Genomic DNA, 137,438 nt, shown 5'->3' on the forward strand with positions numbered 1-137,438 from the left:
TACAAAGAAAGTATAGTACTTTTGCTTCTCCAGCAAAATGTCAAATGATGATTTAAGTTTGGGTTTATCCCTAGTTTATTTGGTGGCTAGGGGATGTAAAATAACACCTTCAAATAATTCTATAATTTTGAATTTTTTTTTCTCGTCTATTTCTGTCTGATAATTTATTTTCAATTTGCTCCATTACCAAAACACCCCTCATCTTTCTATAACTACATCCACCCCTGTAATTTGTAGATTTCTTACATTAACACCCTTTTATAGGGGTGGATGTAAGAAATTTATAAACTTCAGGAGGTAGGATGCAATTTCCCAAACAAAAGGGGTATTTTTCATAATTATACTTTACCTTAGGGAGATGGTTGTAATTTATCCTTAACATTATCTCGTCGTCATTGTTTTCCTTCTCTCGATAATTTTCATTGTTAATGAGATACTTAGATTAGCAGTTAGTTTTTAATCGAAATTAGTGAAAAACCCCCAACACAGACAACGGATACCGAGCTCGTAGTAGATACTTCGATATTTCAACAAACAAAATCGAGCTATAAATCCAGATTATATAAATAAACTCGAGCTCTAATTCGAGCTCATTCGAGCAAACCAATTCGAGCTCTTTCAATCAACGGGAAAATACCCGAGCCAATAAACACATTCCGAAAGAACGGTCAATACATATACGGTACGATCATTAGTAAAAAAATTATATATAAATGTACATTAGTTAGACATAGATATACTGAGTTAAGAGTGTATACAAAGTGAGAAATTTTGTACCATGTCTGAAACTTCCCTATCTCGCCTCCAAATCGGTAATAGTCATCGTGTTATTATCCGATTTCATACTTGGCGATGAAACACTTGTAATAGGGCTCAAACTCCTCTCGTAAAAAAACGCAGGCTCTTTCGGTTCAGGCAGAACAGCTCCATCGGTTCCCAACATGAAAAGCACAGACGACACAACCGGCCTATCTTCTGCAAATTTCTGAACGCATAATAGCCCGACTTGTACGCATCTTTTCAGTTCAGATTCGACGAATGTTTCGTTTAAACTTTCATCCATCAACTCCATAAACTTGTCTTCTTTCCACAACAACCACGCCTGTTAAGATTAATACACATTAAGTTATTTAATTTGTCTCTAAAATAGAATATTTTTTTTAGTATTTGTAGCTTGGAAAAAGTATTACGTGTCCCAAAAGGGTATGACAGTTGTCATGGTTGTTGAAACCTCTGTTCTTTTTCCCACTTACTATCTCTAACAATACAACTCCCAAGCTGAATACATCAGACTTCACCGAGAATTTCCCATCAATTGCGTATTCTGGAGCCATATAGCCACTGCATAAATAGTTCCGTCACAAGGGTTTTTTTTGTTTAATATAAATAATAATGAAATGTTTTGTTGATATTAAAAAACTCTTACTATGTACCGACAACTCGTTTTGTTCTAGCAATAGATTGGTCTTCTCCAAAAGCTCTTGCTAAGCCGAAGTCTGCAATTTTTGGATTTAGATTTGCATCTAGTAGGATATTGCTCGTTTTCAGATCTCGATGGATGATCTTTAATCTGGAGTCGTGATGCAGATACATGAGTCCCCTTGCGATCCCCATGATAATGTCGAAGCGCTTAGGCCATGACAAAAGCATCCTTTGATTCTCATCTGCGCGTGATTGAATATGCTAAATACTTCATCCTCCTTCGCATTTTGTTGAATGGGAGATTAATTAAGGATATATAGAGATGTACCGAAAACAAAATAGTCGAGACTTTTATTCTGCAGGTATTCGTAGATTAGTATTCTCTCCTCTCCTTCAATGCAACATCCCAAAAGCCTGACGAGATTTCTATGTTGAAGCTTGGCAATAAAAAATACTTCGTTTTTTAACTCTTCAATACCCTGACTTGAAGATCTTGACAATCTTTTAACGGCTACTTCTTCTGATGCCGACAAATTGCCCTGTTCATGCATATTACAATAAGAATCGGGACATCAAAACAATGGCTACTCTTACGTAATACATTACCTTATAGACAGGACCAAACCCTCCTTCTCCGATTACGTTTTCTTTGGCGAAGTTGTTTGTTGCAGTCAAAATAGTTGCCAACTTGAATATAGGCAATTCCAAATCATTACCATCGTTCTTTTTGGCAGCTGTGAGGGTAAAAAGAAAAACAAAATTAAAAAATTAATGCCTCGTGCTCTACGCCAAAAGCGTGTTTCAAAAGTCAATTTTACTACCTCGTCTCTTTCGTCTTGTCATCAAAAGTATAGCTCCATTGATAAAGCCCGAAACAAGAGCTCCAGCAGCAATTGATATCAGTATTAGCTTTGCGGTGCCTTTTTTCTCCTTTTCCTTCAAATTGGTGCTAGCATCTACAGAAACCAACATCAGATTACGCAATCAAGAATAGTACAGCCTCGTAAGTTATATTTCAGTTCATAATCTTTAATCCGACAATCTAGTTCTGAATACGTACCTATTTCTGAAGCTGGTAAACGAATGTGGATTATTTGCCTAATATCCGCAGCAGGATTTTCTCTGATATCAACGAGCTCCCCAAACCACATCAAGCATCCATGGGTTTCGTTAGTTATGATCGGATTAGCATACGCAGTGCAATTACAGTTTCTTAAGCACCGAGCTCGACATTCACCGAGGCTCATGCTGCTATTCAACCAATAATCCAACATATCCGCATATTTCGCCCTTTTAACCTCAAGAAAGCCATCTCCATTACCCGTGCAATTCAACGGCGTACTCCTAATGCACCCACCGGACCAATCTTCGTGATCCCAATCTTTTTCCGATTTCGGGGAAAACCCTTTAAAACACTCGCATACCTTCGGTTTCTCAATCTTGCAGATAGCATTAGGACCGCACGTGCCATATTCATCGCACAGATCTCGTGGAATCATATGCATTGAATTCCACTTATCCTTTCCAGCATTCAACTTATAGCGCTTGAGCAAACCAGATGCCTCCAGTGTTACTCTTAAGTTAATTGAGCGTTCGTAGGGCACTCGTATCGATATCAACCTCTCGTCTTTGAAACCCAACTCAGGCTTGAACACCTGGTTCGGAAAGGGTATAACCCCGTCCAAGTAAAGCCCGTTCCACTTCCCCGTTCGAAACGCTTTCCTCGTACCTCTGTAAAGTACTATCTCAGACGATCCCTCGTTTTCAATCCTGAAAACAAAATCTCCAGGCGAAGGATCATCCCAATTTCTCCATGATGTCAAGTACTTGTCCAAACCAGCTTCCACGTCACTCACCATCTTCATACCTGGCAACCACGTGTCAGTTGGGTAATCGAAGCTCTGCCATATCCAAATTCCACTTGCCTTGTCGATAATAACCAAATTTCCAGTGTCTAAGAGCTGTAACACCGGAATTGATGCCACCGATGAAGAATTCCCCGACGACCAAATTACGATTTCGCCCCTGCGTATAACTAGGGTTTGATTACCAACTATGGTTAAGACTACTCCTTGTGGTTCTGTTATAGGGGTGTTCCGATTCGCAACCCAGACTACGATCTCCGGTGTGTTTTTATACCAAATCCCTAAGAAATAATTTCTGGATTTTCCAGGGGAGAAAAATCCGAGCTCGAAATTTAGGGTTTGGGAAATCAAAGTTTGCCCAACTACAATCGTTTGATCTGGAAAAAGCGTATCAATTCCAACACAGAATTTCCGAAAGATGGCGGGAAGAAGAAGAAGAGAACATAGGAATGTAGTGAAGAAGAAGAAGAAGAAAGGCGCCATTTTCGAACCAGATTTTATCTCTGTGGAAATATAATATTTTGCCCCCCACCGCCATTTTCCTGAATGCTACCATATATTATGAAGAAAAATCAAACATGAAGAAATGGACTACTCAAATGAGTTGTCATCTAACTGTGTGAACAAGATATGTAAAGACATAGACTTTGACTTTGACTTTGATTGGTAATTTTGATTGGGTGAGAGGAATGACTGTTTTTCTTCCCATTTTTCAATCCAATATTTTATATTAAATCGTTGTTTCAAATCAAATGAATTTGGAGTGTTGGTTTTAAATCCCATATTAAATTTCAAATAATTCTAAACTTTTGATTTTGATTTTTATTTTCCTCTATTTAATTTCTGGTAAATTAGACCTACACTCCTAAGATACGCTAAAATAACTTTAAGGCCCCTGTGGTATTAGCAATTACAATTACCCCTAAACATTGTTAAAAACTAATATGATAATGCATTGGATAAGTTATTTCGTTACAAGTCTAACGTTATTTTAGCATATCTCAGGGGTGTAGCCGTAATTTACCCTTTAATTTATTTTAAATCTGCTTTATTAATATTTGGGTAAATTACAATAACCCCTGAGGTAAGATTTAATTACCAAAAAAACACTCATTGTTCCATAACTACATCCACCCCTACAATTTGTAGATTTTTTGTATTAACACCCTTTTGTAAGGGGTGGATGTAAGAAATTTATAGCATGCAAGGGCCGGATGTAATTTCTCAAACAAAAGGGATTTTTTTTCGTAATTTCACTTTACGGCAAGGTTGTAATTTACCCTTAACATTATATCGTTGTCAGTGCATTTTCCTTCGCTCGATAATTTTCATTGTTAATGAGAAACTTACATTAACAATTAGTTTTTAGCAGCAATTAGTGAAAAACCCCCAACACAAACAACGGATACCGAGCTCGTACTAGATACGTCGACATTTCAACAAACCAAATCAAGCTATAAATCCAGTTTATATAAATAAACTCGAGCTCTAAAATTCACTCAAGCTCTAATTCAAGCTCATTTGAGAAAACCAATTCGATCTCTTTCAATCAACGGAAAATACATATACCGTACGATCATTAGTAAATATATATATATATATATATATATATATATATATATATATATATATATATATATATATATATATATATATACACATTAGTTAGATATAATGAGTTAAGAGAGAAATTTTGTACCTTGTCTGAAACTTCCTTATCTCGCCTCCAAATCGGTAATAGTCATTGTGTTATTATCCAATTTCATACTTGGCGATGAAACACTTGTAATAGGGTTTAAACTCCTCTCGTAAAAAAACGCAGGCTCTTTCGGTTCAGGCAGAACAGCTCCATCGGTTCCCAACATGAAAAGCACAGACGACATAACCGGCCTATCTTCTGCAAGTTTCTGAACGCACAATAGCCCGACTTGTACGCATCTTTTCAGTTCAGATTCGACGAATGTTTCGTTTAAACTTTCATCCATCAACTCCATAAACTTGTCTTCTTTCCACAACAACCACGCCTGTCAAGATTAATACACATTAAGTTACTTAAGTTGTCTCTAAAATAGAATTACTTTGTTTTTAGTATTTGTAGCTCGGAAAAAGTATTACGTGTCCCAAAAGGGTATAATAGTTATCGCAGTTGTTGAATCCTCTGTTTTTTTTCCCACTCACTATCTCTAACAATACAACTCCTAAGCTGAACACATCAGACTTCACCGAGAATTTCCCATCGATTGCGTATTCTGGAGCCATATAGCCACTGCATAAATAGTTCCGTCACAAGGAGTTTTTATTTTATTTTATAAATAATAATGAAATGTTTTGTTGATATAAAAGAACTCTTACTATGTACCGACAACTCGTTTTGTTCTAGCAATAGATTGATCTTCTCCAAAAGCTCTTGCTAAGCCAAAGTCTGCAATTTTTGGATTTAGATTTGCATCTAGTAGAATATTGCTCGTTTTTAGATCTCGATGGATGATCTTTAATCTGGAGTCGTGATGCAGATATAGCAGTCCCCTTGCGATTCCCATGATAATGTCAAAGCGCTTAGGCCATGACAAAAGCATCCTTTGATTCTGATCTGCGCGTGATTTAATAAAATACTTCATTCTCCTTTGCATTTTGTTGAATGAGAGATAATTAAGGATATATAGAGATGTACCGAAAACAAAATAGTCGAGACTTTTATTCTGCAGGTATTCATAGATTAGTATTCTCTCCTCTCCTTCAATGCAACATCCCAAAAGTCTGACGAGATTTCTATGTTGAAGCTTGGCAATCAAAACTACTTCATTTTTTAACTCTTCAAGACCTTGTCCGGAAGATCTTGACAATCTTTTAACGGCTACTTCTTCTCGCGACAAATTGCCCTGTTTATGGATATTAAAATAAGAGTCAGAACGTCAAAAACAATGGTTCTTTCTTCTTATGTAATACATTACCCTGTAAACAGAACCAAATCCTCCTTCTCCAATTATGTTTTCTTTGGCAAAGTTGTTAGTTGCAGCCACAATAGTAGCCAACTTGAATATAGGCAATTCTAGATCATCGTCATCGTTCTTTTTTGCTGCTGTGAGGACAAAATTAACAACCTTAATGCCTCATGCTCTATGTCAAAGGCTGTTTTCAAAATTCAATTCTATTACCTCGTCTCATTCGTCTTGTCATCAAATGTATAACTCCATTGATAAAGCCCGAGACAAGAGCTCCAGAAGCAATCGATACCACTATTAGCTTCACCGGGCTTTTCTTCTCCTCCTCCTCTAAATTGGTGATAGAATCTACAAAAGCAAACACACCAACTAACCATTAGAGCTTTAAGGATGCTGATAGATAGTTAGATACTAGACAAGAAACGAATATAATATCAAGAACGTAACACCCTATTTGGATAAATGTATATCTACAAACAGTATGTTGTTGTATTATAAACTCGAGATATATCAAGATTTACCTAGTTCCGAAGCTGGTAAACGAACATACATGATTTGCCTAATATCACCAGAAGGGTTTTCTCTGATATCAACGAGCTCCCCAAACCACATCAAGCAACCACTGCCTCCGTAAGTTATGACCGGATTAGCATAAGCCGTACAATTACAGTCTCTTAAGCACTGATCTCGGCATTCACCGAGGCTCATGCTAAAATTTAACCAATACTTCAACATATCAGGATACTTCACCCTTCTAAACTCAAGGAAACCATCTCCATTATTACAATTCAACGGCGTAATTCTATTGCATCCATCGGACCAATCTTGATGGTCCCAATCATTCTGGGATTTCGGTGCAAACCCCTTGAAACACTCACACCTTATCGGTTTATCAACTCTGCAGATTCCGTAGGGACCACACTGACCGTATTCGTCGCACGGGTCCCGCGGAAGTTCGTGCACGGAATTCCACTTGTCCTTTCTTGCATTCATAATGTAGCGCTTGATCAGACCAGATGTCTCGAGTACTAATCTTGTGGAGACTGAGCTGTCATACGGTTCTTCGATGGATATCAACTTCTCTTCCTCGAAAACTAATCCAGGCCTGAAAAGGCGAAAGGGTATAACACCGTCGAAGTAAACCCCGGTCCACTTTCCACTTCGGAACGTTTTCCGTGCACCTCTGTAAACCGCAACCTCAGGCAAACCCTGGTTTTCGATCCTGAGGAAAAAATCTCCAGGCGAAGGATCATCCCAATTTTTCCATGATATCAAGTACTTCTCCAAATCAGCTACCATTTTCATACCTGGTAACCACGTGTCAGTTGGATAATCGAAGCTCTGCCATATGCAATTGCTCTGCAATGAAGCTTCACCACTAGCCTTGTCTAAAAGAACCAAATTCCCTGTGTCTAAGAGCTGTAATATCGGAATTGATGCCGCCTTTGAAGAATTATTCGCCGACGACCAGATTACCAATTCGCCCCTGCGTATAACTAGGGTTTCATTTCCGGCTATGGCGAAGAACACTCCACGTGAATCAGTGATGGGGATGTTTCGATTCGCAACCCAAATTACGATATCTGGTGTGTTTTTGTACCAAATCCCCAAGTAATTGTTCGCGGATGATTTTTTTCCAGGGGAGAAGAATCCGAGCTCGAAAACTTGGCTCTGAGAAATCAAAGTCTGCCCAAAATCAATGGTTTGGTTTGGGAGAAGTGTGTTCAATAATCCTGTGGAGAAATTTGAAGAGGTGGCGGAGTTAAGCAGTGCGCAGAAGATTGCGGCGAAGAAGAAGAAGAAATCCGCCATTTTCAGAGCAGATGAAGCTTTCTTCTACATCATAGTTCTGCTGAGTATGAAGATGAAAACGGAGGGATAATTAAAGTTGAATTAATTAACTAATTCGTACTGAATATTTGTCAACGTCAACAAGTCAACAAGTCAACAAAATTTTATAGGGATAAATTACAACCACCTCCCTATAATAAAATCTAATTACAAAAAGAACTCCGCTTTGAGAAATTACATCAAGCCCCCCTGTAAAAGAATTGTAGTGTGAGAAATCTACAAATTGCAAGTGTGGATGTATTTATGGAAAAATAAGGAGTTTTCGTAAATAGACCTTACTTAGGGGGCATTGTAATTTACCCATTTTTATAGCGTAAAAGAAGAAGAAAAATGGCCGCAAAAGAAAAAAAGTTGAATTTGAGACGTGTTTAGTTGAACAAAGAATTGTCTTAGAAAATAGAAAACATTTTCAAATTCCAATTTTCTTTATTGAAAAATTTGTTTTCATCCATTAATTTAGTTTTATTCAATCCAATTACTTTTGGGTGATGCAAGTAGATATGTGTGAATAAATCGAATCGAGCTGAATGCATGATTATTAAATTTTGTTCGATTTTTGCTAATCGAATTGAACATGAATCGAGCTCAACTATCATATTTTATCATTTTTTTTTAACTATTAGCTCGAGTTCGGTCTGAGCTTTATAGATTATTGTATGAATATCTTTTCATCCAAGTTTGCTTCGTCATGCTAACGAATTGACGTTAAATAAACTTTTGATGATCGTTCTCGCTTCAAGTATTGTTCAACTTGATTGCGATAGTTGTAAATAGGGACTACATATCCTCTACAAATATATCTATGCACTATACTAATTCTAATACAAACACTAATACATCTATGGTTATATACAGGCCCGTTTCTAGGATTTCGGGGGCCCAAGGCGAACTTTGTAGACATTGTTGAAATGGGGCCCCCTAGTTGGGGCAACGATTTTTTTTTTCCCGGAAATAATATGACGGGGTAGGTTAAATTTTTGGGGGTTCGGGGGCATCGCCCCCAATTTTTTCTAGAGGTAATCGTAAAAAAAATGCCAAATTTTAGTAAAAATATGATAATATTTTTTTATTAAACATAAAATAAACCTAATAAATTTATAAAAGAGTGTGAACTAATTAAACAAAACAATAATGGGGGCAAAAAAATATATTTATAAAATATTATTGAAAAATACTTTTTTTTAATTTTGGTATACCCCTCCCTCACCCATAGTGATCCAGCCCGGGATTGCTTGATAGATCCAATAAAGACAAGGCCCAAACAAAAGATCAAAAGGCACCATTCAAGCCCATTAATAGAAGCCCATCAGACTGGCCCCGGTGGGGCGAGAAGGACCAGGCCGCAGATCGCGGGTAGCCCGCGTGCGAGAGGCTTCCCGCTTCCCCACTCTCTCGCATAGCGGATTTGCTCCCCCCACCTACTCTGCTTTGTATCTCCCGCCAGATTGCATGCTCCCGCCCGGAGATAATCATGACTGCACATGGGGTATTTAATACACGTCCAATCCCCTGACAAGCGCAGACGAATGTCTCTTCGACCCCTACTTTTTGCCTCTGCAGCCGCCAATGAAGTGACATATTAAACCGCATTGGAGGTAATTTGAGGTCCGGATGCTTAATTACCGCGATGGGACAGGTAAATTAAATTGAATAGTATTTGGCGTCCGTCCCCTTCTTTCTAGTATAAATAGGGGCAATAAATGCAGTAAAAAAAAACACAAGCATACATACTTGAATTGCTCATATAAACTAGTATTTCTTCAGAAATTTACTGACTTGGCCGTCGGAGTGCTAACTCCGGCCTAAGTCCGGTTCTTTTCTTCCTTTGTAGGTTTGCTGCGGTCCCCCGGTCTCAATCCAGGCCCATTCTACTCTTTAAATCAACCCACCACGAATCCGGTCGGATCAAATGGCGCCGTCTGTGGGAACTCGTTGAGCAAAACTGTGGCAACGTTTTCCTGTAAAAAGCACCTTTATCTGTTTTTCGTTAACCAGTATACGTTTATCAATGGCCTCGTTTCCCAGCATAGTGAGGGATCTAACCAGTCAGATGGAGGCAGAGGCAACCCCAGCCCCGCAAGAGCACCAACCAGCCGTCGGAGAGGCCTCTACCGCGGCAGAGGAGACGCCGCAGGCAGCCAACAATACGGGAGGTAGCCCCCTGGTCGCCATGACTATGGAAAACCTGCAGGCACTTTTGGCGAGCGCTGTCCAGGAGGGCTCTGTGCGCACGTTAAGGGAGCCTGAGGCCGCGTCGCCCAAAAGAAGGATGGGGGAGAATGGGGGGCGAGGGAGCGAGGGACCCGTCCGCGCAAGCTCCTCGCTTAGTGCATTAAGCCCTTTCTCAGCCGACATTCTGGATGACGATCTGCCTCACTCGTTTCGACCTGTCACTTACGAATACTTGGGAACCACCGACCCTTGTGAACATCTCTGTCGCTTCAATAATACTTCGGATTTGCACCGATTTACTGAGGGAGTGAAGTGTCGGGTCTTCGCGACTACGTTAGCGGGAGCCGCACAAGCTTGGTTCAGCCAGCTGCCTGCGGGCACGATTGGCAGTTTCGACCAGCTAAGTGCATGTTTTATGGATCATTTCGCGAGCTCAAAGAAGCAAAAGAGGAGCACCTTGACTCTGTTCGCGGTCAGACAGAGGGAAGGAGAATACCTGCGAAGTTTTATCAAGCGTTTCATCTCGGCGACCTTAGAGGTACCAATTACCTCAGAGGAAGTTTTGATTAGCGCTCTAGCCCAAGGGCTGCGGGCTGGCGATTTCTTCACTTCGCTCTCAAAAAAGCCTCCAGCATCTTTTAATGCTTTGTTGAAAAAAGCCGAGCGATATATGAACGCAGAGGAGGCAGTGCATAATAAATTTGGCGAGAACAAGGGCGGTCTCGATGCGAAAAGGGAAAAGAAAGAGGAGAGAATGCAGAAATCGACTCAACTGGCGAGAAGGGAGGTGCAGAACGAGAGAAAAATTGGACCTCGTTTTGACAGCTATGCGCCGCTGGTCGCACAGCCGGGAGAGATATTGTTGGCCATAGAAAATAACCCAAAGTTAAAGTGGCCTCGCACGTATGCAGAAGCCCCGATGAAAAGCCCCACGCTGGGGAGTTTCTGCCGTTTTCATAATGATTATGGCCACACCACCAACGAGTGCCAGCACCTTCGTGACGAAATCGAGAGGCTCATACGCGCGAAGAATCTGCCAGAATTCGTGAAAGAAGGAAACCAGCGCCCGCAACAATTCCCAGCTCGGCGTGCGAACGAGCCCCGCAAGCCGGAGCCGGGAAGGGAAAAGCTAAATGAAAGGAAGGACCAGGTGGCGCCTGCCAACTTCATCAGCATGATTTTGGGAGGACCTTCAGGGGGAGACTCCAACAGGGCCCGGCGAGCGCACCTGAGACAGCTGCGAGAGACTGATGAGTTATTTGGAGAGATAGAGGAAGCAGATCGGGCAAGCCGCGCGCACCTCCGACGCTTGTGCGAGATGGAAGCTCAGCTCGAGGAAGTTTAGAGAATATCTTACGTGCCGCCCATTATTTTCGGTCCCCAGGACGAAGAAGGAATCAGACAGCCACATTCCGACGCCCTTGTGATTACTGCCATGGTAGCAAATTTTGATATCGCGAGGATATTAGTGGACACCGGCAGCTCCGCGGATGTTATCTACTATGACAGTTTCAGAAAGATGAATATGGATTTCGAGATAAAATACGTAGAGACAAGCTTGGTCGGGTTCTCGGGAGAGTCAGTGCGGTCAGTCGGAGAGGTATGCCTACCCATTTCTCTAGGAATGGAGCCGGTGCGAGCAACCCGATCCGTGAATTTTTTGGTACTGGATGCGCCTTCTACCTACAACATCATATTGGGGCGACCGTCCATGAACTCATTTCAGGCAGTAGTCTCAACCTACCATATGAAGCTGAAATTTCCCGTCTTAGATCAAATCGGGGAGGTCCGGGGGGATCAGGAGACCTCGAGGAGATGTTATTACGACGCCTTGAGAAGAATAGGGAACATAGATGCTATTCGCACTGTCTCCCCAGGTAACCAGGGGAAGGAGGACCGGATGCCGGAAGTGGACCCCGCAAAAGAAGAAGCCCACGTGAAGCCGATGGAGGAATTAATGGTAGTCCAACTATGCGAGAAGGATGCCTCTCGCACCACCCGCATAGGTGGCGGTTTAGATACAGACATGTCTCGACAGCTGGTTGAGTTTCTAAGGCAGAATCAAGATGTGTTCGCATTCACTCCAGCAGATCTCGGGAGTATCGACGAGCAGCTCGTGGTGCACAGACTAAATGTCAAGCAGAATGCGAAGCCAGTCAAACAGAAGCGTCGGCATTTTGGAGCAGAAAAAGACAAAATTATACAGGAAGAAGTGCGGAAGTTGTTAGCAGCCGGACAGATCCGGGAGATCCGTTTTCCTACTTGGCTGTCCAATGCAGTTTTAGTCAAGAAGGGCGAGGGCAAGTGGCGAATGTGCATTGACTTCAGGGATCTCAACAAAGCATGTCCCAAGGACTACTACCCTCTGCCACGAATCGACCAGCTCGTAGACTCAACCGCCGGTTGCGAGATGCTAAGTATGATGGACGCCTCGCAAGGATACCATCAGATTCCATTGTGCCTCAGCGACCAGCCTAAGGTGAGCTTCATCACCTCCATTGGAACTTATTGCTACACGGTAATGCCTTTTGGGCTGAAAAATGCGGGAGCCACGTACCAGAGACTAGTAGACAAAATGTTCAAGGACCAACTCGGAAGGAACATGGAGATATACGTGGATGATATGTTGGTGAAAAGTCAGAAGGCGAGCAATCATTTAGAAGATTTAAAAGAAACCTTCTGCACGCTCCGGCGCTACGGCATGAAGCTTAACCCCAATAAGTGTGCTTTTGGGGTGAAAACGGGAAAATTCCTGGGTTACATGGTAACGGAAAGGGGAGTAGAAGTGAACCCGGAGAAGGTGCAGGCGGTTTTGGATATGGAGGCACCACGAAATATCAAGGAGGTTCAAATGCTGGCGGGAAGAATAACAGCTCTAAGTAGATTCATATCTAAGGCGGGAGAGGCTAGTCACCCTTTCTTTAAAATACTAAGAAAGGGGACTCAATTCGAGTGGACGGAAGAATCAGGAAAAGCTTTCGAACAGCTCAAGAGCCTTCTCGCTCGTCTCCCGCTGTTGGCGAAGCCCGTGCCAGGAGAAAAGCTGTATGTATATCTTGCGGTAGGCGAGTTCGCAGTCAGCTCGGTCTTAGCCCGAGAGGAGGAAGGAGTGCAAAGCCCGGTATATTATGCGAGTAAACTCTTGCGAGGGGCTGAGATGAGGTACTCCGAGATAGAAAAGATGGGCCTGGCGCTAGTAACGACAGCACGAAAGCTAAGACCCTATTTTCTTTCGCACGCAATAGTGGTTCGAACTAACCACCCTATGAAGACAGTGATGGGAAGGATGGAAGTTTCGGGAAGAATGGTCAAGTGGGCAGTAGAGATGGGACAGTTCGATATCAGCTACGAACCGCGGATCGCCATAAAAGGGCAAGCCCTAGCAGATTTTCTGCAGGAAACGACGAGAGCAGAAGAGCAGGGAGTATGGAAGGTGTTCGTCGATGGATCGGCGAATGCATCATGAAGTGGGGTAGGAGTGTTGCTGGCGGAAGCAGGCGAGGAATTGGAATACGCGATAAGGTTGCCTTTCAAAGCCTCAAATAATGAAGCAGAGTATGAAGCAGTTATACATGGGATGAAACTGGTATCTTCGGCCGGAGGCAGGAGGTTGAACATATTTTCGGATTCACAGCTAGTAGTACAGCAAGTCAAAGGCGAATTCGAGATAAAAAACGAGCGAATGATGGCCTATTGCGAGATAGTACGGTCGATGATGAGCGAGTTCGATTTCTGCGAGCTAGCTCAAATACCCCGAGAGGAGAACCAGCATGCTGATTTTCTGGCAAAGGTAGGAAGCATGGCGGTAGGATACGAGTCAAGGAAAATACAGTTGCTAGTGGGAGAGCCATGTAGCGGGGGCGAGGAGCGGGTTGCAACAGTGACAAGAGGGGGAGATTGGCGGACGGAAATAAGGGCGTGTCTGCAAGGAAAGGTGCTCGCAAGTGGCCGCGCCCAGAAGGTCCTGGAACAGCGAGCAAGTAACTTCTGCCTCATCGGAGATATACTTCACAAAAGAGGATACACTAGGCCGCACCTAAGATGTCTATCTCTGGACGAGGGCCGTTACGTGCTGAGCGAGATTCACCAAGGATGCTGCGGAGATCATGCAGGGGGTAGAGCGTTGGTCTCGCGGGTGCTAAGGGCAGGATATTTTTGGCCCACTCTGAGAAAGGACGCGGGAGAGTTTGTCAAGAGATGTGATAAGTGCCAGAGGCATGGACCGCTGATTCATACGCCGGGAGAGGATATGACGATAATAACTTCCCCTTGTCCCTTTGCACAATGAGGGATAGATATCGTGGGCCCCATGCCACTGGCCAAGGGGCAAAGAAAGTTCTTAATAGTTGCTGTAGATTACTTCTCTAAGTGGGTGGAGGCGGTGGCAGTGGCCAGAATAACGGATACAGAGGTCATGAAATTCATATGGCAAAATATCTGCTGCCGATATGGGTTGCCTAGGGACCTCATTTCAGATAATGGAACACAGTTTAACTCAGCCAAGATACAAGGATGGTGTGCAGGTCTGGGTATCAAGCAAAGATTTGCGGCCGTGGCTCACCCGCAGGCGAACGGTCAAGTCGAGGTGACCAATCGGGTACTGTTAGAAGGAATAAAGAAACGTCTGGAGGCCGCAAAAGGAAATTGGGTTGAGGAATTGCACGCGGTACTATGGGGATATCGAACATCACCAAAAGAAGCGACCGGAGAAAGTCCGTTCTCATTGGTGTACGGGACGGAAGCTGTCATACCAGTGGAGGTAGGAATGCCGTCTAGCAGAATTATGAATTTTCAAGAAACAGCTAACAGCGTGCGCTTGCGCGAGGAGTTGGACTTGGTAATGGAAAAGCAACAGAGTGCGAGAGAAAGGTTGGAGATCAGCAAAACTAGAATTAAGGCAGCATATGACAAGAGAGTAAGGCAGAGAGTCTTTCAGGTGGGGGACTTGGTCTTAAAACAAGCGGATGCACTGAAGATGGTGGGAAAGCTAATGGAGAAATGGGAAGGACCATACAAGGTGGTAGCGGTTCTCGCAGGAGGAGCTTACATGTTGGAGGATATGAATGGCTTAAGGATATCCCGCGCATGGAACGTGTGTCATCTAAAGCGCTACTATATATAGTGCTGGTGTGTTATAATATTTTGTATTATTAGAATAGGCCATATTTTTGGTTGCTCGGCCGTCTGTCTACGGAATGAGCCATGTTTTTGTTAAGAAAAAAAAAAAAACATGTGAAGTGGCCTCTTTTGAAAAACCTGGTGTCTTGAAGAAGCTATAAATTCTTACTCGCACATAAGCGAGCAAGGATTCCTTGCAAGCGAGCGATAAAAAAAAAAAAAAAAAAAAAAAAAAAAAAAAAAAATATTTGGAATATTTCCAAAATGAATGCGAGCGAGCATTTGCATCAAAGCAAATCTCGCAAGAAAGCGAGTAAGAGAGTTAGAAAATATTTGGAATATTTCCAAAATGAATGCGAGCGAGCATTTGCATCAAGCAAATCTCGCAAGAAAGCAACAAAGAGTATTTGGAATATTCCAATGTGAAGTTTGCGAGCGAGCAGTTGCAACAGGCAAATCTCGCAAGAATGCGAGAAATAAAGAATATTTGGAATATTTCCAAAATGAATGCGAGCGAGCATTTGCATCAAGCAAATCTCGCAAGAAAGCGAGTAAGAGAGCGAAAATATTTGGAATATTTCCAAAATGAATGCGAGCGAGCATTTGCATCAAGCAAATCTCGCAAGAAAGCAAGAAAGAATATTTGGAATATTCCAATGTGAAGTTTGCGAGCGAGCAGTTGCATCAGGCAAATCTCGCAAGAATGCGAGAAAGAAAGAAGTTTGCGAGCGAGCATTTACATCAAGCAAATCTCGCAAGAAAGCGAGTAAGAGAAAATATTTGGAATATTTCCAAAATGAAGTTTGCGAGCGAGAATTTGCATCAAGCAAATCTCGCAAGAGAGCAAGAGTTGGAAAATATTTGGAATATTTCCAATGTGAAGTTTGCGAGCGAGTATTTGCATCAAGCAAATCTCGCAAGAAGATATGGGGAGTATTTCCAATACGAAGTTTGCGAGAAAGAATTTGCATCTGAGTAAACCTCGCTAGAAAGCGAGAAAGAAAGAAAAATACTTGGAATATTTCCGACACAAAGTGTGCGAGCGAGGAAATACGCCAGAAAACGAGAAAAGATTTGAAATATTTACCCTCTCGAAGTTCATAACGAAGTGCGCGAATGAAAGAAGTCATAATAAAACTCAAAAGCATAAAATATAAAAATAAAAAATGTAGCATAATAAACTAAAACGATAGATAATAAAAATATCCAAATGCAAAACATTGTTCAGAAAGGGAAAAAACGAATTGTTCAAGGTTCCTACGAATAAAAAAAACATAAGCCTCAAGAGGGAGGAACATCGGGAAGTGAAGAGGCGGAACAGGTAGGGTCCAAACGAGCCATGTTGGAGGGGGCTTGTGCGGCATAATGGTTCAACTCTGCGAGCATTCCCTCGAGCACGCCAGCCCACCAAGCGTAATCTACGGGTTCCGTAGGATTCCCCGCCCAGCCAGGGATCTCATCGCCCAGCAGATCAACAATGGTGCTGATCTCCTCAGTAGGATCATCTAGATTATGGCGAGCTGCGTACATGTGAATGCCTCGATCCATGAACCCCACACCTATCGGAGCCGCAGCATTGGCAAAGTGAGCGGACGAAGGGTACTTGCTACATAACCTCTCGCGATATCCCCTTAAGAAATCCTGCCCATCTATCGAGCACAAATGGTCATACAAACTCATAGCCCGCTCCAAGGCTACGGTTCTCATACATTCCGCTTCCACCACTTCCTGCTTTTGGCGAGAGATGGAGATCAGCTCCTCCTTCTCCGCATTCAGGCGAGCCACCTTACTCTCAAGAGAGGACTTCATGGCATTGTATTTTTCATGGCCCAGGCGAGCGACCTCCTCTTTTTCGTTCGTCAGCTCGCGGATTATGTCCTGAAGGCGAGTCACTTCGTTAGCCTTCTCGCTGGCTAGCCTTTTCATGAAGGCGAGCTCCTCAGCCTGACGCGTAGGATCAGTTGAGCCAAGACCATGGGCAAGGAGTACGTTGATCTGAGGATAAGTAGATACATGAAGCTAGTAAGAAAAAAAAAAAAAAAAAAAAAAGAGCAAACACTTTTGATGATTAGGACGCGAGAAACCTGAGAGCAATGGAACAGTAGGCGAGAGTATTGTTGTTCAAATGACATGCTCTCGAGGGCCTGGGCATCCTCCACAAGCTTGATTTGGCTAAAATGGGTAGATAACTCAGCCAAACTGCGGTCAGGCGAGAGCGACGACAGATAGCCCCTGTCGTCCGCACGGCGCCTCTTGGACATAGGAGAGGCCTGACCGCCACTAGCATGCCGCTTAGACATGCGACCTGCCTCCTGCTGCGCGAGCTCCAGGGAGCGAAGGGAGTCGTGCGCCTCTTGATTGTCCGCATCCTCACTACCAAGATCGATGGTGGGCTCCCAACGGACACTGGACGGCGGGATGAGGCTCTCGCGCCTATCCTCGAAACGATGGGTGGAGCCTCCCGCGGTGCTCGCAGCGCCAGCAGTAGGGGATTGCTGACGAGTTGAGGGAGCCTGACTGTTGGATTCAGAGGGAGTGCGAGAAGATTGCGCGCGTTGCTTGGCGAGAGCAGCCTTCATGGCATCTCGAATCATCTCGCATGAGACATGGCAAAAATAACTCTGGTCATTTAAAAAAAAAAAAAAAAAAGAGAGAAGCATGGGGTAAAATATAGAAATTAGTCCTAGAAAATACCCAGTGGGCGGGGGTCAGTCACAGACATATCCCACAAACCGGAGCGGGCAAAGAGAGAAGGAGAAGCTACTATCTTCTCCACGTCCCACAATTGAGGAGGAGTGCGAGCTGTTAAGCGGGCAAGTGTCTCTAAACAAGCGGGAGACACCCCGACGGGGCGAGGAGCGGTCCCCACGTATGATGGGTCAAAGCCCCAGGAGGTGGGCGAACGAATGAAGAGGAAACGCTGGGGCCAGTTGTGCACTTTATTGGTCAAACCTTTAAAAAGGCCTACGCCGGGGCGAGCTGTGAGATGGAAGAAGCCAGAGGGGGAGCGATTTACTTTGAAGGCGGAATGGAACAGGTCGTCCGTGGGCTCTATGGAAGCCTCGGTGCAAATAACGAAAAAGGCCGACATAAATTTAATGGAATTAAGAAGAAATTGATTAATGGGCACGCGAAATTTGCGTGCCACATCCAAGAAAAAGGGGTGAACGGGCAGCGACAAGCCCGAGAGCAGTTGGTCGATATGCCAGGTCATGTAACCTGGGGGAGGGTGAAGGGAATCTTGCGAGGGTAAAGGAAGGGCTAGATCGAAGGAAACATCTAACCCTTGCCGGACGAGGAGATCGCCAATATCGTCGGGGGTCAAGATCGAGTGTTGAGGGTGGGTCAAGATGCATACGGAGGGTTCCCTCAATTTCGGAACCCTAACAACCCCCTTACCCCCGCCAGGAGGAGAGGTCGCGTCATCGCCCCCTTTAGGCTGCGAGAGAGGGGGGGCTTTGCCCTTACCCTTTTGCGAGCGGGAGGGGGTGACTGACGGACCCCGGGTTTTGGATACCACGGCCCTCTTCTGGGACCTGTTCCTCTGTTCCGACGGAGGACCAAGACGGATTATGGGGGTGCGAATCTCACCGGAGGAAGAAGAGGAAGATTCGGAGGACATGGGGTAGAGGCAAAGGGAGAAAACACGAAAAAGAAAAAATAAGGGGACTGAAGAAACACAAAAAGCGGGGTGGAGAAGTGTTTACCTGGATAAAAGGGGAGGAAAGAGCAATTGCCGGCGCCGTAGAAGAACAGAGGAAAAGGAGGAGGGGATGGTGGAAGAAGAAAGTAGAGGGGAGGGGTGAGGAAGACCCCTTTTTATAGTCAAGGGATGGGATTTGAGGAGGCGCATGCGCTGCAGTAATTGTGAGAGGACAGCGCAGGCGGCGGTTCGATTTCCAAAAAAAAAAAAAAAAAAAAAAAAAAAATTTAATAAATTAAATCATTTAATTACTCGGAATGTGTACAGTTTTTCTGCTTCGGAATATGAAACGATGCACGTTATTTGAAGCGGTGCAAGTGAGTACATTAGGAAGCGGGTCGCCGGAAGGGGAGCACGCGCACTCTCTCGCTGAGAGCGAACTCGCAGCTACGTGCGCCAGGTCGCAAGTAACCGCGAGTGGGGGACTAGTTGATCCAGCCCGGGATTGCTTGATAGATCCAATAAAGACAAGGCCCAAACAAAAGATCAAAAGGCACCATTCAAGCCCATTAATAGAAGCCCATCAGACTGGCCCCGGTGGGGCGAGAAGGACCAGGCCGCAGATCGCGGGTAGCCCGCGTGCGAGAGGCTTCCCGCTTCCCCACTCTCTCGCATAGCGGATTTGCTCCCCCCCACCTACTCTGCTTTGTATCTCCCGCCAGATTGCATGCTCCCGCCCGGAGATAATCATGACTGCACATGGGGTATTTAATACACGTCCAATCCCCTGACAAGCGCATACGAATGTCTCTTCGACCCCTACTTTTTGCCTCTGCAGCCGCCAATGAAGTGACATATTAAACCGCATTGGAGGTAATTTGAGGTCCGGATGCTTAATTACCGCGATGGGACAGGTAAATTAAATTGAATAGTATTTGGCGTCCGTCCCCTTCTTTCTAGTATAAATAGGGGCAATAAATGCAGTAAAAAAAAACACAAGCATACATACTTGAATTGCTCATATAAACTAGTATTTCTTCAGAAATTTACTGACTTGGCCGTCGGAGTGCTAACTCCGGCCTAAGTCCGGTTCTTTTCTTCCTTTGTAGGTTTGCTGCGGTCCCCCGGTCTCAATCCAAGCCCATTCTACTCTTTAAATCAACCCACCATGAATCCGGTCGGATCACATAGTATATTTGATTCGCAGTAAAATTTGGAATTTAATTAAAACTATTAACTAACATTTACATAAAATAAGTCTATACTATATTTTATGGGACAATATATTAAGATGAAGCAAAACTATAAAAAATTAAAACATCTAAGAAACAAATAAATTAGGCAAAATTAATATATGTTAGTTAGCATTTCAAATAATATAGTTATGACTACACGTACTACTCTAAAAAAAAAAAAGTAACATAAACAAAAAGAAAGATTAATCTTTTACTATGAAAATTTTGATTTGAATTCTTAATTTATATTACATAATATTTTAAAAAATAAGTGTAAATTATTTATATGGTTATAATTTCTTTTAATAAGGGCCCTTAAATATATATTATCAACAAATACTAATATATAAACACTATTTTTTTTAGAATTGGGGGCCCCTAAAATTCGTAAAAAATCGGGGGCCCTAGGCGACCGCCTTGGTCTGTCTTCCCTCAGAACCGGGCCTGGTTATATACTATTACACTCATGTAATTCATCGATTGTAACATAAACGATACTAGTGTAATGTACTAAGCCCATTTAATTAGTTGAGTTGAATAAATGGAAGAATATAATTGACGTTACACTTCATGTTACATACAGTTAAAATATTTATTGTCTAAACAATTTTTTTAAGTAGCTTAACTACAAGTTTTAAAATATATCATGAAATGACAAAATGTAATAATTAAAGGGGTAGCAGAATAAATACGAATAAGATGAGTAGTGATTATGACAATTAATAACACCTAATTAAACGTTGCATCAAGTGGACGTGCCGGAGTGGTTATCGGGCATGACTAGAAATCATGTGGGCTTTGCCCGCGCAGGTTCGAATCCTGCCGTCCACGTTTTAATAAATATTTTTTTAAAAATAAACTAGAGCATATGTTAAAATAGTAGAGACAAAATGTTATTAAATCATTAGTTGGATTCTCTCTCTCTTTTTTTTTTTAATATAAATTCGCATAATTTCACCGGGTTATATTCTACCATTCATATGTATATATAGTCATACATACTTTAAAGTTTAAACGCATCCATATGTATATATATATAAAAATATATACATGTTACATATTTATTTCACCAAGTGTAGTATATATGTAACGGATCAGCTCGAACCAATACTAAACATAATATTTAAAAATCAAGCCAATCAATTTTGTCGATATTTATTTCACCAAGTGTAGTATATATGTAACGGACGACCAGCTCGAACCAATACTAAACATAATATTTAAAAATCAAGCCAATCAATTTTGTCAAAATATAAATACAAGGACATGTTTTTACAATTATATATATATATATATATATATATATATATATATATATATATATATATATATATATATATATATATATATAAAACAAGGGAACTATAGGCCAAAAAAGAGAATGTATTTTTATTTTGTAACAATTCAATTTAAAATCATAAAAATTTGGATTTGTTTTTCTTTCTTTAGTCCCTATATTGACCGGTTCCTCTCCAGCAACCCTTCCATGACCACCCTTTTCTTGTACTCTTCCGAGTCAACGATATTGCTGACGTCATTTACCGGCGAGTCAACCCTTTGGAACCGATGACCAGGATAAAAGAAAAGCCACGTCGAAGTACAAGTCACTATAGCGAAAACCTTGCCCCAAAAAACCAATGCACCCAAACAAACCAAAAAAATACACATTTGATCAAGACTAGGGTTACAATAATTACTAATACATTTTCGTCCGCAGTCTCTTCTCGCAGGTTTCTGCGGTTTAGTAGTAGCAGTAGCAGTAGTAGTACTGTTAATTGGGGGGCTCATTTGTTCGAAATCAAGAGAAACGGAGCGTTTAATGATGATGCCATTGCCGTCGGAATATTCCGATCCCGAGTTGGAGGAGAGGGAGGAGATGGAGGAAGAGGACATCGATGAGGCGGAGGAGCGGTGGCGGCTTGAGTTCGAGGAGAATATCGAAGAAGAATGGTTCGAATTTGTACGGAATATTTCTTGGTGAGGCTCCCAAAAGGGCTTGCATGTGAAACTCTTCTTTACCGATTTTACGAGCCTTTTGCTTTTCGATAATAAGTTGCTGCTTGGTCGGTCCAAGTGGTCCTGCTTCGAAGATTCGCTTTTCGATTTCCTTAGCTGATCATCATTAAAATAATTACAGTTAAACCTTCATAAATTAATGTAGTCAGGACCAACCAAATTTCATTAATTTAGTGAAATATTTTTAAACGCGTTATCTTTGAGTAGGAACCCGAAAAACAATATTATTTAAACGAGGTTATTAATTTATCGAGTTTCTATTGTAAAATAATTATTGCAAAAAAATAAATTTTGTCGGGAAATTTTTTGATACATACATAAAATAAATAAAATCATAAACAAATCGTAATTTACCGCCGATGGCTTGCAGAAAACGGCCTTCATGGAGGCGAAGGAGAAACTCCGGCGGACCTTCTTCTTCCTTCTCCCGCCGCTCTCAGACGGCGGCGGCGGCGAACTGTTGTCCATTATTTCATAATCTCCGTCGTCGTCGTCGTCGACCAAAGGATTAAAGCACGTGAAAATTTTGCTCGTCCCACGATTATTCTTCGTGGGATCCATAGACAAACAAAAATTCTAAAAAAAATCCATGTAAAGTTTAATCAGACGAACAAAAGAAGGCGATGAAAAATAGACGGTGAGAATTCCTAAGAAAACCAAAAAAAAAAAGAAAAGAAAATATATATAATATATGTATATATATATGCTCTATATTTCACCGTCAAACCTCTTCGCCGTTTATAATGGTTTTACCTGAATAATTTACATTTATTTTTTTATTCTGCAAAAAAAAAAAAAGAAAAAAAACGGTGGGATTAAGAAACAAATGAAGATTTTATGTGAGATAATGGAGGGGGTGGTCGGAGAAAACTAAGGGGGCGTGTGTTTAACCGGCTTTGCCGCTCTTGGAATATTTAATTCGTATCCGATGCTGAGTCAGAATAGGATTTGAATTTCTTTTTTTACCTTTTTTGGATAATGAACGGTCTGATTTTCTCTAAATTTGAATTTTCATTAGTGTTTGGATAAACTTATAAGCTAATAATAAAAAGAGCTTTTAATCTTTTTTCAAGTTTATAAGATGTTTAGGAACTTTTTTTTTGATAGGAAGATGTTTAGGACCTTATAAGCTCTGTTAAAATGTTTAACAATTTTTTTTACAAATAAGTTGTTCGAGAGATTTTAAGATTTTTAAAAAAAATACTTATATAGCTCTATACCGCGAATTTATATATCGATTAGATGGATTTGAATTAAAAACTTTTGGAAAGAATTCTAAGTTTTTTCGTTAAGAATAACTAATTCCAATTTTGTTCCCAACAATATCGGAAATCTGAATTTCAAAAACTAAAATAAAAAAACTTATTAAAAAAAGAAAAGAAAAATCGGATCGAAATCGTCTGAATTCGAAATTTTCAATCATATATTCAAGGCCCAAAAAATATGATTTATTTTGCACCTGGACTTCTTTGTATTTGGGCTTCTCTTTTGGGTCCCAAATACAAAGAAGTCCAGGTGCAAAATAAATCATATTTTTTCTCATCACAATAATATTTTTTTTTGGATAAATTACGAAAATCCCTATGAACTTAGTTAAATTATGAAATCACCTCCACCTATTGGTAATTATAAAAAAAACACCTAATATTTGTTTCCGTCTTACACCAACTCCGTACAATATGACTCTTTACATAATCTTTTTGATTTCATGGATTTGATTTTACCCAATTTTAAGATATTTTATTTTATTGCTTACCGATTTAACAGAAGTTATATTAGACTGTACACATTTCTATTGAAAAACTCGGTTAACGGTTAGTCCGAGAATTTTTTTGGTAATTATGGACAGGTAGGTGCAATCTTCATTACTTAACCTAAGTTAAGGGGTTTTTCTGTAATTTACTCTTTTTTGGGGTTGCTTTTTCCTGTTATTATTTATCCATAAAAGAAAAATAAAAAAATTTAAATACCCTAATTAGTAAACTGAAATGTTAATTAATCGTAACAGAGTTGCCAAAGAAGGTGAGAAGACTTGACACACAGCGCAAACACGCCAACACCGCTTCCATTGCTTTTCTCCTCTTCTCTTCTCCCTCACTCTGCCGATACTTAGGGCAAAGAATATACGCACACCTATACATACAGATACGTACACTCCAGCCTCCACCAATTCGTCGCCACTCTCTCTCTCGCTCTAGGAATTTTCAGCTGCTTTCCGGCGGAGAAAATTGTAGCCGAGTATAACTTTTTTTTCGTAGGATTTAAACCCGATGGAGCTGCTCCGATCGAACCTCTCCCGTGTTCGAATTCCCGAGCCGACTAATCGCATATACAAGGATGAATGCTGCATATCTTACGATACTCCGGTATTTGGCTTTGCTGTAATTGTTACTCGCTTTAGTTTTGCTGTGATACATATGTGGATTATTATTTGGAGTGACGAATTTCATCGCTTAGGTGTTTTGGAATTGTTTCTCGTGTTGCCTGTTATTGATTTAGCGTTGTCATTTTTCAGAATTAGGGTTTATCATAGGGTGTGATTGATTGTTTGGGGCCATGGTGTTGAATTGGTAGTTATACCACGTTTTATGCTGTAGTATTAAGAAATTTGTGTATGTATGTATGTGAAGTATGTGGATTATTATTTGGAGTGACGAATTTCATCGCTTAGGTTTTTTGGAATTGTTTCTCGTGTTGCCTGTTATTGATTTTGCACTGTCATTGTTTTTTTTTTCCCGAATTAGCGTTTATCATAGGGTGTGTGTGTTTGTTTGGGGGTCATGATGTTGAATTGGTAGTTATAACACGTTTTATGCTGTATGGTTAATAAATTTGTTTAATACGTGGATGCAAGGAAGCTGGAATTCTTAATTGTTTGCCACTCTTAGTTTTTCTTAGTACTACTGTATAAGGTGCACACACTTCTGTTTTTTTTGTGCGAATTAGTTAAATTTTTTTTTTTTAATGCAGAAATCAGAAGGTGGATTGTATGTGGATATGAATTCGTTTCTTGCATTTGGCAAGGAATTTGTGGATTGGAACTATGAGAAAACTGGAAACCCTGTGTATCTGCACATCAAAGCGACCAGGAAGCTGGTTCCTGAAGATAGGCCATCAAAGAAACCAACACTTCTAGCCATAGGTACGGAGTGAATTAGATTTTGAGTTGAGTGCTTTCGGTTTAAGCGCAGCAACATTTGTTTCATTATGGCTTTATTATTTTGATATAAAGTAACAAGAAAATGGTACATGATTCGTTAGAAAATTCTTGCTCCGTGGCTGCCATTTGTTTGGTAATATTGAATATTGGAGTTTTTTTTAGATGAGTTGACGATTTGTCTAATAGTGATAATTGATAGAAGAGTGTAATTCCATTTGATGTGTGCTTCGATAAAATAGAAGTTGATTCAGGTGCTGACTAACTTCATGTCTTAACCACAAGGCATTGATTTTATTTAAATAATTGGCGATATATCTTTTTAGCTTGCTAGGTGAATGATTTGGGACACCTCTTATTGCTGCCGTTGCCTCTCCTGATATTTGTTAAATGTCAAATGCTTACTTATACTGCAACCTTATTTTTGACAGTGCTGTACCCAACCTTAATTTATTCTAAATTATTCTGCGAATTGCATATTTTTTGTAGGTATTGAAGGAGGGTTTGATAACAATGATCCAGATTACGAACAGAGCTATGAGATCGTAATTTTACCAGATTATGCCACCCTTCCTTTTCCATCAGTGGAGCTGCCAGAAAAGGTTACCTCCCTAATTTTTTGTATTACATCCGTAAATTGTATGCATATCTAGATAGGTGAATGGCAGTTATATACACATGATCATTTTTTTGTTTCTTGAATGTATAACTTAACTTTTGTTGCACTTGCAGGTCAGATTAGCAGCTGATGCTGTCATTATGAGCGTGGGTGCAGGGAAGAAAGAGCAAATTGCTGCCTGGACCGCTGATACCAAAATCGTTAGTAAACATGCTATGGAATTAAAGCAACTTGACAACGGGGTCATTGTTCCTCCATCTGGTTGGAAGTGTGAGAAGTGTGATAAGAATGAAAATCTTTGGCTAAATTTAACAGATGGATCAATCCTATGTGGTAGAAAAAATTGGGATGGAACTGGTGGGAATGACCATGCAGTTAACCATTACAATGTGTCAAGATATCCTCTGGCCGTAAAGCTAGGAACAATAACTGCTGATTTAGAAGCAGCAGGTAATGCCTGCATTCTCCCCATTATCTACCTGCTTGCAATTTGTAATTCTTTTACCTGCTCTCATACTTATAAAATCTGGTTTATCTTTTTTGAGAATTTAATACAGTCACTGGCATGCAGACTCTAGTATGATAGATTTCTAGCGTGTTATGATTTCTGTGTATTGGTGGGTTAGTTGGAATGGAATAGTCAATCTTGGGATTCAGTATCAATTCAAAAGGATATTCAGAGATCCATGCTTTCTTTATGCTTTTGACAATTGTTAGCCTGGTTGTTATTCATACAAATTAGTTCGGTTGATTTAGGTATTATTAGACTGTATCTGTTGTTAGTTGCCAAAGTCATGTTTGTAAAATCTACAAGTTAGCATGGTTGGAAATATGGTAATTTAACATACCGCCAAAACGTTGAACTAGCAGTTTCGAGTTAAAACTAGCACTTAATTTCTTGATTACTTTTTTTCGTATGTAATAATGATGCTCAAACTTTGGCAGCTCAGACGTTTACTCTTATGACGAGGATGAAAGTGTTGTGGATCCACTTCTAGCACAGCATCTACAACATTTCGGTATTGACTTTTCATCCTTGCAAAAGGTAAGAACCTGGAAACGTTATACATTAACTTGTGGTTTATATTCATGATTTTTTTTTCATTTCATAGGAAGTCCCTATATAAACTTATTTGTTTTGTTGATTTTACTTCTTCAAAATAGTTGTAAATCATAGTTTCTGTATTGTTAAAATTTGTCATCATCATAATTAATTGTGTCCTAAGAAGCTAACATCTTGGTGCAAGCAACATGTGAGTCTGTTTTGTGAACTTTTTTGTTTCACGGGATCTCCTCAGATGAAATTATTTTTTTATGTTGGTATCCTTAAAAGAGCTGTGATGCTACTTCAGTACATAGGTTTCTCTATGGTTAAAATTTTCATCACTGTAATACTTTGTTGCCCTGTCTTGGTAATATTTTAGACCGAAATGACAACCGCTGAGAGAGAACTTGATCAAAATACCAATTTTGACTGGAACCGTATTCAAGAGAGCGGACAGGAAGTTGAGCCACTTTTCGGACCAGGCTACACAGGACTTGTAAATCTTGGCAACAGGTTTCTTACTCTCTGTTTTATATCGATGTGCTTTAAGTGGTATTTCTGCTATCTCATTTCTTAATTTGTTCACTCTGCAGTTGTTACTTGGCTGCAACTATGCAAGTCATGTTCTCCACACGGAGCTTCTGTTCACGGTCAGTTACTGCATTATGGCTGTTGAGGAGTAATTAGGTTTTGACATTATTTTAGCTACTATTATCTGTAACATGGTCGGTAGGATTTATCTTTTGATGTGTTTTCTTTTTAGATACTATTCGGATCAAAGTTTGAAGGTGGCTTTTGATACAGCTCCAGCTGATCCAACTGTGGACCTAAACATGCAACTGTAAGTGAAGAGCTCATTTATAAATATTAAACATAGTAAAACGAGCAGTATTCTTCTTTGATACAGCACTGACTTTGCTGCCACCTCCTCCAGTTATTGTTAACTTATCCCTTTTTCTTTGCAGAACCAAGCTAGCTCATGGTTTGCTTTCTGGTAAATATTCCATTCCCTCTACGAAGGTATGCTTAGTTCATTGTTTGATGCTCTTCTTTTTTTTTCGTCCTCTCTCTCAGTTGCTGCAGATTATAATTACTCTTTTTTTTTTTTCTTTTTTTCTTTTTTCAATCTCCCAGAAAGATGATGCAGAAGATGCAGTACAGACTACGTTAACTGCTGTAAGCACTTCATTTTAATGTCCACTTTTATTTGTTCGTTTTGTTACTTTTGGTTCTTATCAATTATCAAAACATTATTGGTTTAGTAGTACTAGTAAGAAAATAAGTATCTGGACACCTTCAACAACTTTATTCCTGTTAGTAAGATTATTTGTAAAGTTTATTATTATTTATAGTGTTAAGCTCTTATATGAGATGTATTTTGGCTCTCTAATCCTGAGTTTTTGATCAACTTACAGAAACAAGAAGGTGTTCCTCCTCAAATGTTCAAGTCCGTAATTGCTGCAAAGCATCCTGAATTTTCGACTATGAGACAACAGGTATGTTTAGATTTGTCACTTTCTGCAATTGTACCATCTATTACTATTGCAATTTATCACGTACAATAAGTGTTTGACCAGAAAGTATAATATAGGATGCTCTAGAGTTCTTCCTGCATCTTATTGACCAAGTCGAGCGAGTCAATACGGGGAACCCAATATTTGATCCTTCAAGGAGCTTCAAGTTTGGCATTGAAGAGAGATTGCAATGTCCCTCGGGAAAAGTTGCTTACAACAAAAGATACGACTATATTCTTTCTCTAAGCATTCCACTGCACAGAGCTACAAACAAAAGTAAGTCGAAGATCACCATCGCAAGCCCAATATCAATCTTGATAGCCAGCCTGTAAACTAACATCATATTTCTTGTATTGTTACAGAGGAATTAGAAGATTTCCAGAAATTGAAAGCTGAGAAGGATGCAAAGGGAGAAGAACTGTGAGTTGAAATCGTGAAATCTTCTCATATGCATTTAATTTTGTTCTATACTTTGCTGAATATATTCTTTGTGGTAGGTCTTCTAATGAAATTGTACGCCCAAGAGTACCATTGATGGATTGTTTGGAATGCTTTTCTGCTCCAGAGGAGTTGCATGATTTTTACAGTACTGCATTAGACGCCAAAACTACTGCAACTAAGTGAGTTTTCTCCTCCGCCCCTTGTCACCATCCTGGAAAAAGAAGTGGACTTTTTCTTGCGCTCTGCTTCTATTTCTATCTCTATTTTGTTATTTATTTCGAAATCTAACATATTTCTTTCTGAATGTACCCGCAGAACGGCAGGTTTGACTTCATTTCCTGATTACCTGGTATTGCACATGAGGAAATTTGTCCTGGAGGAGGGTTGGGTCCCTAAAAAACTTGGTATGATGTACTTATCTCTTTGTGCTAATTCTTGTCAAATTATTTACATGAATAAAGTTTATTGATGATTACTTATTTTTTCCGTTTTCTGGTTTAATATTTGTAGATGTCTATATTGATGTTCCTGATACCATAGACATCAGTAACATGCGAAGCAAAGGTCTTCAACGAGGGGAGGAATTGTTACCTGATTCTGGTATGTATTCTCTAAAAGATGTTTAGTTTTCAACTCATTATTTCTGTTTTATGAACGTCTATTGCTCTGGATTCGTGATATTTCAATTACAATGAATAAAATAAAAAGGATTTTGTGATGTGTACTGCGTAGTATCGGTCATACTTATCATCAATCTTGCTTTTGTTTTTTCAATCAATTAATTTGTTGGTTTAAGGCATCATTTTCAGTTTTGCTTCTCGTCTTAATGTTTTCCTTGCTAGCCACTGACCATTTTGGGAATATTTTCAAAAGCCATGATTGTGTCCGTGTTCTCTGATTAAAGTGATGTATTGATCAATTTGGAAATGAAAAAAATAACATTGACCTCGTTCAGAATGAAAAGATTATGTTCATCACTGTTGCAATTTTTTTTGGAAAGACCTTAACCCCCATGGTGAAATTTCATATTTGATTATGCAAAGGTTTCTTGAGTAGTACCTTTTGAGGTGTCCTGCATGCCAATGCTTTTATGTCGCTAAGCGACTAGAAAAGAGTTCCTGAACTTTTATATTGTTCCTGTTGTCTGATTTTCTCATTCAAATTTAACTCTGCAAGCATTGATAATTGTGAATTACTTATTACCATTTACTGTCTCTTATGTACAGCTGTTGAGGACGTCGGAATAAATGCCAACGAAGACATTGTTAACCAACTTGTGTCAATGGGATTTCAGTATCTTCATTGTCAAAAGGCTGCCATCAGTACATCAAATGTTGGACTCGAAGAAGCGATGAATTGGCTACTTAACCATATGAATGATCCAGGTATTCCACATCTATTGTTGTTGAAGAGACTATTTCAAGTTTATGGATTGAACTATTATTGATACAAAAACTTTTCCCAGACATTGATGAACCTATTGCAAAAGCACAGAAGAGTGCTTCATTCATTGATCCATCAAAACTCGAAACTTTAATATCATTTGGCTTTGACGAAGATACTGCTCGGAAGGCTCTTCAGGCATCGGTATAATACTTGTAACCAGACTATTGAATATTTTTTTCATTTTCAAGAGAATTCTTACATGTTAACTGACGTGTTGGATTTTTTGACTATTTACAGGATGGTGATATTGAAAAAGCTACGGAATGGATATTTAATCCTCCTTCTGGTGTGTCAAATATGGATACTACACCTAGTAGCAGTGGAAATGCTGTCGATGCAGCTCTACCTGATGGACAAGGAAGTTAGTTTCTTATACCCTTCGTAATTTCTTTTGCACTTTTACTACTGTTTTTCTCTACCAGAATTTATAATTGCTTGCTCTGCATAACTTGGTTTCTAATACTTCTTAGTCCCGTGCTGTGTAATTACTTGCCTGGACACTGCTAATTCCTCGCGTTTAGAATTATTTTGACCATCTCTACAGTATAAAGTTACTTCAAAAAATCTTGGGCTTTTGAATTATAAGACCCTTAAATGTTTCAGAAATTAAGGTACAAAAAATGAAACTCAGTCGCACATTCACCCAAAGATCTGAAGAGTTCTTTAGCTAATGTGTGAAAAGACTAAAATTTACCTTGCTTTTCTTCTTTCCTTTTCCTTGGAAAAGGAGAGATGAGGATATATTTGGTGTTCGTTGTATTAATAGTGTGAATGCTTGTAAACTCGGGTTGGTAATAATGTAATAATGTAGTACTTCTTCTGCTTGATAATAGAGAAGTTGTGCTAATGATTTTTTTCTCTTACCTCTTCAGAATACCGACTAATTGGACTAGTGAGCCACATAGGCACATCTACCCACTGTGGGCATTATGTTGCACATATCTACAAAAACGGTAGGTGGGTGATTTTCAATGACGATAAAGTTGGTGTTTCCAAGAATCCACCACTCGACATGGGGTACTTGTACTTCTTCGAGAGAATTGACGCGTAAATTGTTCAAGTACACACTAGGTTGAAAAACATGCTTCAAGCGAATTTTCTTGAACTTTTGTTGGCTGTTCGCCCTTTTTTTCTTGAATGGCCCTTCGAAGTCTATCTGGGCTTGAGGTGTGTATAGAACTTCTTATCGTATTTCGATCCTTCTGTAGTTGCATACACACATTCGGTTTTTTTGTTCGTGTTCTTCTCACTTCAAAGTGATCTGTCTTTTTTTTGGAAAGAGTTGATATATGGGGCTCTACATAAACAGGAGGATTTGTAGGAACTATCAAATATGTTTACCCTTTTTCTCTTTCTTTTGAATTGAATATGAAAGGCTGTTAAAAGAGTGTTTTTATTTTTATTATTATTTAAAAAAAAAACTTATTTATAAATCATTGTACATGAATAATCTACTTAAAACATATTCAATTGCACAAAATGTTTAGTGCTAATAAAATATCATTGTTTAGTAAAACAGAAACAATGAAAATAAATTATTTTGATCTGTGGTGCATCATTTATATTTGAGCATAAATTTGAATACAATCATACATAAGTTATTTGACTCTAAAAATTCTCAAAAAAATAAATAAATTACAAATCAGAATTTTTGGAATGAAAAACATTGTTCAAAAAAACAAAGAAAACGGATCGGAAATCTAGGAATTCGAAAATAAATGCCTTTCCATCTCCACCCCATTTTTACAACTCCAATACTTTGTTGCTTCCACGTGACAAGAGTTGAATTTACAATATACAGAAAAAATGTCAAGTGGTGCGTACTACACACACAATTTCAGTACAACCAGTGAAGCTGTGTTTTAACTTTTAACTATAAGAAGCAAAAATAGTACAATGTTATTACAACCTGATGTGTACTTTGTGATAGCCCTATATTAACAAATCATAAACCAACATTTTCGGGAACTGAAACCGGTAGGGAAAAAAGGTGGGAGGAGAAGATTTGAGGTTAGAGCTTAAAAAACCTCATTGAGTGCAGCGTTGATGATATCTTCGTTCGTTCTTTTCCGATGGTTTCATCATCTACAAATGTCGTTTCACCAACGCTGCATTCAATAATGCTTTTAATTCTTCGAAGCATTAGAAAGATCGAAAAAGCAAATTCTAGGTACGTTTCTTCAATTCTCACTCATCGGGTTTTTCGCCTGTGCATTTTCACATGAATGTATTTTCGAATACATTGTAACTATCTGAGCAGTAAATGTTTCAGATTTATTGTTTTATATAATAACTGAAGAATATGAGGGGGGCACCTTATGGGGCCATGACTCCTTCGATTGTATAGAAGAGAGAATCCACCCAATCGGCTTTGAAAAGCAATTTTTGCAACGTTTGCATCGCGTCGTACTCTGGGTCAAGCTTCCGCTGCCATCCCTATTCAATAACCAGTATGGAAAATTCAAACATACTGCATTGATAATCGAACATACTGTAGCTAAAAAGTACAAAAGATGATTGAAGGTCGATACACAAATGGGTAACAAATCTTGATTTTATGGAGTCAAAATCTTGCTTCATAAATAGTTATCACAATTAAGTCCATAAAATCGAACATAATAGCAGAAATTTTTGCTCTTAAGAGTCCTGAGAACTAGTGAAATCGGAAGAACAAGAATATCGGGTATCAGTAGACAGATTTTCAATTTTTGATGAATTTACATGGAATTCTAGAATATACCTCCAACACCATGGTAGTTACGATGACAGTGCAAATATTGCCATCAATATTGACTCTGTGGCGCCTGACTTGTTCGAGCATTTGTTGCATGCAATCAGCCGGGTGAAATAAACCGCCTTCGTCCGAGCCCCAAAACTTGAAAGTATTGTCCACTTCCTGTCCAGATATCAGAACTCATCCATAAAGAAAAGAACAGCACGACTCTCTTCACCCATAACAAAACGAAGCAGTATGCCAGAAAACACACCTTGATGAATGCCTCTGGATACGGGCAGTTTTGCTTGTTAGATAGTCTCAGTGTGCACTCAGCAGCAGCACGGCCGTCACGAAGGGCAACAGCCTTGAAGAACTCCACTAGATTGTCTCTGTCCTTACGAGGGAGTTCCGCAGTCATCCCTACGTCAAGGAAAATGACGTGAGGTCTTGATTTAAACAGAGATTTCCCTGAACTATTGCTCTCTAATTCTCTTACAATAATGTTCCCCGGATGCATGTCTGCATGGACGAAGTTATCTACCTGAAATTAGAAGAGTTAACTGCAATCAAATTCAGGAACGAGTTCCAGTTTGTACACACTATTTCATGAACAGTGTCGAATTCCAGTTCGACTAAGGGTAGAAAGATGACTCGTGAATTAACATCATAATAACTTCAGTAGAAAAAACTATACACTAGATTCTTATAGACTAATTCGATAACGACCATTGTCTTTTGGTACTATACTACACATCAATTGCATATTCTAAGGATTCTCGATAATATGAGCATTTTTTTTAATGTCAAAGCAACAACACATAAACTAAAAATTCATACCAAGAGCATCTTTAGGAGTGCATGTGTCCCAATATGAGCAAGTGCAGTATTAATGTGTTCCTGTCCTTTGATCTTGTCGACATAATGTAGGATACTTTCTCCATGCTCAAAAGTTTCCACAAGAACAGCTGGATGTACCAGAGGATAAAGAGGTTTCGGGAACGATACATCCTTCCAGTGACGGAAATTATAAGTAAACCGACTCAAATTAGCTGCCTCCCTCGCAAGATCAACTTGCGACAACATGAAAACAGAAAATTGCTGTATGCTCTCATCCAGTCTCAACCATTTCAGCGCAGGGAAAAAATTCGAGACCTTCGCAAATAAATTAATCAACATGAAATCTCTACGGATTGCTTCACTAACACCAGGATGTCTAACTTTCACAGCAACAAGCATCGGCTTAACCTGCACTCGAGGATATCTGAATCTCAGCGTAGCTTGATGAACTTGAGCTACGCTGCCAGATGCCACAGGCTCCTCTTCAAAGTTATCGAAAATTTCAGCCAGTTTGCGGCCGAATGCCTTTTCGACAGTGCTTTTCGTATACGCAAAGCTATGTGCCGGTGCTTTGCTGTGAAGCTCAGCGAGCTCATTACACAGATCATTCGGGAAAAGATCAGGCCTTGCTCCAGCCCATTGGCCCCATTTGATAAATGCTGGGCCAGCTCTTTCTAATGTTACACGAACCACTTTGAGCCATGACCTCCTAAACTCAACGCCAAGGGAATCAGCAAAAGGAGCCATTATTACGCAAGGAGAGAACAAAGCGGCCAAATATATGGCTCGTATAACCAGTACAACTCCCTCTAACAGAGAAAAGATTAGCGAAGTCACGTAAACACGCCCACCTTGTGCATGCATGTACACAGTATCCTTTGTCGGAAGGTACTCTGCATGTGCCATATCTCTTTCATTCGATGCTATCTCTCTGATAATTAAGGCCAGAATTCCGGGTGCCACTAGGTGTGAACGAGACAAGGCAAGGCTTACTGCACGTGCTATCCTACTTATGGGCGGGATAATTGGTCCGTTATACGAATATAATTCCAAAAGCCCTCTCCATGCAATTTGGGCGCTATAAGAAAGCATATAACTTGTAGTAGATGATACATGGATGCTTTTACATCCTCTACTCTTCCATAACATCTCCTTAACTTCATGTAACATACGAGAGGAAATCCATCCATGAGGAGCAGTGCTGCTGGAAGAGTAGTACCTGAGTTTAATTGGAGACGATTTTCGACAGCGATTTATCGCACAACACCAAGTCCTCGCACTCGGGAAAATGGATCGTGCAACTCGCTTAATACTGCAAAATCAGCAATTATTTTTAAATTTGATATTTTTAGAATTAAAGCAAGCAGAATCTGATACTATTGGGGTATGAAACTAATTAATCATGAAATAGTTTCTGCACAACTTTTTTCCAATAAAAATTGAAAAAATCAGTTTCACTTTTATATCCATATTGCTCTCAAAAATCAAAACAGATCTTTCTATCGGCTCAATTGATTCAGGAAAAGCTACCGTTCATCCAGAAAAGTAATGAAAAAAAAAATGGTCAAGTAAACAACAGAATAAGTAAATTCAGTCGCTAATTAAGTTATTAACCAACTCCATTCAGTTCATTTGGTGTAAAATTTTGATGAAGATAAACACTACAGCGTATAATCGCAACAAACTGTAAAAAAAAAAAAAAATCGGAGGAAACCTTGAAATGGCCATCGGAATGAGGTGCGGTGAGTGATGCGGCGACGGCGAGAGAAATTTGGAGGCATTTTCTCCTCAGCTCGAAGATATAGTCGTCGATTGACGAGGCTCCGGGAATTTGAGCATCTTCGCCGGAGAATTTCCGGTCAGTTAATCGGAGATTCAGGCGGCGTAAAAGCGTGGACCTTAGCGTTTGGTTGGGGGTAGTTGGTTATATGGAAGGATCCGGTTGTTGATATACATTGGACCGGGTATGGATTCTAGACTCGGGTCGGATCCTAACCGGGGCAAAACTGGGAAAATGAGAACAAGTAATTTGGATGTGGAACAAATATCTTAACAAATAGGAGTAATTAAATTTAGCTAAAGGAGGTCATTTATTAGTCAAATATATTTACGTATTAAACTCATACTCGCAGCTAAATTTCTTTGGGTAAATTCCACTTTACCCCCTTGTACTCTGTCCAAGAACCACTTTACCTTCTTACCTCCTTGTACTCTTAATTTCGTCGATTTACCCCTTTGTACTTGTACAATTTCCCAATACAACTCTCTTCGTCAACTTTTTTCGATTTTGACTCTGACGCCATTTGGTCAAGAGTCAAATTATTGACTTAAATATTGAATATTTTCGATTTTGACTCTCGAGATTAGAAAAGAGAAAGTTTCACACATTCATATATTTTTTTCTTTGCACTGGGTGGAATCGATCAATTTTTGGGTCTTGATTTTTACTAAGTTAGGGGTTCAATTTGGGAATATCTTGGAAGGGGAAGTGGTGGGAGAAGAAGAAATGACAATATTGACGGAGGAGAAATGACGCGTTATAGGCTGTGGCAATTTTGTAATTTATAGAGTTGACCAAATGGCGTGAGAGTCAAAATTGACAAAAAATGAAGGAAAGCGTTGTATTGGAAAATTGTACAAGTACAAGGGGGTAAATCGATAAAATTGAGAGTACGAGGGGGTAAAGTGACTCTCAGGCAGAGTACGAGGGGGTAAAGTGGAATTTACCCAATCTCTTTTTGTTATCCATAAATTCATTGCAATCGATCAATCATAAGGGCCGCTAAGGTTATTTTAAACTGATAAACTCTTATGTCTGATACGTTATTTTAAGAACTGGTTTTTAGAATTATTTTGAATAATGAGTTTATAAGCTATTATTACTCATTATAAGATTTTCCAACAACTTCTTTTTAGTGTTTAAGATTTTCTGTAAAAAAAATTATCAAACAAACAATTTGAAAGAGCTTATAAACTTTTACAAATCTTTTAAGCTCTTTTTAACAGCTTATAAGCTTACCAAAACATCCTCTAAAGTCTTAGATGTTAAAAAAAATTATAATATGTTTAAGAGGTTATAATTTTTTCAAAATGTTTGGATTTAAAAAAAAAAAATCTTAATTTAAAAAAAATAAGTTGTTGGAGAGCGATTTTCTAATAAGGTAGTGTTTGCAAATGATTATTTAAAAGCAGAAGTTAGTGATTGTGATTTAAGTTAGTTTTAAGTGCTTATTTCTAAAAGTTGGGGGTGTTTGCAAATATTTCGGAAAATGAACTAAAATTGAAAAAGCAGGATTATGAGTGCTTTTAAAAAAATAGTTTAAAGTAGATTATTTTAAGAGAAGCAAAAGCAAAAGTTGATTTTGCAAACACCTAAAAACAGATTATGAGCAAAAAAAACCGCATAATCACTTTCAAAAAGCATTTGCAAACACCACCTTAGTACATCTATCCTACCTTTTTATTTAAGATTTTATAATGAATAAAAATAATAAATAAGGTCATTATCCAAACAATTTAAAAATTAATTCTAAAAATAAAATCTAACAGCTTATCAATATCTTATCAATTCTAAAAATAAATTTAAGCTATTTTTATTCATTATAAAATCTTAAATAAAAATAAAAAAAAAATCTTATTTATTTTTTGACAACTTATTTTGAAATGTTTAAAAACTTATTTTATTTAAATTACCAAACACTTGAAAAGAAATTATAAACTCTCGAACATTTTATGGTGTGGGACAGCTTATAAGCTTATCCAGACAGCCCTTCCGAAATATATATCTAGAAAAATAATTAATAAAAAATAATAAGTTTAAATGGAGATGGGTCCCGCAGAAGAAGAAAAGAATATTAAATGGTGGGCCCCACTTATCCGCGCTGGAGATTCATCATTTACTCGTCCCACGTTATTTCTTCTTCTTCCGTCTACGAATGAATAGAGAGCATTCAATTCAATTTCAAACCTGGGAATCATCGAACCGAAATTTCATCCCCCCACCCACTCCATCTTCTTCTGTTTTCCCACTCACGCGTTTCCTTCTTCAATTCCTTTCTGATTACGCCTCCTCGCATTTATCTAAATCAATTACATACATACATACATACATGTGTACGTATGCACGTGTAAGTAAATCAGTCACCTTTCACGGGCGGAAGAATTTGAATATCCGCGCTTTTTAGGTTTTCATAATTTGATTCTTTGCCTTTTTCACTATCCAATCGAAATTGTTCCGTTAGGTAAAGTATCGCTTCTGCTTTTTATTTGTAATTTTATTTTCAATTTTATTTTATTCAAAAGTTTTCTTCGTCTTCTACGTTTTTTGCTTTCTTCTGACTATTTTTTTTAATCTGAAATTCAATGGGGTTTTCGGTGAGCAGGTTAATGGTAGGATCGCAGATGATGGCTAGAGAGATGAAGCAATCAATTCATAATTTGTTCAGTAAAGAGTGAGTTATTCTGAAAATTCAGTTCCAATAAGAAAATTTTCTTCCTTTTTTTTTTAATTTTTTTTTTAATTTTATTTTATGGGGTTTCAGAATTTTGTTATGTTGTATGATTCAATGTTCTGTTTGGGATTTAAATTTATGCTTGTTTGTTCAGTTACCCTGTTTTATAGCATGTACGGAATCTATTTGCAATTGATCATTAAATCGTGTGAATAATTAGGCAAGCAACAAAAATATTTGAAAATTTGCTATTCAATCATGTTTCTAACTTTCTAGAAATTGCAAAATGACCCATAAGGTGTCCGGCAAGTATACTCGAGTGTCCGACACGAAAACTGTCCGAAACGCCGAAACCTTAAGAAGTTGAAATTTCCGTGCTACATAGTTTGTTTGTTCGATTTGCAATTTTGCTCTCCACTTTTAAAACGGCCATGGATGTATCGAAAGCTATCAAACATGTAATTCCTGATAATTTTACTAGCAATTGGAATGATTCCAGGGATTTTAATTTTACGCAACGGTTTTGTCTTTCTTATGACTTTTCAGTCAAGTACCTGCTGCGAACGGTAATTCAGAAACGGTAGAAATTTTGAAGGACTATTACATTCCGGATTACGTACTTCTACCCGAATCAGAAACGGAACAAGGATGCAGTGTTCCAGAATGTCCTGTGATTGTGTTCATCAATTCAAAGAGCGGCGGGCAATTAGGTGGCGAGCTTTTAGTAACATGCCGTAGTCTTTTGAATAGAAATCAGGTGTTTGATCTTGGGGAAAAGACACCCGACAAGGTGCTCCACCAGCTTTATTTCAATTTGGAGAAGCACAAGAAAAACGGAGATAATTTGTCCGCTGAAATTCAGAGAAAATTGCGTATCGTAGTAAGTTGAATTATAAAGTGAAGTACTATATATGTTGTGGTGGTGCAATGGTTTTAGGTGAATTTATGCGGTTTGTCGAATTAGGTGACTTTGCGCGCTTTTCGTAAATGTCGTTTGTGCAAAATTTATTTGCAGGTGGCTGGTGGGGATGGAACAGCTGGGTGGCTACTTGGAGTAGTTTCCGATCTTAAATTAGCACAACCACCGCCAATTGCTACTATGCCGCTAGGAACAGGGAACAATCTTCCATTTTCGTTTGGTTGGGTAAGAATTTTTTGCTATTATTGAAACTTCATCCGAATCTTCCCTTATATTGTCAATTTGTGGCAACAACTCGATATTATATTTTCTGCTTATGTTTCAATCTAAACCATTCTCTTGCATAGTATATTTTTAAAACCACTAAATTATTGCATTACTTTTGAAGGGTAAAAAAAATCCAGGCACAAACCATCAATCTGTCAAGGCATTCCTGGAACAAGTAAAGGACGCAAAAGAGATGAAAATCGATAGGTTTGTACAATTTCGATCTCCAAGTTTTCAATCTAAGTCCAAGATGAAAATTAATATATAAAATATTCGTTTGTTTCGGTAATCTCAAATCCTTGGTTCTGTTTATAAACCTTTTGGACTGACATTAAAGTTTTACGTACATTATTCAGCTGGCATATTCTCATGCGGATGAGGGCTCCAAAGGAAGGTGCATGCGACCCAATTGCACCTCTTGACCTACCGCACTCATTGCATGCGTTTCATCGTGTGTCCGCATCAGATGAAATGAACGAGGTATTGAACTAATTATCAGTTATGCGCGCTTTGTGATGGTACTTCTTACTTCTAAGTTGACGGAGTAATCTGAACTCTTAAGTGTACTGATTATAACTTCTTCATATTTCAGGAGGGGTACCACACATTTCGTGGGGGATTTTGGAATTATTTTAGCATGGGTAAGTTCTCGTTCGCAATTACTTTACCCTGAATCTGTAAGATATGTCTTTTCTTTACGCTTGGATTACGACAAGCCTTTTTTTGCTAGTGTGTTTTGGTGCTTTTGTTACTCGTCTCCAGCTGGATTTACGCAATCGGAAGTTTTTTTCCGGGAACTATGACGTGGTTTTACGTTTGCTTTAATTCTTTGCAGGTATGGATGCACAAGTTTCTTATGCATTTCACTCGGAGAGAAAGCTGCATCCTGAAAAATTTAAAAATCAATTAGTTAATCAGGTGCGCCCGTTGTTCATTTCTTCTTACGCAGAAGTTTTATTTCATTTTTTGTTGTGCTGTTCTCATTGTTGGTCACTTTTTTCATTTGTCTAGACTACTTACGCAAAGCTTAGCTGCACGCAAGGATGGTTTTGTGCATCCCTCATGCATCCGTCGTCAAGGTTAAATCACCATTCATTACCTTTTCTCGGTCCGAGTTTTTCTAATCATTTTAGTACTATATAAATATATTTACGAGCTTTTCTTGTTCTTGTTTGAACATTTGACGTATTTACAGGAATATAGCTCAGTTGGCAAAGGTGAAAATAATGAAAAAACCAGGTGAATGGATCGATCTTCACATACCACGAAGGTAAACTTGAATGAATTTTATCTCACTTCTAAGTTCTACCTCATGTTTCTCATGCAAGTATTTCTCAACTATGCGTGCCGTTTGTATATGCAGCATCAGGTCCATTGTTTGCCTGAACTTGCCTAGTTTCTCGGGCGGTCTTAACCCCTGGGGAAAACCTAGTAAACAGAAGCTTCATTCGGTCAGTATTTTCTTGACTAGACAATCAATTGTACTTTTCGATACAACTCATTATCAATAATGTGCTCTTTTATGGTCCATGTTTACGACAGAGGGACTTAACTCCACCATATGTTGATGATGGATTTATCGAGGTTGTCGGTTTTCGAGATGCATGGCATGGGCTTATCTTATTCGCTCCAAAAGGGCATGGGACTCGTTTAGCACAGGTAATCGGATAATTTTTAAATCATATCGCTTTTTTGAAAAAAAATTCCCATATTATATGTCACTTTAACGTACCTAAAAAAATTAGGTTATTTTTAATAATATTTTGTAAAAATGGAGAGAGAACTAGTTAAAAGGGTATTTTAGTCCTATGATATTTTTTAGCTAAAGTTCTTGCATATTTATTCGCCTTCTTATTTATATGCGGTGAAGCCTTAAACGACAGTTAATTGGAAACACATGGAGTATTACGTTTGAAGTTGGATTCATTTTAATTTTTTTTGGGTAGGCAAATAGAATTCGTTTTGAGTTCAACAAAGGGGGTGCCGACCACACATTCATGAGAATCGATGGAGAACCATGGAAACAGCCGCTTCCAATGGACGACGAAACTGTTGTGGTCGAAATATCTCACTTTGGCCAGGTCAGCATGCTTGCTAACACGCACTGCCAGTCGAGAAGTATCAACGCTCCTTATTCACCGAGCAGCACTGAGGATGACGACGATGGATATAATAGCAATGAAGATGCTCTTGAAGAAGAAGAAGGTTCCGAAGAAAGGAAGAAGTTAGGCGCAGCCGATACGTTTCGATTACCAGAGGATTTCGACGTTGCACACCTTAGCTGAGCTGGCTTATAAGTTTGTTGTGCTAAAAAAAATATCTTCACTAGGAATTTTTTTTTTAATTAATTGTTTTCTTGTGCAATTGAAACTAGACATGGTTAGAACTTAGAAGTAGGTAAGTGGATATAGTCTGGTACAGTTAATCACTAATGACTAATTCTTGATGTACAAAACTGTTTTACTACTGCAAATTTTGTGTGTGGAATGGAAGTTCACTATTATTTTTATTACTATTATTATTATTATTATCAATTATCATTATTATTATTATTATTATTAATAATTTTTTATACATATTTTATATAGATTTGTTTTATTTATACGTATTCTATTTGTATTTATTTGTACATATCTCATTGTATGTAGATTGACATTGATATAAAACAAACTCTTGGATGTGTTAATCTAGATGATTATGTTGAATTTGTCACCTTAGGGTGGAGATGTAAGAAAATTCATAGTTGATGGACGTATATATAATTATTCAAACAATATGATTTTTTTTCGTAATTTAATCATACCTCATGGGTAGTTATTACTTATTACCTTATAAATAACTACTCACTAATCACACATACATACACACAGGTATGTAGACTGTAGTATTACATATGTGTAAATCAATAGTGTAGTACAATTCAATTCAGCATGTGTAGGTTCTACAAAACGACGAAATACCATGTATTTCAATTAATTTGCACGTACGCGAGGTGTTTCTTTTTTTCTTTTTCAATTTATCTTTAATTTATAATAATTTGTATATCCCAATTCCCATGTCCAAATTTAGTGGCACGTACCAATTTAATAATACAACCAACCACTAAAAAAAAAAAGAAAAGAAAAAAGAAAAAAGAAACTATGGGCTCTCCCATTATGGTGGTGAAACTTAAACCAAACCGAAACCGAAACCACTTTCTTCCACTATATATACTACAACTCTCAGTAGAACATATCATCACAAACTCATCAAATCTTTCAAAAAAAAAAATACAAAAACACAGAATAATATTCAATAATTTGAACTTGGAAAGAAAAAAAAAAAAAGAAGAAGAATATGGGTAGTTATTTGAGAGGGAGAAGTGCATGGTTAGTAGCAGCAAGTATTGGTGCAGTAGAAGCACTAAAAGATCAAGGGTTTTGCAGATTTGATTACGCCATGAAAATTGTTCAACAACGTACGAGGAATAATCTCATGTTCGGGTCTTGCAATAAAACTCATCAGGCCAAGAAAATGTCGTCGTCGTCGTCTTCTTCTTCTTCTGCAATGGCGACGAACGGACAAGAATTAAGGTTGAAGGAATCGGAGGAATCTCTTAGGAAAGTTATGTATTTGAGCTGTTGGGCTCCCAATTAATAATCTCCATCAAATGTGTCGTTTAATTTTTATATATAGTACTATTTAAAGGAATTTATATCTATATCTATATCTATCTATATATAGTCCAATTAAGCGTGTACTCACCAATTGAGCTACATCCCTGCTTGTAAAAGGTTTAAAAGGAAAATATTATCATAATTTGTGTTTAGCTGAAAGTCATGTTAGTAGAAGGTGAATTATTGATCGGGAGTGAACAATATTGCTCCAAAATGAAAAAAATATTCGAATCAAAATCAATGGAATTAATTAAAAATATATATGACAATACAATTTTTACCCTAGTCCCTACGAAGGGCTTATAAACACTCACCCGACATAAGTCGTCGCCCATCATCCTCATGATCACGTCATCAATCCTTTGGTTCATATAAGCAATCAAGAAAATGTAGTGATACTGTGTTACCCTCTTAGTCGGTGACATCGGCTATGACTCGAGTGTGGCCGAGTCATACAGCCACATAATCGGCCAATGAGTGGTCGAGTGTTGGGCAAGCATTTGGGGTGTTTGTCCGAGAAAGCAAGGAACGGCTTGATTCAAGTGGGAACGGTGATCGAAAGTACTTGTGGCTGGCACGGGCGTTGCTCGACAGCGAATGCGGACAAGCGTGGACAGTAATCGGCATGTGGCCGAGAACTTGGACAAACGAACGTTCGAAGGAAATCGACCACGACTTGACAAGTGTGGGCAAGTTGGCACGGCCGATTGGCAAGTCAAGAAAGGCAACTCGATGAGCGAGTGCGCCAATGACCGTGTGGTCAAAGAACTAGCAAGTGATTGGCAAGGCAAGCGATACGTGCGGGAAAGGCAAGACAGATGGGCTGCCTAGCAACCGCCCGGGCTGTTTTGGGCCGTTTGGTGCGCGCGCGCACCCGATCAAGATGGGCCTCGAAAACCAGCCATGTGGGCGGTTTTGAGGGAAGTTGCGGAGCGGTTGAGGCCTGAAAAACATGAAAAATTGCCCCTTATTACTTGTAATAGTACTTAGCGAAGTGTCAAGCAAGTATGCTGCCAAGTGTCATTAGGTAGTTTTATGTGAAAACTACCTTCTTCCTTGTATTTATATGACTATGAGTGCACAAATCCGACCCATCTAGCATTAGAGAGTTCAGATTGCAATTGTGGGCATTCCGAGTGAGGATTTTGTGTGTGCACCTTAGTCTCCTTTGTATTCTTTGTGAGAAATTAATATAAAGGTTGGGCATTGCCCGTAAACATGCTTGTGTGTTGTTTTCCGTTGCATACTCTTGTGTTCATTTATGTTGGCTTAAAAGACTTGTGTTTGTGCGTTTTGTTCGAAGAGAATTGAGAGGAAGGCTGACTGATTTGGTGCGCAAATCAGGCCGCACGGGCGAAAATTTCTTGATCAAAGAAACCCCTGTGACACACTGCAACGTGATGTTGAATAAAATCAGGTTTAGTAAGGTTTACAGGCCAAAACCACCTATATTTAAGACATTGATTTTTAGGGGTATACATTTTTAGGGGAATATTCCGTGAAAAATCACACCGTAAAGGGGTTGGTGTAAACAGAAACAAACGTAGGGGGGGTTTTGGTAATTACAGATAGATGAGGGTGTTTTTGTAGTTTAACCTAAACTAAGGGGAATTTTTTGTAATTTACCCAATTTTTTATCTATATAATATATAAAAGTTGAATTGCATAGCTAATTGATTGACATTTGGCAATTTCAATTGATGACATGTCTTCAATTTCATCCCAAGTGGCGAATTGGTTGGTCGAAATAAATCATCAAAAAACATGTCATCATTTTCCAAAATTAAAGATAGTTAAATATGTTTAATTATTTTATTAATATATTTATATCCTACCATATATAAAATGCTCTAAATATATCAACTTTTTTGAAAACCCTAAATAAATTTATTTTTGAATTTAATTTTATATATAATTTAATTTTAATTTAGTTAAATTCGATTTAAAATCTTCTCTTATTATAATTGGATGATTGGTGGTGTTACGAATTTTTTTAATTTTAATTCATAAACTTGGATTTATATTAAAACAAATATTGTAGAATAAATTATTTGATATTATACATTTTACATGAACATGACTAGAGAATATGTATTTTTTTTTACTAATTTACTATTATATATTAATATTATCTATAAAAAAAGATAGATATGTGTTTGAATTTACTATCTTGCGAAAATTGACACCATTTGTTATGCCATGTGTAGAGTAATATACTCCCACTTATTTATCATATTGAAAATTATACTACATGAATTTCATGTTATTATTTAAATAATTATTTTTTTCTTCACTGAAGAATCCAGTGACAATAAATTTTACGATTGATTTAACTTTTTAAATTATATACTAATTAAAATACGAATTTTATCATGATTATACTAATAAATTGAATGACCTAAGCTAAGTTTAATCAATTGATAAAAAAATGAATTGATTTTATATATTTCAAAATATAATAATTCTAAATATTTGGTATTAAATTCATTTTTATTTAATGGCTAACATTAATAATATCAATTGTTTTGTTTAAAATGTATAATGATCGTATATACTATATATTGTATTCCACTAATAAGGATTTCATTATGACTCTAATAAATATAATTATGGAAATATCTAGATCAACACTAACCCAAAAGTATCAAAATGAGTTTGCAAATATTTATGTGCTATTTAATATTTTATTTTGATATTTATATAAATGTATTTGCTCCAACCATAGGTATTAAATCGTTGTTAATTAAATATATCTAATTGCCACATGTTATTTTCTAAATGGACATTGAGGTGGTTGAATTCATAACTCATGTTTGATATTTTATTCACCATGATTGCATAATGTATTTTTACATTTGAAAGATGAAATATCAAAATACCTCATTTCATAAATCTAATGGAATTAAAAATTACTATTTTGGAGAATAAAAATGGTGGTTAAATGTTTTGATAGCTCATTTAATAATCTCACTCGAAGTGCTCTTGCCGTATATAGTTTATATTAATAATTTACCTAATGTTTGTTTCCCTCTTACATCAACCGCTTATGGTATGATTTTTGAAGGAATTTTTTTATTACGTGAAATATTCCAATAATGCTTATTATACCCTGCACACACGACATTTCTTTATGGTACTTTTTAAATACAAAAATTACCCTCAGGTGAACTTTACACGAAATATTTATTCTTCTTAAATAACACTTTCACAATTTTTTATTATTACCATGACCACCCCTGAGGGTAATTTTTAAGTTTAAAAAATATGATAAAAGAAATGTCCCGTCTGCAAGGGTAGACTCCATATTTTTTGGGATATTATATAGAATAAAAAAGATTCCGTACAAAAATCACACCATAAGGGGGTTGTGTAAGACATAGACAAACATAAGGGGAATTTTAGTAATCACCGATAAGTGGGGGTGTTTTCTGTAATTTAGTCTAAGTTCAGGAGGATTTTCATAATTTATCTTATTAACAATGATTATTGTTCTTTTACGTCTTAATGTTTGCTTATACCCTTATAATATTTTATATAATTTTAATGTCAATTTGATAATATAATTAAATATTAATTTCTAATATATTTAATATGTGTTTTTTTATGGTTCAACTACCACACATAAGAAATTTGATATAAATGTTCGAGATTGAATAGAATTATTTTTTTTATACTAAATAATAGATCATTGCAAAAACAATTGTTGCAAAATTAGAATTTTTTATTATAATTATAATTATAATTATAATTATAATTCTTTGAATTAGTATTAGTATTAATACTAGAAATAGGATTCAAATTGTAATTATGATTAATATAATATTAGGATTAGAATTATAATTAAGATTATGATTATGCTTAGTACGATAATTAGTGACATGCATTAGTATTAGGATTATGATTAGCATTAAGTTTGGGATTAGAATTATAATTAAGATTAGAATTAGAATTAACACTAGCATTAGCATTAACATTAGTATTATTAGTATTAAAATTATTAGGCTTATGATTAGTGTTAGGAATAGGATTATGATTAGGATTAGGATTAGAACTATGATCAGTGTTATGAATAGAATTAGGAATACGATAAGGATTTGGATAATATTAGAATTACAATCATAATTAGCATTAGCATAATAATTAGCATATCTAGATTACATTAGCATCAAAATTACTATTAGCATTAACATTAACAATATTAACATATTAGTATTAGTAATAGTATTAATAATAGTATTAGTTGTAATATTAGTATTAGTAATAGTATTAGTATTGGTATTAGTATTAGTATTAGTATTAGTATTAGTATTAGTATTAGTACAAATATTAGTAGTAACATAAGTATCTGTATCAATATTATTATTGGTATCAGTATAAGTATCAGTATCAGTATCAGTACCACAATATCTATCAGTACCAGTATCAGTATCATTATTAGTATCGGTATCAGTATCAGTATCAATATCAATATCAATATCAGTATCAGTATCAGTATCAATATATGTATCAGTATCGGTATCGGTATCGGTATCGGTATCGATATCAGTATCAATATATGTATATGTATCATTAGCATTAGATCATTAGCAATAAAATTAGTTTTAGCATTTATATTAGTATTAGTAATAGTAAGTATTATTACTAATATTAGTATTAATATCAGGATAAGTATCCGTATCAGTATTAGTATCAATATCAGTACCAGTATCAGTACCAGTATATGTATCAATATCGATATCAGTTTCAGTATCAATATCAGTATGAGAATCAATATTAGTATCAATTTTAGTATCAGTATCAATATCAGTATCAGTATCAATATTAGTATTAGTATCAGTATTATTAGTATAATATTAGTATTAGTATTACTATTTTTATCGGCATCAATATCAGTATGAGTAACAATATTAGTATCAGTATTAGTATGAGTATCATAATTAGTAATAATATTCGTATTAATATTAATATTACTATGAGTATCAATATGACTATCAACATCAGTATCAGTATCAGTATCAATATCAGTATCAATGTCAGTATCAGTATCACTATCAATATCAGTATTTGAATCAATATCAGTAAGTATTAGTATTAGTATTAGTATAAGTATTAGTATTAGTATTAGTATTAGTATTAGTATTAGTATTAGTATTAGTATTAGTATTAGTATTAGTATTAGTATTAGTATTAGTATTAGTATTAGTATTAGTATTAGTATTAGTATTAGTATTAGTATTAGTATTAGTATTAGTATTAGTATTAGTATAAGTATTAGTATTAGTATTAGTATTAGTATTAGTATTAGTATTAGTATTAGTATTAGTATTAGTATTAGTATTAGTATTAGTATTAGTATTAGTATTAGTATTAGTATTAGTATTAGTATTAGTATTAGTATTTGTATCAGTATTAGTATTAGTATGAGTATCAGTATCAGTATTAGTATTAGTATTAGTATTAGTATTAATATTAGTATTAGTATCAGTATTAGTATTAGTATTAGTATTAGTATTAGTATTAGTATTAATATTAGTATTAGTAACAGTATTAGTATTAGTATCAATATAACTATTATTAGTATCAGTATTAGTATTAATATTTGTATTAGTATGAGTATTAGTATCGATATTACTATCGATATTAGTATTAGTATTAGTATTAGTATTAGTATTAGTATTAGTATTAGTATTAGTATTAGTATTAGTATTAGTATTAGTATTAGTATTAGTATTAGTATTAGTATTAGTATTCGTATTGGTATTGGTATTGGTATTGGTATTGGTATTAGTATTTGTATTTGTATTAGTATTAGTATTAGTATTAATATTAGTATCAGTATTAATATTAGTATTAGTATTAGTATTAGTATTCGCATTAGTATTGATATTCGTATTAGTATTAGTATTAGTGTTAATATTAGTATTAGTATTAGTATTAGTATTAGTATTAGTATTAGTATTAGTATAAGTATTAGTATTAGTGTTAGTATTAGTATTAGTGTTATAGCAATAGTATTAGGATTAATATTAGTATTAGTATTAGTATTAATATTAGTATTAGTATTAGTATTGGTATTGGTATCAGTATTGGTATTGGTATTAGTATTATTATTAGTATTAGTATTAGTATTAGTATGTGTATCGATATTGATTAGTATCAGTATTAGTATTGATATTAATTAGTATAAGTATTAGTATCAATATTAATATCAATATTGGTATCAGTATTGGTATCCATATTGGTATCGGTATTGATATCAGCATTGGTATCAATAAGGACGTATACATCTTATCTCTTTTGCAATATTTATAAGTTGTATTGTTGTTTGAGCAATTTGCATCACTAATTAAACGTCATTAGTTATAAACTTACAGGTTATTTGAATATCTATTTTGTTACTTCTCTCCTACCATGTTTGTTGTTAATTTAGTTATTTTGCAAAATATTGACATTGTGTAGTAGGTTGCATTCCTCGAACTAGAGTTATACCATATATTTTAAATGATTTCACTTAATCTTCATATCGTGTTTGCGCGCTTCACGTTTTCTTCTTTAGAATATTTAATTTAATCTCATATGTTAAAATTCTGAAATAAGAGATAAAGTTTATGGTTTTTTTTTTATTTTCTTCCATTTTGTTTACTTGAATTGCTATTATTATAAAGAGATAGTCGTTTACATATTATTATTTTTCTCATTTTAAAACTGACATCCGTGCAACGCACGGGTGAAGAACTAGTTGTGAATTAAAGTAATATTTTTCCTTGCATCACCTTTCCCACGTGGTTTACACTTTACATCACCATTTGTCCCGGTATCAAAGAATGAAAATGAAAACCACTAAACCAAAGCATCCGGTTTTATTCAGAAAACCGGCGGTTTCCTGAAAACTAGAGACTAGTAAAGAAATGCTTCTTATTACATCCAAAAACTATGGGTTTTCTTTTCTTTTTTAATCACAGAAAACGACTAATTAAATCAACCAGCTGGTTTTAATTTCTATAATATATAAACCCACGGCGGTTTCCAAGACTAGCTGAAAACCGCTCGTGGTTTTCCATACCAAAATCCCACGTGCATGGGTGGTTTTTTTATATTTAATTCCGCAGCAATCTCTCTCTCTCTCTCTCTCTCTCTCCATCTCTACATATATATATATGTAAACACCAAAATCAAGATTTTCTTACACATCAACAAATCGAGAAAACCCATCAAAATTCACACACACTAAAACACGCAATAAATTTGCTGAAAAAAATAGAAGTTTCTTGAAAAAACGACGATGAGTGGTGGCGGAGCAAGGTGGATAGTGGCGGCGAGCATTGGAGCGGTGGAGGCGCTGAAAGATCAGTTGGGTGTTTGCAGATGGAACTATGCTTTCAGAATATTACAACAAAATGCCAAAACTACCCTCCAATCAGCCGCCACCTCTTTTCACACTCGCACACAAAATAATAATAACGTTAAATCTTCTTCTTCTTATTCGGCGGCTGCCGGTAATAATAATAGGATGGAGGAAAGGGAAATGGGTTTGAAGAAAGTTATGGATTTGAGCTGTTGGGGCCCCACTACTGTTAGATTCTGATCATCATAATTATAAACCATAGTATTTCGTTTTCTTGTATGGTTTAATTAGTTGTTTTCTTGTATTTTCATATTTTTCTTTATATTTACATACATATGAAAAAATTAAACATGCATATATATATATATATATATATATATATATATATATATATATATATATATATATATATATGATGAATCTTTTTCTATGGCTAGAAATTGATTCTTTGAAGTAAATTAAATAAACAAAAATAAGGAGAGAGAGAGAGTCAAATAATTAGAGAATGAAGAGAGAGACAGTGAAAAGTGAGGTGAATTGACGATTTTGCCCCTCCTCAAACGCGTAGGAATGTCACGTGCATCAATTCGGTTGGCCAAAAAAGGACTCGGTGCAACAATTTAGTAAGTTCAGTTATGCCGTGCAGCTTCTTTTTCGTTTGGGAGTCAAAAAAATGACTTATTATTACAGTGCAACACTTTAGTATGCAACAATTTAGTATGTTCAGATATGTTGGGCAAAATGCACTTAATTAACCCTAAATTTAATTGATAATTTTGCAATTCAAAATAGCATAAACAAGTGCCTCGTTTTTTGCTTCTGCCTCGGGCTTCAAGAACCGCCCTCGGCCTCTCGGACTATGGTTCTTAAAAAATTAGGGCAAATTTCGGCCACCTCATGTATTATGGTCAATAAAAAATTAGGGCATATTACGGCCACCTTATGATTAAGGTCAAATTACGAAAACTCCCTTTTTGTTTGGGTAATTACATTCACCGCTCTATTATGTACTATCTTACGAAAATACCCATCCAAAGATAAATTAAGGAATGTTAAATTAGTAAAACTAAATTGAAATTTCGGTACGCCAATATTTCATACCGTTTACCGAACTGAATATACGATTTGATTTGATAAATAATCGAATTACATAAATTTTATGTAAAAATATTTAAAAGGAGGGTAGTGGCTATAATTATATTACCCAAATAAGTGGGGTTTTTCGTAATTTGACTATACCTCAGAAGTGGCTGTAATTTGCCCTATAAAAATATGTAAGATATGGTGAAAAAGTTCAAGAAACATGTATGTAGAAAAGGTAAGAACACACAAAATTACAACGTCATGGTCCTATGAAAGAAAGATCACTATACAAAACTACACAACTTCAAATTAAACCAAATAACAGAGGAAAAAAAGAAATAAAAGAATTTTGAAATTAAAAGAATACAAGAAAATAGTAAAAAATAAAAAATAAAGAATTAATTTTCAATAAACCTAAGTTCCGATCGATCAAATCATCGTCATCCGGTGCGCCATGCAATTTAAACTTAAAGTTTATCGGGCAACTGTAAGCTCTGCGAACCGAATATCTGATGAGAAGAACTTTCGAGAAAGACGGCAACTCCACATTTGGCGGAATTGAAACCCTCCCACAGTGAAAAGTTGACGGTGCCGGAGATGGTTTTCTTGGCGGAGATATCTTTGACGGAGCTCATCTTCTCGAGGCGGCGGACAACATATTCATTGGCCAAAACACGGTCTTTGTTTGCTCCGGCGGCGCAGCTCGTCACTAAGCCGCTCTCGTATAGAGCCACCATTATGTTTAAGCCTTCGTGGTCCACTTTTGTCCTTAAAGCTCCGGTTAGTGTTACTTGCAACGAATCCGGTGAGGGCTTCTCAAAAGTCGCCTTTTCGAATAAAAATCAGAATATAAAAAATTAAAAGGGTTTTAATATAAATATTAAAAGTTCTTTTCTTTTTCGTTTTAACTTTTTAATATATTTGATATTTAAATTATGGTCCATATATATATCAAAGTATATATATAAAGACATAACTAACATAAATAATTTTATTTTTAACCGAACAATAACATAGATAATTAATAAACCACGAGGTAACAAAAACTCATCCATATCTAAAAATTTAGTAGGGGAAGAAAATAATACATTTAATAAATTTTAGTTTAAATTATTAATATATTGGCATTTTACGGTTACCTTGAAGCTATGCTGCACGGACAATCGGACACTAGGGGTGTAAACGAGCCGAGCTCGCCTCTTTTGGCTGGCTCGAGCTTGAGCTCGAGTTTATTTTGACGAGCTCGAGCTCGTCGAGCTCCTCTTTTTTTGGCTCGAGCTTGAGCTCGTGTCAATTTTGTCGAGCTCGAGCTCGAGCCCATTGTCTTTTTTTTTTTATTTTTTATTTTTAAATATTTTTTTAATTATTATTAAAAATTATTTAAAAAAATAAAAAATAAAAACTAAATTGTAATTATATATATTTTTAATATTTGTATTTATTTCTATAATATTTTACATTATTATACATTATTTAAATAAAATAACATATACAAAATAAAAAATAAAATAAAAAATAATAATAAATCCGGCTCGCGAGCTCATGAACAACTGAAAACCGGCTCGAGCTCGGCTCGTCAGAAAGCTCGAGCTCGAAAATCTCGAGTCCGAGTTCGAGCTTTTTACGAGCCGGCTCTTCGAGCTCACGAGACGGCTCGGCTCGTTTACACCCCTATCGGACACACCCGGACACTTCTCGGACACCCGTGTCGGGTCGTGTTGTAATTTCGCTAAAAGTAGGATACCCGTGTCGGGCAGTGTCCACAATTTTAAAAAAACTGGGCCACTTCTCTTACGTTTTAAGAGAGAGCTCTAATAAAAAAAATGGGCATTTTCTTTTCTCTATAATATACATTTCCTCTGTTTTCTTTGTGACTCCACCCAAAACTCCAAAAGTCTAGCATGCGACGGCGACCAAGAACACGAGCAACAAGGGCGAGCGGTTCTCTTATACGATGACAACTTATACATATTTTTTACAACTTATAAATGTACCCCTATATTGTTATTATTTATAAATATACCCCTATATTTTTTATATTTACGCGTATCCCCGCGTGTCCGTATCCTAGTTTTTTGGAAATGCCGTGTCACCGTGTCCGTATCTGCGTATCGCCGTGTCCACGTATTCGTGTCCGTGCAACATAGCCCTGAAGTAATGTCAAATAACAAAAACTACCCTCATATTTCAGTAAATACAACCACCCTTCAACCATGTATTCTTTTTCATATCCGCCCTTACGATGTCAAATTTACTTAGGGGTGTTCATCCGGTCGGTAAACCAACCGAATCGAACCGAATGAAAATTCAGTATATGCCGATTACCGAACCAGTAATTCGGTGTGGTATTCTGTTTTTTATTATTTATATATGTAATATTAGTATTTAACTAAAAATTTTAAATATTTATAATAAAAATCTGGTAATTCGATTATTTACCAAACCAAACGACTAAACGGAATGAAATTTTGGCGTAGCTAAATTTCAGTACAATTTTACCGAATAAACGCCCCTAAAGTTACCAATTCGAGGGATTTCGTCGTAAGATCATGCATAGCTGAGGGGTGACTATAATTACACAAATAAGAGGGGTTTTTTTTTTTTTTTTTTTAAATTTGCCCTTAATATATCTATACATACATGGTCATATATATTCATCTGACAATCTACATAATTAAATAAATAAAACATTCAATGTGATTAATATTCATGACGTCCGTGCAATTGCTGCAGAACTGCAGATTATAATAACTAAACCAAATAATTACTCCCTGTTAATTATCAAATTAGGGAAAAAAGCTGACCTGGAACGAGGGTGCAGGGAATCTGGGTGCGGACGCGATACAGGAGATCAGAGCCTCATCGTCATTCCCCACGCAGTGGGCCCTACCCTGGACGACGATTTGGGGGGTGAACATGGTATCCAGATTGAGTGCCTCCACGTAGGCCTTTTGGCGGACGGTCCATTGACTCGACCCGAACGGGTCCTTCCAACCCGTATAATCCCAATAGTCCACGTGGAACGCCAGCAGCACCACCGGCGCGTCGAGATTGAAGTCCCCCCTCCCCAGCCGCGAGAACAGCAGCTCCGCCTCCGGCGAGGTGGCGCATCCCTGCGACGAGAATAGCTCCACCACCACTGGACCGCCTCTCCGCTGCTCCTCCGCCGATAGATCCGCCGTCGCGGCCTTGTCGTCGTGCTTCGGATCGGAGGAGGAGGTGGTGGATCCGCCTCCTCTGCCGAAACAGCTGAAGAGACGGGGCGCCATTTCCGACGGAACTGAAGAAACGGTTGTTCTTCTCTCCTGTTTTTTTCTTTTTTTTTCGTTTTTTTCTGTTTTTTTTTTTAATTAATTGAGAAAAATGAGAGAAATTAGAGAATGGAGAGAAACATATGAATTTGATCAGAAGAGAGAGAAAGAGATTGAAAAAAAATGAGAGGTAGAGAGAGAAAACTGGAGATGGAAACGCTGCGAATCATTTGTTATTTATATTTGCCGTATATTGGTAAATAGCACTTTAACCCTTGTATTTTGAGCTTTGTACACTTTGACCCCTCTGTATTTTAATATAAGCACATAATTCTCTTGTACTTTTAAAAACATTATCTTCCTTTTTATAGGGGGTTATGTGTTTATATTAAGAGGATAAGGGAGTCATGAGCACAGACCTCAAACTAAAGGGGGTTAAGTGTTATTTACACAAAATATTGACTGTAAATTTGATTGTGTATTTTGTTGGGAGACAATTATAAGATTAGAACATCTAATTACAATGATGTTAGACCTCTTAATTAATATAATCTATTCTTTTTAGAATAAGGGAATTATAATTATATATATATTTATTTATTTATACATTACAAAGAAAGTAGTAACCACATTTACATTAGTAGATCGAGTGAACTCGCTCTGGTGCAATAGCCTTCAAACGATATGGAAAATGCAAATCGCACCAACCAAACGCTATGAACAAGCTCTACTGAAAAAGTGTTCACACGAAATATATATCGAACTCTGGAATAATATAATAATTGAAACGCTTTTTGTTCTTCTTTATATATTATTTTTGGTATAGGAATAAAGTAAGTTAAACTTGACAAGAAACTCATGTTGTCACATTTTGAGTCTCGAATTCAATAGTAATTTCTTTTGTATCGATTATTCACACTTGAAAAAAACAATAAATTGATGTAATAGTTAGAATTGATGAGTATATAAATCATCTAGATCAAGTGGAAATATAATTTTAAGTTATTATACGAGAGTATAGATTTATCCAGTGCATATATATAATTAGCTGCGATTCTTCGTTAAAAAAAATTGTAGAATTTATAAAGAGAAAAAATATAGAAATAAGGTATAACTAAAGTGGGGCATGTGGAAAGAGTAGGAGTGAGTGGTTGGCACCAATAAGAGAAGTGGGTGCCACGTTGCTTGTCCAAAAAGGTGAGTTGGAATTGTCAATAATGATATAAATATTTAGGTAGATGCCTTAATAGGGAATCTTAATTCTTAACCATACATTTATTTATGCTTGCCTTTATCAAATGGGAAAATTGGCACTAAAAAAATATTTTGTATAGCAAATACTAAATAGTATGTTTGGATATTTTGAATTTGTTAAAAGTTAGTCGGGATAATTTAGACTGAAAGTAGATAGTTCAGACAATTTAGTTGTATACTTTAGATTGAAAATATACATCTTAGATTTAAATAACATTTCCCCAATAATGTTGTCGCGGAATTTCGACGGTTGACAGCGGGGGACTGGAAATGTAAGGTGGAAGAGCGTAAGAAATGTCATTTTTTTAGTGAACGTCGCTTTGGAAATGAATGAATTGGATGATGATAATATATTTTCAGGTTAATATAACTATTTTTTGTTTAAACTCTCTAAATATGACTGTCTTGATTTAAAAATGTATTAATGTGGAGGGGTAGTTAGCAAATTATTGCTTATTAAATATTCATCTTGGATAAAATAGGACAATATATAGAAAGAAGTCAATGTTATGAGTAAATTTATCACACAAGAGTGCATATTTATGAAGTTGTAATATCTAAAGATCATAAGATGTTAAGTTAATTTGATGTTTAAAAAAAGTATCAATCCCCAAATTCACTTCAATTAAACTTAAGCTAGACTCAAAGGTGATATTGATTGATATGGTTGATCAAACCATGCAACGAGATGCACTTGATTGTAGCTCTAAAGCAAACTTTGGGCTTAAAAGTGGATTTTGGCCCAACTAAAGCCCTTTTTGTTCGGGCTATATATTTATATTTATAATTATTAAATATTAATATGTTATATATATTTATATTAATAATAAATGTACTTTGTTTTAGGTGAAAGTATGAATAATTTGATGTATAAAATGGAATGATAAATTGAGAAGTTTATATCTTTTAAGTTTTATAAAAAATTTCTCTTCAAAAAAAAAAAGTTTTATAAAATTTAAGTAGATAATGATATTTTTTTAGAAACCAATTTTTCATATGTTCTAGAAGCGAGATGGTTGCCGTAAATTTCAAATTATAAGGGGCAATTTGTTAAACACCTCTAGACACTAATACTTTTTCAAATCATGATATTAAGATTTTGACATTATGCTAAAAGTTCTTTAACCATCTTCTTCTCCGCCATTCCATTTATCTGAAAACCATTCAGATCAGCTTCACTCCTGCTTCCCACCATTGCCATAAGTGAAACCCTCTATACATAGTCACACGCACGCGCACACACCCACATAGTGACCCACACGTGCACGCAATACACACACACACACACACACACACCACTCAGAGTGACGCACGAGCACACACACGCATGCATATATAATCACATTCATGCACAACTCAATTGAAAAATCAGATCTGTGTATTTTACTGGTTCACTTTGTTTAAATAAGTATCCTATAACTGATGAATGAACATAACTAAATTTCGTAACTAAGTTGTTTCTGTAATACTTAGAGCCTGTTTGGCTAAGCTTATAAGCTCTTAAAAACATTTTATAAGATGTTTAAAAGCTTATAAGCTGTTAAAAAGTGTTTGGTAAAAAAATTACAAAAGATCTTATTTTTTCCAAATATAGGCTGTTAGGGAGCTTATAAGATGTTTTTTAAAAAGTACCCCCACCCCACCTTTTTTCTTTAAGATCTTATTTGCTTATTTACTAAAACACTCAAAATACAAAATTACCCTCAAATACTTTATAATATTACATGAATAATAATAACATTTATAATATTTTATCAAAATAACGTATTCTTGTAATCAAGATTAATAAGTTAAAATATAATTATCATAATTATCGTAATAATTGTAAAAAAGATATTCTCTATTTATATTTTATATGTATATAAAAATACCTGAATATTCTTATTACCTCGATACTAAATTATATTTCCTTTATCTATAAAAAAGAATTATATTTCTTTTACAACCTTTATTTTATATTAATATATTAATACGACAAAAATTAAAACTTTCACAAACATGTTTCATTAAATTATTTTATTACACTTCATTATATTTTCAAAATAAGTTAAATATCATATCAACATACATAAAATAAAAAAATCATTTAGTTTTTTTATTACATAATTCTATATTATTATTTTTATTTGAAAAATTAATTTGTAAATATTATAATATTATTTTAGGAACAAAACTATTTGAGTTATATAAGATTAACAGTTATAATGGCTTCATGTACTTTTTTGTCATTATAGCAATAAACAGACCTTTTATTTCAAACACATGAACAACTTATAAAAACTAAAAGTAACTTATAAGATACATATCCAAACACCTTAAAAAATAATTTTTAAAATAAGATCTAACAGCTTATCAGCTCCTAAAACATCTTATCAGATGTAGGAGCTTATAAGATGTTTTAAATAAGTTTAGCCAAACGGGCTCTTAATCTAAGCTCTCTAAATAAACTCTAGTAAAAAAAATCTTTACAAAATAACCACTCATAATTTTTTTTTTACATTTTAGAAGTGGAAGGGCACTCTAGTCCAAGTGTGCATTTTTTATGGTGGAACTCCATTCCACATTAATCACGGTTCCTTCGATGCTACACCCGGTGAAAAACACCGGGTGGGTCTTCTGCTGCCACGTGTTCTTTTTTTTATTTTTCTAAAACCCCTAAAGGTAAACCCTAGCGGGGAATCTATTATAAAATATAAAAAAGAGACACGTGGCAGCAGAAGACCCACCCGGTGTTTTTCACCGGGTGTAGCATCGAACAAATCATTAATCACCACCACATATTTATGTCACAAGAAATTTATATTTCTTGAAATTAAATAATAAATAAATAATAAAATTTTATGATTTTCCACCTAGCTCAGAAGATAAATAGTGGATAAAAGGATATCAGTTAGATATATTTCAAATCCTTAAACGCCTTCTGATTGGCTGACGAAACACTTGCTATAATCACCAGCCACAAATTCCCTCGCATGCAATTTTCGCCACCCATTTCATCTCTCTCTCTCTCTCTCTCTCTCTCTCTCTCTCTCTTATTTCTCTGTAAATAAAAACCCAGTCTTCACTGATTTTCAAAACCCACAGCCCAAAGAGCAATTACTGCAGGAGATAAAAAAAAAAAAAAAAACTCACCTGCAAATCTCTCCGAGCAAAAGAGTAACCGGAATCAATGGCCGCCGCCGCCGCGAGCTCCTCCGCCGTCGTCAGGGCGACGCCGTTCCTGGGGCAAACCAAGACCGCCAATCCTCTCAGAGATGTTGTCTCCATGGGAAATGGAAAATACACCATGGTAATTTATTTCAACTCATCTGTTTGATCTCAATTATTCGTAAACCCTAATTCCCAAAATTGATTTACGATGTGATTAACTTTTGAGATTTTTTTTTTAATTTTAATTTATAGGGTAATGATTTGTGGTACGGACCTGACCGGGTCAAGTACTTGGGGCCATTTTCAGCTCAGACTCCGTCGTACCTGACCGGAGAATTCCCCGGCGACTACGGCTGGGACACCGCCGGTTTGTCGGCTGATCCCGAGGCCTTTGCTAAGAACAGGGCTCTTGAGGTATTTATATATATCCTCAATAAATAGAGCATCCAGTAGAATCTCGTTAAATTAATTTAAATAATATGTTTTCCCGGTCCCGACTCGAAGGCAACATGCTAAAAAAATATTTCGGTAAATTAATATTTCGCTAAATTAATAGAATTTGGTTGATGCGCAATGTATTAATTTATAGAGGTTTATCTGTATTTGTATTTGTTAGTACTTGTTAGTATGTAACTAATAATTACACAAAGTGATTAAAACATACAAAGTGAAGGAAATAATAAATAAGAAATTTTTAAATTTCGTTTAAAAATCCGAATTAATTGCTATAGGTCATCCACGGGAGGTGGGCTATGCTTGGAGCATTCGGTTGCATCACACCCGAAATCCTCCAAAAATGGGTGGGCGTCACTTTGAAGGAGCCCGTTTGGTTCAAAGCCGGGTCACAAATCTTTTCTGAGGGCGGTTTGGACTATTTAGGAAACCCCAACCTCGTCCACGCGCAGAGCATCCTAGCCGTTCTTGGATTCCAAGTCTTGCTAATGGGAGCCGTTGAAGGGTTCAGAATCAACGGTCTAGATGGAGTCGGAGATGGCAATGACCTCTACCCAGGGGGTCAGTATTTTGACCCCCTCGGTTTGGCTGATGACCCCGTCACTTTTGCGGAGCTCAAAGTGAAGGAGATCAAGAACGGGAGATTGGCTATGTTCTCCATGTTTGGATTCTTTGTGCAGGCGATTGTGACAGGAAAGGGGCCGTTGGAGAATTTGTTGGACCACCTTGATAACCCCGTTGCGAATAATGCGTGGGTTTTCGCGACCAAGTTCGCGCCTGGATCGTAGATTTTGATGAAAGAGATCGAACCTCGATCTTGAATGTTTTGATTGAATGCAAGACGTGTAATTTTTATTGCATCATTTGTTCATATTATCATCCATCACCTGATTTATTCAATTTTCAATGACGAAGTTGTTCATTATGTCTAATTAATCATTGCTAAATCATATTTTAATATAGTCGTAGGGATATAATGGGTATCATAAAAACAAATATTAAGAAGAAGAAAAAAAATCATCTTAGGTAAATTGCACTTACACCCCTGATGTATGCTAAAATAACTTTAAGGTCCCTATGGTATCCGTAATTTCAAACACCCCTGAAACATTGTCATAAACCCTAATAGAATAATGCATGAGATAAGTTATTCTGCTAGAGTTCTAATGGACTATTAGTTTCAGACAATGATGGAGACAACATAGACATAGATGTTGAAATTGGTCCCCCCAACATCTCTTAATTCATTATTATGTTATATATGATTTATAAATTTTCGTTCATGGTAGCATTGACGGCCCAGCCGAAAACAAATATAGTGCATATCTATCCCATGACATGAAATCTTAGCTTCGGTAATTGTTTCAGGGATGTGGCTGTAATTACCAATATTACATGGTCTTTAAAGTTATTTTAGCTTACCTCAGGAGTGTAGGTGTAATTTACCCTTCATTTTAATGCAAGGATAAAAATAAGGACAATTTAGTCATTTCACTATCTTTGTTAGGAATTATGACGCATTATTAGTTTGAGAGAAGTAAATGTAATTTTTTGAAATAAAAGTAGGATTTTCATAATTTATGCATACTTCATAATTTTTTGAAATAAAACACACACTATACAACGACTCTCCATTGGACGAACAACAAAATTGATATGACATATATATAATATATATATATAGATATAGATATATATAATCATCTTACAACATCTAATATAGATTACTATAGTTAACGCTGCGGTAATCTTCTTTTTTTACTTTCTCATTCCCCACCATCTTCGTCGATGTTTCTCACCTTCGATCCTGTGTGCTTTAGCCTTCTCTTCCTTTAACCGAGCCTTGTAGTCTTTTTTCCAAGCATCGAACATTCGTCTCAGTCTTCGAAACTCCTCCACTGGATTCACGGGTGGCGAATTCCCTGTTTTGACCTCTACTATTGCTAGTACTTGATCATCAAAGTTTCTTTTCCTTTGCTCAAACTCGTTTGCGAGGGTATTTAGGGAATTTACACCATTGTTGAAAAATCTGACGGGGGTGTTACCACCGGGTGTATGAGTTCCCATAGACGTATCTTCGGAGTCGTAAGAAAGGGGAGATTGGAACCCGTTTCTTTTTCCGGATCGACCCGTTGCATTGTCTGTAATAAGACTGTTTTTGGCTGCAGCCAAATTCAGCTGCAAAAATCAAAACAATTGTAAGGAATGTACTTTTTTCGGACATAATATGAGCAATCCTACATACGTATATTGTAACTAGGGGTGGAAATTGGAACGGAATATCCGAAATCCGCCAATTTTGATCCGAATATTTTCGATTCCTAAGGTTCTAATTTCCGATTTTTTCGATCTTTGTTTGGAACGGGATTGGAATATATATTATAAATCCGATTTCCAATCACATTTTTATCTCCAAAAATTCCAATTTGTTTTTTAAAACTACACTTATAATATCAATATTATAATGTATTTTATAATATAAGTGATTAACATTTCGGAAATTCCGAATTCCACCGATTCCAATTCAAAAATTTTCAATTTTGGAACAAGTATTTTTATTCCAATTACCAAATTTTTCAATATTTTTTTGGAACATAATTAGAACTAGTTTTTGACTTTCGAAAAAATTGGAATATTTCCGAAAGTGCTAATTCCGATCGGATCCGTCCTATTTCCACCCCTAATTGTAACAAATAAACTCACTTGTAAAGATGTCTGCTTTTGCCACATCTCCTCCATTGATTTCATCTTGCTTTCGTATTCTAACATCCGCGCCTCGTATTTTCGCACCTGCTCTCTCAGAGCTATATTTTCTTTTTCCTTGTGTCCAAGTGTCGCTTCTGCCATCGAAACTGCCTTTTGAAGTTCTTCAACAACCGAAGGTAATGTTTCTGACAGATCCTGCTCAGCCAATTAAAATCATCACTAGCAGAAAATTGTTAAAAGAAATTGACAGAAGAAAACTCCATCAAATTCTTCTCTTTTTTTTTTCTATTTTTTTCCCGGTTCGATGTCAGTTTCGGTTTCAATTTCGGTTTGGGTTTCAGTTTCGGTTTTCAGTTTCAGGTCAAGGTTTTCGGGTTTCTGGTTTCGGGGTTTTGGGTTTCGGGTTTCGGTTTCGGTTTTTCATAACAGACAAGATAACAAGATTTATATTATATCCAATTCATGCATTTTGCAACAAAGTACCTTGCTTTCAGACATCCTCCTGCCTGGTTTCGGTTTACTAACAGTTGACTTTTTCGAATTCCAAAGGTGACCAAAATTCTTTCGGGTCAACCATCCACGAATTGCTGCACAAGAGAATGTAGTTAGATATAAATTACCTCAGTCTCACAGTAGGTATATCTAATCTGAATGGAGAAAACTTTTACCAGACTGTATTTGCACCACTGACTTGTGCTGCTTTTTCAAGACATTATACTCCTTTCTTGCACTTTTACCACGAACATCTGCAGATATCGCAATACTCATGAAATCATTTGATTCTTATAAAGCATCGTAGGTATTAACAATAGATGCTGGCCTCACATGATTGCAATTTTACTACTATGCCCTTGAGTTCATGGAAGTCAAGACGAGCACGGCGAGCACGGCTAAGTTTTTGCACCTCAAGAGTACCTTGAAGAAATTGTTTTCTAACATCTTCTAGGGCAACAATCTATCATTCGAGAACACAGAAAATCAAACGAACTAATATACAGGAAGTATTTCACCCATTATAATTATTTATAATTGTAGATCATTAAAACATAGAGACGGTGCACTCCCACCAACCTGTCCTGCCCGGAAGTATAATTTTGTGTAACCAACTTGGTACATCTCCGGAAATATATCAAACTGCTGCAGAATGGCAATTGACATACTTAAATGATCTTGACAAGCCATACTTTCCGGAAGTATGAACCTGTACCTGAAATTCATGCCAGCATATAATGACAAGCCCCATAATAAGCACAAGAAATAAATGGAAATCAAGACAGAGGCAAAAACCTTGTAGCGAATTCTTGATGGGTCATTCGGATGGGGTACCCTAATCTAGAAATCCTAACAACTTCCAGAACCCCATTGCATCGAAGCTGCTCTAAAGCAAGATCATTTTGGAACACAGCAGGGATCTGCTTACTATTTGGTTTTATACAACGAATGAAATGTGGGTTTGTGCTTTCGAGATGCTGCATTAATTCAAACAGCTGAACCTGCAATAATGGAAGGACGTTGAACAAAATTTGATAAGAGAAATCGTGTATAGCGAGAAGTTTTGTCCAATAACGGTACAGCCAATGGCAGGGGCATTATGAACAATTCTTGAACATGTGTGTGTGTGAGGAGAGAAATAAGGGGCTTAAAAGTAGGGGAAAGAACAAGACTCATCACCTTGAATTTTGTAGCAACAGTTTGCTTTTGACAAGCAAACATGCTCGATTGCATAAATTTACTTTCTGGATGCTGAGATTGCTTGAGCATCGTAGAGGTAAAGTATTGAGGAAATCGACTGGTGCACAAAGATAGTAGTTGAATGGATTCAGAATGCAATGATTCTCTGTTCTTTTTCAAGAAGTCCTCTGTGTCATAAAGAACCTAATTCGAACAACCGATATCAATAATTCAATATCAGACAGTCTTAAAATCATATAAGCTGAAGTGATATCTATGAGCAATTTTGTACATGAAGTTAATTCCCCCTTTTTCTTTCGGGTACAAGCAATACTAACCTCTCCAGCATTATGGTGAATAATGAACGATCCACCTCTTTCTCCTTTAAAGCAATGGTTAGCATTCAAGTGCTGCTTAAGTTTAGCGACCAAAGTTAAATTGGTAGCCTTGGGGAAATTTGATATTTCATCCAACAGAGATATCAGCCCAATAGGTTTCTGTTCAAACACAACAGTGTGACCATGAAATACACAAAATGGTAAAAAATGAAATTCAAACATAAAAAGTACACAAAAAGATATCAGCCCAATAGGTTTCTGTTGGATATGGGATACTGATACAGTGGAGGAAGAGAAGTACCTTCTCAAAGAGATTCAAACAGTCTACGTTGTCTACAAAACCTACTTTTGTCCAGTCAATTCCATCTAACTCATACTCCTGCAAATAAAAAAGTTCCACAATCAGTATGCATAATGTTGCAATTTCAAATAAAATTGTTTGTTTATTTAGAATGTAAGGCACGGAGCTTTAGTAGTTATGAGAATCCCGTAGAAAAATAATGCCAGGGCTCAACTTTAGTGAATTTCATGTGAAGAAGGAAATAAAAGTATGAATTGACCCAGTCATGCCCTGTTTTTTCAACTCGTCGGAAAGAGACGTATATAAAATGCTGACCTCTTGCTCAAGTTTGAAGAGATGTCGATTAAAATGTTGCTGGAGCCTCTCATTGGCATAATTTACACAAAACTGTTGAAAGCTATTCTTCTGGATCCAAAAAGGTGAAGTAAAAAGTTAAGAGTGAGAAACGGTTTATCATATTATGAAGAACTATAAAAAATAAGCCAGTTTATACCTTCAATGGTTCATATCCATAAAAATCTAGAATGCTTATGGACCGCCCAGTATTATGTTTGCCCGTGGTAAGCGATGAATTGATCTCTTCTATAAGCCAGTCAAACAAGCTCACATAGATGAACTTTGCCAATGCATCTCTTGCATCAATTGCCTAAATCAGTAGGAAAACACCATCAATTCAACAAAGATGTATATGAAGTAAATGGTTTATGTATATGGCTCTATGCAAGAGAACTATGCCTTCTGTAATTATGCAAGAATCTGCCAAAGCACTAGCCTGAAATATTTGTATAGTTTTGAAATTGCAAATGTCCAATAATAATAATAAATAAATAATTGGACCTGTTGTAGTGTCAGCCTTCTGGTGACCTCATCCTTTCCAGCCTGTATTTTTCGGGTTGACAGAGCAAGTACTAACTCTGGCTCACTGCAGCCTATCAAGCTAGCAGCATTGGTAACAGCTGTAAATAAGGCGAAACCATTTCAAAATAGTTAAGTGAATTCATCCACGAAGAACTTAATTGGTATCATCGGACTAATCACAAAATGCTCAAAAAGAAATTATCTGCATTTAAAGATTATAATGATCTCAAAAATTATTTGGTTAATGGAGAACAGTCAATCCCACACCATAAACTCTTATACGCCACATTGAAATCACCATGGAACAATATAATCACCCAATATCTAAACAGTATGGGAAAACTAATGAGTCCTACACTCCTACATCAAAGAAGCATTGAGGGGGGAGATCATTCATTCTAACAGTTTCCTCATTCTTCTCTGCAAATATACTTGCCTCAACATGCAAAAAGAAGAACGACTTTACACACTGATAACCACCTTGAAAGATGTTTAACTATTTATCTTATTAAGATAAATAATAAATAGTAGCACCAAATTCATTGAATACATCTATCTAATTCCTGAAAATAAGCGAAAGAAAATTCTCAAACACGCATATAAATAACAAGTAACGAAGGAAAACGCGAGTACCTTCATCAGCGACAACCTCTATGTGGTTTTGATTGTCAGTTACAAGAAACGATATGTTTCCCAACCACAAAACTGCAGCAAGCATCTCAAAGACATGCTCCTGGTCTTCTTTGCAAATTCTGACAGTATCTAAGGCTCCCTAGTGAGAGAAAACATAAAAGACTTAGTAAAAATCTGTAAAGGAAAAAGAAATATACCCGACATAGTAGAAGTTCCACAAGCAACTTAATTCTTAGAATCCACTCTTCAATTTAAGTTCTTAGTTATCAAGCAGCATGACAATTTTGAAACTCAATATTCAGACCTCTTCCGATGCAGTGGAAGAAAGTGTTCGTTAAGTGTAAGGATAAGGGCTAAACTACAGTGGAATAATTCATGTATCACGTGTGAATGCTGTTACATTACCATAAGAGTATGGAACTTCTGAGCATCATCAATGGTGTGGATCTCCAAGCAATCACTCTGGTTGAGATATTTGTAGTCGGAAGCCTTTTTTAACCTTAACCTACCTAAGAAAATATTTATCATTGTCATACTAAGTCATAATCTTGCTAGATAGGCTCTGTTCACATATATTTAAGATGATAAAAAGCATATAACGAGAGAATGAACTGCATATCAAACATCAGCATGTAAGCAAATTGTTTGAGTAAAAAAGGTTCCAACAGCATAGAGAAATTGGCATTCACATTTTCTGTACATCAGAATTTCATCGTAACTACAGGGAAATAAATTAGTTCTACTTAAATTCTAGCGAGTGGTTGGACATACATAACAGAAACTTACAACCTTTCTTATTCATTAAGTTCAAAACATTTTGTGGAATAACATGAAGAAAAAATAATAGATGAAACTTAATCAAAGTTTAAGCACCACCAAGACAACAATAATTTTAAGCACCACCAAATTTTAATTTGAAGTCACCAAAAAAATATTTTGTCGGGGAGGGGGTGGGGGGAAGGAGAAGAATATTGAAAAAGGCACTTCCGAAAACTGGGAAAAAGCTCACCTCGGAGAGCAGAAGAAGCCCCAGAACAGAGCTGGTAGAAAATGTGATAGGACCGCTCACCAAGGGCCAACTGAACAACTCTTGACTGATACAATGTGATATTTTGTTTCAAAATGTTAGTTAAAAGGGAGATTCAAACTAAAGAAAATAATCAAAACCATTTTAGATAGACATACTGACCTTTTCAAGGAGGACTACACCGTTTTGGAATCATACGTTTAACATGCACAATATTGTGGAAACAAGTCAGAAAACTATGACAACTCAGAACTCAACAAATAGTATTCCCAATATTCAATTTGGCCAATAACGCTTGCTTACAGGTCTGTATTTTTGCATCGCATATTTGTCCAGAGGCACTGAAGTGGATTTCAATTAGCTTTCCCTGCATCAAATTTGGAATATCAACAAGCCAGGCTTTCATATGTTTAAAGCCAAATATTAACTTTGAAGGCATTTTAAATTGAGGCATAAGTTCAGACTGAACTCACAAATCGGCTCGAATTGTCATTCCTAGCGGTTTTGGCATTACCAAAGGCCTCCAGTATATAGCTTGTTTGCAAAACTTCAGACTCTATTACACCACTACCTCCACCAATTACTGCTAAATATTGCATTACAATTTTAGCTGTTTCAGTTTTCCCAGCACCACTCTCTCCACTACAAATCATATTAATAAATCCAAGTCATAACCAAGCATTAAACCCTATAAATCATTACAATGTCAACCAAAAAATCGAAGCATCATAGCAGGAGCGGGTCCCAGAAACTGAAAAACAGAGGTTGAGAAACTTCATCAAACCTTATAATGATAGACTGGTTCGTTTCATCTGCGAAGTTCACAAATATAGTAACAGAAAAATGAGAATTAGCACCTCAGCGTAAGAGATATGTCAACTATATACTTGTAAGTTGTAAGATATTGTTTAGTACCTGCCATCATTTTATCGTATGCTTCATCTGCGATAGCATAAGCATGAGGGCTGTCCAGAAGCTTCTGCCTATATGCTGTGACATAGTCATGCTCATAAATCTCGACATCTTTGAAAGGATTGACTGCTACTAAAACAGGTCCTGCCTTAGTCTAGGTAAAATGAAGAGAAAGTATTGTTCAAGATCTCAAACACAGAGTGGTTAACTGTACACGCTAATAGGAATTTCCAAAATTACTACTTACATATATTATGTCTTGTAGATATCTGCATCTAATATTGTGAAGAACTGAAGGCTCATTTAAATAACTAAGCTGCACAAGATCGTCCACTCCCTCAAGAATGTGGGGATTGGCGGGTAGGAGCTCTTGTATGGGAACTGTGACAACCTACATTGTAATGAGTACGTTAATATGCTTTTACACTTCAAAATAAATTATGAAAATATAAAAAATCAGTCGAACTAACACTATTATCTGACAGAAGAACTGAAGCTTTCTCCCCTGAAGTTGATTGTATTTGTCCTGATTCCCAAAGTCCATCACCTGATCGACACCAAACATGAAGTTTCTGGAAACCATACACACACATTTAGAATCAATAGCAGGTGAGCACTTTTGTACAGCACGCCAAGTGGAAACATTTTAGCGAGATAAGAATACACAGTTCTTGTTAAAGCTAAAATCATAACCCTGACTATTGATTTGAGTGCACCAACTATTCCAGATAAAGACTGTATTTACATCAATATTATGGAGATCATCTAGAACATGAACTTGATTAAATGCTTTAGTTTCCAGAATGATAAATGGCATGTCAACCAAACACAGTACAACATATACAATGTAACAAGAGGATTGGGACAGAGAAAGTAGTATATGAAGTCAAATTCACATGCAATAAAAAGAAGCCGTAGCTCTGACTTTTTATCTAGCAGAAACGAGCTTGTGTCATCTACAGCAATGAGAGCTATAACAATGATAACAACTACTATAGTACTTGCACAGACGTAGCACCAAGAACGATGATTCATGCGATCCTTCCATTACATTTCCAAGCATGTTTAAATGTTAAAGCTTAAATAAATCATATGATCATCCCCAACTACACTGCATCTAGTTAAACCCTTTAGTACATATAAACAAAAATCAACAGAAACATAATTTATCACAAAAATCACAATTCTCTCCCAAAACCCATCATAATTCTTGAATAATGCTTTCTTTCTCTTACCGATATGATAAATCTCACAGTATTAAAAATCTAAATTCCGTAAAAGAAAGATCAACAAATATCAGAAAATCAAAAGGTATAACCAAACAACACCATCTACCTTTTCAATAAAATATCCCAATTTATCATCCCACCGAGACTCATTCGATCCTGCCACGACATAAGGTGATTCCCCTGCTTCCATTTCTTTAACTCTTTTAGGACCAAAAGTTCTCACTCTCTCTCCTTCTAAAGAGCAATCAGATGAACTCCGAGCTGCCCTGGATTCATCATCTTCAAGGCTCGGCAGCCGCCGCTTGGTCGACGGAAGGCGAGCACGAGAGGTCGGCTTCGGCCGCGGCGGCAGAGCCGGAGGCATATCCTTCGGCATCTCGTTCTCGTCTCTTTGCCGGAGAGATTCCAGCATCTCCTCTAATGAACTCCGAGCTATTGAACTTGGCGATACGGACAACATCTTCTGATTCCCACAAAAAACCCCCAATTCGAAATCGCGCGAAAACCTCTACTTCAATCCGATTATACCGGACAATGTCGAGACGAATTTCTGTTCAAATCATGAATCTCAAACCCTGACCTGCAACTTCCTCGAATTTAGAGAGAGAATCGACCGCCATTTTCAGGTAAACACCAACTAAAAAAACAAATTAACTCTGAACTCGGTCACAATCGAAAAGCTTCGTACAGAAAAAAAGTGAAGAAGTTGGGTGAAAACGATAGTTTGATGGAACAAACGAGGGTACTGTGCTTCTCTGAGAGGTTGCATTAATGGCGGAAAAGCAGAAGCTGATTAAATGATTATCTGAAATAAGCTGTTTCTGTGTTGGCAGTGTTTTTTTGGGGAAGAGGATTATTAAGGAGTAATAATGGCAACTAAACATAGGATTGGGGATGATTATTGAAAATGGGATAATTTAATCCCGGTGGAGAAGTCAAATCAACAACCGTTGAGATCTATTGATTTGAAATTTAAATTTGGAAAATTGAAAAATAAAATTAAATAATAAATAATAAATAAATAAATTTGTTCAATAATTTTGAGACACGACGAACTGTTTTCTTTGTTGGGGGGCCCACCTGGAAGAATGTTCTTGTGCTGGGGTCTAGGTTGTAAATTTATATTTTAAACTTCCTAAATACTATTTCAATATTCAAATTTTTTTTGTCAATTTTACCCTTATTCGTGTCTTGAATGAAGGGTAATGTGGTCATTTTGAATGTAATTAGTGAAGAGATGAGAATTATTTTTACTGTTTTACCAACACATTTGTTATTGATTTTGCTAGTATATTCATCCGTGCGACGATCGATAAATGTACATTGCTAGTTGATGAACAAAAATAAAATAAAAACGAACGTCGATACTTTCTCGACATATTTAAGTAAAATATATTTATCATTTTTAAGCTATCACCTTATGGGTCATTTTGAATTTTTTTAAACATGTTTGAATAGCAATTTTTTAAATATTTTCGTTGTTTCCTTAATTATTTACATGATTTAACGATCATTTGCAAATTGATAGTTGACAGTATAATATATTTTAAATATGTTTTTATGAAAATACAAAAAATAAAAAAAATTATATATAAATGAAAACTTATATATGTTTATATAGATGGCATTTTATAAATATAGCCCTATATTTTTAATATTTACGCGTTCCTCCAAACTCCCGCATACCTATTTTTTGGACATGCCGTTCCCTGCTTTCTTTTTTCCATTTCTCTGTATCCTCGTTTCCACATCCATACTGTATAGTGTAAAAGGAGAAATAATTTGTATAGTCTCAAACAGATGAGGGAGGAATAGTCAAACCAAAATCTAGATAAAGTCAACTTCATTAGTGAAAAGGTTATTAAGCATTAGATTATCCAAGACAATAAATTAGCCCACAAAATGATCTATATTGTAATTGGTTGCCACTTTGATGTTTAATTATTAATTTTCTCTTTATTAAAGTACATTTATTAATAATTTTAATAATTGTAGTGAGGGGTTTTATTTAAATAATTTCATATCACCCTAAAATGATGGGATCGTTTGTGGTCTTCATTGATAAATTTTATGTATTTTCTTTTTCTTATTAACTAGCATTTTTCTTCGTGCGATGCACGAGATATTATTTCAAAAGTTTCAAAAGTGAAAAAAAATATCAATATAATTATCTGTTAAGATTTGAGATATGTTGATGAAAAATAGGAGATTAATAATTGGTGAAAATTATAGTTAGAAATTAGTAGTATTAAAAACATTAAAAATAAATAATTACAATATAAAGATTAATAATTGAACATTAATAAAACTATTTTAATAATAGGAGATTATTAATTATTAAAATAGTTTTATTAATTTATTCGAGATCCGTCACGATAATTCAAAAATTAGCTTATAAAGATTTGAAAATTCACTAACAAACGAGCTCGGTGTTTTTGTTATTAGGGTAAATTACACTTTCGTTCTGCGTTCCAATATTATTAATTTCACCACTAAAAATCACGATTAGTATTTAAATCTACCTAGCTCGTATTGTTTTTTTTTTTTAATTTATGTTATTCATCATTTATTATATTTATTTTCAAGAATTAGATTCGAATGTTTCCAATTGCAGGCCTGCATTATAGAAACATGTGGAGCATGTCTTCAAGTCCCGACGTTGCCAAAAGACAAATATATTTGTTATATATATATATATATATATATATATATATATATAAGGGCTCAATATTCTTAAAAAATAATAATATGAGATCCTTAATTTTGTATATAAAAAAAGAAAATATATTATGAACTATTAATTTTCGGGTAAATTACAACCACCCCTGAGGTATTGTAAATTTACGAAAAAATTCCTGTGTTTGAATAATTACATCTACCCCTAACTATGATTTTTTTTCTTACATCTCTTACCCTTATTATGTTAAATTCAACATAATCATCTAGATTTCGTGGAATGAGCTTTAATTTGTGTAAAAATACAGTTTCTGATGCACCACAATCTGATATATGCAAGCCAAAAAACACATATTACGATCATCTTGCTTCAAAATGTGGAGTTTGAATGAGATACAACGGGTACAAAAGTGATAATATTCTATATAATCTCGAAGATTTCACTAAATTTGAATCCGTAAAGATGAACGTGTAAGAAAATTTATACTTAGTGGGGTTTTCTTAATTACACAAACAAGAAAGAGATTTTTTGTAATTTAACAATACCACACCCTTAATTTTAATTGTATGTTAGGAATATAATTGACCCAACAAGCGGATCCAATGGACGGAAAAATGGACCAGGCCCAATTACTATATCTCCATTATATTTAAATTTTAATTTTTTTATTTTTCAATATTATATTATTATTACCAAGAGATGCATATTTTCCTTTCATTCTGATTTTTGTAAGATAAATTACGGCCACCATCGAGACAAATGTAAATTATAGAAAAATTGAATAATTACAACTACTTTCCTCAACTATGAATTTTTTCACACGTCCATATTTGCGGTGTCAAATTTAGTGGAATTTTCTGAATTATGTGAAATATTCTCCAGTTTGTACCCGTTGTACGCCATAAAAACTCAACAAACTGAAACAAGATGATCATGAGATGTGTCTCTTGACTTGTATATATCATATCTTGGTGCATCAGAAATTGTTTTGTTGTACAAAACGAGTACAAACAAGAGAACATTTGACGGAATGTAGAATATTATGTTGAATTTGACACCATAAGGATGGACGTGTAAGAAGATTCATAGTTGATAAGTGATTGTATTACCCAATCATGAGGTCTTTTTTACTTTCCGTAAATTGACCTATACTTCAGAGCTGACCGTAATTTTCCCAATAAAAATATTAATAATTACTACTAATTTTTCTTTTTAATTAATTTTCTTATTTCTTTATTTAAAGTAAAATTGGGTGACAGCGACACTAATTATTTTGATGATTTAAGGCGCAAGAAACAAAAAATAAATAAAAGAAATCTGTGTCTCAATTCTCCCAACTGTTGCTTTCTTTCAATTTCAACACTGTAAATTTAATACACCATCAACTCGCACGCTTTCCTCTCTCTCTCTCTCTCCTCTTTCTCTCTCTAGGGTTATCTATTTCGATGGCTTCCTCTTCAAGAATGCCGTCGTGCTTCCAGTGCCACTTCTCCTCCCCCACCCCCGACCATTTCAGAAACGGCTGGCGCCTCCGCAGCGGCCGCCACGCTCAGCTCTGCCCTCCCTGCGCGTGAGTCACTTCACCCCACGCGCGCACACACAAACACACGAAAGCAGTACACATTTGTTGATCAAATCTGTTTAGCTTCTTCTTGTTTTATTAATTATTATACATTCTATTAGCATTTGATCTAATTGTTGCTTTTTTATTTTTCATTTTGATTCTGTTCTGTTCAATTTGGGGAAGGGGGTGTTTGGTTGCTTGCTTCTCAAGCAAATGGCAATTGGTGTGTGTTTTTTCTAGAAATTTTGCTCTTTGGTTAGGAAATTAGGAATTATGTAAACTATTATTAGTACACTTCTTTAAAGAATGTCGATCCTCGGTTTGTGAACATTTATTCCGAAATTGCCCGTTAGGCCGTTAGTCTTCGTATTGGATAGTGTTAAAGCTCCTTTCTTTACTATTACGTTCACCGTAAATATATATATAATTATTTACAACACTACATAAACTAGGCCTAAAAGGAAATTATTTAACGATTAGAATCACTAATGCTATCCTGAATTTTCCGGTATTTTATCCATCGTATGAACAGAGTCGCCTTTGTGGACGAATCACTAACTCGTGTTTCTTGGAATATTTGATGGAGATAAATGATAATGCATTTTCGTAATATATCCTACTTAAAACGTTAATTTAATGTGTGCAGTTCTTTATACGAGGAAGGAAGATTCTGCGAAGCCTTCCATAAGAACGATCCTGGTTGGAGGGATTGTGATTCGTGCGGGAAGGTCAGTGCATATAAATCGTTAGAATTTTCCGTGTTTATGTTTGTTTAAGGATTATATTATCAGACGTGTTTTTTCGTTTTCTATTTAAAGTCGAATACTTTTTACAGTCTATTGCATCGATATTAATGATTTAATTTTTCCCGATGCAGATGGTCCATTGTGGATGTATAGTATCTTTCAATAATCATTTGATCTTGGATTGTGGCGGGATTAACTGCATGGAGTGCTCACGGTTAAACTTTCTACTGGTACGAGAAATCGACAAACTGTTATTTTATTCTTGATGTGTTTCAATGTTTCTTAAATCGAACTTTTTGTTGTGAAGAATCCCATTTACCTCGTCTGTTATCGAGCCAAACTGAACTAGCTCGACCAAGTTCAAAAAAAGAAAACCAAAAATTTCCCAATTGTTAAATTTTATTAGTAAAACCGTATGTGCAAATTTAATCGGTACTGTAGACATTCACATGGAAAAACTCTCTCCCCTTATTTGTCGATATTAATTAACGTATTCAGCAGCAGAAAGTACGACGCAAAGTAACTATGATAGAAATAGGCGGGCCTATTTATATTGCTTTTATTGAGAAAATCAAATACAGTGCTTAATCCGGAAATTAAGGAAATTCTGTCGAATGATGCAGTTGAATGAATCCTGTCCTTATTTTGTCTTGTTCTATTATTTCCATGCAATCATGTCCTAACGTTTTACTGCAGGAACGAAATCGATGTATTTCACTCGAACCTGAGATAAGAGCTAAAGAATCTTATCAAGAATCTTTTGGTCAAACTCCAGTAGATTCCCAATACTGTCCTCGAGTGACTGATGCAGAACTGCAACAAGTTTCTAGAAAGTATCCTTGGGTCTTTTTTTTTTTTTTTTTTTGACTCGATATTCCGCGAAAGAAAATCCAAAAGATTCAATATTTTTTGTCAATTCCTAAAATGCTATGAATCCTTGAAGCCAGATCATTTTGCTGTACCGAAAATAATCCTTGACTATATATTATAGCCCCAAAGCTACTCTCACTCCTCTGTTCGAAAAGGTACTGTCAGAGAGCGACGCTGACCTCAAATTCGCACGGCTCGTAGTCCCAAAAAGATGCGCGGAGGTAGTAATTTCTACATCATTTGCATATATTTGTATTTCTTGGGGAATTATTTCAATTTTCAATTATCTCGATTTTTTTTAAAACAGGCATTTTTCCCTGATATTTCCGATCTGCGTGGCTTGCGAATAAAAATACAAGATATTGAAGGCAACGAGTGGCAATTCCATTATCGATATTGGCTCGATTGTGGGAGTAGGGTTTATGTTCTTGAAGGGCTTAGAGATCATATTGTCTCGAAGAAATGGCAGCCCGGTGATACAGGTAATTTATAAAAATCCATTTTCAAGAAAATACGATTTTTATTTTATTGTATTAGCAATCCTGTTTGGCTAGAGATTTTAATATCGGAAACTAGTAAATAAAGCTTGTTCTTGATTATTATAGTGTCCCTAGTCATAGTAAAAAAACACGTATTTCCAGTGATTAGAAATTGATAATTGCATATCATTTTCAGTCGAGTTTTTAGAATTTTTAAGGTAATATGATCAACGCAAATATGCAATTTTATTTATTATTTTTTTTTGCAGTGACATTTTATCGAGTGGAACCTGGGGGAAAGGTGGTAATGGGATTAAGAAAGACTTCTGCTGGCCCTCAGATTCCAAGGTATCTTTCGTAGTGTAGATATATCTTATTTGTGGTCTAGTTCGATAAAACATTTTTTCTTTCGAAATTTACTAATTATTTGATGCTTTTTTTTCGTGTCATCAGAATCTAGCAAGGGTGAGAGTGGAATAAATAAAGTAAAATAAAATAAGAAATAGCAAAGCTGCAGCTTGACAATGTGAATATCCGGTTCTGTTTGTTTCCGTATCTTTTATCGGCTCCTAGGCGTCGTCGGTCCAATTTTGCTTTTATTTTTCGACATTTTAGAAAGTGAATTATATTTTCAGTTCTAATTTTCGAGCGCGTCTAAGAATTTCGTGCCAGACTAATTTTAGTTTCTCTGAATTTTAGTATTTTTTTATAGCAGAACTAAGTTGTAAATGGATTTTTCTTGTTAATGTTGTAAATTAATGATGTAACTTTAGAATACTAGTATTAATAATGTTTTATTTATTTTACTCATTGTTTTCCTTGATCCAATTGTAACCAAATATATAGTTATAGTTAGTTACTAATGGATTTTTCCATGACAAACAACATTAATCAATACGAATGAGTTACTATCGAAGCTCAAGATTATCGAACGATTACATTGAAGAAACAATCTGTAGCAAATAATAATAGGTTACAACCCCCCAAATACAGGGAGAGTAAAAAAGACAAAAAAAAAAAAAAAGACTAGTGTAGTATTGTGTTGCTATGACAGATTAAAAGAAAAGGCCGCTGCCGTTCAATGTTTTGTGAAGAGCCCTTGTGTCAACGAGGAAAAATCGAATTCTTTATCTGATGATTGCGAAGAACCTGAGGGAATTGAGGGTAGAGATTGTTTACCAGCTACAGAGGGCATTATATTGCCATCACTAGAAGCGTTCGATCCCACTGTATATGAGCTGCTGCAACACAATCAATAAAGATTAACACTCTTAACAAAATTAGGTCCAATTTTTTCCGGTTTTTCCGTTATTTACAAGAACTATGAAAACAGATTAATTGGCGGATAATCCCAAATTTATCCCTTAAACGAACATAAAATCGTCGATGGGAAAGCAGCAATTGAACTTTCATAGTATTATCTTGAGAGCATATATGGGTTGTGGAGGGGAGAAATCAGAAATGAACTGTATGTTTATCTTCACAGAAGAGAGATAAAATATATCTTCGAAATAAGTATTAACTATTATGCAACACCAATGAAGTTTAGTCCATCGACAATTGGTTTTCTCAGCAAATACATGGATCTAGAATAATTTCAATATTTACATCGACCGCATAAAATAGCTGAATGCACATACCTAGAAATAGGGAAAGCAAAAGAGTTGCCGACTGAATGAGTTGCTCCCATGTTTCCCATCTGTCACCCGATAAAAAAGAAACGTAAGTACGTCTATATTCTCAAATTTCCAATGAAAAATGTAAGGTAAAGTGTTCAAATCGAGATTGCCCCTCCCCTACTTGCCTATTTGTATCAAGATTTGTATTTTAAAAGGCAATTTTTTTATTTATTTTTAAATATCCCGACGACATGTTAAAAACCATTTCTTTTACCTGTGAATATTTATCTAATTCAATCTTCCCAGCAGCTGGTGGATTCGACATTCCAGGAAACTGGTAGCCAGCATTAGGCCAATTTTGGTTGGACAAATTAGCACCGTTAATAAGCCCTAATTGCGTGTTACCGGGTACCTTCGATGCTCCCCCAGAAGCATTGGCAGCCATTAGAAGAGATTGTTGTTGAGCAAGCATAGCGAGTTGTTGTTGGTGAGCAGAAAATGGTGAAACCATATTTGACTGCATTATGACAAGATAAGATGAGTTGGATTATTTCTTGAAAAATACCCGAAGCAGCAATAGTACCAAAACACAATAAAAATCCACCCGTGTGCTCAGATTTGTATTTAAATTCTCAATATCGATATCAGAAAACGCGGACCCTTTTCCTTATCTTATTGTATTGGAAACTACGTACCTTCTCAAAGAGAGACATGATATCATTTTTGACGTCCTTTTGAGGTGTGCCTGACACAGAACTAGGTGCGATAATTGACGGTGAATCCTTAAATAGGTCTTCAATTCCAGAAGGGGTCTGTGATTTATTTTGACCATTTTCTGGTGGGACTGTCTTTTCTGTTGACGATGGTGCGCCAGCAACTGCAAGTTAATCAAATGTTACTTCCAGAAGAAACATGCATATCCACCCATAGAGAGAGAAAATGCAAGAACACTATGTGCACTTACACTGAAACCCTGCCCATGCATTATCGTCCTCAGATGTGTCGGTGGCATTTTCACCAGAACCATCTACAGACAGCATACTGAAAAGATCGGTAGCAAAATCAACTTTAGTGGGAGAGACTGTGTCTTGAACTGGCTCAGTTTTCTGAATCACTTGTTCAGTAACTGGAGCTGGAGATACCTGTTGTCGCACAGACAAATAAGAACCCACATTTGTACCATATTAGCAGGAGCAAAGATGGATAATAATCAAAATTATTGAATAAGAAATACGAACAAGTCACATTAAAAAACATTGACACCATTTGGATCTCAGTCTAGGGAGAAAACTCGTTATCACTTCATTGTAGGTGTTATGAAAATGTTATTACCATTTAATACAAAAGACGATTGACCACAGTATCATAAAGGCGTTAAAAGAAAAGGCAAAAATACATGCAATAGAACATACTTGTTGAGGTCCTTTAGGCGGAGCGGGCACATTTATTCGGGCATTGGGGGTTGCTTCTTTTGCACTAGATGTTGGAACATTCTTCTTTTCATCCGAAGAGTTCCCGGAACTGCTGACGTGTCCATACCCACTTCTATCGTTTGCTCTTTGCCACTGGACGGGTGCTTTTTCTTCGACTCTCTTAGGAGGTGATTTTGGTTTCCCATCCTTGGATACCCATCTCTTATCTTCATACCTAGTTAAGTATAGGCAAGATAAAACCACAAGCAGTTTTTAGAATCAGACATGAAATACGGTTTCATAACAGAAGTTTTGAGAATAGAAAGGACATACTTTGCGCGAATGAAATTCTCAATCCCAACTCTATCATAATTTGGGGGGAGGTTGGCCTCCCAGTAACTGTTTGCCTTCTCGTTTCCCATGGCTATGATTACAAAGAGAAGAAAGATTTATAACATCCGTTTGAAATGTCACATGATATTGACCTAGTAGAATTAAGACATGTGAAACTCTTACATTGAATAAATGCAACCTGTTCAGGAAGCCATGTGTCAAGGGTAGCAGATCTCACCTGAAAAATGACTAAATATTAAAAAATATTCAAATGAAATTGCCCACTTCTACAAGAAAAGTAAGATAAAATTTAATGATTCATAAATGAGTGTTTCTTTCATCCTACTTAAATAAACAAAACAAAACTATCAATGTTACGATATAACCTTAATAAATTAATAACCTCGCTTAAATAATAATTTCTTCCGGTCCCGACTTGGAGAAAAATATATTAAATTATTAGTTCGATAATTTAATATTTCGCTAAATTTAATAGAATTTTACTAGTCCCGACTGTATTAATTCAAGGTTGAAATTATCCTGGCATTTGCTTCAAAGAATGCCATGTTTGAAAGTAATGGACAAATACTAGCCATTGTACCAGCATAGGTTAGCACCATTCAGTTATAAATAATTAAACTATAAACATGAAATTCAGATCATACAACATATCTTAAAATCCTATAATGGTAATCGACTCAAAGCCTTTCCCCACCGCTGAAAATATTTACCCACATAATAAACCTCTTCAAAACCATAAAGAGAAAACTAGCGGCGAAAAAGATATCACCTTTGATATGTGCACTCCAAGACTTCTGTGGATCCCAGAGCATGACATGCATATAAATATGCCCAAGTTCACGCTAGCCCATCGAGGACCCCTGTTTCATTTCAACAGGAAATAGATACTCAGAGGAAATAAAAGAGAAAGAAAAAAAGAAATAAATGAGATGACCGTCAGTTAGTTAAATCCATGAAAGTAAGAATTACATTGGTTTTTAATTAATAATGGAATTAGATGCCTAATTTCTGAGTCGGACTCGTTTTCTTCACCCGCGTAGCTAATGCAAAAAAAAAAAAAAAAGAATTGTTAGAAATACTTACTTGCATTTGCAATCAGCACATTCCCTATTCTCCGGCAATTTCAGAAGTCCTTCCAAAATCTGACGACACAGATCATCAGTATCAACTTAGACAAAGAAAACAAAAGGGATGAAGCAACAAAACTAAGAACGCAATAGCTTTGGCAAGTAACACGTCTAAATGAATACAACAAAGGCCAAATAACATAAGCAAGATAATAAAAAAAAATGCAGTATTACTAGAATATTGAACAAGTCTTATAATAGGTTGTTCTACAAGCTGCCAAGAAATTGGAACCCGGAAGTAAAATGTTACTACACGGTAAGCATTATGTAACATGGCTGGCTGGCTGCTATCTATCATATTATACGTTGGAATAACATCCTTATCAATCGGAACATTACAATTCTGGTGTTTTTCTTATTCTTTCATCATCCATTTACGTTTAATGAAAACTTAACCCGGGAGGTATAGAATTGGTCGAACCAAGTTAACTGAAAACAAAATCAGAAATCGTCCAAAAACATATTTTTTGAGTGTAACTATCTTCGTATACACTAAAACACCACTTCCACAAGATGCTATATTTCGAAAAACCACAACGAATACAGAAACAAGTGAATAAGTAATACACGACAAGCAAAAACACCATCGTCGACATCTGTAAAAAGTTCCATAAATCTCCGATTCGAATAACCAATCATCGAAATTCCCATTCTACCTAGATCAAAGAATCAAATCACCTAAACCTGCGCCATAATCACAATTCATCTCACAAACCAAATCTCAAAATTACTAAAACACACCACCTCAATCACACACTTCCAACTGTTTTCCGACTCTCACCAGCTACAAATTACCAAAAAATCCCTTAAATTTAACCACCGTCCACATCAAATCCAGATTAAGGTAAAAAACACCACCAATTAAATTATCAAGCTAGGGTATGCAAAAAACAACGAGATCGAAATAAATAGAGAAAAAATTAAATTCAAAATTCAGCAACGAAAAAACAACCTTACGATGCCTGGCGTTAAGCTCTTTGGAAACATTGGCCTTCTGATTCATGGTTGATTTATCTCCAATCAGCGCAGCGAAGAAGAAGAAGAAGAAGAAGAAGAAGAAGAAGAAGAAATGGAAAATGCGGCTGAGATCTTTTCCTCTCTCCTCTTCCGCCGTATGAGGACCGTTGGATTGGATTTCCAGCACCGGGAAATTGAATCAGGATATCGAGAAGAAAACACAGAGAAATTGCAAAACCAGCGTTCTTTTTTCTTTCTGAATTGACTTTTATTTTTATTTTTATTTCTTCCTTTTTTTAATTATATAAAAATCTTTTTTTTCTTTTATTTTTCTTTTTCAGTGTTTTAGGTTGAAATACGTGTGGAGTGTGGGATGACGGTGATTTTTCTTTTTCTGTCACGTGTGGAGTTGTTGAGGGGGGTTTATTACAGCAGTTACAATTAGATACAATTTGTTATGGAATAATATAATTTTCACCCCTCAATTTTGTACTAATTAGACATTTGGATACATTTGGTCCCTTTGTATATTAAAAATTCAACATTTTTAGTTATTTTCGTCAATTTTCCGTTAGTACTAACCGAATCAAGCTTGTGCCCATCATTGCTTTAACTAATGACTAACAAAAAACTGATGAAAATGATAAAAAATGTTAAATTATTAAAACATGAGGGACCAAATGTGAAATCGATGCAAACTTGCAAGGTGAAAACTGTAATTTTCTCAATTTATAACTAAATATTAATTACATTATCAAGGAAATTTTTGGTTAGGTTTTCGTTTCATTTTTACTATTTTCTCGAAACGAACTCGTGTTTGCATAGTTTTTCAAAAAGAAGTTCCATAATAATTTCTAAAGTATGTATTTCCTCCAAACATGATTTGACTGCTACAGTAAAAAGATTTGACGGCTACTATAAAAAAATATTTTCACTGAAAAACAAACTAACATCACGTTATTTTTCAAATTATACTTTCGAAATACATTTTTCCAGCATATTTAAACATGATTTGACTGCTACTGAGTATTTCGGTCTCATCTCAAATTATAAACTAACATTCTTTAATTCACAAATTAAAGTAAAGTGAAAATAATCCCTCAAACCGATTCCAAACATTGCTCAAATTTTCAATATATTAAAGTTTGTATCATGCATACGGTATGACAATTATTAATTATTATATTAACAAATGATTTTGAGCCACTTTTGAGCTAAACATAAACATGTTCTTTCTTACAAGTTACAACCAAATCAATCCCACAACATTTTATACCTAATAACAAATTAAATTCAACTCTTACATATTTTTCATGGATCCAATAATTTTATTTTATATTACTTAAAAAGAATGTGTTGATTAATAATTAGAGATTAGTAACTAGTGGAAGTTAATGGGTTGGAGTTTAGACAATATGCAATTATTGAGATTATATAGTGATTATGGATGATTAGCATTATCTTATAATTGTATTTTTTATACTCTTGTCCAATTATTAGTGGACCAAAAAATTCAAGTAATAAATAGGAAGTGGAATGGACACAAATTTAAGTCGTCCACGTGGTAATCACATGCTGATGCCTTCATTGCTCATGTTTTTCTAATAATTTTCGTATTTTTCTTTTGTGCACTAAACTTAGTATAAAAGTTTTGCAAACATACGAGAGGAAATTACACTAGGCTAACTATGTGTGACAAATTCCACCTAGCGACTATTGGCATGGGAATTCGAACTTGGGTCGACAGACAGAGGTTCACTTGCTCGAACCATATCTATTACAAGGTCCACCTAGCGACCGTCGGTAAGAAAATTCGAACTTGGGTCGACTAACACATGCATGTTTACTTCAACCACTAGATTCATTCCTCACAGGACAGTAATAACACATTGACAAAATACAATAGATCTAGTTGAGACGAACGGATAATTGTTCAAATTTATTTACATTTTATCGTACTGAGCTCCAACAAATTTTTATAATTCAATTTTGAATCGAGCAATTTGATTTGGTTTTCTGCTTTAGTATCCCAAAAAATCAAAGGACAACCTATTAATTAAGAGCATCTCAAATAGAGCGATTGCACATTAATTATCTCATAGAAAATAATAATAATTTAAATATTTGAGGTTTAAATGGTTTGAAAATCTAACCAAACATTTATGGTTCATTAGATTCTATTTTCTCATGTTTGAAAAATAGCACCATCCAAAATGAATTATCATTAATGTTACCGTTACAAAGTCAAAATGAATTAATCATTAATATATATATTTTTCTTTAAAAGTGTAAAATATTTATTGGCGAGCCCAAAATCATATGAGAATTAGGCCTTTTTAATCGGGTCAGCCCATTTATCTTACGGGCCTTCACATTATCCATTTATATATTAGGAAAAATTACACATCGCCCCCTAAAAATTCTAATGTTTGCACTTTATCCCCTCAAAATTTTAAAAAGTGAATGCCCCCTTCAAAATGTTATTCTTGTTGCACATTGCCCCATAGCAAAATTTGATGAATTATTCATTGTAATTGAGTATTTTTGTTTCATGTGGCACCTTTATATGTTATTTTTATTGCATGTTACCTCTTAATTTTCTTTTTGCACATTTCCCCTTTAAAATGTTATTTTTCTTGCACAATGCCCATAATAAAAAAATTGGCTTATGGGAAAAATTACAACCAAAATAATATTTTGAAGTAGAATTATCCAGTTTTTTAATTTTTAGGGGGCAAAGTGCGAAAATAGAAAATTTGTAGGGGGTAAGTGCATTTTGTCATATTTATATTATGATTTAAAAAATAATATTTTTCTAATAAATAAAAATAAAGACGGAAAAACTATTCGGTGGAACCTTCTGTATAGCGGAAGCGGCAAAAGCTCGAAGGACAAAGCTCGCTTTGCACCACTGTACGTCGACTGTAAATTCATGGCTTTTTGTGATTTACGATGAAAATTCGTTCGCGTAATTTGTTATTATCAAATTATTGTGGTGAAATTTTTCAATTAAATGAAAAAAAAAATTGTCCGGAAATGGGCTGGATTGGTGAAGTGCAGAAAAAATGGGTCCACATAGTTACGGGTCCGGGTCCGGGTCGGAGACCGCTAAAATTGGGTGGAAATGGAAGCAATTAGGGAATGAAGAAGATGCGGCAGCGGCGGCGGCGGCGATTCATGAGAAAATGGAAAGTATGAGCCGCCCGCCGCCGCCGCCGAGCGGCGGTTACGCCGCTCGACTTTTACAGGTCTTCAACAAAATCATACAGCTCCTTTCACTTAAGGTACGCACGTGCGAATTTTTTTATGAGATTTGAACTGTTAATAGAATTTAGTGAAATCATTAGTTGAATTAAGTTGTGTTATCTGGTGTTTGCAATTTGCAGAAATAAATTACTCAGTTAATCTGTGTAGATACTATTCAGGATTGAATTGGTTGCATTTAACCAGTTCCTACAACCTTTTAGGCAAGAAAACTGGGCAAATTAAGGCCACCCCTGAGGTAAGATTGAATTACAAAAATACCCCTCTTGTTTGGATAATTACAATAATTACAAGTTACAACCATCCTCCTCGACTATGTATTGTCTTACACGTCAACTCTTACGGTGTCAAATTTACCTACTGAAGGAGGGGTTTTATCGTCTTCAATAGATCGTTGAGGGGTTGTTTTGTAATTACCCAAACGGGAGGGGGTTTTTCGTAATTTGACCTTACCTCTGGGGTGGCCGTAATTTGCCATAGAAAATATTACACTATGAACTATATATGCACCTTCTATAGTACTATCCTTCATTTATTTTAGTTAGTTTGATGTTTAGTGTTTAATTATCATGTTTAGATTTGTAATTAAAATTTGATGTAGTCTTGATTTCGGATCTATAAAATGGTTTCTCGTTCTTTAAAAATTTGCTCGTTGTTTAATTGTCTTATACGTCCACCCTGACGGTGTCAAATTTACCGAGGGGTTTTTTTCGTAAGACAATAGATAGTTGAGGGGGTTGTTTTGTAATTATCCAAACATGAGGAGTTTTTTCGTAATTTGACCTTACCTCAGGGGGTCGCCGTAATTTTCCCAAGAAAATATTTACACTATGAACTATATAAGCACCTTCTATAGTACTATCCCTCATTTATTTTAGTTAGTTTGATGTTTAGTATTTAATTGTCTTGTTTAGATTGGTAATTAAACTTTGATGTAGCCTTGATTTTGGATCTATAAAACGGTTTATCGTTGTTAATAAAACGACTATGCACATATTCGTATAAGCTTCTGCTTATTTGCATACTGCTTATAATTGAGCTATGGAGTAATCTCTGATCTTTTCGTTTTTTTGTGTTTTTTTTTTTGGTCGAAAGAGGACAACATCACAAGAAGAGGAGTTGGAGTTGCTTTTCTCAGGACTTCATCACTAAAATCGGATGTCCAAAACCGGTTAGTTAAATCAAATTTAATCCCGGTTTTCGTTTTCCGCCTCCCTCTTGAATTGCGATTAATGATTATCTTGCATTTCTGTTATGCTAAACAATGACGGAATATAGTGACCGAAAAATTAGTGAAATATTTTCCGTAAAGAACAAGGAGTAGTGTTTAAAGAGTTAAGGTGTGATAAGCTTGGTCAACGGAAACTCGAGCTCAAGCTAACTTTTCTTTGGCAATGTCAAGTTTTGGGGAAGTTACGAAATCGGAGTTGCTTTCTTTTGTATGGCATGCACAAGCATGAGAAACGAAGTTTATCGCAAAAAAATATGGTTATAACTTATATATCTGATAAATAAGATGGTTTTGTGGCAGAACTATTCGAACATGGCATGGATACTCGGACAGAGCTCGGAAAATGTTATAAAAGACCATGTTGCGTAAATATGTGCTATATCTCTCTGTTATGGCAAGCTTGAGTTTTGTGCGACGATTTTTTTTTTTTTTTTTTTTAGAATGTAAATAGATATCTGGCTCAGTACATGAAAGTTTATGTCTACTCTTTATGTATGATTAAAGCAGGGGTGTAAAGAAGACCAAGACTAGCTTCTCCTCAGTCTTTACTCTCGTTGACCTAACTCATAATTAATTGTTATTATATAACAAAGGGCAAATTATGGCCACCCCTGAGGTATGGTGAAATTACGAAAAAACCCCTCTTGTTTGGGTAATTGCAGGCACACACCTCCTTTTAAATATTTTTACATAAAATTTATATAATTCGGTTATTTACCGAATCAAATCGTATATTCAATTCGTTACGGTATGAAATGTTGGTGTACCGAAATTTCGGTTCGGTTTACCGATTTAACATCCCTAAATTTATCTCTGAGGGTTTTTTTTCATAAGATGATACATAGTTGAGGGGGTGATTGTAATTACTCAAGCAGTAGGGGGTTTTTGTAATTGAACATAATTCAGGGGCTGCCGTAATTTGCCCTATAATTAAATAGAATGAAAGAAACAAAATAAACCAAAATACTCAGCAACTTTGCGGAAACCTTCCGAAAGCTGAAAGCTTGTTTGGTAGCAACATGACTTGCTTACGTAACTTCTAGAAACATTGTAAGAGGTGACAAGTTGGACAATATAAGTGGAAATATAATAAAATGTCTCAATTTGTATAATTACGAGGACCCCCTGATCGAGGTTAGGACTAACTACGAAAAAATCCTCCTTGTTAGCATAATTTTGGGTACCCCTTGAAACTAACAAAAAGTCATAAATAACATAACGTAGTAATTGTCTAAAATACATGTGTTAAAATAATTAATTGGAAGAGAAAAAATGTCTTTTATTCAATTTTCTGATTATCTTACATTTGGCCCCTCATGCAATATAAATGTTATACATAACCCCTTTTGACACAAACAAAAAAGAGTTAACAAAGAAGAGTTTAAAAAATAAAATTATACGGAAAACTAGAATTATTTTACAAATATTACAATCAGACTCGTGAGGGTATTTTGATCATTACAAAATGATATTTCTAAAATCTATTTGATTCCGTTATTGTTAACTCTGTGAGAGTAAATTCATTAGACAGAGAATACCTCAGGGCAGCGCTCGTGATTATGCAAATAATGAGGGTTTTTTTCGTAATTAAACCTTGGTAATTTGCCCTAATTTTTAAGTTCTAGACTTAAGATCAATGCAAGTTAAAATTTGTCTACTTTCCAAGAAGAACACATCTTTCACACACACCAACCTAATTTGACTACATATATGGAAAAAATGAGCACCAAATGGGAAAAAAATCAAATTTTTTCCATTATATATACTCATGCACAATTGGTCTATAATTACAAAAACCAATCAAGAGTAATATAATTAATTAGTCGATTTTTTCAAAAAATGATGAAAGGATCTTCTTCATCACTAATAATAATGATTCAGGCGGTGGCTCTGATGATAATGGTGGTGGTTCCGACGGCCGTGTTGGGGCAGACGCCGAGCGAGTGCAACGACGAGAAAAACAAGCTGGAAAACGGGTGCAGGGCGGTGATATTCGGGCGGGACCCTACGGCGGCGTGCTGCCAGCAGGTAAGGGCGGCGCACCTTTCGTGTGTGTGCCCACTTGTCACTCCGAAGCTGGTTGCAGCCATCGGTGGGGCCCAACGTGCTATCAGACTCGTTCAGGGTTGTGGTCGGACTGTTCCTCGTAACTTCAAGTGTGGAAGTAAGTCCAATTAATTTAAATTACAACGACTCCTGCAATTTGTAAATTTCTTATTTTAACACTTTTTTAGGGGTTGATGTAAGATATTTACAAACTACAGGGGTTTGCATGTAATTTTTCAAAAAGAAGGAATTTTTTTTCGTAATTACACTTCAGTACTTCACCTTAGGGAGGTGGTTGTAATTACCCTTAATATATATATATATATATATATATCGAAATAATGTTAAAAATGTTGTTCATATTATTGAATTATATTTAATTTATTTGTAGGTTTGACTACTCCTGCTTGAAGAGTTGAACTATGAGGATGTTTGGTGATCGGACGGCGATAATTATTATTAAAATAAAATAAAATAATGTATGAGTTTTTTTTTTCGAAAACAAAATAATGTATGAGTTGTACGAGGTTGATTTTAATGTGGAATTGTCTCCATCAGAAATAAATAAAGTAATTTTATATATATGTGTAGGGATGTGTATTCGTGGATACACATCTATAGTTGACTATAAACATATATTTAATGTTTATAGCATATTCTCTATATTTTAAATATTTACACGTGAATGTACGATTTTTATTTACCCTTGAATTTTTTTATATATTATTTCCAAGATAAATTATTTCCTCATTCACACGACTTCAACGGAAATATTTTCTCAAGGATTCAACTCCGAAAACGATACCAAAGGAACCATTTCGACAATTGTCACAACCAATGGTGGAAATCTGACAAATTGAATCGGGATTAGCACTTTTGGAAAAATTTCAATTCCTTAATAAGGAATGCAAAACTAACTCCAATTCCGTTAAAAAGAATATCGAAGAAACAAGATATTGGTATCCGGAAATTCGAATTAAAAAACTTGTTCCAAAATCGAAAATTTCGGATTACAATCGACATAATTCAAATTTTCGAATTTTTAGTCACCTATAATAAAAAAAAAATGATAATATTGATATTTTAAGTGTATTTTTCGGAAATATTTTTTGGAAATAAAAACTGGACTAGAAATCGAGACCTGGTCTGTATCTCAATTCCGTTCCAAAAAAATGGAAAAATCGGAATAAAACTTTTATTTCTAAATTGGAAATATTCATATCAGAATCGGAGAAATTCGATTCACCCTTAGTCACATTTGGTCTAACGGAGGACCGGTTGCAAAACTAGTACGAACTATGAAGTTACTAATGGTGTTCCTCCACGATGCGGGGGAACTCCAAATAAGTTTAAGAGTAACGCAAAAACACTCTTCCACTCATTCGGCTTGCATGCAGGGGAATTGCATTTTTCATAATTTGACCTTGCTTAAGGGGTGATCGTAATTTGCCATTTATTTTTATTGAAGTCGGAGCTGGATTTCATAATTTTGTTTAAACATGAATTTAGATGATCCGAAACGAAGCATAATATTAGTAACATACTAACATTAATCCCACAATGCCCTTCATGAGAAAACCTCACACATAAAAGGCTCTCTCGATGGGCACAAAGCTTACACTTCACCTAGAGTAGAGGGTGTATGGCTAAGCTTATAAGCTGTTAAAATAGCTTATAAGATGTTTAAGTGCTTATAAGCTCTTTCAAAAGTGTTTGATATTTTTTTTGAAAAAAAATGTTAAAAGTTGAAAAGTGCGACAGATTTTTTTTATTTTTTATTTTTTTTATTTTTTTTATTTTTTTATGTAAATAGATATTTGGCTTACTACTATGCCATGTGTATAGTGTAGTGTACATGAAAGTTTATGTCTACTCTTATGTAATGATTAAAACAGGGTGTAAAGAAGACCAAGACTAGCTTAGCTTCTCCCCAGTCTTTCTTTACTCTCGTTGACCTAAGTCATAATTAATTTTTATTACATGACAAATAAATTAGAATGAAAGAAATGAAAATAAAACAAAATATTTCAACAACTTTGTGGAAACATTGTGAAAGGTGAAAGTTTGGTAGCAACATGACTTGCTTATGTAACTTCGTAGAAACATTGTAAGACGTGACAAATTGGACAACATATTTTAGACTTCTGGAAATATAATAAAATTAAATGTCTCAATTTGTATATTACGAGGACCCCTGATCGAGGTAATGTCTAATTACGAAAAAAAACACTCCTTATTTGTATAATTACGGACACCCACGTGGAAACTAACGGACTGTAAAAAGTCCTATCATAACGAGTAATTGTCTAAAATACGAGGAACAAAGAAAAAAATTAAATGAAAGAGAAAATATGTTATTCAATTTTCTAATTTTCTTACATTTGGTCCCTCTTTCAATATAAAACAGTACACAAAACATCCTTCTGACACAAAAACGGTTAGTTAATAGGAAAAAGTTAAGAACAAAGAATTTAAAAATAAAATTGTACTGTAAAGAAAACTATAATTACTTTACAAATATGGTTATTACAAAATGGATATTCCATGGTGTCATTTTTATTCCGTTATTGTTAACTCTGTGTGGATAAATTTGTTAGACGAAGAATTAATAATATCATCATCAATCAGTGCAGTGCTCGTGATTATGCAAACAATGAGGGTATTTTCGTAATTAAAGTTTGTAATTTGCCATAATTTTTATGTTTCTAGACTTTCCAAGAAGAACACACCTTTCACACCAACCTAATTTGACTATATGGAAAAAAATAGCACCAGATGGAAAAAAGTACAAAATTTTTTCCATTATATATACTCGTGCACAATTGGTCTATAATTACAAAAACCAATCAAGAGAGAGAATAATATAATTAATTAGTTGATTTATTCAAAAAGATGAAAGGATCTTCTTCATCACTAATAATAATGATTCAGGCGGTGGCTCTGATGATAATGGTGGTGGCTCCGGCGGCCGTGTTGGGGCAGACACCGAGCGAGTGCAACGACGAGAAAAACAAGCTGGAAAACGGGTGCAGGGCGGTGATATTTGGGCGGGACCCGACGGAGGCGTGCTGCCAGCAGGTGAGGGCGGCGCACCTTTCGTGTGTGTGTCCACTTGTCACTCCGGAGCTGGTTGCAGCCATCGGTGGGGCCCAACGTGTTATCAGACTCGTTCGGGGCTGTGGTCGGACCGTTCCTCGTAACTTCAAGTGTGGAAGTAAGTGCAATTAATTTAAATTACAACGACTCCTGCAATTTGTAAATTTCTTACTTTAACACCATTTTTAGGGGTTGATGTAAGATATTTACAAACTATAGGGGGTTGCATGTAATTTTTCAAAAAGAAGGAGTTTTTTCATATTATTGAATTTTATTTTATTTATTTGCAGGTTTGACTACACCTGCTTGATGAGTTGAACTATGAGGATGTTTGATGATCGGACGAAGAGAAATTATTATTTATTAAAATAAAATAAAATAAAATAATGTATGAGTTGTACGAGGTTGATTTTAATGTGGAATTGTCTCCATCAGAAATAAATAAATAAATAAAGTAATTTTATATATTTGTGTAGGGATGTGTATTCGTGGATACACATCTATAGTTGACGATAGACATACATATATGTTAATGTTTATAATATTTTTTAGAATTTATAAATAATGTCTATGTTTTAAATATTTACATATTTTCCATGTTTCCAAATCCTTTTTATTTTGGAATGTAGGAATTTTATTTACCCGTATATTTTTTATATATTATTTCCAAGATAAATTATTTCCTCATTCACATGACTTCAACGGAAATATTTTCTCGAGGATTCAACTCCGAAAACGATACCAAAGGAACCATTTCGATAATAGTCACAAGTAGGGGCGGACATCTGACAGATTGGATCGGAATTAACACTTTTGAAAAATTCGATTCTTTTAATAAGGAATGCAAAACTAATTCCAATTCGGTTAAAAAAATCAAAGACACAAGAAATTGAAATTAAAAAACTTGTTCCATAATCGGAATTTCGGATTAGAATAGACGGAATTCAAAATTTCCGAATTTTTATCCACCTATAATTAAAAAAAATACATGATAATATTGATATTTTAAGTGTATTTTTCGGAAATATTTTTTGAAAATCAAAACTGGACCAGAAATCGAGACCTAGTCCGTATCCTAATTCCGCTCCAAAAAAATGGAAAAATTGGAAATCGACTTAAAACTTTTATTTCTAAATCGGAAATATTCATATATATATCAGAATCGGCAAAATTCGGTTCACTCGTAGTCACATCTGGTCTAAGGAACCGGTTGCAAAACTAGTACGAACTATGAAGTTACTAATGGCGTTCCTCCACGATGCGGGGGAACTCCAAATAAGTTTAAGAGTAACGCAGAAACACTCTTCTACTCATTCGGCTTGCGTGCATGGGGAATTGAATTTTTCGTAATTTGACCTTACTTAAGGGGTGGTCATAATTTGCTATTTATTTTTAGGGTAGATTACAACCACGCCCCTTAGGTATGCTTAAATAACTTTAAGGTCCCTATGGTATCGATAATTACACTCACCCCATGAAACGTAGTTAGAAACTCTAATGGGATAATGCATTGGATACATTATTTCGATAGGGTTCTAATGGACTATGATTTTTAGGTAGTGGTGGAGACAACATAGAGTTATGGGCTGGCATGACTTCTCTAACATTTCTTAAATCACCCATAGCGATCTTTGTTGTCTCAACACTTTCTGAAACCAATTGTCCGTTAGAAATCTATCGGAATAACGTATTTAATGCAGTATCCCATTAGAGTTTATAACTACGTTACAGAGGGGTGAGTGCAATTATCGATATCATAGGGACCTTAGTGTGGGTGTAATTTACCCTTATTTTTATTGAAGTCCGAGATGGATTTCATAGATTAGTTTAAACATGAATTTAGATGATCCGAAACGATGCATAATATTTGTAACATACTAACATTAATCCCACAATGCCCTTCATGAGAAAACCTCACACATAACAGACTCTCTTGATGGACACAAAGCTTACACTTCACCTGGAGGGTGTATGGCTAAACTTATAAGCTGTTAAAAAGAGCTTATAAGATATTTAAGTGCTTATAAGCTCAAAGTGTTTGGTAATTTTTTTGAAAAAAAATGTTAAAGATTGAAAAGTGCGATGATTTTTTTTTTTTTTTTTTTTTTATGTAAATAGATATTTGGCTCACTACTATGCCATGTGTATAGTGTACATGAAAGTTTATGTCTACTCTTATGTATGATTAAAACAGGGTGTAAAGAAGACCAAGACTAGCTTAACTTCTCCCCAGTCTTTCTTTATTCTCGTTGACCTAAGTCAAAATTAATTTTTATTACCTAACAAATTAGAATGAAAGAAATGAAAATAAAACAAAATATTCAACAACTTCGTGGAAACATTGTGAAAGGTGAAAGTTTGGTAGCAACATGACTTGCTTATGTAACTTCGTAGAAACATTGCAAGAGGTGACAAGTTGGGCAACATATTTTAGACTCAGTGGAAATATAATAAAATGTCTCAATTTGTGTAATTACGAGGAACCCCTGATCGAGATAATGTCTAATTACGAAAAAACTAAACACTCCTTTTTGTATAATTACGGACACTCCGCTAAAACTAAAGGACTGTAAAAAGTCCTATCATAACGAGTAATTGTCTAAAATACCAGGAACAAAGAAAAAAATTAAATGAAAGAGAAAATATATTATTCAATTTTCTAATTTCTCACATTTGGTCCCTCATTCAATATAGAACAGTACACAAAACACCCTTCTGACACAAAAACGGTTAGTTAATAGGAAAAAGTTAAGAACAAAGAGTTTAAAAATAAAATTATAAAGAAAACTAGAATTACTTTACAAATCTGGTTATTACAAAATGGATATTCCATGGAGTCTTTTTTATTCCGTTATTGTTAACTCTGTGTGGATAAATTCGTTAGACGAAGAACTAATAATAGCATCATCAATCAGTGCAGTGCTCGTGATTATGCAAACAATGAGGGTATTTTTGTAATTAAAGTTTGTAATTTGCCATAATTTTTACGCTTCTACACTTTCCAAGGAGGAAACATCTTTCACACCAACCTAATTTGACTATATGGGAAAAATGAGCACCAAATGGAAAAAAGTTCAAATTTTTTCCGTTATATATACTCGTGCACAATTGGTCTATAATTACAAAAACCAATCAAGAGAGAGAATAATATAATTAATTAGTTGATTTATTCAAAAAATGAAAGGATCTTCTTCATCACTAATAATAATGATTCAGGCGGTGGCTCTGATGATAATGGTGGTGGCTCCGGCGGCCGTGTTGGGGCAGACACCGAGCGAGTGCAACGACGAGAAAAACAAGCTGGAAAACGGGTGCAGGGCGGTGATATTCGGGCGGGACCCGACGGAGGCGTGCTGCCAGCAGGTGAGGGCGGCGCACCTTTCGTGTGTGTGTCCACTTGTCACTCCGGAGCTGGTTGCAGCAATCGGTGGGGCCCAACGTGTTATCAGACTCGTTCGGGGCTGTGGTCGGACCGTTCCTCGTAACTTCAAGTGTGGAAGTAAGTTCAATTAATTTAGGCTGAATTACAATCATCTCTGAGGTAATTAAGGTCAAATTACGAAAAAAAAAAACCCTTTCACGTTTGGGTAATTACAACTACCCCTCAACTATGAATTTTCTTACTCGTCCACTTGTATAATGTCAAATTCAACAAAATCTTCTAGATTCCGTGAAATATTCTCTAGTTTGTATTCATTTTGTGCAGAATTGCAGTTTCTGATTCACGACATTCTGATATTTACAAATCAAAAAACGCATCTAATAATCATTTTCTAGATTCCATATAGTCTAGAAAATTCTATTAAATTTGACACCGCAAGAGTGGACGTATAATAAGATTTATAGTTGATGGATGATTGTAACTGCCCAAACAAAAAACAGTTTTTTATAATTTGACCTTACCACTGAGTGGACGTAACTTACCCATTAATTTATTTATACATATATATATATATATATATATATATATATATATATATATATATATATATATATATATATATATATATATATATATATATATATATATATATATATATATATATATATTTCGATATAATGTTAGAAATTTTAATTTATTTGTAGGTTTGACTACACCTGCTTGAAGAGTTGAACTATGAGGATGTTTGATGATCGGATGAAGATTGATTTTAATGGTGGCCGCATTGCCTCCATCAGAAACAAATAAATAAACAAAGTAATTTTATGTATTTGTGTAGGGATGTGTATTCGTGGATACATATCTATAGTTGACGATAAACATTTATAATATTTTTTAGAATTTATAAATAATTCCTACGTTTTAAATATTTACATGTTTTTCCATGTTTCTGTTGTATCCAATATTTTTTTTTAGAAATGTAAGGTTTTTCGGCGTATGCTTCCCTATTTCGCTGTGTCGGCGTTTTCGTATCCTTTCTACATGAATTGAACCCTTCGCACAAGATATGTCCGGTGTAATTTTATACTGCTTGTGTAGTGTACGAACTATTGCACGAAAGCCGAATTTATCAATTTCATATATATAGCTCCAAATTATTTAAAAAAAGAGGTAAATTACAGTCACTCCTGGGGTATGGTCAAATTACGAAGAATCCCCTCTTGTTTGGGTAATTACAACCATCTCCTCAACTATAAATCTTCTTACACGTCCACCCTTGCGATTTTAAATTTAGTGGAATATTCGAGATTATATGGAATATTATTACTTTTGTACCCGCTTTATCCCATTCGTACTCCACTTTTTGAAGCAAGATGATCATACTATGTGTTTTTTGGCTTGTATATATCAGATTGCAGTGCATCATAAACTGTATTTTTACACAAAACAAGTACAAACTAGATCACATTTCACGAAATCTAGATGATTATGTTGAATTTGACACCATAAGGGAGGAGGTGTAAGAAAAAATTATAGTTGAGGAGTAGATGTAATTATCCAAATAAGAGGGGTTTTTTCGTAAATTAACCAAACCTCAAGGGGCGGTTGTAATTTACCCTAAAAAAAAAAGAAGAAGAACCAGTGTGCAGTGAGCAAGTCTTAGTCTCCCATCTTCCTTTACTCTTTCTTCACAAAAAACACCAAAAACACACACACTGAGCGTGCGAAAAATAAAATAAAATGGGGATTTGGGAGTTCATCGGTTCAACAGCTGAATCGGTGAAACGGAACGCACCAGATGCGACGCCGTTGAAGATCGCGTGCAGAAATTCCTACAATTACGGCTCCGCCGCCCTCGCCAAGCTCGATCAGGCCGTCAGGATCGACGGCGTCTACCAGCTCCGCCGCCGGTGGATCCCCGACGACGAAACCAAATCAAAGATCGGGTTATACAGCACCAAATTCGCCAAAAATGCAGGTGTTTATGCAATTCAGGAGGGCTACAAATTGATCCCCGGTCAGTTTATTTTACAATTTTCTACCCCCCTTATTTTATTTACCCTTGAATTTTTTATAAGGGCAAATTGCACATCACCCCCTGTGAATTTTTAATTTTCGCACTTTACTCTCTCAAAATTTATAAAAGTGAATGCTCCCGTTCAAAATGTTATTATTGTTGCCGTTGCCCCGATAGCAAAACTCTGATGGATTATTGATTGGAATTGAGTAATTTTGTTGCCGTTGCCCTTTTAAATGTTATTTTTATTGCACGTTGCCCCTTAAAAACATATTTTTTTGCACGTTGCCCATTTAAAATGTTATTTTTGTTGGACAATGCCCTCAAAAAATGGCTGCCGGGGCAAAGTGCAACCAAAATAATATTTCGAAGGGGAAGTATCCTTTTTTAAATTTTTAAAGGGGAAAGTGCGAAAATAAAATATTTATAGGGAGTGAAGTGCATTTTATCCTTTTTTATATATTATTTCCAAGATAAATTATTTCCTCATTCACATGACTTCAACGAAAATATTTTCTCAATGATTCAACTCCGAAAACGATACCAAAGGATTGCAACCATTTCGATAATAGTCACAACTAGCCAGTGGTGGAAATCTGACGAATTGGATCGGAATTAGCACTTTCGGAAAAATTCCATTTTTTTAATTAGGAAAGCAAAACTAATTCCAATTCCGTTCAAAAAAAAATCGAAGAAATAAGAAATTGGAATTAAAAAACTTGTTCCAAAATTGGAAAATTTCGGATTAGAATCGACGGAATTCGGAATTTCCAAATTTTTAGTCACCTATAGTAAAAAAGGAAAAAAAAAACATGATAATATTGATATTTTAAGTGTATTTTTCGGAAATACTTTTCGAAATTATAATTGGATCGAAAATCGAGACATGATATGCATTCCAATTTCATTCCATAAAAATGAAAAAACCGGAACTCGGAATACATTTCTTATTCAAAAATCGGAAATTAATCGGCAGAATTTGGAAATTCAGTTCACTCCTAGTCACAACTGGTCTAACGAACCGGTTGGAAAACTAGTATGAAGTTGGAGTTCTCCAAATAAGTTTAAGAGTAATGCAAAAACACTCTTCTACTCACACGGCTTGCAATCTAACAACAATTAGTGTGTGTTTGTGTGCGTGTGTGTGTGTGTGCAGGCGGAGTTGCATTTTCGAAAATTTTATCTAAAACCATGCACGATGTCGAATACGAGAATCTTGAAGCAGAGAAGCTCAAGCTGTCGGAGAAGAAGGAAGATACACCACATAAATACTTGGATGGTGGTGGCCGGAGATTGATCGATGGAGCTGAGATGCAGGGCAGCGGCGGTGTTGAATATTCCGTCTCGAAAGTGTTGGCTACTGATAAAAGTCCCGAAGATGTGATCAGAACTTTTATGATGAAAGAGTTTTTCGGTGTTCGGTTTTTCGACGATTTAATGGTGCATGAATTAGCAAGAGCGAAAGGGAAGAAGAAGACTGATAACTAATGCAGCCCGAGACATCTGCTATTAAACCTGTTTGTTATGTTGTTTCATGTCTGAAAATATTGTGTCAAGTTCCCTGTAAGTATGTATATGTATATATATGTATATTGATGCCATGGTGTTTGCTGGAAAAATAAGTGTTAATCATAAATTATATAGTTGATTGTTCCAACATAAAATTAAAGAAACAAACATTGTGTTGCTACGCGTGTAAACGAATCGACTCGAGTTGAATGAATAGTTTGTTCAAGGTTGTTTGAGTTTTTACCGAAATTTAGAAGTTGTGTTTTAGCATGGTTTTGATAAACGGTTTAGTTGAGCTCGAACAAGCTTTAATCAAATCGAATATCAATCGAGCTTAAGTAGTTTGATTTTTTATTTCTTTTTATGTATTTTATCATTTATTTCTAGTGGAGCTCGAACGAGCTTTAATCAAATTAAACATCAATCGAGCTTATGTAGTTTGATTTTTTTTTTCTTTTTATGTATTTTATAATTTATTTATGGTTGAGCTCGAGCCGAACTTCGTAATTTATTAAACAAGAATGTGTTGGCGTTTGATTTGGTATGTTGACAAATCGAGTTCAGACGAACCTTTTAAGCAATAATCTTGAATCGGGTCCTAGGGATGACAATTTGATCCGCTCCACCCCTAAAATAGCGGTATTCCCTACCTAAAAAGAATATGGGGTGGATATGGGGACTAGGGATGTGAACGAGCTGAGTTCGCTTGTTTTGGCAGGGTCGAGCTTGAGCTCGAGTTCATTTTTTCGATCTCGACCACGAGCTCGTCGAGTTTATTTATTTTTTTGTTCGAGCTCGACATCGAGCCCAAGCTCATTTTGGGTTTTTTTTAAAATAAATTTATTATTAAAAAAATATTTAGATTATAGTAAAACAAATTCAAAATAAACAATAAAATATATAAATATATAAATATATATATATATATATATATATATATATATATATATATATATATATATATATATATATATATATATATATATATATAATTTTAATATTTATATGTTCTTTTTATATTATTTCTAGAATATTTTATATTATTATACATTATTTAAATAAAAAATAAAAAGGAAGGCTCGCAAGTCGGCTCGTCAGTTCACGAACAACTAAAAAAAAGTTCGAGTTCGCATTTTTTTCGAGCCAGCTCATCGAGCTCACGAGCGGTTCAGCTCGTTTACCACCCCTAATGGGGACTAATGCAAAATTTTAAATCGGGTATGGGGCAGGACGAGTTTTGCTATACCCGCCCCGTACATGCCCCGCATTCCCGACTCATCATTTTAGTTCTACTATTATTTTAAATTTATTTGCATTTAATCTTCTTTCCATGAAATTTAATTTGGGTAAATTACAACCACTCCTGAGGTATGGTCAATTTACGAAAAAAACCCTTTTGTTTGGAGAATTACATCTACCCCTCAACTATGATTTTTCCTTACACCTACACCTTTATGGTATCAAATTCAACATAATCATCTGGATTTCATGGAATGTGCTCTAGTTTGTACCCGTTTTGTGTAAAAATACAGTTTCTGATGCACCACGATCTGATATATACAAGCCAAAAAACACATATTAAAAGCGGGTAAAAAAGTGATAATAATCCATATAGTCTCAAAGATTCCACTAAATTTGAAACCGCAAAGGTGGACGAGTAAGAAGATTTATAGTTGAGTGGGTAATTGTAATTACCCAAACAAAAGAGGGGGTTTCGTAATTTGACAATACCTCAGAGGTGGTTGTAATTTACCCTTTAATTTTTATTATTTTTTGCTCATTTTCACAAGAATAATTTGAAATATATATATCTAATGCTTATTAACAAGCTGTTATGTTAAGAGACAGATAATTATCCCTTGTGCAAGTTTAATGTTGATGAAAAACACTTTAACCTTAAACTATGCTAAGTTTATTACTAACTTCACTTGTACAAAAGTTCCAAGTATTTTAGCTTGAGTTCGACAACAATTGTCCACGTGAGGAGAGTCGGGTATGGACGGCTCACAATCGAATGTCGTTGGTGCTTTTGTATGTTGAATACACTATACGACTAACGTTTGTGTCTATCCTGACACCAATTGATATGAGCGGCCCACAATCAAATATCGTAGACACTTGTATGTGTTGAATGCACTATAAAATTAGAGTTTGCGTCTTTTGCTGATACAGATGCCTGAGGTCCTACAAAGTATTTCTCAGAATTTGTCCCCAATAAATAATAAGATATAAAAAATAAAATAAAATAATTTGTCAAAGTCAACCAAACCATACTTCTTCGTGACAAAAAATAAATGCTGACTTTTTCTTCACATTCATGTATCATTAATTAAATTATGTCCTGACATGTAGTAATTTTCAAATCTTGCCAAACCATCAATAATATTTAGTCAAACATATGTTTTGTCTGAATTAGTATGAAACCATGTTGGATAATCTGTACTCATTACTCATTAGTAGTACTACATTTGACTTTAACTCAACTCAAAGATAAACATATTAAACTAATACATATAAAATTGCAAGTGTACATGTTCACGAGAATTTTTAACAACATTTTTTGGTTAAATTACAACCTCCTCCCTGAGGTATGGTTAAATTACAAAAAATACCCCTCATGTTTGGATAATTACATCTGCCCCTTCAACTATGAATCTTCTTACACATCCACCCTTATGGTGTCAAATTCTATATAATCATCTAGATTATGTGGAATGTTCTCTAGTTTGTACTCGTTTTGTGCAAAAATACAGTTTCTAATGCACCACCATCTGATATATATAAATCAAAAAAACACATTTTATGATTATCTTGCTTCAAAATATGGAGCTCGAATAAGATAATACGGGTGCAAAATCGAAAATATTTCATATAATCTAGAAGATTCCACTAAATTTGAAACCGCAAGGGTGGACGTGTAAGAAGATTTATAGTTGTAATTACCAAAACTTGAGGGGTTTTTCGTAATTTACCATACCTCGGGGGGTTGGTTGTAATTTACCCTTTTCTTTTCTTTTTTTGGTTTTACAGTAATAGACAAAAGATTTACAAGCAATCTAAAAACTCTATATATATCACAAGAGATATGAAGACTTAATACACACACTTGTGTACTGATATTCTTTCTCTTCTTTGTTTCGAGTTTTCGATTATTTTCGCATTAAGTCGAAAAATGATGAAGTTTTTGAGCTTGTTGATGATTGTGGTGATATGTGCATGCATTGTACTTCCACAAATCTCGGCACAGAAACTACAAGATAAGGTTACGTGCCCGAGCCGTAAAAGCCGGTGCTTCCTCCGGAGTATAAGTTGCCCTAAACAATGTCCGTTCACAACTCCGAAAGATCCAAAGGCTAAATCTTGCTACATCAACTGCAACTCTCCGATTTGCAAAGCCGAATGTAGACGTAAGTATATATTACAACTTCCCATTTTTAGCATTTTTCACGTTTATACGATGCTTTTTTTTTTGTTCGTCCGATGGATTCAAAATCGTTCATTACGAACTAAGAAGAGATTCTTTAACTTTTATTCGGTGACATTTTTCGTAAAACTTTCCGAACACTTATAAACAATGCCGTTTTTCTTGGTAGTTCAAAACTGTTTAAGAATAGTGTTCCTGACGATTTTCCGTCTTTTTCTAATTTTTTTGCTCTTTTTATTTGTCCTATTAGGCCTCGTTTGGTTGGTAATATAAACTACGATTTACTAATTAATTATGACAAAATGTTAACGGGGTCTTATGTTGTCTTATTGAGGGATTATGTATTAGTAGCCTAAGTTCTCGTTTGGTTGATTTCATATTTCCCTCTCGATTTTTCAGACAGAAAGCCGAGTTGCAAAGGCATCGGAGCGGCATGCTACGACCCTCGATTCATCGGCGCAGATGGAGTCGTTTTCTACTTCCACGGCAAGAGAGACGAGCACTTCGCCTTAGTTTCGGACACAAATCTCCAAATCAACGCCCGCTTCATCGGCCACCGCCCTGTGGGCCGGGCCCACGACTACACTTGGATCCAAGCCCTCGGCCTTCTCTTCGGGCCCCACAAATTCTCCGTCGAGGCAACCAAAGCATCCACATGGGACAACAAAATCGACCACCTCAAATTCTCCTTCAACGACACCGAGATTCTAGATTCCGCCACGTCATCGTGGAAGTCTCCAGATGGCGACGTCACGGTGGAGAGGATATCGAGCGCGAATAGCGCGGTTATTTCTGTTTACGGACTCGTGGAGATCGGTGTGAATGTGGTTCCCATCTCTAAAGAAGATGATAGAGTTCACAATTATCAAATACCTTTTGATGTTGATTGCTTTGCACATTTGGAAGTGCAATTTAGGTTCTTGGATCTTTCGGCTGATGTGGACGGTGTTTTGGGCCGGACTTATAGGCCCGATTATGAGAACCGGGCCGGATTAGGTGTTGCGATGCCGGTGGTCGGAGGATATGATAAGTACAAAACTACGTCACTTTTCGCAGATGACTGCAAAAAATGCGTGTTTTCTTCGAAGAATGATGGAGATGATAAAGGGTCGATGTAATAAATTTGTTTGGTGTTGATGGGATTGTTTTGCAAGAAATGATACATTGTTTAATATCATTATGTAATACCTAAATAAAAGTAGCTGTATTTTCATGATTTTGTTTTTGTATTTTATTTTATCTTCTTCCTTTGTATTGTAAGCACAAAGTTATGATGAAATAGTAAAGCTTGAAAGATTTTGGAGCAATATTTTTCATTTCGAATCCAAAAATTCCGATTCCGATGTTTTCCAATTTTTTTGGGTCGGAATTAAAATTTATATGAGATTCCGATTTCCCGATCCGATTTTAATTTTCAAAAATAATTCCAAAAAATCCAATTTATTTCCGAAAATTAAACTTATAATATCAATATTATAATGCATTCTATACTTTTGGTGACTACTAAGTGGAATTTTCTGCCAATTCAGATCCGAAAATTTTCGATTTCAGAACGAGTTTTTTTCATTCCGATTTCTGAACTTTTTTGTTTTGGAGCGGAATTGGATTTAGTTTTACGCTTCCAAAAAAAAAAATTGGAAATTTTTCGAAAATGCAAATTACGATCTAATCCATCCGATTTCCAATCGTTTATCATAACTTATAAGGATGTAAACTGTATTAATCGAATTCATTATAAGGATACATTTTCACTCGGCAACGCATATACAACTTTAAATCATATGCATTTGCCCCCCACCATTTCTACACAACAATACATACATTGAATCATATTTTATTATTTGCCAAAAATAAAAATTAAATTGAGCAACATTTCCATAATAATAATAATAATTTCAAAAAATAAAAAGGGAATGTAATAATGTAGTATTTCACCTGCCACGTGGATTTACCAGCTGCGAAAAAACGGCACTCGTGGCAGCATCTTCCGCATCGTCATCGGTACCGGAATGCCCCCCCTCAATCATCATACTCACACTGTTCTCAAACGGCTCCAAGGGCGTTAACGTAATTCCCCGAATATGATTCGTACTATTATCATCCGGCTCCATCATAGCCATCGAAGAAGTCTCCTCGAGCTGGAGAGCATATTCCAGATTCCAAAGAATATCCCCCATCGAAGGCCTGTCGACACCGTGCTCCGCCAAACACTTCTCCGCAGTCTCCCCGAACTTCTTCAGAGAAGCCGAGTTCACTTTTCCCGCCAAATTCTTGTCCATGATCTGGTCGAGCATCCCCTTCTTCTGCCACGCCATCGCCCACTCGGCAATGTTGACTTGCTCGCGTGGCAGCACGGGGTTCAATGCCGGTCTTGTACATAGCACCTCCATTAAAACAACCCCGAACGAGTAGACGTCCGATTTTTCCGTAAGTTGCTGCCTTCTGAAATACTCCGGATCGAGATACCCGAAACTACCCTTGACAGCTGTACTGACGTGGGTTTGGTCTAAAGCGGGCCCCGCTTTCGACAATCCGAAATCCGCCACTTTGGCGACGAAATTTTCGTCCAATAATATGTTGGTTGTCTTCACGTCACGGTGGATGATGCTCTGTGCCGCTCCGGTGTGTAAATAGTGAAGCCCTCTAGCGGCACCGATGCATATCTCGAGGCGCTGCCGCCACGAGAGCGGCGGCAGATCGGTGCCGTATAAATGGCTTCTGAGGGGCCCGTTCGCCATGTACTCATAGACAAGAATCATTTCGGACCGTTCGTCGCAGTATCCGATTAAGGAGACGAGGTGGCGGTGTCTGAGTTTGGACAGCATTTCGATTTCCGTTCGAAACTCGGCTAACCCTTGTTCGGATCTTGGATTCCCTCTTTTGACAGCGACTCGAGTTCCGTCGTCTATTATTCCTTTATAAACCCTACCGAACCCACCGACACCAAGAAGTGACCCCTCGTCAAATTTATTCGTCGCTTCCGTAATTTCCTGAAAAGTGAAGAATCGGCCGAGGTTCGAAGAAGCTAACGAGATGCAGCTTTGGGTCCCGCTCTTTTGAGAAACGGTTGAATTTTTCGTCATGGTCAACGAGTTTCCGTACAACGGTAGTGGGAGCCACGAGCTTCCAGGGTGGGGCCCGCTCGATTTTGAACGGGCCACAAAGCAGAAATAGCATAATCCGATCGAAAGCAATAATGCGACCGCACCACCAATTGCGGATCCGATTATAATGCTCATTTTCGTTTTCGAATTCTTCGGAGGTCGAATAAGTACAGAATCAACCGATAAAACCCCACTCAAGCTTTTGGCGTCGTTGCTAATCTTCATTATCTCTAATCCATTCATAATCGCGTTTATGAAATCGGTATTCGTGTCGGGCCCCACACTAACGGTTAGAGTATTCGAATCGGTCGGCAATTTAGCGACGAAGTCTCGATAATACGGCACGTCGAGATTGCCCGCCTGATTCGATAGATCCAAACTCCCGACGGCAATATCGGTATTGATGTAAAGATTGAATATCAAACTGTTCAAAGATTTACTCACGATGTCGCAGAAATGAGTCCGTACGAAATATGAGTAACTCGGGTCGGCTTGAAAAACCCAAGTGATGTTGAAGTTCACATTCGCCACATTCGCATCGCCCATGGTTTCGGCAGTGGCGTAGACGTAATTAGGAGCTATCTCGGGGGCAACCGAGGCGCTGTACTTTATATTCGAAGGGTCGACGGAGGCATTCACCGCAGAGCTATTCACATGAAGATACGTCGCATCGTTCTCCCAATTCCTCCCCAAAGTGTCGTTCAGAGCCGTGATAAGCGGGCCCCCCATATTCAAACGGTAAACAGTCTCGAAAGCCTTTTCCGACAGGCCGTTGAAAGGGGCGTAAGACGCTACAGAGACAGCTTGGTCGGGCAACAGCGTATCCGGCACAGACACAACTTCGATAGCGTTCACGAACGAGACGGAGTTGTTCTGAGGGATGAAAGTCAACGAGAACGTATTCGCGGTGACGTTTATCAGGTACTCCTTGAAGAGGTACGTGCCGTTGTAGCCGTCGAAAGTGAAGTTGTGCAACAACACGAAATTGTCGGTGACAACCGTGATCGAAGCGGAGGTGAGGTTATCGATAGGGTAGAAGTGGAGTCGGGCGAAATGCCGGCCCTGTTTCCTGATTTGGAACTTGTACGAGGTTGTCGTCGTGAAGATTCTCGCGAATTGGTGGACGGGTAACGGGGTTGTCGAATTCGACGCTGCGGTTACGGAATTCGAACCACGGGTTTTGAGAGAGAACGAATCGGATTGGATCGAATCGGGGGTGTAGGTTCGGCCCGAAAAGGAGATGTTTTGTGAAGATCCACAGGCGAGGAAGTAACTGTCAGTAGGTGTGAATGCAGCAAACGATGTCGTTTTGTTGCTACAGAGAAATGTGAGAAGAAATAGAGCTACAGCTATAGGTGGTGCCAACTTCACTATATCCATAGCTTCAATTCGAATTCGAATTCGAATTCGAATTCGACCGAGAATTTTGGGGGAAAATTGAGAAACCCTAATTCTGATTTCTGCTGATAAACAGTACCTAAACAAACAATTACGCAGATCTATTCAGTGTTCAGACATGGGTGTAAGAGAAATTGAAGTTGAGAAGCAGAATAAAGCGATAAAGATCGAAGCTTTGAGTAATGAAATTTTTACCTGGTTCAACTGAGAATGCAAGTCCGTACAGCCATGGAAACTGAAATCAGCCATTAACTGGTGGTTAAGCAGAGCGAGCTGCTGCTTTTTTTTTTGTTTGAGTGGAAAATGCAACAGCTCTTTCCAGCCTGTTGATTAGGCTGTCAAATTACAGATGAAAAAATTAAAAAGAAAATTTACAAATATATATATATATATATATATATATATATAAAATATGGACCCACAAAAGAAAGATTTTCAGAAACCCATCATTCTCTTTTTTCCACATAGCAATTTGAAAGGAAATATTTTTTTTTATTTTTTTTTAGGATAAATAGCACTGACTCCCTGTGGTTACGAGCTTTTGCAGATGACCATCTTGTGCTCGTAATATGAGCACATAATTCATTTGTGTTTATAGGGTAGTTTCTTTTAGTTTTTTCGTCAAACTTCAAGGGGGTCATTTGCAAAAATGAAAGTACAAGGGGCTTATTTGTAAAAAAAAATATTATGACATTTAATACAGACGGTTAAGTTTGACGAAAAAACTAATGGAAGCTACACATATCAATCAGAAGGGAGTTATGTGCTGATATTATAAGTAAAGGGGGTTAACTGCAAAAGAAAAAAAAAAGTCATCTGCAAAAGCTTCTAACAAGAGGGATTAAGTGTTAATTTACCTTTTTTATTATTTATTTATTTATTTGTGTTAAGAAAGAAGAGTAAGAGAGAGAGAATGTGATTACAGAAGATGCCATGAAAGTGCTGCTGGGCCATTTTTGTAGAAAAAAAAAACACTTTGAAGTTTGTGGTTTTGGGATTTATTTTATTATTATTTATTATTTTATTTTTTTATTTTGGGTTTGAAGTGAATATTTATTTAATATTTGTAATAGGGTGAATTATTATTTGTTGAGGAATATTATTAGTGAGTGTACTCTGTTTGTTGCTTTGCTGGTGTTAACGAATTACAGGGACCCACTTTCACGCGGCTTTAGGGATACGGTGGGGCCGCCGGCTCCACGGCGTTTACGTGGTGGTGGTGGAGGAGGGAGACCATGCATTTGACTAAAAGAAACTCAAGTTGACTTACAAGTTACAATATGAAATGTTTTCAATTAGCTCAATGTTTTTATACTAAATTAAAAGGCATGAAGTATGGCAAAAGTAATTTTTATAAGGTAAGTGGTCAAAAAAAAAAAAAAGAGAGTAAAAATGTGAAATAATTAGGGCTTGTTCGATTATTGATATCGAATTAGATTGTATTAGGTGAAATTGGATAAATTTTCTATCAATTAGTTAACTGTTTAGTTACTGACGTTCGATGCATTGAATTAGATCATGTGTTACAAATGTTAAATTTAGGTATTATATGAGATTTTGTCTATAAAAAAATTTATTCAATAAAATTAACACGTGGTTTGAAGGATATAATAACATTTTACTTGTTTAGTCACCTCCTGTTAGATTAATCTCGACGGGGGAAGGATGCTGCTAATTTATTAAATAGTTGCATTTCATAGGGGACTTTGATTTTAGTAGCAGGTTTGAAAATAATATGAATCTTGCACATGGAACGTGTTACTAACCCCTACTATTCAGTCAGTAGAACCTTAAAGCGATAAGCGAACAAGCACTAAAAAGGATTCGATTGTTGAGATTCATCCATATAAATTAGTTATATATAAGGGTGTGAATGATCGTGTCGACTGTTTCTGAACAATCTCATAAGAAAATCGACATTTGTCGAGTCGAAGATTTACGTCTAATCAAGTTTTAATGAAATTGATGAAAATCATTTTTCTAATAACCGCGAAACTTCTGCACATGGCACGTCCCTATCTGTCTCTAGCCTTTGGGATTTTCCTCCAACATTTTGAATTCTATATATATATATATATATATATATTTCAAATCAAACGCTTTGTTCTAATTATAAACATTAAAATCTGTATAATACTAGATCTTTACCTTTTCACAAAACATGTTTATAAATTGTGGTTATCCGATGTTTGTTCACGTCTTATACCGACACTAATACAGTGTGATTTGTCAGGTAATCTTTTCGATTCCACAAAATATTATTCAAAAAATTGTCGATTTTACTCCTATAAAGTGACATTTCTTTATGATATTTTTTAAAGACAAAAAGTACCACCAGAGGCCTTTACACGTAATTTTTATCCTTCTCGAATAACACATTCACAACTTTTAAGTACTACCATTACATCTGTGAGAGTAATTTTTATCTTTAAAATGTAGCATAAAAAAATATCCCGTCTGTGGAGTACAATCAACATTTTTCGTGAAATATTCTCTCAAATGAAAAAAATTCCATAAGAAATCACACCACAATAAGTGCAAAATTGATGAAATTTTGATAATTGCGGATTAATGAAATATTTTTTATAATTTAGCCTAAATTCAACGGAATTTTCACACTTTACCATAGTATTTAAGGTATCTATAAACAATAGGGTAATTACGCATTTTTTATAATTTAACCAAAATTCATCGATATTTTTTTAAAATTGAAAGATATTTCCAAACAATTTTAAAGAACTTATAAGCTAAAAGTGAAAGCAGCGTATAGCTATGCCAAACACCCTCTGTAGCTAATTCGAACTCCACACACTATAAACACAAATTCAAAACTCAGACAAAAAATTCCAACAAATCTGAACAACCATAGATTCAACTCGACTCAATTTACTTAAAAGTACATTAAATACAAAACAAATCATTTCCAAAAAAATACAAAATAAACAAATAAACTTAAGCTATATATCAGCACAAAATAATCGCTAAAATCCAGTATTATTATATTATATATACTAAAATTGTCACGTATTATTATTTTATTTTATTTATTTATGATAGGATCTGAGAATATTCCCACATAAACTACATACAATAGCTTTCCACGACTTCCAATAAAAAGGTATATAGCAAAACCTAGTCACCGTCTGCATGTCCGCCACCCTCGCGCTGCGCCGGCACCGCGAACACATCCCCGCCGCCGCCTTGCTCCGCCGCACCACTATCTTCTGATCCACCAAAAAGCAGAAACACACCATATATTTAATTTATACCTTCTCATATATATATATATATATATATATATGTATCATGTATGTATATATAATATATATATTTACAAATCAGAGAATATAGAGAAAGGGATCTATCTCTCTCCCTTATTTTTTTTTTTCGACACGTAGTTTTTTCTCGTTCTTGCTACTTGACACGTGTCGGGTTCAGCTTGATATACTTATGTACGTAATTATTAAGAATGGAAAATTAATATAAAATAATAGGAAAATCGAATCAGGATTCTGGAAATTGTGTACTTTCCAAAATTATTAGAACGAGACTCTAATTCATTTTTGCATTTTTAGTATTTTTCTATTAAGGGTTTTAGTTTTACTAGTGTAAAACTGTCTCAGGACTTTATTTTTGCTTCAAACATAAAATTTAATAAAATTTCTGGTAGATTCCAGAACTTTTTTCGTTCTATGCTGTTAATTCGTTAAAAATAATTCCATATTCTTCTAAAAATATCTTTAAATTAATTTGATGTTGTCCTATTGTAATCCTATATAAAAAGCCCAATAAAACTCAAGCTCCAAATAGACCAAACCAAGGCTTGCCGACCCATATATTATATCAAAAATCAAGGAGCCCATATTCGGGGATTTTTTTTTTTTTTTTTTTTTATTCTTGTTGACAAATAAATCATTTATTTAATGTTACATTCGATGAAACATGTCGGGTGATTTGTAATAATTGATCTGCACATATCACATATACATGTGTATGGATTTTTTTTGCTTTTAAGAACAATCATCAGATGAAGGTAAGGGCTGGACTGGACGCTTAACTGGTCGATAAATCAAAAATCAATGAGTACATAAAGAGTTTCAGACAATATGATACCGCCTGAAAATGTCTAGAAATAGCCGTTTCAGAAAAAAAAAAAATAATAATAATAACACGGGTAAGATAGGAAGCCTAAACTAACAAGAATACAGATGAATGAGAGTTATCGCAGAAAGCCTATGAAAATCAAGAGAGTTCGTTCACGTCACCACAACAGCCGAGGTCACTTACAGTTCCACAAAAAATGAGTAAAACAGGTATAACGACTGCAAAAATATGTGGTGCCGTGCAACAAACTCTCAAATAAACTGTGACCACCCCATCATTGCCCGACATAGAATAAACGAGAACCCACCTAATACGAAGAACTATTAAAAATATACACTCAAAAAAATTAAAAAGTATATCAAGAATCAAAATAGAGTTAATTTGACATGAATTGGTCACCACTAATTTGGCATAAATTAGTGGCACTTGTTAAGGAATTATTAAATATCAATTTGCTTTTAAAGAAAAGCACTACTCGCAAAAAGAGGGAGAATTCAAAAAATTGAGACTAATGAATTCGTACAATGCAGTAATGACTGAGTCACAAGAATCCGTACAGTAGCTTCTTCGAAGATGTTCTACTTTAAACAATGATTAATTAACTGAGTCGGTGATTAAATCCGAGATTAGGAATTAATTAGCCTTCTAATTTAAAACGCGCTCTTTTATTTTCCCCAATATAAAATAATTTTAAAATAAAAACAATCCCAATAAATAATTAAATAATAAATACCACTTCCACCGGTGACCGGTTCATCAAGTCGAATCTTGATTTCAAACTTCAATATTTGCAATAAAAAAAAAAAAGAGAAAATCTTTTAGAATCGAATTAATTTAAATTTTGGTTGGATTGAATTATAAAAATTAGATGGACTAAATAAATATAAAGGTATAATATACTAGAATGATTTTCAATTGGCAGAGGAGTCGCCAATTCGTAACTTTCTTATCCGACTTATTACACTCATTTATTATTTTTTTGTTCTCGTCAATTAAAAATAATTAATTTTATTTTAAAATAAAACTAAATTAATAAAAATTATAGAAGCCCAATATAAAACAATAAATTATAGATACATTTAGTAGTAATAAGGAAAATCAAAAATTGAGGGGGCCGTGGCCCCCCTCCTTCCCGCTGTTTGTTGACAATAATTTGAAAAATATATTTTTATCAATACAAACCTTCTACTAGGATTACAAGTCAACAAAGTAGTTAATATTGACTTTCCTACTCTATTGGTCCTAATTTTTTTTGTCTGTCTTTGACTCTTGCGCACGTCAATAAATTCTGTAAATATGCAATTGTGCATGAATTATCATAAAAAATTGGGCAAATTAGGACCACCCCTTTGAGTTACGGTTAAATTACGAAAAACTCATCCTATTTGGATAATTACAGTCACCTCCTTAACTATATATTATCTTACGAAATTACTCATTCAGTGGTAAATTTAGGGATGTTAAATTGGTACAACCGAACCGAAATTTCGATACGCCAACATTTCAAACCGTTTATCGAACTGAATATTCGATTTGGTTCGATTAATAACCGAATTACATAAATTTTATGTAAAAATATTTAAAAGATAGGGGTGGCTGTAATTACCCAAACATGAGGGGTTTTTTTGTAATTTGTCCATACCTTTTTTTGTGTGTCAATTAATTTGCCCTACAAAATTATATATACTACTCCCTCCGTTCCATAATATCTGTCGCTTTGGAGAATTTTTGTTGTTTCATATTATCTCTGTCACTTTAAATTTCCAAAACTTCATTAATTACTTAATTTCCAATTTATACCATTATTAACTCTTTCCAATACTCTTTTTTCAACTAATTTATCTCTCTTATTAATTATAAGACAAGGTCATTGTAGTCTAAAAGCATACATTTTCATAAAATCAAGACACATTTAATGAAATTCTTAATCTTTGTGCAAAACTAAAAAACGACAATTAAGAGGGAGTAATCAATTATTAATTGTTGTTATACTACTTTTCTTTAATCAACCAAAATTATTAAGAGCAAAATTGACACACCAAAAAAATTGAAATTAATATACTTCCTCCGTTCCTAAATAGGTGTCGTTTATCACCTTGACACAAATCTTAAGAATCTTAATAAATATGTCTTGATTTCAAAAATAGATATTGATGGACCAAAATATCCTTGTTTATTAATTAATGCATGAAGAGTACTATATAGTTAATAAGGGTAAAATTGAAACCAGTATTGGAATTGTAAAGTGACAGATAATATAGAACAAAAGAAATTATCAAAAGATACAAATATTATGGAACAGATGGAGTAATATAGAATATTAAATGCGATTACCACCGTGTTACTGAAAATCGTGGTTTTTTTTTTGATGGATAACTGAAAATCGTGGTTTAGGAAGTTGTTTTTCTAACATTATCATGATGGCAACGAATATTTGCAAGACTAAACTTACTAAGTGCAAGACCTTACTTGATGCAAGACCAAAATATAAATAAATTTACTAAGCGCAAGACTGAAAATTACAAATATAACCCCAATATTGATTTTGATACTATTCATTCAAATTATACATAATTACTCTTGTAAGACCAAAAAGAAAAAAAAATAAAAAAATAATAAAGGAGAAATTGAAAAAGAAGAAGAAGAGGAAGAGGAAGAAGAAGAAGAAGAAAAAGAAGAGGAAGAGGAAGAAGAAGAGGAAAAGGAGGAAGAGGAGGAAGAAGAGGAAGAGGAGGAAAGGGAGGAAGAAGAAGAGGAAGAGGAGGAAGAATAGGAAGAAGAAGAAGAAGACGAGGAGGAAGAAGAAGACGAGGAGGAAGAAGAGGAAGACGAAGAGGAAGACGAAGAGGAAGCGGAAGAGGAAGAAGAAGAAGAAGAAGAAAATTCGACCTGTACATGTTGATTTTTTGGTGAAAAATCGACATTTAAATGTCGATTTTTTGGCAAAAATCTAGATGTTGATTTTTTTGGCGAAAATTCGACATTGACATGTCGAATTTTGTCACAAAATTCGACATGTAGATGTCGATTTTTGTGAAAAAAATCGACATCTAGAGTTGATGTCGATTTTTTGCTAAAAAATCAACATCTAAATGTCGATTTTTGTGACAAAATTCGACATGTCAATGTCGAATTTTGACTGTGCGAATTTTCATTTTGAAAACTTAAAAATCGATCACCTAACTATAAAAATACATTCATTCATAGTTTGTTTTCTATTTTTTCTATAGAATTCTCCATATTGATATCTCGTGACTCCATAATGTTATCATTTCCATGTTTTAGTAAGATTTGATGGTTTTGGGTGTTGAGGATTTTTGGAGAAGATGAAAATTTTTTTTTTGAAGAATTTGAGTGAAATAGGTTTGTGAGGAAGATAAAATGGGTTTTGCTTGTGTGGTCTTGCACAAAGGAAGTTGTGGAATTTTGTAATTGTGGATTTTATATTTTAGTAAGGGTATATTAGTCTTTTAGTAATTCATTTTGTGAAAAAATTAGATTTGGTCTTCCCCTAAGTAATTTTGAGATTGCATATAGTCGCTGCCTATCATGATAGCTGGTGTTTGCAGAATCCCAAAGTATTAAATATTAATTGAGGGGGAATTTCTTTAATTACAGAATAATCCTAGTCTCTCTTAATTAACAATATTTAATTTTTTATTTATGAGCTGTTATTGTGAAAATCGAGAATTTATTGAGAACTGTTTTCATAATTACTATGTTCAGAAATCAGAATTGCAAATTATTTGTTCTGAATCTCGAGTCACCAATAATTAAAGGACGACGACGAAACATTTTTTAACACCATTTTAGTGGAGTAGGAAATATTGGACGAATTGCAATTTGACCCCTATAATAGCATAGATTGACATTTTGCACCCTTGAATTTTGAATTGGCAAAATGCACCCTCAAATTTTGGAAACATTTTTTTAACGTACACCATTTAGTGGATAGGAAACATTTTTATTACTTTAGAATTCTTTTTTCAATTTTTAATTTTGGGAAATTTGTGCTTGTTTTGCAAATTCAAAATTCTTCTCTAAATTTTCAGGCATGGTTTTGATTGCTATAATAAAATGAACAAAAATCAATTTATTACTTCAATTGAAAAAAAAGGGCAGAGACTTTTTTTTGGATCAAAGAAAAAAAAGAAGAGGGGTAGAGACTTGTTCATAGTGTTTAAAGTTTTGCATTTGAAAATTTGATATTAGTAGCGGCGAAATTCGAATTCATGACCTGATACCATATCGAATGACTATCTAAACCAACAATTAAAACTGTTAATGAAATGTATTATTTAATATATTAATATGTTTAGTACACAATAGACCAAAGTTACAACATTTTCCACTTTTATTTAAGGGATTACTTGCCAAAACCCCCTCATCACATAAGTGTAATTATAATGAACCCAAATTTATTTCTTATTTTTAAGATAAATCCAAAATATATTTTATTAACAAAAGTTAATTAAGTATCACAATTATACCCTTACCTTATTATAACGTATCTTAGAATTTAATTCCCTTGAGATCACGTTCTCAATCACACCCACAAATCCCGCTATACAAATCTTTTTTTTTCTCTCTAGATTTTATTTTCTCTTCTTTTTTTCTATCCATCGTTACATCTCTCCTTCCATTCAACTCTTCTTTTCTCCCAATAGCCCCAACCCCAGCCCCCATCGACGACACCCTAGCCCCCATCGGCGCCACCGCAGCCCCCACCGGCATCGCCCCAGCCCCACCTGATGCCGCCCCAGCCACCCCCCTATTTCGTCTCTCTTCACCGTTGCCGAACGATATCTACGCGGTTGTAGAAAAAATGTAAAAACAAAAATTTCCTTTCAATGGTTTTAGGGTTTGTGGAGAAGGTTCTTATTTGATAAAGATATTGTGAAAAAAAATATTAGTTCTTATAAATTAATTTTTTTTCTTGTTCAAATTGATACAGTGACCCTTGTTATTGAAATTTGACAATGACCGTTGGCTGGAGCCGAATTTGGCGACTAATAGATTAGATGAGTGCCGTTTCTTTGGATCGACGATCATGATTTATATTGATATGTACCTGTTTTTTCATGTTATGTTTAACCACACAATAATTTTTATATATTACTAATATTTTTATTTAAATTTAAGTTTCCTAATACGAGTGCTTTTTATTGATGATTAGGACCCAATTACAAGAAGAAAAGTGACTCGTGTTGGTGGTGGATTGCGGACTCGTCCATGGACAGAAAATTGGTTAAATATGTATTATTCTAGTTTTTATGGTGTTAAATATTTGTAACATGGAAAGCAAAAGAATAAGATTGTCCAATCTCATGCCTTTACTTGGATTTCTAAAGGGGCTAGGTTCTTACACATTGATAAGTATACATAGTAGTTTTATAGTGGATTTTGTAAAGTACACAGAGTGGTTTTCATGTTTATATAGTTGTTTGTAAATAGTGGTTTTCATTTTTATATAGATATCTATACATGGTTTTCATGTTTATATAGTGTTTATATAGATTGGTTTTCATGTTATAGATTGGTTTTCATGTTATATTTTGTTTATACAGAGTGGTTTTCATATTTATATAGTTGTTTATACATAGTGGTTTTCACATAGTGGATTATGTTAATGTAAAATGGATTACGTTATTTTACAGTGATTTTTACAATAATTTTACAATGGTTTTTGATAAATTTGTACTAGTTTCCGATGAGTATATAGTGGATTTTAATTTTTGTAGCCCGGGTGGAAAAAAAAAATTAAGTGGATTTCACTAATTTAATAGTGGTTTTCGATGAACATGTAGTGAATTACATTAATTTAACACTGTGTTACACTAATTTAGTAGTGGGATTACATTGATATTAAGTTGGATTATGCTTATTTTATAGTAATTTTACTTTATTTTGATAGTGGTTTTCGATAAATTTATTGGTTTTCGATATTTCCGTAGTGAATTTTTATTTATATAAAATATGAACGATTTAAAAAACTGAAATAAAATAAAAAATAAAAAATAAAAAAATAACAAAGTTTCTGTTCAAATTTTGAAATAAAAAAAACCTATTAAAAAAATAAAAAAAAAATGGAAAAACACTAAAATTAAATGTGCGTGAGGTAGGGAGAGAGAGAATATGGGGGTGGGTGAGATAATGGAGAGAAACAAGGGATTTGAATATTTAATTATTTTTAATGATTTTCCATAATAATATAATATGGTAACTTTGAATAATAGTAAATAGGGGCATTTTGGATAATTTGAGTCAATTGGATTTATAACAATTATCAATTAAAAAAAAGGATTTATTAAGAAGTCAAAATTGAATGAAGGGGTTTTGTCAAATAGCCCCTTTATTTAAAGGACAATGCTAAATAGCCAGAATCTGGTTGGCCAGAATCCAATTTTTATTTATTTTTTAATTTTCTTTTATAGTTTATACCATATATACCCTTAATGTTTTGTGCTCCAAGTTCTTCCTAATTTTCCTCCCTAATTTATCTCATTATCTGTTATTAGTACGTGAGTTACCACCCTAAGAATTAGTAACCAATCAGTCTACACGTTTTCTCACAGCCTAAAAAAACGTAATCAATGTGTTATTTTCTTTTCACGTATAGTTTGTTATATTATAATAATAATAATAATAATAATAATAATAATAATAATAATAATAATAATAATAATAATAATAATAATAATAATAATAATAATAATAATAATAATTATTATTATTATTATTATTATTATTATTATTATTATTATTATTATTATTATTATTATTATTATTATTATTATAGATGACTTTGATAACTTTTATATTGAAACATTACGAACATTCAACAATTCAAAACTAACAATTCAAAACTAACATTATTCAACAATTCAACAATTCAACAATTCACTACTGTTAGTATGGATTTTTTATCAAACTAAGATTATCGAACTATATATATATAATTTTGAAGTGTACGTAGGTTAAGTATATATTTTATAAAATTCTAAGTATTCTAGTTCATACAATTTTATTATCAGACATGTATAGAAGATATTTCATGAAAAATTCAAAAACAAATAAGGTACAATCATATCATATTATTGGATTAGTATTGAGTAAATATATCAAGTTATATTAGTTTTGTTTGTAGATTATTAATGTTATTATTGATATGAAAATTATGATAAGAATCATATTTTACATTATTATAATTATCTACTAAATATATTTTTTTAATATGAACTTTGTGAAATTTCTAATTTTTGTTAGATCTTAAGATCAACATTTAAGTTAACATCTCAATTAATTATAAAATAGACAATTTCTTGAAGATTTAATTTTAGAATAAAAATTGTACGAATTTAATTCTCTAGAAATATGATAAATTGATTTTTTTTATATGATCACTTTTTTACTAATTACAACAATTATGTGTCTAATTGATAATTGGAATAGTTAATCGTGATTCTAATGCTAATTTTGAAATTAGGAATAAAATTGAGCCTAATCTAATTTTATTAATGGTGTTAGGACCGGATCAGACACAAAATTAGATAGGTATTCGGATTACGGTTAAATTATAAAATATTGCATTTTTCAGCATATACTTTTAGTTGTATAACTTAATTATTCTTTAGTTATTCCTTTCGATAAAAAGAGATAATTTTAAAGTATTAGTATTTAAAATACAAATTAAATTGTATTTGAGGGGTAAATGTTACAAATAATACTTTAGGGGTAAATGTTACAAATGGTATACTTTAGGTGTGTAAACTTTATTTAATCCTTTTTTAATTTACATGAACAAAATAATGGAAAAAATATTGAAAAAAAGAAATATAGAAAGTGATAAAAAAAAAAAAAAAGGTTAAATGAATTGACGTTGTTTGATTGGAAATTGTGATCTGGCATTTAATACATTGACCTTTGGAATTATGGTAATTATATTGTAGATAGAGAGAAAAAAATCAAATTAAAAAAAGAAATAATCAGTATTAATTAAAGGATAGCATAGTAATTGAACATAATACTTTTTTCACTAAATTTGCAGAATTAGCCTTTTTGGCCGGCCAGATTCTGGCCACAAGGCTTTATCGTTATTTAAATGGGTTTATTAGGGAAAACCCCCTTGTTCATATTTTCTAATGAGGTAGATCCAATTTTTTTTCCCCTTTTTGAGATACACCCAATTTTGCCAACTTGGCAAAATATATTATATAATTTCTCTTTAATACCCATGTTTTATTATTAAACAGCATTTATTTCCTTTAATACGTGATTTGAGATTTGCTGATACGTTGCCTAAAATCACGGAATAAATTTACGTGAGATCATTGGCCGTTATATCAAATCGTGTACAATATTTTTTGAAGATTCTCTTCATCGTTCCAGCGGGTTTTATCGTCATTGAAGATTTCTGCACCGTCGTGGAAATAGGATCGATTTTTGAGCGTTTGTTGTTGGACGTTGTTAAGCGGGTATGAATGCGTTATTCGTTTTTATTTTTTGCTCAATGTCCATGATTGTCTTGTACGGTGGTTAGAAATTTTTAAGAGTTGTGTTGATACTTGATTCTATTAAGTAGAACGTTTTTTAACAAAATTATTCCGTCATATATATATCGTTTTTTTTGGCCGATGATGTTTGTTTGGAAGAGGATTGATAGAGTTAGAAGAGGATGGTTCACGCAGATCGAACCAGAGTTGTTTTATATGAGCTTCGTAGTTGGTTTATGCAATAATCGGAATAATTGTCCGCTTTGGTCGAGTTCATGTTTTTATCCCGATCGATAGTTGGTTTATTTGTTTATAACAAGCGATTTAAGTGTGCTGGGTAGTACATTAAAATATAGTTCGTAGTCTTTTTTAATTTAGCGTATGAATTTTGCATTTTAAGTTTATTTTTGATGAAATATATTTGCAGTCTATTTAATTATTTTTTAGTATTCTGCATTTTTAATTTTGTTTCATGATTTTAGGTTTTTTCGATGGCGAATTTCGTACGGATTTTGTTGAGGTTTGGTGGGTTGGTTGCTATAAAGAGGTGTTTACGATGTAATGGCTCGGTAACTTCGGTTAAGTGTTAAACCGTTGTAATACAGTAGTATACTATTATGAATACCGTATGATACTACCATTATCATTTTATTATACTATTATGAGATTATTAATGTACTAGAGTTTTTTAACTCGACATATTGGTTTGATTGTGTTATGATGTGTTTTATGTATTTTATCAAAACCCTAGATTGAAATTATGAGATTATTAATGTACTATTTTATTGGTTATGTGGAATACTTTACGTTGGTGTTGTTCTCAATGTTCTTGTCATTTCAGTGGTATATTGTTTGTAACACAATTTCATATCAATACTATAACCGTAATATACTATCACAGCAGATTAATGTACTATATTGAAATTATTAATATACTATGTGGTTGAATAATACGGGATCCATACTCTATTAACGAGATCCATAGTCGAATTAGATCAATAAGATAGCCTATTACATGATATAAGGAAAATTACCTTAATTGATTAGTATAACAAACATATTATTCAGTTTCCATATATATTATTATTTTTTCATATATATTATTATTTACCCTAATCGTTTTCATATAATAAGGAAAATTACCCTAATTGATTAGTATTTCAAACAAACATATTATTCAGTTTCCATATATATTATTATTTTTCCAATAGTCAATTAATTAAACCCATAGTCGAATTAGATACATGGGATAGTCTATTAAAAGATATGAGATAGTCTATTAATTTTAAAAAGGTAAAGTAACGGGATTTGTGGGATTTGATTGAGGGTAATTATGTAATTACGAAAAGCTTGGGCTTTTATCAAAATGGCAAATTTAAATTTGGGTCTACCCCTATTATTTGAATGTTTAAGGGGGTTATATCTAATAGACCCTATTTAAATACTATATAAAATGTTTTTTAATTTTTATCCATTAATAAGCCGCCATAAGCTCGTATATTACAAGCATTTGTAAGTTTGTTTGTTTATTCGGATTGATTATTTAAATCAGAAAGAAATTAATTGCTAATTAAGATAAATTTTCCTCGTGCTTTACACCTTAATAAATTAAAGTAATACCCAGACTTGACTTGGCCGGCTTATCCTGCTCGTCGCCAACGATGGATTACTTAATCCTGCCGGATTAAGGCATTGTTGTTTCAGTATTAATTAAAATAAAATTCATTTGAATTGATCTCCATAAAATTCAAATAAGAAAAAAAGAAAGTTGTATCATACAATTAATTGACTGATTCATGATAAATTAATAATCGTAGAGTGACTTCCTACAAGATATTGTCCTCTTTAAAAAAACATTAGTTAACTGAGTCGTGATTAAGAGGGTGTTTGGCTAAGCTTATTTTAAACAGCTGATAAGCTCTTACGTATGATAAGATGTTTTTAGAGCCGATAAGTCGTTACATCTTATTTTTATAATTAATTTTTAGAGTGTTTGGATAATGAGTTTATTTCCTATTTTTACTCATAATCAGATCTTAAATAAAAAGGTGGGCTAGAGGTACTTATTTAAAAAGATCTTATTTGGTCTTCAACAGTTTATTTTAAAAAAAATTAAGATTTTTTTTAAAAAAATTACCAAATATGAGGACTTAGGGATCTTTTAACATCTTATAAGCTTAGCCAAACACATTATAAATCCAAGGATTAGGAATTAGCCTTCAGGTTTAACGCGCTCGTTTAATTTTAATTTCCCCCAATATGAGGACTAAGGAATTGGCCTTGCCAAATAAATTAAAAAGAAATTTAAAAAATAATTAAAATTAAAAGAAATAAAAAACAATAATAATAATAATAATAATAATAATAATAATAATAATAATAATAATAATAATAATAATAATAATAATAATAATAATAATAATAATAATAATAATAATAATAATAATAATAATAATAATAAATAATACTCCTTTTGATCTTGGCTTGACTTTGACCAAAGTTTGGCCCTTGATTGGCGGAATGAATCGTCTACCTTGAATTCAATGAACTAAGATACAAAAAATTGCCTACAAATCAGATGAAATTAGGCCAAGTCAACTTTATTTATTTTCTTTAATAAAACTTAACTATATATGTCCACTGGAAAATGGTTCTAATTAATTTTCTCACGACAAATTGAATTTACCAATTAGGGCATTTAGTTCAAATAATCTTTCATTTCAATTTTTTAGCTTATTTTTGTAAACTGTATGAAATGGTCTTAAAAACTAAATTTAGATGACAATTACTAATAAAAAATTAAAAACACAAATCCAGGTTAACTTATTCACATATACTTTTGAGATCATAAGTTAAGAAACAAAGAAACACTAAAAAAATATATAACTATAAGCCAAAGAAAACTCAGATCTATTTAAAAAAAATAAAAAAATTCCAAACTCTAGAAAAATATCATATCTTTGCTCATTGGTCATACTTATATACTCCCTCTGTTCCTAAATAGGTGTCGTTTTTCACCTTGGCACAATTCTTAAGAATCTCAATAAATATGTCTTGATTTTAAAAAAAATAGATATTGATGGACCAAAATATCCTTGTTTATTAATTAATGCAGGAAGAGTGCTATATAATTAATAGGGTAAAATTGAAAAATAAGCAATTAATGCAGCATTGGAATTGTAAAGTGACAGATAATATGAAACAAAAGAAATTCTCAAAATACACAGATATTATGGAATAGAGAGAGTAAAATAAATTATGTAAACAAGTCTAGATCAGATTGAACTTGTATATTTTTTGAAGTTGGAGTCCAACATGGCAAGCTCGAGGTCGATCCCAAGTTCATCGAGCTTTCATTTTCAAAAATTGAGTCCAGCTGAACTCATATTATATGCCCCCATTAAGATAAAATTACCAATGAGAAGAAGTATATATGAAAATGAATAAATAAAAGCAAGCCCAATACCACCACTTCCACTAGTAGATAGATAGATAGATACAAGATAAGTAAATAGATACACATACACACACTCACACACTTGCGCCATAACAGAACAATAACTAGACGTCAATTATTTGTTTCTGTGCGTAGTACCGCACTTCAATTCCCCACTCACCGTGAAAACAATAAAAGGAACAACTCTACTCATAAGTTTCTGCTTTTCACTCACACCCCAAAATAACTAACTTTCCATTCCCCCCTCTCTCTCTCTCTCTTCTCTTTCTCTCTCTCTAAAACAAACGAATCACAAAAACGCGTGATTCCGTAACCTAGAGAGATAAAAATTAAAAAAAAAAAAAAAAGATTCACACATATATATATATATACATCATCTCTTTCATTATAAGAATCAATCTTATCATCCGTCTGCTTTTCGTGATTAGTACTACCACCATTTTTTTTCTGCTTCATTATTACTGAATATAAATATAGTGTGAGATACACACACACACTTTCTCTCTCATCTTTCTCTCTCTAGTTTTCTTTACTTGGAGAAGTGGCAGTATTGTAATTTTCGTCTCTGTATGATAAATAATAATTATAATAAATTAATTTCCTGGATCTGATTGTGGTAAAATCACTTTTTTGAGGTGATCAAAATGGGGAAAGCTGGCAGAGATTGGACGCAGATCTACGCCATCTACGGCGTCGACGAGTGGCAAACGCCGCTGTTCCTCCTCCTCCACGCCGTCGCCTTCTCGATTCTCTCCGTCGTCTTCCTCATCTACTTCGAGCCAATTTGCTTCCTCCTGCACCACCGCTTCCTCGCCGCCCCCGCCGCCGCCCGCTTCGCCGCCGGTTTCACCGGCTCCGTCACCGCCATCTCCGCCGTCTGCCTCTTCTTCGCCGCGGCGAACTTCTTCTACTCCGCCGTCGCGCTCCACTGGGAGATGTCGCAGCGCATCGTCTCCTCCGTCAATGACTGGTCCTCCGTGAAACACGCACTCGACCTCGGCTGCGGCCGCGGCATCCTCCTCAACGCCGTCGCGCTCCAGCTCAAAAAATCCGGATCCTCCGGCAGAGTCGTCGGGCTTAACCCGACCCAAACCCGAAACATTACCCTCAGCCCGAACCACACACTCAGAACCGCTGCTCTCGAGGGCGTTCAGAAGTACGTCACTTGCAGGTAAAATTCAACAACCAATTTATTTTAATTATTATTTTTTAATTATTTTTTTTTAATCTGAAAAATTCAAAAATATAATTATTAGTAATAAAATTGAACTCTAACAATTAGCGCCGCCGTGAGTGCAGGCCCGGCGACCCAAGGACGCTGCCGTTCAGCGACGGATACTTCGACGTGGTGGTGTCGGCAGTATTCGTGCACACGGTGGGGAAGGAGTTCGGGCAGAAGACCGCCGCGGCGGCGGCGGAGAGGATGAGGGTGCTGGGGGAGGTGGTGCGGGTGCTGAAGCCCGGCGGCGTCGCGGTGGTGTGGGACTTGGTCCACGCGCCGGAGTACGTGCAGCGATTGAACGAGCTGAGGATGGAGGATATCAGGGTGTCGGAGCGCGTGACGGCGTTCATGGCCGGCAGCCACATCGTCTCCTTCCGGAAGCCACGTCAGCACTACGTGGGCCCCGGTGAAGTGAGACTGGATTGGAGATTCAACAACCTCTGTTGACATTAAATTGATTTTTAAAATTGAGAGAGAAAATATTTTGATTTTCTTTTTTTAAATTAAATTAAAAAAAAGAAAAAAGAAAATCGGAATTATGGATAAGATAAAATGGATTTTTAATTTTTGTTTTTTACTGATAAAAAATGGAAATTGTCTGGGGATACGAAGTGGAACCAGATATACATTTTGTAAGAGGGAGGAATTATTACTGTATTAAATATGTACTTTTTTTTTTTTTTTTTTTAATATCAATTGTAAATATTTTTTGTCACGAAGTGAAATAAAATGGTACTCTTATGCTATATATGTCTTATTATTAGTTCAAATTATTTGGTGCTTTTAATAATTTATGAAACTTTTAAGTTAGTGATTGCAAGTAGTTTTAAATTTTAATTAGTCCACGAACCTTATTTCCAATGTTGTTAGAATCGGATCGGTCGGTTGAACCGGTTCGAAGGGGCGGTCATGTTTGACCTTTAAAAACGTGGTCAAATGACTAAAATTCAGTTCGAATTGGTCAATGAACCCGATTTTCGGTTAAAACAGCTCAAACCACCGGTAGAATTGGTTATTTGTGGTTGGATCTGAGCAAGCCTTCACGGAATTAATTGTGGACGGCCGGATCTGATCATGGATGGTCGAATAGGGGTGCGGATTGCCCGATCCGGAAAATATAAAGTGAAACCAAAAGAAACGTAGTAAAAATGAGATGACGTGAATAAAAGTGAAAATAACATGAGGAAAATTAAGAAAATAGTATTTTTAAAATATTAAAATTAATAAAACCAAAAAAATCAAAAAAAAAAAAAAAAAAAAAAAAAAACGGTTTGAACCGATTCGACCGTATGGAACCATTATCCAAATGGTCGTCCGATTCCATACCCGATTCGATTTTGATAACATTGCTTATTTCTTATTTCAAATAATTGATTGAACTTTGTTAATCACTTAATTTTAGGGCTGGAAAAAAAATACCGATTACCATATACCATGGTATACCAACCAAGGATTACCGAAAAATTACCGAAATAACGGTTACCATTGTCTATGGTACGGTATTAGTACCGTACCATTACAATATGGTACGGTATTGGTATTGTATTTCTAATACCACGGTAGTACCGTACCGTACCACAATTTACATTTTAATCCGATTAATATATTTTTTTCGATATTATTTTTTGTAATTCTATTTTGTTTACTTAGAATCTTATAAATGGCAACAATTATTTTTCCTTTAAGTTAGTGGTAGTGCATTGTTTTTTTTTTTCCTACCAAGTTGAATTTTGCAATTGAACTTGTCTTTTATGTTCCCTATAGCCAACTAATTTTATTATATATGATGTATGAATATTTTATTTTTTCACCTACATATATGTATAGCATTTGTAAAGTATTTAGTGTATGTAATAATTATTAAGTACAATCAAGTTCCTAACAAATACCTAGTTGTTCCATTAAACAACATTTACATTATTATGGCATATATTCTTGTTTCAATGAAGCAAATTATGTTAATTATTCCGATTATACACCGGACCTTCTTAGAAAATAAAATACAACTCATACAAGAGTAACTAGAACTATTTTCAATTGGGATATATATGTATATTTTTAACTCATTTGTTCTTTAATCTTTGATACATCACCAAATACGGTAGAGTACCATGTACCGATTGTACCGTACCGAAAATAACGGTATACCGAACATTGGTATACCGAACTTTTTGGTACGGTAACGGTATGAAATTTTTCAATACCGCAATGTACGGTAGGTATACGGTATTGAGCCAAATGTTTGGCAACCGTACCGAATCCACCCCTACTTAATTTAGTGTGCATATATATTACTCAAATAAAAATATATATTATTTTACAACAAAAGATTTATAATTTTAAAGATGGTAAATAGATAAAAATATTAAATACACTTGTTTTTTTTTATTTTTACTAATTTAATTTATTATTTAAATAAAAAGAAAAGACAAGAAGAGATGGAGAGATATAATTGAGTAGAGCATGTTATAGGGGTTGTTGGTGGGTCAGCATCCATCGTACGACTTTGATAAAGAAAAGAGGTGAGGAATTTTAGTTTATTTGATTTATTTAATTAAATTCCTTTGTTATCCATCATGTGTGTGTGTGTGTGACCACTTCACTTAGATAATATATTTATTTTTTATTTTTAAAAATTGAGATAGCTCCAATTTTGTCTAATTAAATTTCACTATTTTAAATAATCTCATGGAACATGAGTGTTACACTTACAATAATATTTATTTTCTCGATTAGCCCATATTAGAGGTTTTTTTTTTTTTTTTTTTTTTTTTTTGTAATTACAGACAAGGACCGAGAAGTTATTGGACCAACCAAACATCTATGTCCGATTGTTTAACTGATTGGAATGAAATTTCTGAATTTAACTAATTTTGATCTGAAATATTCAAATTTAGAACCATATTTTTCATTCCGATTTTCAAAGTTTCGAAATTTCATTTTTTCCGAATTTATTTGAGACGGAATCTGAATTGTATATAAAATTCCCAAAATTTTCAATTTCCAATCCAATTTTAGTTCATATGCATCCCAAAATCGGAATGAATTCTTGCATCCCGAATTTTATGAAGACGAAAATTGGAACCTGTTTTTTACTTCGAAAAAAAAACGGAAAATTTTCAACAAAAAACCATTTCTGATCAATTTCGCCCGATTTCTACCCCTAATCATGGCTAGTTTTACTAACTAAATAAATAAATTAACAATACCAATAATATACACTAAGCCTACATGAATGATGTTACAATAGAAGATAAATAATAATTAATTGCAATATATTGAGGGCTATGATTTAAATTATTCTTAATCCATGACAACTATTTCAACGGCAAGAAATTAATGATGCTTTTGTCTCCTTATTAGTTTGATTTTGAAAATTTGGCAAAGTCATGTCATTTTCAGGTCAAAGTGACATATCTTTACCTATTTAATAATTTATTTATTTAATAATTTATTTATTTATTATTATATTTTTTATATGCTTCCACAACCGAGAGAGACAAGTCAGTTGGATGCCATTAATGATTTGAACAAATTGCACCAACTTTTTTTTTTTTTTTTTCAAATTCATATATGAAAATTGAATGAATAACATTGCCGTGCCGAAGTTCACAAATTATACGAGAAATGTAAATCGCACTAGACAATTTTTGTACGATGAACTCGATTTCAAAAGTGTCGGTAAAAAATTCGACCCGAAGTTACAAATTTAATGGGATATATGTTTATCGAACCGAAGTTGGCAAAAAACTCAATTAAAGTTACAAATTTTATAATTATCAAAGTTGCAATAAAAAGGAGCTTTAATTCTATAGCAAAGTGAGAAGAGAGAATCTTGCCCTTTTCACATATGCTTTTTCTCATGTGATTAAGCTTTGCTTTATAATTTTTTAATTTAATTTAATTTATTACTATGATAAATATTACTAATATTAATATTATTTTTGCTAATAAAAAGAATAAAGCTCTGTTTAAATTCAAATACGTATGCACTAATTAAGACATTTATTCTATTAATTATAAGACGTTATTAATTCTTGCATCCTTGTTAAGCTTTTGCGCTTTTCATAGTGTGAGCGTAGAAAAAGAGGGGAATAGAAAACGCGTTTTTTCACTTTCGTGTTTTGAAAATGTTTTTTTTCCCTCTACGTTCAAATCATTTTTTATGAAACTTCTTTGAGATAGGTACTAGTTGAGACGAACGCATGTATGTTCAATTTGTTTTAGATCTTTTATCGAATTTTTTAATTGTGTTTGACTTATTTTGATAAGCAGTAGATCGAGTCGAGCTCGAATGAGCTTTAATCGAACTAAACAAGAATCGAACTCAAGTGACGTTTTGTATATATTTCATCATTTTTGAAATTCTTAGCTAATTATTGAACAAAAATATATGTTAAAAACTTGGTTCTTTATGTTAAGTGTGCAATTTTAGACCGGATGACCTGTTTTAATAGGAAAATCGGATGCCATAGGATGATTGACACGTGGATAGTTTAAATAAATATATAATTAGGATTCTAATAATTGGAAAAAAAAAAAAAAAAAAAAAAAAAGACCGCAGCAGAATACGTAACCCCTCTAACCCTAATTATAACAACGTGATTTATTAAGAGTTAAGACTTAAGAGTGTCACATGTCAAAAAATTAGTGGAATCCGATTTTTATATTAAATATCGGCTCATCCGATCAAAATTTAATCTCTTATGTTAACGAACAAGCTGAAACGAGCTTTTACCGAGCGATCTTGACACATAATCGGGCTCACTGACACATCATATGATAGAGCAGTAACTTGATCTGGAAATTCAATCTGGTAAATAAATAAATAAAGCAGTGTACAAATTAAATGTAAATAGTATCTAACACAACCACCAATAATAATTAATGATGATGAGAAGGGTGATGCATGTGGGAATTTGAGATTGCCTGATTTTGAAGTAAGGAATTACTATATAACCTAAACAAGTACGTCGATATATATATATATATATATATATATATATATATATATATATATATGTGTGTGTGATGAACAGCCATTAATGCCATGTGATTATTAACTGAAAGTTATATATAGATGAATCTCATTGAAATTGCCATTGTCACAATTTGTTAATAATATATTATATAGTCCTTGAAATTATCGAAATATCTCCTTTATTAATTTAATATTGAACCGAAAAATTATGAAACCACCGAAAATTACGAAAACCCCCCTCATGTTTGGGTAATTACAACCATCCCTCAACACTATTTATATCGTCTTACACGTCCAATATTCCAGTATCAAATTTACCTATTGAATGAGGGTCTTTTCGTAAGATAATACATAGTTAGGAGAGTAATCATGCAATTATGCAAACATGAGGGGTATTTTCGTAATTTGAGCTTTATCACAGGGGTGGCTATAATTTGCCTTGTATAATAACTTAAGAAAATTGAAATTCAAATCAAATAGATAAGCAGTGCTGAATTATGGATTGTGGTTGTTGGTCTCCAATTTCATTGGTTTGTGAAATATGTCACGTGCAGTGTTTTTTTTATGAACATGCAGATATGGAGCACTTTGTGTAACAACACAATACACACATGAATGAATCAAATGATAAGAGATTTTGCTTAGACCTAAGGACAAATGAGAGTGTGACACGTGGACTGGTGGTAAGTAAAACAACTTTATATATGTGTCCATTTGTTTCGAACTCATTGTAAGTCACGACGTTCTGTATTCCCGGGAGAGAAACCGAGACGAGAAAGACAGGAGGATCAATGAAGAAGTAAGAGAAGGAGAAGATTTCGACAAACTCATGTTGCAGTTTAGTTCAGAGCCTTTGCGTACCTTATTTTGAAAGTTCGGTTTCTTGTTCTAAAAAAACTGCGTAGTTGTCGAAAATTAGTTTTCGCTCAATCTTAAACCCTAACATTCGAGTAAAAAAAATTATTTCGTTGGAGTTTGATAACCCTTGTTTTTTTTCTTCGAATTGTACAATTTGGAGGAATTTTGAAGTGGAATATTGTGTTTCGACAATTTAGTTTACTGTTAAGATATGTTTGTACTCATTTCTTATATGTATTGTCTCCATTTTTTTTATATTGTATAACATTATGAGTTATATTTATTTACAGATTGGGATTTGCTTCTTAGAAATTATAAACAAAAATAAATAAATAAAATCAATATTTTCACTTCATTTTTGCCAGACAATGTGTACAACATATCCATAGGTCAAATCTCAAATCTGTACATGAACAACGAACATACAGAAGACTAATCACCAACAACGAGGTGGCCGAATTTAAAAATTTCGGAAAAAAAAAATCCGAATACAAAAAGTAAAAAGAGAAGGGAAAGAAAAAAACTCATACATCCTACAAAATTCGTTATGTATTGGAAGAGACTTTAAAACTCGGAGGCAACACAACTCTACAGTAAAGATACATACCGTAACTCATCAAGCCGCTGGTACACAGTAAGAGGAGCTGAGGGGCGAGGGCAAAACGCAGACCAAGTGGGGCCCGGGTGGATTGCAACTTATATTAGTCTCACCCACGTTTGGCAAACCAAGTTGAGGGGGCCTTACATATCCAGCAACTAGTGGGAGGCATAATATCGAGATCTCTATTCTCGAACCTGTTTCAATAACACGAAACTTAGAAAGACAGGCCCGTAAATTAAATGGGGAAACCAAAAAAGCAAGAGGAATAAAAACAGCTCCACAGACGCACACACAAACAACTTATTTGTGTGTTAGTGTTATTTTGTGGTATATGTTCATCATGTGTGTGTGTGTGTGTGTGTGTGTGTGTGTGTGTGTGTGTGTCTGTGTGTGTGTGTTTCCATGAAAGCACCCAATAATAAATGGGGAGGATTGTGAGATACCTTGTTTTGAGGAGAGCGAGACGTATCCTCTTTTCCTTCCGGCAACCATCCAGTTTTCGGAATTGATATCGACTTCATATAACACTTCATCCTATGGCACAACAAGAAATAATGAGTTCCCAGTAAAGTTTACAAGTAGTGTGTAAAAAATATTCGACACTTCAAAAAAAACAAGTATTTCAATTGAAAATAATTATGTATAATAATTACAGACAAATAATATAGCAACTAAAATAACTTACAAGGTTGTCAGAAGGCATGGTGTCCTCAGAATCTTTCAATCTCTCGACTCTCCATTTCATGGTCACGAGTTGCCCAACTCGAATCCCACTTGAAGGGAGAGGAAGGAAACCAACTGCAAGGCACGGGTCCAGAACGGGTCTTTGTAAAACGAGAGCACTCCTAAAGGTCAAATGCTCTGCCTTAATATTATCAGGTTCAGAAAGTTCCTCAGTTACGGGGCTATGAGCTCCGAGTTTTCTACTGCCAGAAATTGTGTATCTGATATTTAATATACTAGCTGGATCCAATTGCTTTGCTTCGTCTGCAGAATTAAGATAAAGAACTGACTGTCAATTCACTTTCAACTTTTATTATGCTTTAAACTCGTAATTCTGAAAATACCAGGGACCTAAATGCCACAAATTATGTTGGATACGAATGCCGAATAATGCAGAATACACATAAGACGAACTGGACACATCTACTCAATGCATATAAATTTCATTAACCAAAATTTTGAGGTGTATCAATATGAGAGAACTCAAGGAACAAATTTTTTTTGGGACAGTACCTTTGGCTAGTGTATCTGCCAAGCAGATCGTAAACAAAATTCCAGCTCTTGATTTAGAAGAAACAACTAGAGGGAAGAAGCTAGAGGCTGGTCTCCCATCAGCTTTTCCGGCATGAGCAAAGCCATCTTGAAGATCGAGCCAAGCATCATAGATGACCAGTGAGGCTTTCACCTGTGACTGCAGTATTACCTAGCAATAGACGAACGTAAATGGTAGCAAAGATTAGAAAGCACATTTTGTCCTCCTATAGATAACAAAAGTTCTTCGATCGTTGCACGAGATAATTCACAGAATTGGACCCGACAAGGACATCAATATCAATTTAGATGTGTAAACAGCACAACTCAACAAAAATCACGAAGGGCATAGCATGAATTGTACTTCGTATCCAGTTATTTTTATTCAAATTAACAGCAGTGGTGGGCGTAATGTGGACAATATAGTTTCAAGAAGAGCTGCAATATTGCAAGTATTTGTGAGTGTGTGTTTTGGGGGAGCATATAGTGATAACATACAGATGGAAGAATTAGAGAATGATTGGCTTCAAATATGAAACTAATAATAGAATGATGAATCTGAAAGAAAAACTGTTTTGTTATAATGCAGTAGGGGAAAGAAAGACAAATCGTGTAGGGCAAGTCCCTTGGTGTTTGTACTATAATGGGGATACTGGACAAGAAAATGTAGCACAAGTACCTGCAAAAGTAAAGTACCATCGTTGCATTTGTCTGCAACACGTGTACTCACATGGAAAGGATTCGTAAAATGTACAGCTATTGTCCTGTGATGTAATCTCAGTTACGTTAGGCTTGATCCCAAAAAGATTTGGAAAAATAGAGTTGGACATGAAACAAAATCTGAATGAAAAAATGGAAAAATGAAATAAAGAAGAAAAAAAAAAGTTACTTTTCAAATGTCTGGTTATGAGAAGCTCCAAAGTCAAGTTTCAGAGCAATCGTCCTCAAACCATCCACAACATTCTGTCTCGGGGGAACAACTGTACCTATAGAAATCGGAAAGAATAGTTACGCATTCCAGAAGGCTAACATTTGAAAATTATAATTACAAAAATTATAAAATATTCACCTGCAGGTGTCCCCTTGGCTAGTCCATCACTAACAGCCAGTAGCGGAATCCATAGAACTGAAGTGATATTGCTTGTCCAGTCAGGCAAGCTGATCTTACCATCTTCAGGAATCAATTGCTTGACTGCCGCAGAAACTGGAGAAAGATTGTCAGGTTGATTATCTAAGTTGGGCGTTTTCCGCGACCCAACTTCATGCTTCTCAATTTCAATGCCATGTCTATCCTCTATCCTCAAACCAGGGCCAGTATCTATGTGCAGTACAGCACCCTTAAGTGAGTAATCGATAGGTTTAACAATTATCCCAACCCACTGAGATTCATTCATTAGCAAAGCAGATGAAACAGCAGCGGTAAGATCAACCAAAGACCTTGGTTTCGCTACCTAGATAAGAATATATCGTAAGAAACTTGTAATCCTTGTATATGATTCAGCAGAATGTGTAAACAAAAGAGGCATCTATTTATTGCATATTACAAATTCTGCCAAATCACCAAAGAATATCATTCAGTTTTTTTATACCTTCAAGATAGGCCTCGTTGGTTTTTCATAACTCGAAAAATCATCAGTGTCCGCCGGGCCACTTTTCGAAGAACTATGAGATCTAAATCTTAATTGACCAATCTGTCCGGTGAGAACCCCCAAGACATAGGAACCTGGTTTTTGTGGGGGCAAAGGAAAGTTAATATTATTCCGACCTGGCCTTAGAACAATGGCTTCAGACTTCTTTACTGCCTGAAAACATTAGAAACACGAGTTAGCATAAAGTTCAAAAGATGCACATAAGTGACAATGGGGGCAAGCAAGTTCGATAATCACTAGGAAAGTGTTACCTTAGCACCTTCATCAGTATTATTAGTAGCTGACAGTGTAAGACTGAGTGATTCAAGAGTTATATCATCTGGAAATCCACTCCTTAGCATAACGGACAGTGTGCCAGGGTCCCCATCACAAAGCTCTAGAGGAGGTCCCTGATTTCCGGAAAATCTAATTAAGGAGGACACATCCAACGGCACAGGATGCTCCATTTCGCTATGGGCAAGACGGACAACTTCAGACTGAAATGCTTGTCGTTCTTTCGTTAAGAACAATCCTTTATCTAATGACAATAATCTCACACAAGAAGATAAGTAGCCGGCTTGATCATTCAGTATCTTTTGGCACTCTGCCAGATTTGGCAGAACTTCCACCAGTAGATTCTCCCATCCTTCACCCGCATAAAGAGCACAAACTTTCTCATACAAATTTGCAGCAAAATCATAATTTTCGTGCTTATGGTAGACTGCTGCAATTTCACCATCAAGGACAACTCCGTGTCTCTTCCACCAAGAGCGATGGTAGTTGTTTGCAGCACCCTTTGTAAGATCCAGATATTTTTGCTGGAATTTAAAAACTCAGATTAGTCGTATGGTGAACAAAATACAGAGAAACTAAAGTAATTAACCAAATGAACATAATGGTGACCAGTGACCACATAGGGTCATAGATCTAGTGGAACTTGTGACTTTTACAACATTGGAGAAACAGAAAGTTGGCAAGCAAACAATTCCCTTTTGGAAGAGACAACTCCCTTTTTACTAATCTAACAGAGAAGGTTACTGGTGATCACGCAGTAGTTGACTAAAATCACTGAGCTCATACTCCAAAAGTAGAAACATGTGCTGATATGAGGAAAAAAGACACTTACTCGAGATAGTAAATCAAAATATAAAGGAATATAGAGGGCTGAACGCCAATTACCTCAAATTCCTCAACCGAGGATAACGATTTCCACATTTCTACATCAGAAATTGTACTACGTAAGGCATGCTCGGCGGCAACATATATTTCTGCAAGTCTCATAGGGGCATCAATTGAACCTTCAAAATTCCCCGTTGATGAAAAAGTCCTTGACATGGATAGCGTATTCCCTTTAGGCAATGGAGACGGTGATCCTGAACTGTCACAGAGAAACATTTGAGAAAGGACATTTTGTTTCTCCTTGTCAAAGTAAAAAACTCACACACATGACAGTCCGAGATGCAACACAAAGAAAAGAAGGTACAAACAGTGCCCCCAGTGTTTTGGGGAGTTCAACACACCTTACAGTAAAACATATCACGACAACTTATTTCCTCTCAAAATATTAATAATATCAATTCCTTAAACATCAAACCACAAACAGCGAAAGAACTTCACCGAACCTGGTGGGTAAGATATTCATTTCTTCTTCAAATAATGATAATAATGGAGGAAGTTCATGACATTAACATGTGTAGAAGTACTGGATTTTGGCATTTGCTGGTTGGCAAAGCATGCCGGTCAAACAATAAAATCACAAAATAACAATCCTGGCAAGGATTGCTAATTCAACCACACATGAAAGTTGTACAGTAACTAATATTAATATCCATAGAGTTGACGTATTCCTTAAATTTCATTACCCATCATTGGTATAAGGGCGACCATCAAACAACTCAAGCATATTTCCAGCCGAGAGAGAAGCCCTACGGCGATTTGCCTCGCGCAACAGTACTGACGGTTCTAGAGGCAGCGGCTTCCTCTGAATCCCGAAGTGCTTAGGCCGTGCAGATTCTTGGAGAATCATCTGCACAGCAAGTGTAGAAAATATATATTTGTATGCACTGCTTGAGGAAAGCTTTTTAACATGACCACAACACTATAATGCATTCATAGAGAATGGCTGGAGATGTAGTCATCACAAATTCTAAAAGGAAGGCAAATAGTGGAAAACTAAAGGCTAGGACGTTGTGAAATAGGTCTAAGAATTCAGTGCAAAGTGATTCCTTGCATTATTTGAATATTAAAAAAAAAAAAGATTTGCACCAATTACTGATTTTGTGTTCAAGCAAAACATTCTACTAAAATAATTGTTATATGAGAACACGTTTCTTCTTAGAAATTTTCAGAGAAGAGAATCGTGGATCCTAAATGAGACAACAATAACCCCCAAATAAAAATATATTTTTACTTAATAAAAATCACTAGTGAAGTCCAACTAACTGCAGGAAAACAGAAGCAGGCTTAAGCTATTTGAAACAAATACTAAAGGCAACTGCAAATTTGGTTAGTAACTGCCTATCTTTCGATGTCAAAGTTTTCATATTGCTATCCACCCGAACTCACCTTCTCTTTTGCAAGCACCTCAGATGAAGCGTTGGATGGAAGTGATGGCCAAACTGCAGGCTTAGGCCATGGCAGCATGCTGAGTGAAGCACTGCATGGAAAAACAGAAGTTATAATATTCTGCAAGAACTGCAAGAAGCCAGAGAACTTCATTGTCATATAACAGATTGATATTGGTTTTCCTCGCATTAATACTTCTCTTTTCTTGACAGTACCAATTAGGATATGCAAAAGCAATTCAAATCCAAGAATAAATCTTTCACCGAATAAGAACAATATAGTACAAGATTTTTCTGCAAGGGATAAAAACACTAAATGGGCAGAGTACAGTAAAAATTAGCAAATACCTGTTGACAGGACTTCTATCTATATCCGATCCATAGCCAATTAAGTACCCTAGCCGCATAAACTGTCACAACAATTACATACTTCAACCATCAATCTGGTTATAAATAATTGGACTGTAATATTTGTCCTACACTTAAAAACGAAAAATAAATTACTGACACTAGTATAAAAAGTCTTGCTAAAAATCTAGAAGATATCTGTATTTCAGGACTAATTTTGAGGTAAACAAAAGAAGGATTCCGTTAACTCCTGTAGGCAAGCTAACAGGAGCTCAGTACATACTCTTTCCTTTTCTAGATTTAATTCTTAAACATGAGGAATACTACCTTAGTCCGGCATAAAGTGTATAGCTCCCCTTGAACACGGTAAAACTCCTTTTCAACATCAGCTGCTGCCAGTCCATCTTTATAATGAGAAGCAGTTGCATCAATCAACGCCAAGCAAGCTGTTATTACCCAGACTTCACGCATACAGAACGGCAACAATCTCTAGAGAGCACAATATTATGGAATCTTTATAAGGTAAAAATATGTGCAAAGCAATTAGGAGACAACTACAAGTAAAGATTAGAAGTGAATGCGAACTACCTCGTGCAAAGCCAAAGCTTTTGAGAAGCTGATTATGAATGAATAACCCCTAGAACCAACCTCAAATGGACGACTTAATTTGAAGAGCAGCTGCATTTATGAAGTCATTAAAACCCTCTTAGAACATATTTCGAGAAAGTGTGTTCAGGCAAACACAAAGAAAGAAAAATGCAATGGAATTCTTAGAAATTAAGCACATAGCAAGCCACAAGTTCATGCAAACAAGGAAAGAGAAAGACGCCATGAAAATTTTAGAAAGTAAACAGAAAATAAGCCACAGAATAGCGCAAGCTAGTCAATGATGTTAATATTGTAATATTTACTGTTCAAAATCATATCAGTAGACTAAAGCAAATCTGGAAAAGGACATCTAGTAAGATAGACCTGAAAGGATCCACAATGCAAAACCAACTAAAGCTGATCACAATATCTTACACACCTTTGCTTGACAGGCGAATAGATATTGCCTGAACTCAAACTCCCTAAATGAGTCGTCTTGAACAATTTGAGCCAATGCTTTCTTCCCAGGGTCAAGCAGCGTAGCCTGATCATCTCCTTGCTCCAGTCCTCCAAAGTCCCTTCTTTTTCCTGCCATATTAACTGCAGTGCAGAGACATGCAGAGAAAGTAAGATCGTGCATACATACTTCAAGGCAGAGAGAGAAAATTAACTAGAACTGAGATGCGATTCCATCTACAACTATTATAACCATCAAAGAAGACCATAATTATGTTTATTGAATTAAAAAATTTATGTCAGCTCAGCAGGAACGAGTTTTGAGAGAAGAAAAATAAATATAATTCAGGGGAATGGTGTTTTCTCCTTGACAATTTGTGAAAAAAAAATTCCATTCTAACTAAAGCCGTCAAGTTTAAGAGCAATTACATCAAGTTTATAAGAAAATAGAAGATATCTTGAAATATCTAGAAGTTTAAGATATGAATGCTTAAAATAAGAAGTGAAGGATAACGAAATCCTCTGATTTAAAAAATGAAACAGAAGAATGGCGATGAGTGCCAATTATGTTAGAGTTTGACTACATTGTCCAAATCAACATCCATTTTCTACAAAGAAGACAAAAGGTAAGATGGTTCATGCACTGAGCACCTGTTTCCAAATAACAGAGTTCGAGCTCATCATATTCACGTAAAGCATCTTCATGGAGATGAGCAATCTCGAACATAAAAGCCAAACTTTCCTGTCATAAAAGGGAATATTCATGAGCATGTGACGTCAGTCAGCAAAAAATCAAAGGTACCAAAAAATGTACTTCACCATTTTACATAACTATGCACATTATAATCCTGCAGAGTCTAAGAACATCAGATAAAATTCTGTAGAGCTAGTGACAGGAGAAGGAAAGGAGGATACTAAATTCTTTTTACATTTGTGAAAAGGAGACTGAATTTTCTGAGACATTCATGTAAGATGCTAAAACAAATGTTTACACAATTTATCCACGTGCATATTTAAGCTTATAAAATTCTACTTCATTCAAATCTTCACCCTTATACATTTAAAT

At 35.2% G+C, this 137,438-nt stretch overlaps 22 protein-coding genes, 3 long non-coding RNA genes and 1 other non-coding gene across 34 annotated transcripts in view; 16 read left to right on the top strand and 10 right to left on the bottom strand.

Annotated features, from left to right (window-relative positions):
* Window positions 1–542: 542 nt before the first annotated feature.
* LOC105961987 (G-type lectin S-receptor-like serine/threonine-protein kinase At4g27290) lies at window positions 543–4,016 on the bottom strand. Of its 2 annotated transcripts, none has more exons than XR_001173147.2 (7): window positions 2,483–4,016; window positions 2,244–2,378; window positions 2,029–2,156; window positions 1,751–1,961; window positions 1,434–1,664; window positions 1,191–1,341; window positions 543–1,102 (listed from the first exon to the last, which is right to left on the bottom strand). XR_001173147.2 is itself a non-coding variant. In XM_012986247.2 (7 exons), the coding sequence occupies exons 1-7, from the start codon at window positions 3,768–3,770 to the stop codon at window positions 794–796; spliced, it is 2,460 nt and encodes an 819-aa protein (XP_012841701.2). In that variant the 5' UTR covers window positions 3,771–4,016; the 3' UTR covers window positions 543–793. The 2 variants fall into 2 exon arrangements, 1 of the variants encoding a protein (XP_012841701.2); XM_012986247.2 differs by having other exon boundaries at window positions 1,427–1,664.
* Window positions 4,017–4,950: 934 nt separating this feature from the next.
* LOC148768746 (G-type lectin S-receptor-like serine/threonine-protein kinase At4g27290) lies at window positions 4,951–8,201 on the bottom strand. 4 transcript variants are annotated; one of them, XM_088822246.1, is made up of 7 exons: window positions 6,751–8,197; window positions 6,443–6,577; window positions 6,239–6,363; window positions 5,959–6,166; window positions 5,640–5,877; window positions 5,403–5,553; window positions 4,951–5,311 (listed from the first exon to the last, which is right to left on the bottom strand). In XM_088822246.1, the coding sequence occupies exons 1-7, from the start codon at window positions 8,039–8,041 to the stop codon at window positions 5,003–5,005; spliced, it is 2,457 nt and encodes an 818-aa protein (XP_088678372.1). In that variant the 5' UTR covers window positions 8,042–8,197; the 3' UTR covers window positions 4,951–5,002. The 4 variants fall into 4 exon arrangements, with proteins under 4 accessions (XP_088678372.1, XP_088678371.1, XP_088678370.1 ...); XM_088822245.1 differs by having other exon boundaries at window positions 6,239–6,366; window positions 6,751–8,196; XM_088822244.1 differs by having other exon boundaries at window positions 5,640–6,166; window positions 6,751–8,201.
* Window positions 8,202–13,829: 5,628 nt separating this feature from the next.
* Window positions 13,830–14,540, top strand: LOC148768747 (uncharacterized). Its single transcript, XM_088821335.1, has one exon. The coding sequence runs from the start codon at window positions 13,830–13,832 to the stop codon at window positions 14,538–14,540; it is 711 nt and encodes a 236-aa protein (XP_088677461.1).
* Window positions 14,541–20,997: 6,457 nt separating this feature from the next.
* TRNAS-AGA (transfer RNA serine (anticodon AGA)) lies at window positions 20,998–21,079 on the top strand. The gene has a single exon. It is a non-coding gene; the product is annotated as a tRNA-Ser (tRNA).
* A 532-nt stretch (window positions 21,080–21,611) lies between these two features.
* On the bottom strand, window positions 21,612–22,914 carry LOC105961844 (uncharacterized). Its single transcript, XM_088821336.1, has 2 exons — window positions 22,605–22,914; window positions 21,612–22,391 (listed from the first exon to the last, which is right to left on the bottom strand). The coding sequence occupies exons 1-2, from the start codon at window positions 22,823–22,825 to the stop codon at window positions 21,701–21,703; spliced, it is 912 nt and encodes a 303-aa protein (XP_088677462.1). The 5' UTR covers window positions 22,826–22,914; the 3' UTR covers window positions 21,612–21,700.
* A 1,314-nt stretch (window positions 22,915–24,228) lies between these two features.
* On the top strand, window positions 24,229–31,871 carry UBP14 (ubiquitin-specific protease 14). Its single transcript, XM_012986246.2, has 20 exons — window positions 24,229–24,630; window positions 25,235–25,406; window positions 25,911–26,023; window positions 26,154–26,490; window positions 26,991–27,085; window positions 27,465–27,598; window positions 27,679–27,735; window positions 27,849–27,926; window positions 28,051–28,105; window positions 28,220–28,261; window positions 28,501–28,581; window positions 28,677–28,875; window positions 28,962–29,019; window positions 29,097–29,219; window positions 29,356–29,444; window positions 29,551–29,640; window positions 30,267–30,425; window positions 30,506–30,627; window positions 30,724–30,847; window positions 31,359–31,871. Exons 1-20 carry the CDS (start codon window positions 24,535–24,537, stop codon window positions 31,535–31,537), a joined length of 2,403 nt encoding a protein of 800 aa, XP_012841700.1. The 5' UTR covers window positions 24,229–24,534; the 3' UTR covers window positions 31,538–31,871.
* Window positions 31,872–32,226: 355 nt separating this feature from the next.
* On the bottom strand, window positions 32,227–36,155 carry LOC105961984 (uncharacterized). Of its 2 annotated transcripts, none has more exons than XM_012986245.2 (6): window positions 35,754–36,155; window positions 34,040–35,351; window positions 33,474–33,743; window positions 33,227–33,382; window positions 32,802–32,922; window positions 32,227–32,594 (listed from the first exon to the last, which is right to left on the bottom strand). In XM_012986245.2, exons 1-5 carry the CDS (start codon window positions 35,765–35,767, stop codon window positions 32,803–32,805), a joined length of 1,872 nt encoding a protein of 623 aa, XP_012841699.1. In that variant the 5' UTR covers window positions 35,768–36,155; the 3' UTR covers window positions 32,227–32,594; window position 32,802. The 2 variants fall into 2 exon arrangements, with proteins under 2 accessions (XP_012841699.1, XP_012841698.1); XM_012986244.2 differs by having other exon boundaries at window positions 32,227–32,693.
* A 1,815-nt stretch (window positions 36,156–37,970) lies between these two features.
* LOC105961983 (diacylglycerol kinase 1) lies at window positions 37,971–42,185 on the top strand. The gene is made up of 13 exons (XM_012986243.2): window positions 37,971–38,280; window positions 38,422–38,490; window positions 39,037–39,370; window positions 39,506–39,634; window positions 39,798–39,883; window positions 40,033–40,156; window positions 40,269–40,317; window positions 40,512–40,594; window positions 40,688–40,755; window positions 40,872–40,946; window positions 41,040–41,127; window positions 41,219–41,335; window positions 41,623–42,185. The coding sequence occupies exons 2-13, from the start codon at window positions 38,426–38,428 to the stop codon at window positions 41,959–41,961; spliced, it is 1,557 nt and encodes a 518-aa protein (XP_012841697.2). The 5' UTR covers window positions 37,971–38,280; window positions 38,422–38,425; the 3' UTR covers window positions 41,962–42,185.
* A 509-nt stretch (window positions 42,186–42,694) lies between these two features.
* LOC148768749 (uncharacterized) lies at window positions 42,695–43,484 on the top strand. The gene has a single exon (XM_088822260.1). It carries the CDS (start codon window positions 43,013–43,015, stop codon window positions 43,310–43,312), a length of 300 nt encoding a protein of 99 aa, XP_088678386.1. The 5' UTR covers window positions 42,695–43,012; the 3' UTR covers window positions 43,313–43,484.
* Window positions 43,485–50,614: 7,130 nt separating this feature from the next.
* LOC105961927 (uncharacterized) lies at window positions 50,615–50,917 on the top strand. The gene has a single exon (XM_012986187.2). It carries the CDS (start codon window positions 50,615–50,617, stop codon window positions 50,915–50,917), a length of 303 nt encoding a protein of 100 aa, XP_012841641.1.
* A 1,049-nt stretch (window positions 50,918–51,966) lies between these two features.
* Window positions 51,967–55,236, bottom strand: LOC105961982 (uncharacterized). The gene is made up of 2 exons (XM_012986241.2): window positions 54,565–55,236; window positions 51,967–52,587 (listed from the first exon to the last, which is right to left on the bottom strand). Exons 1-2 carry the CDS (start codon window positions 55,027–55,029, stop codon window positions 52,228–52,230), a joined length of 825 nt encoding a protein of 274 aa, XP_012841695.2. The 5' UTR covers window positions 55,030–55,236; the 3' UTR covers window positions 51,967–52,227.
* A 3,921-nt stretch (window positions 55,237–59,157) lies between these two features.
* LHCB3 (light-harvesting chlorophyll B-binding protein 3) lies at window positions 59,158–60,791 on the top strand. Its single transcript, XM_012986240.2, has 3 exons — window positions 59,158–59,554; window positions 59,668–59,829; window positions 60,147–60,791. Exons 1-3 carry the CDS (start codon window positions 59,435–59,437, stop codon window positions 60,654–60,656), a joined length of 792 nt encoding a protein of 263 aa, XP_012841694.1. The 5' UTR covers window positions 59,158–59,434; the 3' UTR covers window positions 60,657–60,791.
* Window positions 60,792–61,618: 827 nt separating this feature from the next.
* LOC105961980 (myosin-2) lies at window positions 61,619–70,414 on the bottom strand. The gene is made up of 24 exons (XM_012986239.2): window positions 69,650–70,414; window positions 68,785–68,886; window positions 68,562–68,705; window positions 68,318–68,468; window positions 68,187–68,214; window positions 67,876–68,044; window positions 67,706–67,769; window positions 67,565–67,578; window positions 67,385–67,469; window positions 66,781–66,884; window positions 66,376–66,514; window positions 65,722–65,840; window positions 65,378–65,530; window positions 65,200–65,289; window positions 64,885–64,962; window positions 64,584–64,742; window positions 64,246–64,449; window positions 63,862–64,067; window positions 63,646–63,781; window positions 63,400–63,529; window positions 63,243–63,320; window positions 63,058–63,161; window positions 62,572–62,769; window positions 61,619–62,046 (listed from the first exon to the last, which is right to left on the bottom strand). The coding sequence occupies exons 1-24, from the start codon at window positions 70,001–70,003 to the stop codon at window positions 61,627–61,629; spliced, it is 3,429 nt and encodes a 1,142-aa protein (XP_012841693.1). The 5' UTR covers window positions 70,004–70,414; the 3' UTR covers window positions 61,619–61,626.
* Window positions 70,415–73,564: 3,150 nt separating this feature from the next.
* LOC105961978 (B3 domain-containing transcription repressor VAL1) lies at window positions 73,565–76,685 on the top strand. The gene is made up of 8 exons (XM_012986237.2): window positions 73,565–73,790; window positions 74,431–74,512; window positions 74,662–74,760; window positions 75,227–75,363; window positions 75,522–75,621; window positions 75,708–75,882; window positions 76,149–76,227; window positions 76,333–76,685. The coding sequence occupies exons 1-8, from the start codon at window positions 73,666–73,668 to the stop codon at window positions 76,337–76,339; spliced, it is 804 nt and encodes a 267-aa protein (XP_012841691.2). The 5' UTR covers window positions 73,565–73,665; the 3' UTR covers window positions 76,340–76,685.
* Window positions 76,686–76,746: 61 nt separating this feature from the next.
* Window positions 76,747–81,707, bottom strand: AGD5 (ARF-GAP domain 5). 2 transcript variants are annotated; one of them, XM_012986236.2, is made up of 11 exons: window positions 81,344–81,707; window positions 80,348–80,406; window positions 80,034–80,124; window positions 79,427–79,481; window positions 79,244–79,334; window positions 78,911–79,145; window positions 78,463–78,640; window positions 78,194–78,375; window positions 77,773–78,015; window positions 77,520–77,578; window positions 76,747–77,117 (listed from the first exon to the last, which is right to left on the bottom strand). In XM_012986236.2, the coding sequence occupies exons 1-11, from the start codon at window positions 81,392–81,394 to the stop codon at window positions 76,958–76,960; spliced, it is 1,404 nt and encodes a 467-aa protein (XP_012841690.2). In that variant the 5' UTR covers window positions 81,395–81,707; the 3' UTR covers window positions 76,747–76,957. The 2 variants fall into 2 exon arrangements, with proteins under 2 accessions (XP_012841690.2, XP_012841689.2); XM_012986235.2 differs by having other exon boundaries at window positions 76,747–77,120; window positions 81,344–81,653.
* A 2,471-nt stretch (window positions 81,708–84,178) lies between these two features.
* On the top strand, window positions 84,179–86,481 carry LOC148768750 (uncharacterized). Of its 3 annotated transcripts, none has more exons than XR_016033252.1 (4): window positions 84,179–84,261; window positions 84,409–84,632; window positions 85,708–85,783; window positions 86,144–86,473. It is a non-coding gene; the product is annotated as an uncharacterized LOC148768750 (long non-coding RNA). The 3 variants fall into 3 exon arrangements; XR_016033253.1 differs by having other exon boundaries at window positions 84,180–84,261; window positions 84,404–84,632; window positions 86,144–86,476; XR_016033251.1 differs by having other exon boundaries at window positions 84,185–84,632; window positions 86,144–86,481.
* A 1,169-nt stretch (window positions 86,482–87,650) lies between these two features.
* LOC105961925 (uncharacterized) lies at window positions 87,651–88,335 on the top strand. The gene is made up of 2 exons (XM_012986186.2): window positions 87,651–88,007; window positions 88,281–88,335. The coding sequence occupies exons 1-2, from the start codon at window positions 87,683–87,685 to the stop codon at window positions 88,298–88,300; spliced, it is 345 nt and encodes a 114-aa protein (XP_012841640.2). The 5' UTR covers window positions 87,651–87,682; the 3' UTR covers window positions 88,301–88,335.
* Window positions 88,336–90,695: 2,360 nt separating this feature from the next.
* LOC148768751 (uncharacterized) lies at window positions 90,696–91,582 on the top strand. The gene is made up of 2 exons (XM_088822261.1): window positions 90,696–91,103; window positions 91,276–91,582. Exons 1-2 carry the CDS (start codon window positions 90,782–90,784, stop codon window positions 91,293–91,295), a joined length of 342 nt encoding a protein of 113 aa, XP_088678387.1. The 5' UTR covers window positions 90,696–90,781; the 3' UTR covers window positions 91,296–91,582.
* A 2,507-nt stretch (window positions 91,583–94,089) lies between these two features.
* On the top strand, window positions 94,090–95,430 carry LOC105961924 (uncharacterized). The gene is made up of 2 exons (XR_016033254.1): window positions 94,090–94,484; window positions 95,072–95,430. It is a non-coding gene; the product is annotated as an uncharacterized LOC105961924 (long non-coding RNA).
* Window positions 95,431–95,991: 561 nt separating this feature from the next.
* On the top strand, window positions 95,992–98,004 carry LOC105961976 (uncharacterized). The gene is made up of 2 exons (XM_012986234.2): window positions 95,992–96,384; window positions 97,541–98,004. Exons 1-2 carry the CDS (start codon window positions 96,108–96,110, stop codon window positions 97,870–97,872), a joined length of 609 nt encoding a protein of 202 aa, XP_012841688.2. The 5' UTR covers window positions 95,992–96,107; the 3' UTR covers window positions 97,873–98,004.
* A 2,975-nt stretch (window positions 98,005–100,979) lies between these two features.
* On the top strand, window positions 100,980–102,624 carry LOC105961923 (Late embryogenesis abundant (LEA) protein-like protein). The gene is made up of 2 exons (XM_012986184.2): window positions 100,980–101,300; window positions 101,717–102,624. The coding sequence occupies exons 1-2, from the start codon at window positions 101,066–101,068 to the stop codon at window positions 102,433–102,435; spliced, it is 954 nt and encodes a 317-aa protein (XP_012841638.2). The 5' UTR covers window positions 100,980–101,065; the 3' UTR covers window positions 102,436–102,624.
* Window positions 102,625–103,005: 381 nt separating this feature from the next.
* On the bottom strand, window positions 103,006–106,214 carry THE1 (protein kinase family protein). Its single transcript, XM_088822262.1, has 2 exons — window positions 106,015–106,214; window positions 103,006–105,898 (listed from the first exon to the last, which is right to left on the bottom strand). The coding sequence occupies exon 2, from the start codon at window positions 105,799–105,801 to the stop codon at window positions 103,249–103,251; it is 2,553 nt and encodes an 850-aa protein (XP_088678388.1). The 5' UTR covers window positions 105,802–105,898; window positions 106,015–106,214; the 3' UTR covers window positions 103,006–103,248.
* Window positions 106,215–108,663: 2,449 nt separating this feature from the next.
* On the bottom strand, window positions 108,664–109,082 carry LOC105966907 (uncharacterized). Its single transcript, XM_012991483.2, has one exon. It carries the CDS (start codon window positions 109,071–109,073, stop codon window positions 108,864–108,866), a length of 210 nt encoding a protein of 69 aa, XP_012846937.1. The 5' UTR covers window positions 109,074–109,082; the 3' UTR covers window positions 108,664–108,863.
* A 9,009-nt stretch (window positions 109,083–118,091) lies between these two features.
* Window positions 118,092–119,114, top strand: LOC148768752 (uncharacterized). The gene is made up of 2 exons (XR_016032899.1): window positions 118,092–118,397; window positions 118,898–119,114. It is a non-coding gene; the product is annotated as an uncharacterized LOC148768752 (long non-coding RNA).
* Window positions 119,115–121,879: 2,765 nt separating this feature from the next.
* LOC105970444 (uncharacterized) lies at window positions 121,880–123,840 on the top strand. Its single transcript, XM_012995266.2, has 2 exons — window positions 121,880–123,043; window positions 123,172–123,840. Exons 1-2 carry the CDS (start codon window positions 122,517–122,519, stop codon window positions 123,539–123,541), a joined length of 897 nt encoding a protein of 298 aa, XP_012850720.1. The 5' UTR covers window positions 121,880–122,516; the 3' UTR covers window positions 123,542–123,840.
* A 5,418-nt stretch (window positions 123,841–129,258) lies between these two features.
* Window positions 129,259–137,438, bottom strand: part of CLUB (TRAPP II complex TRAPPC10/CLUB) — a 10,787-nt gene continuing 2,607 nt past the window's right edge. The window contains exons 5-21 of the mRNA XM_012995186.2: window positions 137,024–137,114; window positions 136,356–136,516; window positions 135,917–136,006; window positions 135,656–135,817; window positions 135,329–135,390; window positions 134,982–135,072; window positions 134,279–134,442; window positions 133,596–133,794; window positions 132,689–133,234; window positions 132,378–132,590; window positions 131,858–132,239; window positions 131,678–131,774; window positions 131,468–131,552; window positions 130,771–130,960; window positions 130,220–130,521; window positions 129,978–130,068; window positions 129,259–129,728 (exon numbers count right to left, since the gene is read on the bottom strand). Of these exons, the coding sequence (XP_012850640.2) occupies window positions 129,550–129,728; window positions 129,978–130,068; window positions 130,220–130,521; window positions 130,771–130,960; window positions 131,468–131,552; window positions 131,678–131,774; window positions 131,858–132,239; window positions 132,378–132,590; window positions 132,689–133,234; window positions 133,596–133,794; window positions 134,279–134,442; window positions 134,982–135,072; window positions 135,329–135,390; window positions 135,656–135,817; window positions 135,917–136,006; window positions 136,356–136,516; window positions 137,024–137,114 (3,105 nt within the window). The 3' untranslated portion in view covers window positions 129,259–129,549. The remainder of the gene's footprint in view (window positions 129,729–129,977; window positions 130,069–130,219; window positions 130,522–130,770; window positions 130,961–131,467; window positions 131,553–131,677; window positions 131,775–131,857; window positions 132,240–132,377; window positions 132,591–132,688; window positions 133,235–133,595; window positions 133,795–134,278; window positions 134,443–134,981; window positions 135,073–135,328; window positions 135,391–135,655; window positions 135,818–135,916; window positions 136,007–136,355; window positions 136,517–137,023; window positions 137,115–137,438) is intronic.

Source organism: Erythranthe guttata, chromosome 8, assembly GCF_056151865.1.
Source record: "Erythranthe guttata isolate IM_541 chromosome 8, IM_541, whole genome shotgun sequence".
In the NCBI taxonomy this organism is placed as follows: domain Eukaryota; kingdom Viridiplantae; phylum Streptophyta; class Magnoliopsida; order Lamiales; family Phrymaceae; genus Erythranthe; species Erythranthe guttata.

Bases quoted from the DNA above. Each gene is read 5' to 3' on its own strand.
- LOC105961980 (XM_012986239.2), bottom strand. From the start codon at position 70,003: ATGTTGTCCGTATCGCCAAGTTCAATAGCTCGGAGTTCATTAGAGGAG. The intron at 66,885-67,384 runs GTGAGCTTTTTC...ATATTTTCTTAG, and splicing joins GGCTTCTTCTGCTCTCCGAG to GTAGGTTAAGGTTAAAAAAG. The intron at 63,162-63,242 runs GTAAAAGTTTTC...TCTCTTGTGCAG, and splicing joins AGTGGTGCAAATACAGTCTG to CAATTCGTGGATGGTTGACC.
- LOC105966907 (XM_012991483.2), bottom strand. From the start codon at position 109,073: ATGGTGTGTTTCTGCTTTTTGGTGGATCAGAAGATAGTGGTGCGGCGG.
- LOC105961978 (XM_012986237.2), top strand. From the start codon at position 73,666: ATGGCTTCCTCTTCAAGAATGCCGTCGTGCTTCCAGTGCCACTTCTCC. The intron at 74,761-75,226 runs GTACGAGAAATC...GTTTTACTGCAG, and splicing joins CACGGTTAAACTTTCTACTG to GAACGAAATCGATGTATTTC. The intron at 75,883-76,148 runs GTAATTTATAAA...TTTTTTTTGCAG, and splicing joins ATGGCAGCCCGGTGATACAG to TGACATTTTATCGAGTGGAA.
- LOC105961923 (XM_012986184.2), top strand. From the start codon at position 101,066: ATGATGAAGTTTTTGAGCTTGTTGATGATTGTGGTGATATGTGCATGC. The intron at 101,301-101,716 runs GTAAGTATATAT...TCGATTTTTCAG, and splicing joins TTGCAAAGCCGAATGTAGAC to ACAGAAAGCCGAGTTGCAAA.
- LOC105961927 (XM_012986187.2), top strand. From the start codon at position 50,615: ATGAGTGGTGGCGGAGCAAGGTGGATAGTGGCGGCGAGCATTGGAGCG.
- UBP14 (XM_012986246.2), top strand. From the start codon at position 24,535: ATGGAGCTGCTCCGATCGAACCTCTCCCGTGTTCGAATTCCCGAGCCG. The intron at 28,262-28,500 runs GTAAGCACTTCA...ATCAACTTACAG, and splicing joins TACAGACTACGTTAACTGCT to AAACAAGAAGGTGTTCCTCC. The intron at 30,426-30,505 runs GTATTCCACATC...AACTTTTCCCAG, and splicing joins TAACCATATGAATGATCCAG to ACATTGATGAACCTATTGCA.
- LOC105961984 (XM_012986245.2), bottom strand. The intron at 33,383-33,473 runs GTGTGTTTTCTG...ATATCTGGACAG, and splicing joins ATCCAGAGGCATTCATCAAG to GAAGTGGACAATACTTTCAA. The intron at 32,923-33,226 runs GTATATTCTAGA...GTTATTGAATAG, and splicing joins TAACTACCATGGTGTTGGAG to GGATGGCAGCGGAAGCTTGA.
- LOC105970444 (XM_012995266.2), top strand. From the start codon at position 122,517: ATGGGGAAAGCTGGCAGAGATTGGACGCAGATCTACGCCATCTACGGC. The intron at 123,044-123,171 runs GTAAAATTCAAC...CCGTGAGTGCAG, and splicing joins CAGAAGTACGTCACTTGCAG to GCCCGGCGACCCAAGGACGC.
- LOC148768747 (XM_088821335.1), top strand. From the start codon at position 13,830: ATGAAACTGGTATCTTCGGCCGGAGGCAGGAGGTTGAACATATTTTCG.
- THE1 (XM_088822262.1), bottom strand. From the start codon at position 105,801: ATGGATATAGTGAAGTTGGCACCACCTATAGCTGTAGCTCTATTTCTT.
- LOC148768751 (XM_088822261.1), top strand. From the start codon at position 90,782: ATGAAAGGATCTTCTTCATCACTAATAATAATGATTCAGGCGGTGGCT. The intron at 91,104-91,275 runs GTAAGTGCAATT...ATTTATTTGCAG, and splicing joins TCGTAACTTCAAGTGTGGAA to GTTTGACTACACCTGCTTGA.
- LOC148768749 (XM_088822260.1), top strand. From the start codon at position 43,013: ATGGGTAGTTATTTGAGAGGGAGAAGTGCATGGTTAGTAGCAGCAAGT.
- LOC148768746 (XM_088822243.1), bottom strand. From the start codon at position 8,041: ATGGCGGATTTCTTCTTCTTCTTCGCCGCAATCTTCTGCGCACTGCTT. The intron at 6,367-6,442 runs GTAATAGAATTG...TTGTCCTCACAG, and splicing joins GACAAGACGAATGAGACGAG to CAGCAAAAAAGAACGATGAC. The intron at 5,312-5,402 runs GTAATACTTTTT...TAATCTTGACAG, and splicing joins ATTATACCCTTTTGGGACAC to GCGTGGTTGTTGTGGAAAGA.
- AGD5 (XM_012986235.2), bottom strand. From the start codon at position 81,394: ATGAATCAGAAGGCCAATGTTTCCAAAGAGCTTAACGCCAGGCATCGT. The intron at 78,641-78,910 runs GTATGTTCTATT...GTGCGACAACAG, and splicing joins CGCCTAAAGGACCTCAACAA to GTATCTCCAGCTCCAGTTAC. The intron at 78,376-78,462 runs GTAAGTGCACAT...ATTAACTTGCAG, and splicing joins TGCATGGGCAGGGTTTCAGT to TTGCTGGCGCACCATCGTCA.
- LOC105961987 (XM_012986247.2), bottom strand. From the start codon at position 3,770: ATGGCGCCTTTCTTCTTCTTCTTCTTCACTACATTCCTATGTTCTCTT. The intron at 1,342-1,426 runs GTAAGAGTTTTT...CTATTTATGCAG, and splicing joins AAACGAGTTGTCGGTACATA to TGGCTATATGGCTCCAGAAT. The intron at 1,103-1,190 runs GTAATACTTTTT...TAATCTTAACAG, and splicing joins GTCATACCCTTTTGGGACAC to GCGTGGTTGTTGTGGAAAGA.
- LOC105961983 (XM_012986243.2), top strand. From the start codon at position 38,426: ATGGTAGGATCGCAGATGATGGCTAGAGAGATGAAGCAATCAATTCAT. The intron at 38,491-39,036 runs GTGAGTTATTCT...ATGACTTTTCAG, and splicing joins CATAATTTGTTCAGTAAAGA to TCAAGTACCTGCTGCGAACG. The intron at 39,635-39,797 runs GTAAGAATTTTT...TTACTTTTGAAG, and splicing joins TTCCATTTTCGTTTGGTTGG to GGTAAAAAAAATCCAGGCAC.
- LOC105961844 (XM_088821336.1), bottom strand. From the start codon at position 22,825: ATGGATCCCACGAAGAATAATCGTGGGACGAGCAAAATTTTCACGTGC. The intron at 22,392-22,604 runs GTTTATGATTTT...TAATTTATGAAG, and splicing joins TCGGCGGTAAATTACGATTT to GTTTAACTGTAATTATTTTA.
- LOC105961976 (XM_012986234.2), top strand. From the start codon at position 96,108: ATGGGGATTTGGGAGTTCATCGGTTCAACAGCTGAATCGGTGAAACGG. The intron at 96,385-97,540 runs GTCAGTTTATTT...GTGTGTGTGCAG, and splicing joins GGGCTACAAATTGATCCCCG to GCGGAGTTGCATTTTCGAAA.
- LOC105961925 (XM_012986186.2), top strand. From the start codon at position 87,683: ATGATGAAAGGATCTTCTTCATCACTAATAATAATGATTCAGGCGGTG. The intron at 88,008-88,280 runs GTAAGTCCAATT...ATTTATTTGTAG, and splicing joins TCGTAACTTCAAGTGTGGAA to GTTTGACTACTCCTGCTTGA.
- LHCB3 (XM_012986240.2), top strand. From the start codon at position 59,435: ATGGCCGCCGCCGCCGCGAGCTCCTCCGCCGTCGTCAGGGCGACGCCG. The intron at 59,555-59,667 runs GTAATTTATTTC...TTTAATTTATAG, and splicing joins GAAATGGAAAATACACCATG to GGTAATGATTTGTGGTACGG. The intron at 59,830-60,146 runs GTATTTATATAT...TAATTGCTATAG, and splicing joins CTAAGAACAGGGCTCTTGAG to GTCATCCACGGGAGGTGGGC.
- LOC105961982 (XM_012986241.2), bottom strand. From the start codon at position 55,029: ATGGCGCCCCGTCTCTTCAGCTGTTTCGGCAGAGGAGGCGGATCCACC. The intron at 52,588-54,564 runs GTCAGCTTTTTT...TTATTCGAAAAG, and splicing joins TCCCTGCACCCTCGTTCCAG to GCGACTTTTGAGAAGCCCTC.